The following is a 133,308-nucleotide window of genomic DNA, read 5'->3' on the forward strand; positions in this document are numbered from 1 at the left end:
TGTGTCCATCATGGGTAACCCTGCTGGTACATGAAATACCGGTGGCATAGCTTTCAGCATCATAGCAACACTTGAGCCACCACAGGACAAAAAACTGAAATAGGTACTTGAGTCCACACTGAGTGACATACATACACACATACACTCTTCCTTACAGTAGAAAGCCAACTCAAACATAGAAGAAATTATGAAATTAGAAAAAATTTGGCAGCCATCATAACCGATTCAGGTAAGAATTATCAATGGATACTAAAACTAGTGGGTGAAAGTTTGAGGAGCAAGGTATTTATACAATCTCAAAGTATCTTCCCACAACTTAATAATTACAAAAAGAATGATGGAAAACCCTGGCAGATACCAAATCAACAAAGCTGACATTGCTAATAATGGAACTAAGTGACGTCACGTACCTGCTGGTATCAGGCACTAAGACACCATCCCTTCCGTGATATTCCTTCCAAAAGTGTAATCTGAACCTAACCGTAAGCATCCCACACATCAAGGAACAGTCTATAAACTAGCTGGTCTATACTTTTCAAGAATGTTAATGTCATGAAGTACAAAGATTCAAAAACTGTTGCAGGTCAAAGGAGACTGTCTTAGTCTCTTGGTGCTGCTATAACAGAAATACCAGTGGGAGGCTTTAACTCAGAAATTTATTTTCTCGCAGTTTAGGAGGCTAGAAGTCCACGTTCAGGCACCTGCTCTGGTGTAAGGCTTTCTCCTTCTGTCAGCTCTGCGGGAAATCCTTACCCCTTCTCAGCTTCTGTGCCGTGGTTCCTCGGCGATCTCCATGTGGCACGTACCTTCTCCTCCATTCATGCTTGCTCCTCTGTGCCTAATCTGCTCTTTTTGTATCCCAAAGGTGATTTTGCTTAAGACACACCCTACACTGATATGGTCTCATTAATATAACAAACCCTACTCCCAAATGGGATTACATCCACAAGTATAGGGGTTAAAAACAAAAAACCCAGTGCTGTCGGGTCGATCCCGACTCAGTTAGGAGTTACAATACCTATTTTAAAACCCAATACTGTTGAGTTGATTCCGGCTTATAGCGACCCTATAGAACAGAGTAGAACTGCCCCATAGGGTTTCCAAGGAGCAGCTGGTGGATTTGAACTGCCAACATTTTGGTTAGCAGCCAAACTCTTAACCACTATACCACCAGAGCTCCTTTACATATTTTGGCGGGGGAACAATACAATCCATAAAAAAGACTAATGAGGCCTGAAAAATGAATGCCATGCATGATCCTGGTTTTTTTTGTTTGTTTGTTTTTTGCTATGTTGTTGTTGTGTGCCATTGAGTTGACTCCAACTCATAGCGATCCTATAGGACAGAGTATAACTGCCCCCATAAGGTTTCCAAGGCTGTAATCTTTACAGAAGCAGACTGCCATATCTTTCTCTCACACAGCAGCTGGTGGGTTCAAACTGCAGCAGCTGAGCACTTAACCACTGCATCACCAGGGCTCCTTGGCCTACACATTACAGGTACGAAATAAATGTTCATTGACTGATTAACGATGCACACTTGTACAGGAATCCATTTCTCATGGTGAATAAACGTGCTTCCAGTGTGGTAGGTGAAACAGAACCAAATTAAGTGAGAAACAGGAGAACATTATTACAATAAATAAATTTTATTTTTCTCACACGGTTCAAGAAAACCAAACATTAGTGAAACCTAGAAGAGCATCTCTGAGTTTGAAAATGGGTCTTTACCCTTTCATCCATATAGACTGTTGACTAGAAAATCAGAAACCAACATTCAACTAATATAAAGTGTTGTTATACAGTGTTAAGAGGTGTTTAATATTGAAAAGGGTACAATGGCTAAAATGTTTGAAACACAATAGATCCAAATGAAGAGTTTCCCCAACATCTGACACCACCATTCTACTCCACTCTTCCCTCCCCAGAAAGTTTCACAGAACAGCTTCCACAGACACACACACACACACACACACACACAAACACACACACACCCCACTTTGAGAAAGACTGCAGTAGACTAAACAGTTAAATCACTTTGTACTCAAAAGACCCCCAACTTTAAAAAAAGGGGGGGCTCAATATTAACAAATTCATTTCTTTGGAAAGAAGATAGTCTGTAAAAACAGCAATGGAAAATGGAACCCTTCAAAGAATTAAAGGGAGATAATGTTGGCCTGAATGGCCTCATTCAAACACACTCAAGTTTTTTTTTAATGATAAAGGTATTTAATTATCTTACAAAACATAAAGTTTGAAGGTAGGTGGTTCCAGGGTTGGTTCAGTAGTTCAACAATGTCTTTCACACCAGGCTGTTCCCACTCTTTTGCTTTGCCATCCTCATCAGCTTGGCGTTTTTGGCCTTAGGCTTGTTGTCTCATGGTTGTAATATGGTTGCCTTGTTCCAAGCATCAGATTCTCAAATGGCAGAGTTCAAATACAGTACCAAGTGGGAGGCCAGGCTGGGAGGAGACCATGTCTGCTGGGATGTTTGCCACAACAAGTCACATGGCCACACCTAAATGCAAAGTAGGGGGTGGGAGTCGGGGCTGGAGATCCAGCACTTTCCACCAAATAACTCAAGACTATAAAAAAATTTATGGAGGAGATTAAAGTTTGTTGGACAATTAGACGTCTCCGTCACATAATACAATCAGTGGTCTAGTATAGATGCATACAGAAGACACAGCCAGTTAATTCTGCCTTGAAAACCAGTGGGAGATCTCGCAGAGGACACGATCTTTTAGCTGAGTCACCAGGTGAGAAATCCAAACAGAGGAGATGGTGTGCAATGACACAGAGGGGTGGAAGAGCTTGTCAAATTATTGCGCAGTTTGTATTTTCTTTTTTTTTTCAGCTTTAAGTGAAAGTTTACAGCTCAAGTTAGTTTCTTATGCAAAAATTTATACACACATTGTTATGTGACCCTAGTTGCTCTCTCTATAATGCGACAGCACACTCCTCCTTTCCACCCCAGATTTCCCAAAACACACTCAAGTTCTATCATAACTATAATGTCTGGTAAAATCTGAGAGGAGTGTTTCTCAAGCAGGGGAAGGGGCAGTGGCGCATCCCATTAGAGTGTGCCTCCCCTCAAGGGTCCCTTTTGAGACCACGCCATGGGGAGCAATTTTTACCAATGGCAGCGTGGCCATGGCCATCTCCTCTTAGGTGTATTGAGACATTAAAAAAAATTTTTTTTTTGAGAACCACTGCATTAAAAGTCATCTTCCCAGTGAGGTCTTCAAATGACCTTTTTGACTTGGGCAAAAACTCTATCCACATTAGACTTTTGATGCCTATTACTTAATAATGATAATAGATTTGAACTCATTCGCATTTCACTTTAAATGCTTCCAAATCAGTGTACTGTAAACTGTTTTAAAATTTTAACTTGTGACGTTCTCTAAAAGTGTACAATGGGGCTAAAGTTTGCCAGCCTCATAAAAACATTACAGAATGCCTGATTGTTTTATTCTCTTGATTTAACATTTTATTTTCATCATGCAGCATGATGAAAAAGCAACATGAGCAAAGATTAAATCATCTAAATGTCCTTTAAATTAATCATCCATTATCTGTCAACTATTTAGCTAAACTGAGAACATTATTTTATTACCTAGAAGTGAGAAAATATAATGGTGATTATGTCTTTGGCATCACAGAACGGGGTATTTAAGCTTGGTACATTTTTCACCATTAAACTGAAGTTACAGTAAGATGAAGTAGAAATCCACAGACCCTGGCTGGTGTATAATTCCACTAACAGTGTCAAATCGTTGTCCAAAAAAAAAAAAAAAAACAAATTTTGTACTGCAGCTTGCAATTCATATACCCAAATTTACCAGCCCACATAGTTTTATTTTATCAGTCTGCTTTTCCTAGAGGAAGTAAGCAGATAATAAAACTAATGAACTCATATTTCTTGACCACTCTCATCTAATATAAATTGTTACTTCTCCTTGGAGGATTGGATGATGAGCTATTTATAAGGCCATTCCAGGGTCTGGGCTGGTTAATCGTAGAAGCAGTATTCCCAGATATGGGAGTGTTTCTGAGTCAGCACTGTGGGTCCTGCATTGTGACAGAGGGTTCCTAAGTCACTAGCAAGTGCAGATCAGGGGAAGGGGTGATGGGTCTCCATTAAAAATGGTTTGCCTCAGCATTTCTGTCCTCCCTGAAAACACCATGAAATACTGAACTTTAATTGGTAATGCAACAGATGAGAAAATACTTGGTGTTTCAGTACTATTCGCAGAAGAAGGCTTCTGAACATGAAGTGGGGATACAGCCTTGGGTGTTGAGTTGCTGAAACTTAGATGAATCAAAATAAAGCTGATAGGCCCAGTGCCTTCTGGAAGGCACAGCATTTCTTCACGTCTGGCCCCCCTATATTAAAACCACCAGGGGGACGTGGTCTAGTGTAGATTTCTCTAAGAATCTACATTTCAATCTATTGAAGCAGAGCCTCCTGGTTTGGCCCAGGTATCTGCATCTGTCACAAGTTCACCAGGTGTTTTTTATTCACAGTGAAGCCTGAAAATCACTACATTCACCCATCTCTCTGGCAAGGTCTTTAGCGTTCTCTTCACGTGAGTGCAAAGTTTGGCAGCTTATCTGAAATGCTGAAGCAATACCAAATATATGACACCCTCAGATATAGCACTTCCTTGGTTCCAAGGTGGCAGATGACCATAACAGTGAATATGAATTCAGCCAATCCCCACGGGAACGCATTTTTCCTGCACTGCGTAATATTTTACAGCAGCAAACTGGAACCAAGAAACAGTCTAACAGAACATACAACACCCAGCTATTGGCTGTGGACTTCTAAGAAAAAACTTCTAAACTCCAAATCCTTAATAATGTGGGAACTTCCACTTTGAAAGCAGAATGAATTTGGGGGTGGAAAAACGGGGGCCTCTCCTATTTATTCCTTTCACTAGGTAAGGAAGAGAAGAAGACCCCTCCCCAAACCAGGTCTCCTCATTCCAGAATACCTCCCAGCTCAGGACCCCAGTCCCCAGGGCCCCCACTGACACAGGTCTCTCTCTCTCAGGTGCTCCCAGGGACCTGGCCTGCTCATTCTCCCCGCAAAGTAGCCGGCCAGCCACTGCCGAAGCTCTCAGGAGAAACTTTGCAACATGAGCTTGACCCAATGGAGCAAGTTCCATTTTCAAAGACTAATACGAAGCTACAGGGTGGTGTGCTTCATCCAACTGCGTTTCAACAGAATGGAAAAACATGTTTCAAATGAATTTAAAACTTAACACAATATTCATGATTTGCCTTAAGAACTTGTTCGAACCCGTATTCCCCTTTGAAAATCACACACAGAATCAGTGCACATGACATGAACTCACTCACTCACTCACGAGAGCCAAGACACCAATAATTACGGATATTTTAGGCCATTGTACCAAGTACAATGGTTAGGATGTTGCAGTTTAATGGCATCTGGCACAAAAAGCTTATGGTCTGAATCATGTTTCTTTTTTATGTAATTCTGGCTCAGGAATCCGATATAGAGCAGCTGAGAAATAAAGTATGTTGCTGAGGCTGAAGATGATACACAGAATCATGGCTCCAGTGATCTGGACCAAAGAAAGGGGCCTGGAGGAGGCCAGCAGCCATTCCTTCCTCAGGGTCTTGTCCAGAAGTATGGCTTCCATCTGCATGTGCGTGGCCAGGATCACACACACATGAAACAGCTGATGACTGTGACCTACAGCAAACACACAAAAGGCCAGTAGATCAGCCATAAAAAGGAACAAAGGACTAATACAAGCCACGGCATGTATGCTAAAAACATCATGCTAGGCAAAAGAAGCCAGACGCTGGGTCACATATTGGATGATTCCATTTATATGAACAGGCAAACCCATAGAGACAGAAAGTAGATTGGTGGTTGCCTCCGGCACGGAGTGGGAATGAGAATTAACAGTATATATGGACGGCAGAGGTCTTACTGGGATGGCGAAAATATTCTAAAACTGATTTATGGTGATGGTAGCACGATTTGGTACACTTAAACACTAAAAACAAGAACAAATCACTGACTGAATTGTCTACTTGAAATGGGAGAATTGTATGATATGTAAAACATGTTTCAAAAAAGTTATTTTAAAAATGTAATGTGAGAAAAATAAAAAGGCCATCAGAGCAAGCCAATTTCATTTTTAAAACAACTTAGCCACTGGTCCCATTCTGTAGATGAAAAAGGTAGGCACCATGTTCTGCGAAAGGCTATCCCTAGAGAGCCAGTGCGGATCAGCTCAGATCCCAACTTCAGTGTCAAAGGAGAAGCCAGCCTGATTGGCTGTTGGCCACTTACCTACTGCTGGTTAACCACAGACATGACCAGGAACCTTTCCTATACGATGGCATGCTGGACCCAGCTCACCTAGCGCCAACCCACAGTGGGTGGGAGCCTGAGAGAGAGTGGTAGGAGTGGGCAGGGACATGCTGATTTGGCAGTTGGTGAGAAAGAGAGTCCTGTGCCCAGGAAAGGGACCGCTTTGGGAGACAACCTTCTGAAACTAGGACTAAGATGAGAAGACCACATGGGAATTGAGTAAGGATTCTCCTTCAGTTAAAAAAAAAAGGTCAGTATTATACCTCCAGGGCCTATGCCAGAGTAAGCACTCAATAAATGTGCCCAGGAATGGACCTGCCTGGCCACCTGCACTATGGAGCAGAAGCAGAGTCAGGAATAAGGGTATAGGAGGCTGAAAACTCTGCAGTGGATGTCTGATGAGTTCCTCATAGCAGGGAGCTCCCAGCATCTGGGTCTATGCTCCCCAGGAAGAAGGTGTACCTGGATGTACCACCCCAACCTCACTCAAACTGTACTAATAGGCTGTGTAAGATTCCCAGATCTGTGTGGGATGCAGCAACATGGTTTCTTGTCCAGCAAAGAGCTGTGTTCTCCAAGGGCACAGCCTCCAAGGATTGGCTGCATTTGCCAGTTGAGGCTCAAGCCTGCCTCCATTTGAGCAGGAGAGAAAAGAACAGGGAAGGCCGTTAAGTATTGGATGTATCTGAAATGTGGCAGCAGCAGGAAGAGTGACTTCAGCAATCCTGCCTTACAGCAATAGAGAGGGGATTCCTGTGGGCCAACACCAATCATTCCAGTGCTAGCACTTTCTACAGAGGCTCATGGACTAGCCTTGGAGAGGGAGTCCCATCGCCAGCCGACTAAGCCTACTGAAGAACTGAAAACCTCTTGTTAATGGCTTGTCTGATTCTGATGCTGTCTAGCAAATTGCCCCCCATAGGAGTGTTTTTCTGCTCTGTACCTGTAGGCCCAAGAGAAGGTGCTACAGGCAAATAAATGAAATGTTATTAAGAAGCCAGAGAGCTGGAAATAAGGCCCAGAACTAGTTTTCCTGCAGCCCCTCAAGACCTCATCCATGGCTACCTCTGCTTAACCAAAGCAGGTCTAGGGAGGTGGGTTTGGTGTTTGTTTTTTTTTTTAATTTTTTATTGTATTTAAAGTGAAAGTTTCCATATTGAGTCAGTCTCTCATACAAAAATTTATATACACCTTGCTATATACTCCTAATTGCTCTCCCCCTAATGAGACAGCACACTCCTTCCCTCCACTCTATTTCCGTGTCCATTCGGCCAGCTTCTGACCCCCTCTGCCCTCTCATCTCCCCTCCAGACAGGAGATGCCTACATGGTCTCATGTGGGTACTTGAGCGAAGAAGCTCACTCCTCACCAGTATCATCTTCTATCCCATAGTCCAGTCCAATCCCTGGCTGAAGAGTTGGCCTTGGGAACTGGTTCCTGATTTGGGCTAACGGAAGTTCTGGGGACCATGACCTCCAGGGTCCTCCTAGTCTCAGTCAGACCATTAAGTCTGGTCTGGTTTAGTGGGTTCTTGCTTCCTCCAATTCCCTCGCCTCTTGTCCTCCTTCCTTTCTGAAATCTGCCCTATAAGCATTTTGCTAGTTGAAACCCCTTCTGAAAGCAGAGAAGAAAGGGAGAAGACCCTAATCAGATCCAACAAAGCAAAGGTGGCCACAGTTCGTAGGAGGGGGAGGAGAAGGACAACCATGGACAAGATCGGTTTGGGGAGAGCCAAGGTTCCTGACCACCAGGTGGAGACAATGACTGACCCTTCAACTCCTAAAATAGCCTATCCTAGGAACATTCATCCCAAGACTCATCAGCATCACCCAAAGTGACCCTAGGGCGCCTTCTTCCCAGCCATCGCAGAGCCAGGGTTGGGAGACATTCTGCAGATCCTTGGCCCACCTTCCCTAGATAAGGTGGCAAAGAACTCTGCCAGCAGGTGAAAACCCTGCAGCTCCTATCCCTTCCCTTGACCACATGCTTTTCAAACTTCAGGGAGCTCAGGTTCACCTGGAGAATCACGCAGGCTCTATGACTGTGGCCCCATCCCAGAGCTCCTGGTTCCAGAGTTCTGGAGTCGGGCATGAGGATCTGCACGTTTACCAAGTTCCCAGGTGATGCTGAGGCTGCTGGCCTGGATCCCACACCTGAGACCCACTGCTCTACCATAACCCTTCGCCCCTTGTGCCCACCATGAACAAGACAAAACAGACACATTCCCCTCTTCTGCACAGCCCCTTGCTATCTGGTGCCCTTACTGCCATCTGCACCTGTCTTTCCTCAATGCTCATTTAACATGGTTTCATGCTGTAGGTAATAATGGGGCCACTCCTGGCCTCATACCCCATAGGAAGACTTTAGGGTGCTGGGCTGCATCTCTTCTCTGCCTTTCTCCATCCTACCTGGCAGCGCATCAGCTGCATACACCTTGGCTCTGTCACCTTATGGTGTCACTCCACCTTGGCCTGTGCCTGGAGAACTTGGTGAAAGGCTTAAAACATGTGTCTGGGACAGCATCTCTCCCTGCCCTGCCTACCTCTCTGCAGCTGGGTGTGGTGGTGTCAGGGATGGGACCTCTGTCCCCATTCAGCAGGGCCTGAGCAGCAGGACCACTATGCACTCACCGATGTAGTCGAAGCGTCCAGGAGCCAGGCGCTCGGGCAGATGTGCAGAGTAGAGGAACGAGGCCAGGAGGGTCATGGCCATGTGCTTCTGATGGTACATGCTGGCTTCGTTCTGTGCGCTCTCCCCTGGGAACAGGAACAGCTGCAGGTATTTAAAGAAACATCAGGTCTCAAGTGGAGGGCATGCCTTAGGAAGGCCATCTTTCTTCTCGTCACCTGTAGCTGAGACCATGGGGGACTCTGTCATCCACACATCTTGTACACATACATGGACTTCAAGGCCAAGGCCCTCACTTCCTAGGGTCTGGGGCTCGTACGAGGGAACTCTCAGGGAGCGTGTGGGCAGGTTTCTTATTTTGACTGTGACAGGCTGAGACCCAGGCATTGTATTTGAGTTTCCTCAGTACTCGCGGGCAGTCCTACTCCGTCCTACAGGGTCGCCATGAGTTGGAATCAACTTGACGGCAATGGCCTTATTATTTATTTATTTTTTTTTTTCAGTGTTCATGAGAGCCTTTTGGGTTATTTAATTAAAAAAAAAAAAGGAAGGAAAGAGGGAAGGGAAGGAAAGGGTTACAGAGAAGAAAGGAGCGGAGGGAAGAAAAACCCTATTACATGCACTGCCACCCTTCTTTCTTGTAATAAAATGTGAATGTGGTAAAAAGTGGTATATTTGGCATTTGGACTCACTTTTAACCAGCACATTCACAAGACCGATGCTCCTAACTAAGACGTTACCAAACAGTTGCCGTTGAGTTAATTCCAACACATGGCAGCGCCAAGTGTGCAGAGTAGAACTGCGCTCCACAGGGTTTTCAAGGCTGTGACCTTTTGGAAGCAGATCACCAGGGTCTTTTTCCAAGATGCCTGCCTCTGAGTGGGTTCGAACTGCTAACCTTTCAGTTAGTAGCTGAGCACTTAACCCTTCGCACCACCTAGGGACTCCTAATTAAGACTATAAGGCCTAGAAACCCCTGGAAGGCCTCCTGAGACATCAAAAAGGATTAATTTCAGCCATTACACTGCGTTAACCTAAGTACGGTTTTTGTAATATTATTATTACAAACAACAATAATAGCTTCCACTGAGGGAGGATGCTAGGCCATGCCCTTCATTTGCATCACTTCCTTTGAGCCTCAACAATAACCACAAGGCAAACTCTAAAAAAAAAAAACCAAACTTGTTGCTGAGTCGATTGCAAATCACAGCCACCCCATATGACAAAGTACAACTGTCCCATAGGGTTTCCAAGGCTCTAATCTTTACAGACGGAGCCCTGGTGGCACAGTGGTTAAGCAGTTGGCTGCTAACCGAATGGTTGGCAGTTCAAACCCACTAGCTGCTCTGCGAGAGAAAGATGTGGCAGTCTGGTTCTGTTAAAAAAACAAAAAACCAAGCCCGTTGCTATGGAGTCAATTCTGACTCATAACGACCCTATAGAATAGAGTAGAATTGCCCCATAGGGTTCCCCAGGAGTGGCTAGTGGATTCAAACTGCCGCCTATTTGGTTGGCAGCCACAGCTCTTAACCACTGGGCCACCAGAGCCCCTCCTGCAAAGATTACAGCCTGGGAAACCCTATGGGACAGTTCTACTCTGTCCTATAGGGTCACTATGAGTAGGAATCAACTCACTGGCAATGGGTGATCTTTACAGGAGTAGACTGCCACATCTTTCTCCTGTGGAGCAGCTGGTGGCCGGTTAGCAGCCGAGCACTTAACTACTGTGCCACCAGGTCTCCTGGACAAACTCTAGTGTCCCCATTTTGCAGGTGAGGAAACTGGTCCAAAGTGGCTAAGTGATTTACAAACCACTAGTAAGTGGCCAAGTCTGGATCTGAATCCAGCAGGCTGGTTCCGGAGCCGTGCCAGTAACTCTATCTAGAATTAGCCCTCTCCTCCTCACTGTCTGGGCCAGTGCCCTGCAGCTGAGGGCCAGAAGTCCATGCAGCTTAGAATCATGCAGACTGAGTGCACAGGAGACCGGCTTGTTCTTTCTGCTGTGTTTTTCTGTGCTGGGCCTATGCCCTAGAGGAAGGAGTGGGGGAATGGGCTGCTTATCCCCATCTCTGGGTCCCCCCAGGCCTATGCAGCTGGGGGAGCCGGCTCAGTCTTCCCATCACTCCTTGGCTTGGCTATATGGACCTCACGGAGCAGACTTACTGGAAGGGGAGGAGAACTCCCTCTGAGCACTAGCTGTGTGCCAGGCACTGCTGAGCCCTTCAAATCTGTTGTTTTGCTTAATCCCCAGTACCCCCTATGAAGGGAGGGGTGCTAGCCTCATTTACAGATGAGGAAACAGGGGCTCAGAGAGGTTATGTACACTGCCTGAGGTCACAGAGCCAGTGAGCAGTGGGGCCAGGATTTGAACTCAGGTCCACATGACTTGAGAGTGCATGGATTTGCCCCCTTCTTATTCTTCCTTCTACACCCTCTTCCTTCGTGTTCTTCATCTAACTCCTGTCCGTCCTTTAAGGCCTCCAGCCACAACCTTTTTCTTCAATAATGCATGCATTAGATGCTTACCCTGAGTCAGCTGCTTACATGTTAACACTTTTAATCCTCCCCACACCAGCTGAAAGGAGGTGTTATTATCATACCTATTTTGCAGATGAGGGAAATCAAGGCATAGAGATGGGAGATAACTTTCCCAAGAACTTGCAGCGAGTATTAGAGTCCCTCTCCTGAACCCCCAGCTGCCTCCCTTGCCCAGCCCTCCGTGATTGCTCCGGAGCCCCAGCCAGCACTGGCTTCCGGTGCATCTCGTTTTGTTTGTCGGGGCCTCTGTGGGTGCCATTTCTGCAGGTACCTTTACGGCAGCACCTTTGTCCTAACTCCTCCGTGTGTCTACAGCACCTAGCATGGTGCTTTTCCCCCCCCAACCCCCACCCCTGCCCCAGGAACTCAGGAAAGAACTGGTTCCCTGGTGTCACCAGGGAGTGTAGCCAGGCCTCTTACCCTGTAGAAGATGGGGAAGGAGTCCCAGGTGTAGGGGTAAGCAAAGGCGAGGATACGAAGGATCTTACAGAGCCTGGGCTTCTGGATTTCAAGAAACCTAAAGGAAAGGGGGAAGAAATGAGAATGGAAAGAGTTTCAGCAGATTAAACACACACACACAATAAATACACTGTGTTACACAATACGCAGTTGCACAGTGGAAATAACTGAGGGCCATTGTAATCAAAAAAGGACCAGTATTTTTGCATAACCTCCTGTGGCCAGCAGGTCTCTACCAGCCTTTCCAATTCTCCTGCCCCAATGGAAGGGACTCAACCCCAGATGTGAAAAGATTTCAGGGGACAACATTTCCTGACTCCACGAGAAGCAACAGTATCGGTGAAGCCAAGGAGGAGGCACTGGGCAGAAAGACCCTTCAAGGGCCAAGTTACTTGACTGCCAAGGAAACTTCTAACCATCTGATAAGCAATGGGACAAGGAGACGAGTAGGGCAGCAGGGTGGCCCCAAAGGCACAGACACCTCGGACTGGACAGAGCATGCTGTGAAAGTTAAGATGCACCTAACTAGTCAGAGCCTCCCAGGTATTTCTCAAGGAGAAGCTCCGGGATTCAACCAGGCATTTCGTTACTTTGAAAAGGTTCTGGGAACATTCAATACCTTCCACAGGCACACTGTCCTAGGGAAATTGAGTGAATGTGAAGTCATTCTTTCTCTCCATCATGCCCCCCCCACACAAAAAAAGCCACCTTCAATCCAAAGACAGATGACGTCAACTTGAAAGGAGTGGTGCGACTATCTAGGAGAGAGGCCGGTTGTCCCAGATGGGACATGCAGGGGCCTCAGCTGGTCTGTGGAGATGGGGCAGTACAAATGGACACGGAGAGGACATGGGAGGGCCATGGAGGACTCAAACTGAAGAGTTGTCCACACAAAGCCACAGCCCTGAACCTGAGGCTCAGGTAAGGAAGTGCTCTAGTTGCCCAAACTTTACCACCTTGAAGTGGGCTGGTGTCTACTTCAATATGGCAGTGCATGGCAGGGGCCTGGGTCCCTGGCGCCCACAGGGCTGGAGGGCGAGCCCAGAGACTCCAGCAGCACAGGTTCCAAGTAATGCTAAGGTGCTAACGTTCTGGGAGAGGGGGACGCTGTTCGAAAGCAGCCAGTGGATGCAGGGGAAGCACTTAGGCCCCTCCCAGCCTCAACCTACAGGTCTGCCCCTCATGGAACATTCTGGTAGGGATGGGATCTGTGTCCTGTTGCCACCACTGTCCCCAGGCCCTCTGTCCCAGCCCACAAGTCTGCCCTTTCTCCCTTAAACATGACCTGCTGCTCCTCCCCAGCCCCGGCCCATTTCTCCGTGGCCAGGCTGCTCCTGTCTCCTACGTCAGTGCAGCCCCTTGACCATAAACACCGCAGGTGCACCACAGGCTGCACCTTCACCTCCAGGCAGTGAGAACTCCAGGGCAGGAGTGGTCTGCTCAGATCTGGATCGCCCCTGCCCCACTCAGACACCTGTCTAGCCCGTGGGCATTCTCCAGGCTGCTGTTGTCCATCCAGTCCCTGGGGCAGCAAGCACAGGCAGCCTGATGAAGAGCTGGGGTAATAGGCCACCACAGTGGGCCATGTGAAGCCCCCCAGCCTCCTCAAGCCCACCAGCATGTTCCTCCTCCTTCCCTGACCCAGCCTGGGAATCAGAGAAGCACAAGGCAGGCGCCAGCTGGATAAAGAAGAGGAAGTTCAAGGAGGAGGAGGAAGAGGAACAAGGGACCTTAATTCATCATCCCCTCAAACAAGAATCACAGCTGTGGACAAAACACAAACCCCAGAGTGGCGGGGCACCACAGAGCCATGATTTAGGTGACTCAGCATGGAGTGTTGGACCTGGAGGGACTGGGTTCCAATCCTGGCTCTGACATTCATGACTGTGTGACCTGGTAGGTCACGGAAGCTTTGTGAGGCTCAGAATCCGTGTATATACCACAGGGGTAATAACTGTACCTCCTCCCAGGCTGGTTGTAAGGACTGAATGAAATGATACTCACAAGGTGTTAGAACGTGCACAGCACAGAGTTAAAAAAAAAAAAAAACCAAACTCACTGCTGTCGGTCGAGTCTATTCTGACTCATAGCGACCCTATAGGACAGAGTAGAACTGCACCACAGGGTTTCCAAGGAGCACCTGGTGGATTTGAACTGCTGACCTCTTGGTTAGCAGCCATAGCACTTAACCACCACACCACCAGGGTTTCCACATAGAGAGTCCTTACTAAATGGTAGCTTTTTAAAAAACTAAGCGTTGTGAGGATCCATTTTCTCCCTCTCGCCACCCTGTAACTATGCTGGACCAGGAAATACAAACAGGAAGGAACAGACAGGTGCTGGGTGGTTTGCCTAGTGTCAGATGAGCTAATAAGAGGCAAAGCTAGGATTTAAACCCAGGCCTGCCTCACTCCAAGTTTCACGTTCTTTCCGGCCTTATCAGGCTGAGCAGCCTCAGACCACTGCCTTCATCCATCCATCCACGCCCACCTACCCCAGCAGCCCCTGCTCAGCCATGGCAGGCCCACTCCCTCCTTCCGCATGTACTGCTGCCACCATCGCCTGCAATTTCCAGGTTAAAAGAGGCTCGTTAAAGCGTGCTCCTTCTGTGGCCACTTACACGGAGGCTGGCTCTGGCTGGTCAGGACCATCCCCCAAAGCATGGGTTTCCTGCAACTTGAGACAACATTCCGCCTGGCCTGATTAAGCGCTTCCCCAAGGGCAAATGGACCAGCCTCTCCACTGCAAAGCCGAGTCTATAGAGGAAAAAGGAGAAAAAGCAGACCAGGAGAGAGACAGCAACACAGAAAAAAAGGCAGAAGGGCCAGCAGCTAGAAAGGGGCCTCCCACTACTGAGGTGCAATTCTAAATCCAACCACAGGGTGTCGCCACAGCCAGCGATTCAGGGAGCGAGAGGCAGGAGCCACAGAAGCCTACAAAGCAGCCCCCCACCTCCTGCCCCCTAAGTCTCCAAAGCCCCCTGCTTATGGCAGTCCTTGCAGCCCCACACTGAGGGGCTACTTTGGGGGAGTGAGGCCTCCACTGCCCAGAAGGTTGGCGGGACACACTGGTTTCAGAAAACACCTTCATTCAGAGAGGGTCGATTCAACACTAGTCTGTCATAAAACCTTGCAAACCTTGTTGCAACAAACCTGGAAGGATTAGCGATTGGGATTCTGGAACTAGTGCTTGAAGCTAGTGGGTCTTTGGCTGTGACTCTGAAAAGTCTTCACTGCAGAGCCATGGAGGTGGGGGGTGGCTGGCTACGGGTGTTTTGTTGTTGTGTGGATGGGTAGCTTCCTATTTTGGAGAATTGCAGAAACATGGCTATTTCCACATGCCTGCCCACAGCCCAGGCACTAGCAGCACCTTGCCATCTGGCTGAGCTCCCTGGCCTCAAGTTCTGTCCTAGAACCTTCTATGCCCAGCTCTGACCCTCCAAGCCCCCTTCCAGGTCTGCTCCGTGCCCCCCACTCTGAACCACCATGGCATTATCCCACAACACAGCTCATTCCTACCAGGAAGAAATTCATCTCTCTCCCTCACAGCGCTGAGCACAAGGCATTTCACTCAGCAAGTATTTGTCCAAAAAAATCAATGGTCAGATGCCTTGGATGGATGAGTGACTACAGGGAATTGTGACGTACAGCAGGCGCTAACTTTTCTAAAGGAGGTGAAGGCTCCTTCCTGGGCTTTGTGGGTGATCAACAGGGATGAGCAGGCTGGGGTCTCCCTCACCCTACCTTGTTCCAAGCACCACAGAGAGTCACGTAGCCTCTCGTGTCCCCTCTCAAATGCCCCAGAATGAGAGAGCAGTTTTCTGGAACACGTTCATATGAACTAAATTCCATGATACCAAAAACCAGTTGCCATGGAGTTGATTCCAACTCATGGCGACCTCTTTTATTACAGAGTAGAGCTGCTCCACAGGGTTTTCTTGGCTGTAATCTTTATGGAAGCAGATCACCAGTCTTTCGTGGTGCAGCTGGGTGGGTTCAAACTGCCAACCTTTAGGTTAGTAATGGAGTACAAACAGTGCCACCCAAGGTTCTACTGCATGGCCAGTGGCCATCAAGTTGACTCTGACTCATGGCAACCCAATGTGTGTCAGAGTAGAACTATGCTCCATAGGGTTTTCAAATGGCTGATTTTTCAAAATAAATCACCAGGCCTTTGAGGTGCCTCTGGGTAGACTCCAACCTCTAAGCTTTTGATTACAGCCAAGTGCATTAACGGTTTGTACCACCCAAGCACTCCCATTCCATGATAATAAGAACCAAGAGATCACTCAGGGGACTACAAAGTTTTGTATGTTGAGATTTACCTTAATGGTGTGTGTGGTAATAGAATGAGTGCAGTTACAAACATCTTCTTCTGGTAAGCATTTCGAAAATTCATGGTCTCCTGTGCTCAGGGAAGGAGAATGTGGTTCTCTGGCCTCTCTGGCCACACCAGGGCTGACAGAACAGGAGAGAGGGGTAGAGGTGGGGCTTGGAGGAGGAAGACGGCAAGGAGAGAGATCTTGGAGAAGACACTGAAGCGCTGCTTCCTCAGGTCTGAACGTGGTGCCTGGAGCACAGCAGCATACAGGGAATGTCAGGTGGGTAGATGGATGGAAGGAAGGAAAGAAGGGAGGGAGAAAAGAAGCAAAGAAGAAGGGAGGGAGGGAAGAAGGGAAAGAAAAGGAAAGAAGGAGGCAAGGAAGGCAGGAAGGGAGGGAAGGAAAGAAGAAAGGAAGCATGGATGGATAGATGGATGGATGGGTGAACAGATGGATGGATGGATGGACGGACTGAGCCCAGAGGACATCATCTCAACAAGTGTGGACACAAGCTCAGCGGTGGCAGTGATTGGCCCAAGGCCATACAGCAAGTCTGAGTGGAGCAGGACTGAGACCTGGGACTTGAGTGGCCTATGCCCTCCTCCCCACCTGCTTCTCCTGCTCTTAATGGAGCCATTTACTCCAAGCATACAAGTCATCGTTCTTACTCCTCAAACCAAGGACAGGAAGTGAAAACAGACAGGACGGGCCTTGTAAGATTGGGGAAAACCACAAGCATGGGAAGGGAAGACAAGGTGAGAAGAGAACCAGAGGGGCCTACAGAAGGGAACACCCCACCCTTCCTTTGGCGCTGAGAATATGGTGGTTACCCCTTCCTCCCTTCTGGTCCTGCACAGCCCCAGCCCTGCTTCAGCAGTAGTTAACACACCTAGAAGCCCCTTAAGGCATGGAAGCTGAGGCCATGGGACTTCCCTTCCTAGGAAGATTATTGTCCTTCAAGAGCAAAGGGCCAGCAGTCCCTGGTGGAGCACACAAGGTTCTTCAAATCCCCAACCTCCCTTCGCACCCTCTCTAGCCACTTTCCCCTTCCCCGCCTCACAAACTTTGACAACTATAACACTCCTTGCTGCTTCTCATCCCATCCCATCTTCTCCAGCCTCTCACCCTTGTCCAGACTGTTGGCTCTGCTAGAGTGGTCACCCTCAGTCATTCAGTACTCAGTCCCCGTATATCCAAGGAGGTATTATTTGGTATCATCATTAGTTAGGTTATACTGTGTTCACTCTAAAGAGAGTGATGGCTCCATCCTTGGCTTCCTGGGGGAGCTGTGATCTGCTTCTTCTGCTGCACTGGGTGCTCTGGGAGGGCAAGGGCTGCACTTCACTTCTGCTGAAATCTCCAGGTCTTAAAATGGCGCCTGGAGCACAGCAGCATTCAGGGAATGCCAGGTGGATGAGTGGGTGGGTGGATGGATGGAAGAAAGGAAGGGAGGAAGAAAGGATAAGTGATAGATGGATGGATGGATGGATGAAAGGATGGATAGATGGAATGAAAGGAGGATAAGAAGAAAGGAAGAATAGGTGGATGGATGGATGGATAGATAAAAGGATGAATGGAAATAAGGAAGGAAGGAAGGGAGGGAGGCAGGGAGGGAGGGAGGGAAGGGTAAAAAAGCCACAGATGTGCCTTATAAATAAAAAGAATCCATCACATTGACAAGACAGGGTTCCAAACATGGGCATTCAGAAGATTCCTGGCCAAGCTGCCTTGCCAGACAAGCTGACCCAAAGGCACCAAAAAGCCCATCCATTTTTTCTGAACAAGCAGGAAGGACTCCTGGCTAGAAGAAAACAATTCGCCCTGGTGGCTTATAGGTGATTCATGAAGCTTAACAACGACAAAAAGCAGCAAGTGTTCACGGGAAAGCGGTTCTGGGTCATTAACCCTGGGGACTGTTTCTTTCACACCCAGGAAGCCTTCCCTGCCCCCTCAGCCAGCAGAGCTCTCTTCCCTCTGATCCTACATTCCAAACACCTGAGCTAAGTGGCCCTGCAGGAGCCAACCACACAGGGACAATGACTGGTCCAATGAGCAGATCCAAGTGCCTGGACCACAGCCCAACCATGCACCCACACACCCAGGCCCACTGGGCTGTTTTTGCCTGCCTGTTGCCGTCAAGTTGATTCTAACTCATAGCGACCCTATAGGACAGAGTAGAACTGCCCCATAGGGTTTCCAAGGAGTACCTGATGGATGACAGCCACTGACCTTTTTATTAGCAGCTGAGCTCTTAACCACTGCACCACTGTGCTTCCTCCCTGACAAATACACTCTTTCCTAATGTCCCAGTTGCTTTTTAGAGTAGATCTTTTAGAAAATTTATGCCCATATTCACAATTTATAAATAACAATACCTCAAAAAGGAAATGTACCCCTCTTATATTTCCTTTCTCAAAGAGAACCCATTGCCATCAAGTCAATTCCGACTTACGGCAACCCTATAGGACAGAGTAGAACTGCCCCATACAGTTCCAAGGAGCAGCTGGTGGATTCCAACCGCCAATCTTTTGGTCAGCAGCCAAGTTCTTAACCACTACACCACCACGGCTCCAAGCGGTTTTTAGCATAGTTATTTTTCTATGTGTGTTGGGCCTTCCCTCTCCATCATCGGTGTAGCCCTCACAGCCCCTGTGGAGCTTAACAAAGAGCTTTGAATTGCCAGAGTCCTTGAGGAGTTGGGGGAGAAGGAAAGAATAACCGTATGATGTCTGGTTTTAGCTTCCACTCTTGCTGGTCAACCCCACCTCCTTTCAGCTTTAGGGGAGCTTTACAATCCCCAGGAAAATGGAAGAGCGTGTTTACTCCCCACCCTACCCTCACTCCCAGGCATTTGCAAGGAACGAAGCAACACAAAAAATGGTGCTGAGACTGCACCTGGAGACAGAACTTCACACCACACTCCCAGCCTGTCTGGGATCGGGAAGCAGAAGGCAAGCTGGGGCAAGAATTCCTGACACTGTTTAAGAATCTAGCCTTCCCATTAAAAAAAAAAAAAAAAAAAAGCACCAGTTTGTCAAGTTTGTGGAACATTCCTGCTTCTCTCTTGGCCCTGCAAAGTCTAAGTGTCACCAGAGAAAGCTGGAGCCGAAATCATTCTGGAGAAGTTGCAGGGGCATGCTCCTTCTTGCCCGTTTTTCCTGGAGGGTGGCATGGAGAATGGAGGATTGCAAGCAATAATGTGCTTTTGAGGCCTCCAGTGGTCCTAAGTAGGGAGATTCAAACAAGCCTCTTGGAATTGTGGCCCGGAGGTAGGCTGGGGATTGGGATGGGGGTACAACTCAGGTGTGACCTGCCACCAAAGGTCCTCACCCCAGAAAGTACCCAACACCTTAGTACCATCAAGACAGCTGTCACTCCAACACAGCCATGTGTGAGGTTTTCTAAGTCATACAGAGAAATGGAACACTGGGCAGTTCACCTTTACAAACCATGAAAAAGCCCAAATCTGTTGCATCGAGTCGATTCCGACTCATAGTGACCCTACAGAGCAGAGTAGAACTGCCTCATAGGGTTTCCAAGGAGCAGCTGGTGGATTTGAACTGCCGGCCTTGTGGTTAGCAGCTGCGCTCTTAACCACTGTGCCATGAACTGAATAAACTAGAGTTCGGATTCCTATAACAATGCCTCTTGTACTTACACTCCAGTGAGCTTTTTGAGTGAAAGGAAAAGACAGAGGGAATTAGAGCCAATGACCTAGGCGGGACTCCTGGCCATGCGGCTTCCCCTGGGAATGTGTCAGCCATTGTCCAGCATGTACGTGCAGAGGCAGGCCCCCAATGACTATTAATGGACCACCTATTTACAGGGTACCCCAGCCTGTGCTACGTGCTCTGGGTATATTACCTGTCCTCCTTACATTGCCTCAGAAGGTAGATGTGCTGCTTCCATTTTACAGATAAGCAAACTGAGGTTCAACAAGGATAAGTGAGCTGCCTAGCAATAGGGCCAGCTCCATAATTTGCGAGTCCAGTACAAAAGGAAAACGCCAGGACAAAAATTATTAAGACAGTGACAGCAGAGCGTTAAACCAGGAGCAGGGTCCTTCTGAGCATGGGTTCCTGTGTGCCTGGCTGCACAGGTCACACACCATGAAGCCAGCCCTGCCCAGCAACAGGAGATCCATCTGGAACTGAGTCCCAGGCTCCTGACTGCCCTTTCCACTGCTCCCTGCCTCGTGCTGAGCCGCCTCTCCCGCTGTTCCTTCCAACAGGCCATGCAGCTGCATGCTAGGTCCCCCCCCTCCCCATCAGAGATCAGAGAGGCCAGGTACCTGGAGTAGCAGGAGAGGCCGGTGCTGACGATGGTGTTCAGCACAGCCAGGGCCACGTAGTAGTCATGGAAGGTGGTGCACACCAGCTTGTCGGGGAAGGTATATGCAGAGTAGGCAATGGCTGAGCCTGGGAAAGAAAGACCAGCCTTGGAAGAGGAGCTGGGACTCAGTACCACCTGGCCCCTCAGGAAGACTTTCCCAGCACCTGGCCCAGCCCTCACCACCCCCAGCACCTGGCCCAGCCCTCACCACCCCACAGACCCATAGCAGTCTTGCTTCTGCATCCCTGTTTGTGCCATTAGCTTCCCAGAACGTCCTCCCCTCTCTTCTCCACCTCCCTAAATCCTATCATGAGAACTTAACCATGGGCCCTGCATTGTCACAAGGGCTTTACAGATTTAACTCACAGACTCCACACATACAACAACCTTCTGGCAGATGTCCTGCACTAATCCTCACTTCACAGATGAGGAAACCGAGGCACAGAGAGGTTCAGTAACTCACCAGGGTCACACAGTTAGAAAGTAGCAGAGCCAAGCTTCAAACCCAGGCAGCTTAGGGTCAGAGTTTCAAGCTCTTAACCACAGGCTATCACTCTCGATTACGGCCCCAGTGTGCTTGGCTTTACTCTCAGAGTAGGGACTCTTCACCTGCCCCCAAAACAAAGGGGCTCCTTGTGGAAAGATCAATATTGGAGGGAGGGGGGCCCTTGCCATTGTGGGGCATATCACATATGGTGGGCTGGGTATAAGGAGTTTTGTTTTAGGTTGGGGGTTTGTGAGACAAGGGTTACCTAAGAACATTCTAGAGACCTATTTGCTGAAGCTTCTGTTTGGAAGAACAGGGGAGATCACGGTTCTTTCCAAAGGGCTCAGGTGTACTTCACTTGGAGAGAGGGGCCAGGACCCAATGCTCTCTAGGTGCCCTTGCCTGCTGAGGTTCCCTCCAGGAGAGGAAGCCCAGTCCTGTCAGCCCAAAACCAAAAAATCCTATTGCCTCAGGTCGATTCTGATTCATAGCTACCCTATAGGACAGAGTAAAACTGCTCCATACAATTTCCAAGGCTGTAATCTTTCCGAGAGCAGATTTTTCTCCTGCAGAGAGGCTGGTAGGTTCAAACCGCCGACCTTTCCGTTAGCAGGCAAACACTTAACCACTAAGCCACCGGGGCTCTTTCCTGTCAGACCAGAGTCACATGTTATCACAAGAAGATAAAGAACCCTGGAGTCCTAGCTCAAGGCTGAAACAGGCCTCGGGCCGGGACAGTTCAGCCTCTGCCTTTCATCCTATTTGTCAGCTGGAGTCTAGTGAAGGTGATGATGCCCCTGGGGCCACACAGGGAGAAGGGCTGCAGGCCGCCATACCTATACATGTTCTCCCTCTTCGGTTGGGAGCTGCCTTCAGGTAAGAGACTAGCTCTTCTCTCTGCCTGATGCCAGGACCTGGGAGCATTCACTGTGTATGCTGACTGGGAGCCAGCTATGGGCAAGGTGTATGCCAAGCTCTGTGGGCAATACAAGAGGAAGGGAGCCTCAGACCCTGCCAGGAACTGCAGCAGGAAGCAAAATGATCAGAGACCGGTGGGGGGGGGTGGCGGGCAGGAGGGTGAGGTGGGCTTTCAGGGCAGGTGGAGGACCAGGCACAGGAGCTGTTCTTGGAACCCAGCCCCAGAAGGACACCAGGACTCTAACAGGGGCAGGAGGGCAGGGGGACCTTCTAGGACACAAGCAGATGGGTGCTGGATTAAGGAAAGTAAACTTCCTCTTTCAGCAATAGGGAGCCACTGAGAGTCCTTGAGTGAGGGATTCATACGACCAACAGCTGGTAAATGTGCACAGGATGGTCTACAGGGAGGAAGAGCTGGAAACCGGGGAGGAATCTGGAGAAAATGCCATGCCGAAGGGATTAGGGGCTTGGACAAGGGTCGTAGGAGTAAGAATGGGAAGGGGAAGGAGGCTATAGAAGATGGAGCAAACGCAAATGTCAGAGGAAGAATCAGTAGGTGCTATGAACTGACTTGACAGACCTTCCTTCCTTTCATGTTTATTGAGTACTTCCCAAAGTCAAACACGGGGCTTCGGGCTGGAAAACCAAATAAACCAAAAACCAAACCAAACCCGTTGCCGTCGGGTTGCCTCCAACTCATAGAAACTCTGTAGTACAAAGGACTACCTCATAGGGTTTCCAAGGAGCAGCTGGTGGGTTCGAACTGCCAACCTTTTGGTTAGCAGCCGAGCTCTTAACATTTGTGCTACCAGGGCTGCAACAGGAAAGGCAGATCTCCTGTCCTCAGGGAGTGGTTCCCAGCAGGGGAGAGAAATGAAGGAGTCGCTGATAAAGGCGGGATCAGAGCTACCATGGAGGTGGATCCAGGCCTGGGGGCTTGGAGGAAGGTCCCAGAGCAGGGACCTACGAGGTTCCGGGGCTGAGCCTTGAAAGCCCTGCGGGGCGGGAGGACAGTATACAGGGTCCAGAGAAGGAGGATGCCATGTTGAGTGGAGACAATGGTGAGCTGAGTGAAGGTATGGGGCTGACAGTATGGATGGGTTCAAACTCTGGCTCTGCTGCGTGGCCCTGGGTAACTCATTTTCACCTCATTTGCTCACAGAGAACAGGGGTACGATAGTGGTGCCCACCTCAGGGGATGGCTGTCAGGGGAATGGCTGATTGAGCACCAGGCCCTGCCCTCATGCCTCACTAACATAAGCTCATTGAACTGCGCTAACAGGCCTATGGGGAAGAAATCGTGCCGATTTTACGGATCAGAGAATTGAGGCTTGGAGAGGATAAGAAATGTGCCCAAGAGCATACAACCATGAGGTGGCGGTGGCGGGATTTGAATCCAGGCAGTCTGGCTCCAGAATCTGGGCCCATCAGCACTGCATTATGCTGTCCTCAGTGACATATGTCACATGCTCCACAGGGTGCCTGCCACAGAGTGATTGCTTCAGAAATGTGTGCCCTTGTCATAAATGGATCTGGGGCAGATGATGGAGGCCATGTAAGCAGCCAGGCGAAGGACCCTGGACTTCATCCTAGGCCGTGAGGAAGGAGCCTTGGAAGGCTCTAAGGGGAGGGGTGGCAAGGTGAGAATGTTGCAGAAACCTCCGTGGGTGGCTGCGTGGAATACAGGGAGGCAGAGAGGGGGGCTGCTGTAACAGCTCAGGTGAGAGGTAGGACCAGATTGGAGGACTCTGCATGAGTCTCAGCTGGACTTGAACCTGACTGGATAGAACCGTGGAAGTCAGGAAGGGTGGGGGTGGAGGAACTGGGTCTTGGAAGACCAGGTGGGAGGGAGAAGTGCTAGCCAGGAGGGACATCACAGGAGAAGGAGATGGGGGGCAGGGACTGGGAAGGTGCCAGCAGTCTTGGCCCACAGCTTGGACCTCAGGTGAGCCGGTTAAACTAGAGATGGGAGCTTGGGAGCACCTTGTCCAGAGGGTGGGCATGAAGGGGATCGCCTGGGGTAAGGAAGAGGTCCAAGGATGGATTCTCTACCCTCCCACCTATAAGGAACAGCAGAGGAAGGGGAACCAGCAGAGCACAACAAGTGAGGAGGGGCAGGAAGAGGGCCAGAGGGCCAAAGAAAGAAAGGGTGTGGAGGAGGACTGAGGGGCCCCCACATCAAAGGCTGGCAGGTGATCCCAGAAGATGAGGCCAGAAAAGCCTGCATTGATCCTGATGGTGTAGGGGAGGCTGGGGCCTTGGCAAGCACCGTCTGAGTGAACGGTGGGGACCAGACAGCACAGCAGTGGGAAGCGAGAGGTGAGGTGATAAGGACAGTGCAGTGCATGTGTGTATGTGTGTGTGTACATGCATGTGTCTGGAGGTGTGTATATGCATGTGCACATTGTCTATGTGTGTGTTGTGTGTGTACATGTGTGTGCCTGTGTGTGTGTGTGTGTGTGTGTGTGTGACTTTCAAAACACTGTGAAGGAAGACAGAGAGGAGCAAATAGGATGGAGGTTGGGCCCTCCCTGTGGACAACCTCTTGGACGAGGGAAGGCGATGACTTGGCAGAACAAGGAGGAAGGAAGAGGCTAGAACTAGGGTGCCGGGGGATGGGAAGATGTCCAAAAGAGGGAGAAGAGAAGAGGAGGCGGGGTAAGGGGCATCACAGCTGGAGGAAAAGACAAGGAACTTGGAAGTGTTAACACCCAGCTTTATCAGCTTTGGGCTCACCATTCAATTCCTGTGGGCCTTCACGCATCTCTCTTAATTCCTCTAAGCCTTGGGGCACTGCGCTCATGACCCCACCCTACTTCTCTACTGGGCACGACAGGGACCTGCACTGAGCATCTGGAGTCAGTTCATCCTGGACTGTGAGAGCCGGCTGTTAAAGTCTGAGAAATCTTTCGAGCCAGTTATTAAAAAGCCATCCTCAGAACTTAAACTGCGTAAGCTTACATTAAGTAAATTACATTCACAAGAGAAGCCGTCAATTTGCTTCTACGATACGTACGGAAACCCTGGTGGCGCAGTGGTTAAGTGCTACGGCTGCTAACCAAGAGGTCGGCAGTTCAAATCTGTCAGGTGCTCCTTGGAAACTCTATGGGGCAGTTCTACTCTGTCCTATAGGGTTGCTATGAGTCGAAATCAACTTGACGGCAGTGGGTATTTTTTTTTTAGTACCTGTAGAGTGGACTTACACAGTTGTGCATACATCTTCCCAACGCTCCACTCAATGATTTCCTATCAGTAGTTTCCAGCCAGCCAGGGTGGGAGTATTTACACCAGGGACATCAGCAAACACTGCAAATCGGGGCTCTCATCCCCAGGGGTTTTTAGTGCACTAGCTGGCCGTCTCCTGTTGTTATCAGTTGCCGTTAAGTTGATTTCTGCTTATGGCAACCCCGTGTGTGCAGAGTAGAACTGCACTCCATAGGGTTTTCAAGGCTGACCTTTCGGAAGCAAACCATCAGGCCTTACTTCTGAGGTGCCACTGGGTGAGTTGGAACCACCAATCTACCTGACGGTAGTCCAGCGCCTGACCATTCACGCCACCCAGGGGCTCCAAATCACAGGGTTTTCACTGGCTAACTTTCAGAAGTAGATCACTAGGCCTTTCTTCCTAGTTTGTCTTAGTCTGGAAGCTCCAGTGGTGAGCCATTTACTAGCACATCTTTGGAGAAGTTTCTTACAAAACACTCATAAGGCACCTACCAGGAACACTGATATTTCCACGACTCTTCTGCAAACTCGTGAAAGCCTTATAGCGACCCCAGGTCATATGGGGGGAAGGGCCAAATGGCCCAGTCCAGGGGAGGGTGACAGCTGGGCCTCACGTACCCAGGCTGAAGAGGTTGACGGCGCCATAGTCCAGGAAGTAGCAGATGTGTCGGGCATTCTTGGACATAGAGCTGAAGGTGTGTGCACAGCTGGATGCAAAGGGGTACACGCAGCTGGTACCCATGTACACAAGCAGAGGCCAGGAGTAGCTGTCATTCTGGACATCCGTCACATACAGCACGGTCACAAACCTCCACGTGAAGAACCTAAAACAGAGCATGGCCCGGCTCACCCTCTGTGGCAGGGGGTCCTCTTATCTGCCTCTCTTCTGTCTTCCAAGCCCCTGGGATGACCAATCCCTACTTGTTCTCACTTCTGTGAAATGCCATGAGCTAGGCGAGGGGACGGGTCCTTTTTCACTTGGGAGGCAAGAGGTTGGGAATAGGCAGAAGGGACATAAAAGAGCCTTTAGGGTTTATCTCTTTCTTTCCCCTCTCCTCTTGCAGCATCTTGCCCAAGTGATTCTCCAGCCTCAGTGTGCATGCTTGCTTCCAAGGTAACTGTGGGCGTTGGAGAAAGTTCTCCCTCATTGAACTGGAATCTGTCTCCACTGATCAGCCCTAGATCTCCCTATTAGGACTACAGACAATAAGCCCATCAAGATTTTTAAGGCAGTCTTCACACACACTCCCTAAACTTGAACTTCGCATTAAATAACCCCAGTTCATTCGACCATTCTGCACATGATTGGGATCTGGACTCCTACCATCCTTGTGGTTTGGCTTTGTCCCCTCTAGCTTGCCTGTGTTCCATTTGCAGGAAGGCTCCTCGCACAGAAGCCATGCCCAAGTGGGGTCTTGAAAGTCTAGAGGCAACAGAACTATCTTCTCCCTCCTCTTCCACAGTCTTCCTCCACTAAGACTGCAATCGTTTTTCTGAGGGGCCGAGTCCCACGGCAGTCTCTGAGCCTTGCACAAATCTCTGGGCTCCATCACAGGCAGAGATATGGCACAGATCTGCATCAGACCTGTCTAACCTTTAACCCACGCCTGGAGGCCTGGCCTGTAGAGCTCCCCATTTCCACAAGCTGCTCCTAGCAAATGGCTTTCCCTCTCCCACTAACTCCTCCAGGGAAGGAGACTCCACAAAGCCTTTCCAGAAGGAACTTCAGGAGCATTGCTAAATTCTTCTGGCTATGCTAGAGGGCTTTTTCCTCCTGTCCCAGCAGAAATAAAGCTTACAGATCTCCTGCTTCTCAAAACATATTCCTTGGAGCAAACAGTCAACAACTACTTAAAACAAAGGTGAGAATGTAAGGGGGCAGGGAAACTAGATTAATGAAAATGGAACAACCAGAATAGAAATATTGAGAATGCTCACTTGTGAGGAATGCAACCAATGTCTGAACAATTTGTGTAGAAATTGTGGAATGGAAACCTAAACTGTTGAGTAAACCTTCACTGAAAACATAAATACTACGTAAAAACAAAAAAAATCCTTTTGTTAGCTCAAAATTATTCCTTGGTGGTATTGTTGGCTGCCATTGAATTGGTGCCCGATTCATGGCGACCCCATGCACAACAGAACGAAATGCTACCTGGTCTTGTGCCATCCCCCAAACTGGCTGCAGAACAGACCATTGTGATCCATAGGGTTTTTCAATGCACGAGCTAGTCATCTCCTGCTGTTAGTGGCCGTTAAGTTGATTTCAACTCGTGGCAACCCCGTGTGTGCAGAGTAGAACTGCACTCCACAGGGTTTTCAAGGCTGACCTTTCGGAAGCAGATCAGGCCTTACTTCTGAGGTGCCACTGGGTGAGTTGGAACCACCAATCTATCTGATGGTAGTCCAGCGCTTGACCATTCGTGCCATCCGGGGACTCCAAATCATAGGGTTTTCATTGGCTAACTTTTGAAAGTAGATCACTAGGCCTTTCTTTCTAGTCTGTCTTAGTCTGGAAGCTCCGCTTAAAGCTAACCAGCATCATAACAACACACAATCCTCCATTGACAGGTGGGTGATACCTGAGTATGAGGTGAACTGGTCAGGAATCGAACCCGGGCCTTCTGCATGAAAGGTAAGAATTCTACCACCAAACCACTACTGCTCCACCCCCATTTCTTAAAAACCCAAAACCAAACTCGTTATTATCGAGTGGATTACAACTCATAGCGACCCTATAGAACAGAGTAGAAGTGCCCCACAGAGCTTCCAAGGCTGTAAACTTCACAGAAGTGGTCTGCCACGTCTTTCTCCCACAGGATTCAAACCACCCATCTTTTGGTTAGCCGTTAAGTGCTTTAACCACTGCACCGCTAGGGCTCCTTTCCCCATTTCCTTAGGGCACATTAATCCAGGTTTTCCCAAACCCTTCCTGCTACCCCCTGTTGCTCCACTGGAATCCTCCCTCAGAGCCTGCACAGAGTAGGGGTGCTGTGCGCAGTGAGTGTGCCTCGGCCAGGTCGAATGGTCTACAAAACAGCTACAAAATTCCCCCATAGGAATCCTCGCAGAGGAGCCCAAAGACTGCCACACAAGGATGGACAGGGCAGCCCTCTTTGTAGTGGCACAGAAATCCAAACAGCCTCAATCAACTCTGACTCATCCATAAAATGGAATACCATGCAGGCGTTCAAGTCTGAAAGAGGTGCAGGTGCTGCGTGAGCAAGGTCTCCATGCTCTACTGCAAAGGGACAGAGCACCGGGACAAAAGAACCAGGGGGTGGGGATACACATATGTCCTACGTGCTCACAAACCTCCCAGCAGAGCTCTGGGAGATGGACGAGAAGTGGGTCAGCCTATGGAGAACATGGCACCTGGGGAAGAAACTGACTCCGTTGCCTTTCACAATGCTATAATTTATTATCACGTATACTTTTTACAGAAGATTTCAAAGGGCAGCTCGAGAAGATAAAGTAAAGTATTACAATGAAATGTGCAAAGACTTAGAGTTAGAAAACCAAAAGGGAAGAAGACGCTCGGCATTTCTCAAGCTGAAAAAACTGAAGAAAGAACTCAAGCCTTGAGTTGCAATAGTGAAGGATTCTATGGGCAAAATATTGAACGACACAGGAAGCATCAAAAGAAGATGGAAGGAATACAGAGTTACTGTAGCAAAAAGAATTGGTCAGCATTCAACCATTTCAGGAGATAGCATATGATCAAGAACCAATGGTATTAAAGGAAGAAGTCCAAGCTGCACTGAAGGCATTGGCAAAAAACAAGGCTTCAGGAATTGAATATCAGCCGAGGTGTTTCAACAAATAGATACAATGCTGGAGGCACTCACTCTTCTATGCCAAGAAATCTGGCAGACAGCTACCTGACCAACTGCCTGGAAGAGGTCTATATCTGTGCCAATTCCAAAGAAAGGTGATCCAAAAGAATGTGGAAAGTTATTAAACAATATTAATATCACATGCAAATAAAATTTTGCTGAGATCATTCAAAAGCGGTTGCAGTAATACATTGACAGGGAACTGCCAGTAATTCAAGCCGGATTCAGAAGAGGACATGGAACATGAAACATCATTGCTGATGTCAGATCTTGGCTGAAAGCAGAAAATACCAGAAAGATGTTTTATTGACTATGCAAAGGCATTTGAGTGTGTGCCATAACAAATTATGGATAACACTGCAAAGAATGGGAATTCCAGAACACTGAATTATGCTCATGAGGAACCCGTATATAGACGAAGAGCCAGTCGTTCCAGCAGAAAAAATTGTGGTTTAAAATCAGGAAAGGTGTGCGTCAGGGTTATATCCTTTCACCATACGTATTCAATCTGCATGCTGAGCAAATAATCCGAGAATATATACAGAAGAATGCGGCATCAGGATTAGAGGAAGACTCACTAACAACCTGTGTTATGCAGATGACACAACCTTGCTTTCAGAAAGGGAAGAGGACTTGAAGCACTTACTGATGAAGGTCAGAGACCACAGCCTTCAGTATGGATTATACCTCAATGTAAAGAAAACAAAAATCCTCACAACTGGACCAGTAAACAACATCATGATAAACGGAGAAAAGATTGAAGTTGCCAAGGATTTCATTTTACTTAGATCCACAGTCAATACCTGTGGAAGCTGCAGTCAAGAAATCAAAAGATGCATTGCATTGGGCAAATCTGCTGCAAAAGATCTCTTTAAAGTTTTGAAAAGCCAAGGTGTCACCTTGAGGACTAAGATGTGCCTGACCCAAGCCATGGTGTTCTCAATCGCCTCATATGCATGGGAAAGCTGGACAATGAATAAGGAATATGGAAGAAGAATTAATGCCTTTTAATTATGGTGTTGGCGAAGAACATTGACTATACCATGGACCGCCAGAACAATGAACAAGTCTGTCTTGGAAGAAATACAGCCAGAATGCTCCTTAGAAGTGAGGATGGGGAGACTTCATCTCATGAATTTTGGATACATTACCAGGAGGAACCAGTCCCTGGAGAAGGACATTACACTTGGTAAAGCGGAGGATGGATGAAAGAGAGGAAGACCCTCAATGAGATGGATTGACACAGTGGCTGCAACAATGGGCTGTGAGGATGGCACAAGGCAGTGTGTTGTTCTATTTTACATAGGGTCATTATGAGTTGGAACCAACTCAACGGCACCTAACAACAACAACAACATACTTTTTACAAGGAGCACTAGTGGTTCAGTGGTTAAGACCTCGGCTCCTAACCGAAAGTTCGGTGGTGCAAACCCACCCAGCCGTTCCGTGGGAGGCAGTCTGCTTCTGTAAAGACTACAGACTTGGAAACCCAATGGGGCAGTTCTATTCTGTCCTATAGGGTCACTTTGAGTCCGGATTGACTCGACAGTAACGGGATACTTTTTACCAATGAGCCCAGGTGATGCAATGGTTAAGCACTCAGCTGCTAACCAAAAGGTTGGCAGTTGGAACCCACCCAGCGGTTCTGCAGGAGAAAGCCCTGGCAATCTGCTTCCATAAAGATTATAGCCTAGGAAACCCTAAAGGGCAGTTTTACTCTATAAAATTACATGGGTTGCTATGGGTCAAAATCAACTCAAAAGCACCTAACGACAATATACTTTTTGCCTAAGTGAAAAATTAAAGCAACATATTATAGTCACTTGGAGCAGGACTATGTTGCCACCCTTGAGTGGTCTGCAGACCTGGAGCTTGGGGCTACCACCTCATTACAGCTTGCATGGCTCTACCGCAAGCATGGGCTCTCTCTTCGCTCCACTGGGGGGTTGCTGGAACCAAACGGCCTTCACTGTTTCCTTGCCCTTGGCCTGTCTTCTGACTTCAGGTCAGGTAAGCTGACCCCGCATGGAGCACTTGGGCCTTCCTGAGCACCATCTCCCCTCACAGTCCTCCCTGAGTCCCTCCTACTCTCCTAGATTCTCAGCACGATTGGAGCGGGAGTCCAGAGAGTAGCCTCTGACACAACGTGGTGGGTGATGTAAGCAAGTCACCCCTTCTTTAGGCCATATATATGTCAGCCAACGGTGGCCTGAATGGGAGAGTGACCTGGATGGCCTTTGAGGTCCTTCCAGCTCTGACACACTATGAGGTCTTTCCACGTTCTGACCTCATCTCCACTGTCCACTCAGTAAGCAAAGTTGTGAGGCGTGTGAAATTGGTCTTCTCCCCGCCTTTCTCAGGGAGGCCTCTCTTCACCTTTGTGCAGCTCCTGTTGCTGTGTGAGTGCTTCCCAGAGCCTCCCTCTTAGCTGGCTTCCGCCTGAGAAAGTGCCTCCAGAACCATCATGGGGCGTCCACAGAGCCGTGCCTGACACCTTCACCCACATCCTCTCACACAACCCTCACAGTGCCCTGGGGAGGGGTGACAATCACTCTTGCCTTGCAGATGGGGACACATGAAGCTCAGAGAGATGAAGTGACTTGCTCAGGTTGGAGCATTTTAACCAGGGCTTCTAGAAGACCCAGAAACCATCCAAGACTGAAGGAAATGAAAATATCACCCGATCAGGGACTGCAGTATGGGAGCAGGGCAAGTCTGGGGGGGCTATCAGGAGCTCATTGCAGTGACAGGCCCCAACATCTCCCACCTCCATCACACACACCCAGCTCCACCCCCATGCACTGGTTTTGGTGGGGGTGGGGGGAGGGCAAAATCCCAGCTCAGAGTCTCGGCCCTCCCTAACGCAGCGGTGTTTCAGAGAATCGCCAGTTTCTGAGGCTCCTGAATGAAACAGACTGGTCAAGGGGGCCCGGAGGTACCAGAAGGGCAGCAAGTGAGTCCAGATGTTGAGGGTCTCATTGGTCATCTGGAAAAGGCTGAGGAGGCAGGCAGCGGCCGAACTCTGCGGGGGCCGGTAGCCAAACAGGATGCCCTGCTCATGGAACACCTGCGGGAGAAGAACGGGTGCCAGTGAGGGCAGGGGGCGCAGGGGGTCTCAGGAAGAACAGCTCCGTGGACCTCTGGTGTTCTCCCAGGCTGTGCACTGGGAGCCTGGGGCACTTGACCCCCAGTCCCAGGCCTGTTGACCTGCTGTCCGTCCCCTCTCCCTCCCCTCTCCTTCCTTCCCTCTCTCCCCACTCCTTCTCTCTTTCATTCCCTCCCTCCCAATCTAAAATCCCTTGTCCTTCAAGAAGCCTCCAGCCAGCTGCAGGAGAGAACGCAAGGCCCAGGCTCCCTCCCCAGAGCTAGCCTTCCTGCAGCCCAGACGCACTTACTCTGGGCATGAATGTCACCTAAGGACCTGGTTCCATACCCTCTGCATGGAGACCACAGCCTGGCCTTTGGATGCCTCTGTAGTTGGCTGACATATATGCTGTCTGTCTGAGCCAACAAGCCCCAGATGTTAGGGGCTGGTGGGAAGATGGCTGCAGAAGCTCCCCCTTAGCCCCCTGCCCTGGGGCCAGGGTATATTCACCAAGGTGCTTCATAAAGGCCTTTTGATGATGAGGACTATGACACCGATGACTGGGCTGGAGGAAGAGGAAGTAGCTGGCCCCAGCAGTGCCATGCAAACCACTCCCATCACATGCGGCCTACTTGGCGAGTCCCTCAAAAAACACACCAATGAGAAACTCAGACTGGTCAGGTAAAATTCGGGGTAATTATTATGAAGACAACCAGGCACAAGGTAGAAAAGCTCAGGATGCAACAGTAAGTGAAGGAAAGTGGACTCTATAGCGTATTACTGCCATTTATAGGGGAACTGTAGGAACTGAAGCAGGCATGGTGGGCGGAGGCTGGGAGATTTGTGGAAAAGTGAAGAGTTCGGTTTGTTAAGGTAGTAGGATCACAGGACACATTTTTTTTCTCTTTGTGTTGATTTAGATCAGGGTTTCTCAACATGGGGTCCACTGTCATTTTGGGACGAATAATTCTTTGTTACGGGGGCAATGGTGGATCAACAGTAGAAATCTTGTCATCTGTGTAGGAGACCTGGCTTCAATTCCTAGTCAATGCAAATCATGTGCAGCCCTCACACAGCTGTCACCGGAGGCTTGTTTGTGGGTTGCTACGACACTGGACAGGTTTTAGCAGAACTTCCAGACTAAGACAAACTAGGAAGAAAGTCCTGGCAATCTAGTTCCAAAAATCAGCCAGTGAATGAGGTCTGGGGACCATGGTCTCAGGGGACATCTAGCTCAATTGGCATAACAGAGTTTATAAAGAAACTATTCTACATCCTACTTTGGTGAGTAGCGTCTGGGGTCTTAAAAGTTTGTAAGCGGCCATCTAAGATACTCCACTGGTCCCACCCCGTCTAGAGCGAGGGAGAATGAAGGAAACCAAAGACACAAGGGAAAGGTTAATCCAAAGGACTAATGGACCACAACTACCACAGCTTCCACCAGACTGAGTCCAGCACAACTCTACGGTGCCCAGCTACCACCATGGACTGCTCTGACAGGGATTACAATAGAGGATTCTGGACAGAGCTGGAGAAAAATGTAGAACAAAATTCTAACTCACCAAAAACAAAAACAAAAAGACCAGACTTACTGGGCTGACAGAGACTGGGGAAACCCCAAGAGTACAGCCCTCAGACACCTTTTGAGCTCAGTAATGAGGTCGCTCCTGAGGCTTACACTTCAGGCAAAGATTAGACAGCCCTATAAAACAAAACAAGACTAAATGGGCACATCGGCCCAGGGGCAAGGATGAGAAGTCAGGAGGGGACAGGAAAGCTGGTAATGGGGAACCCAAGGTTGAGAAGGGGGGATGTTGACATGTTGTGGGTTTGGCAACCAATGTCATAAAACAATATGTGTATTGTTTAATAAGAAACTAATTTGCTCTGTAAACGTTCATCTAAAGTACAAAAAAAAAAAAGGGAAAAAAAATCAGCTACTGAAAACCCTATGAACCACAACGGTCCAATCCTCAATAGATCATGGTGATGGTGCAGGGCCCGGGAGAATTTCATTTCTTTGCTCATGCGGTTGCCATGAGTTGGGGAGAGGCTCAACAGCAGCTAAGAACAAAGCTTTGTTGTGGGGGCTGTCCTGCGCATTGAAGGATGGTTAGCAGCATCCTTGCTCTCTACTCACTACTTGCCAGTAGAACCCAGTAGGTACAACCAAAAATGTCACCAGGTATAAGGTCAAATATCCCCTAGGGGCAAAATATCCTCCAGTTAAGAACTACTGATTTAGAAGAAGTTATAATCTTGAAAGGTAAATTATAAATAAGTAGGTTAATCAAAGTAAATAATAATAGCAACGATAATATTAGCAATCATCATATAAACCGGGCCAAAACAGATTTTAAAGCTTTCTCTCTGATTTTCTAGGGCTGTGGAGAGTCCCACCGTTGCCACCCATCTCTCATTTGGGTTACTAACGTTTTAGTTTAAGAAAGGCTCTTCAGTCACAATATATAACACAGCTCGGAATCTCTTGAGTTCTGAGTCAAAAGATCACATGAAACAGTGGAGAGAGTAAAGGAACACCAGAGTAAACCACCACCCGTCTGTCAGTTTGTCATACTGTGGCGGCTTGTGTGTTGCTATGACAACGGAAGCCTTGCCACTGGTATTTCAAATACCATTAAGGTTACCCATGGTGGACAGGTTTCAGTTAAACTTTCAGACTAAGATAGACTAGGAAGAAAGGCTTGCAAACTATTCCTGAAAATTAGCCAGTGAAAACCCTATGGATTACAGCAGAACATTATCCAATATAGTGCTAGAAGATGAGCCCCCTAGGTTGGAAGGCAGCAGTGGACTCAAGCATGCCAGCAATCATGATGATGGCGGGGGACCTGGCAGCATTTCCCTTCTGTTCTACTAGGGGCTGCCATGAGTCGGGGCCGACTCAACAGCAAAGAGTCAAATCTGAAGTGCCACGTGGCTTTGAGCTGGACCACAACCTCAAGACCCCAGTGTCCTCCCCTATAAAACGGGTTGCTTTGGCTAGCTGGATGGCAGTTAAGTTTCTGTCCAGCGGGGGCTCTAAGTTTTAGAAAAACTCTTAGTTCAATTGTGGGTTAAACTGGTCAGCTTCGGGGGAAGGGGATAATGAAGTTGGTTCATGGTCCAGTGAAGAGATACTATTTGAATTAGGTTTGGGGCTTAGCTAATAAAAGCGATTTGTTCCAGTTTTTGAATCACAGTTGAATTCTGCTGACGTTCCTGGGTCACTGTGGACGGACTTCTATAACGGGCAGCGTGAGTCTTGGCTCTCAGCTTCCCACCCCCAGGGCTGGTGACAGGGAGGCAAATGGGCCCGTGTCTTCGACCTTTGCTCCACGTGGAGGAGGATGTACCTGATGGCATCCCCAAACAGAGATGGCTCCCCAGGAGCCCCTCACTGGGTCCACCCTTCCACCAGGCACGTGTCTTTCTTTCTTCCTTAATTAAAGCACGGACCACTTGCTGAAATGCAGACTTCAGAAAGGAGCAGTTGTTATTAATGACTCACTCCTTCATATGAATGAGTTTAGCAGATTACATATGGTAGCAGCGCTTATGAAAAGGGGCCAGTGAGAGTAGAAGCCCCTAGAGCACTGGATATCAGAGGGAGGAGGCAGGGTGGGGGCTGCGGAGGAGCTCAACCCCATGATGACCACAGGTGGGGGCAGGAAGAGGAGACCACCTACGATTTGCCCAGGGTGACTAGTGTCCTTCTCTTTGAACTCTGGCAATCTGGGGAGCAACTGGGGCGAGGGTGATGACCTTAGTCAAAGCCAGAGTGGAACAGGGGAGTTGGAAAATAAATAAACCGGGCATTTTGTCCACACTGAGGAATCTGGCCCCAGGTATGGGGTGTATATCGTGTTGCTATGATGCCGAACACGTTCCAGAGGAGCCTCCAGACTAAGGCAGGCCCTAGCCTAAAGAAAGGCCTGGCGATCTACTTCTGAAAATTAACCAGTGAAAGCTCTGTGGGTCTGATACATAACCAATTGTGGGGATGGCGCAGGACTGGACAGCATTTTGTTCTATTGCGCATGGGGTCATCAGGGGTCGGGGGCTGGCTGGATGGCAGCTAAACACAATAACGACATCCTCCCACCAAAAGCAGGCTGGACCCAGATGAAAAGAACCTGCTTCCCTGTGAGTCCCGGACAGAGCGGAAGAAAGATGTCAGAAAAAAAACCCAAATTTACAAAAAAGACCAGACTTACTGGGCTGGCAGAGGCTGGAGGAACTCCCGAGACTACAGCCCTAAGACACCCTTCTGACCTGGAACTGAAGCCATTCCCGGAGACCACCTTCCAGCCAAACAATAGACAAGCCCATAAAATAAACAATAACACCCAAGAGGAATGTGCTCCTTAGCACAATGTAGAGATCAAAAGGGCAATATTTGCCCAAAAGCAAAGATGAGAAGGCAGGAAGGGGCAGAAAATCAGGACGAAAGGAAACAGGGAGCCCAGGGCGGAAATGGGGAGAGGGCTGACACATTGTGGGGAATGCAACCCAGGCCATGAAACACTTTATGTACAAACTATCGAATGGGAATCTAATTTGCTCTGTAAATGTTCACCTAATGCACAATAAAAAAGAAAAGAAGCTGCTTCCTTCTGACCTGCTATCCTGAGAGCAGGCATGGATGAGATGCCCCACATCAACCATGCAATCGGGAACGGTTTAAAGCTGCCCCTCCAAAAAGGATGATACAGGCTACAGGATGGATGCAAGAAAGGGAGACCCCTCAGGCCCAGAGCGGCGATGCTCTACCGTAGAATACAAAGGCTGGTCTGCCACCACCCTTCCCAGCTTGACCATCAGCTTATGTGGCACGTTGCTAGTCCTGAGTTCTGCTCCTGCTCTGAACTCTGAGCTCAAGGACGGGGGATGACTCCTCATCCTCCCACTCTGGTCCTTAGCAGAGCAGAAAGGAGGTTTTACGGAATGTGTGCTGCGTAAAGGGGTGGCTTAACCAGTAAGCATGGTGTGCACCGGCTTATAGTAAGCAAGGTATGCACGGGCTTCATTGTGCCGACTTACTAACCTGTAGTGCACAATTTCACATGGGTTTCCCCACATCCCTATGTGAACCCATGAAACTCATGATGCAGTGAAACTGTGCACTACAGATTAGTAAATAAGCACAATGAAGCCCGTGGGTACCTTGCTTATTGGGTAATCTGTCCCTGTACATAAAACTAAACAATAAGCTAAACGTTTGAAAACAATTTTGGATTCCAAACCCAGCTTGACCCCACAAGGCAAATTACAATCATTGCCTTAATAAGTATCCCACAGCTCAGCCTCGTTTCTAAGCACCACCCATGTCAGCAGGACAATTTTGAGTGAAATGAAACCACATCGTGAGCAGCCTATTCTTCAGAAGTGAGAACCCGCACGCACACGGGGTGCAAGGGCACATCAGCGAATTTTCCCACTTAGATGCTGCAGGGGGCTCAGCATCCAGGAAAGGCTCCCTGGCCTGGCCAACACCTGTGTACCTCTTCTCTAATGCCTGGAGCCCCAGCCTGACAATGTCAAACCTTTAGTTTTTCTAGCTATTAAACTGCACTGGGCGGTACAAACTGTTAATGTGTTTGACTGCTAACTGAGAGGTCAGAGGTTCAAGTCCATCCACAGGCGCCTTGGAAGACAGGCCTGGCAATATGCTTTCAAACCCCCACAGAGCACAATCTTAGTCTGACGTGCATGGGGTCACCATGAGTTGGAGTAGACTCCATGTAAAACGGTTTTAAAGCGCAAATCACCATGGGAAAATAACTGGGCATTTCCTGCTAGTGGAAAGAAGAGCAGATTTTGATCCAGGGAAAAGGGGAGAGGCAGAGTGGGATCAGGAGGCTGGCTGGCAGGCACTATTAGTTTGGTACTTCACATTTCATGTTCAAATCTCATTGCATCCCGTCAACAGCCCTGTGAGGAAGAGCCTGTTATTTTTCCCATTTCACAGAAAACAAAACTGAGGCTCTGGGAGGTTGGGGCATTTACCCAAGATACCAGAAGAAGAGAAAGCACAGCTGAAACCTAAATGCAAATATCAGACTCCATTTCCCTGGCTCCTTTGACATTATTACTGCTGCCGCCAAGGAGAGCTCTGTGGGAGATGAAGATCTCGCCCCTTGGCCTGTGGTGTGATATCGGCCCATTATGAACCTCTCCAGGCCTAGGTTTCTCCCTCTTTAAAGTGGTGAGGTTGGATGACAAAGTCTCTAAGCCAGTGCCTCACAGACTTTCACTCCTCCGTAGAGCATCCGGGGATCTTACTGGCATTCATTGGGGCTGGGGTAAAAGCCTGCATTTCTAACAAGCTCCCAGGGGTGCAGATGCTGCACCTGCCTCTGGCCCCAAAGCCCAGGCTCCTGCCTCGGCACTGTGCTGCCACCACCCCGCCCAGAATTCAGTTCATCACGGAACAGGAGGTTCCTCTAGGTAAGATGGACATGAACACAAAGACATGGGCCCAAGAAGGCCCGGCAGGCAACAGTGAGCCTAGTGGGGAGTCTGGTGAGGTGTTGGGGAACAGAGGGAAGGAGGGGAATGGGGAGGGAACAGCAGCAGGCCATGGACTGCAGCATCAATTATAAACTGCCATTTTGGTGTGCCACTGAGGTGGACACTAATCTATCGTCTCATGCAGGACCATGCTTAGTCCCAGCAGGACAGAGCACTTGAGGTCTCAATTAAAAGAGCACAAAACACTTGCGCACAAAGCACATGCAATTACAACAACTGTTAGATGCTGTCGAGTCAGCTTATGTCATGGCGACCTTATGTACAACAGAACAAAATGCTGCCTGGTTGTTATGGATTGAATTGTGTCCCCCCAAAATGTGTGTCAACTTGGCTAGGCAATGATTCCCAGTATTACAAGTTGTCCACTATTTTGTGATCTGATGTGATTATCCTATGTGTTGTAAATCCTAACCTCTGTGATGTTAAGGAGCCAGGATTAGAGGTAGTTACATCGGTGAGACAGGACTCAATCTACAGGATTAGTTTGTATCTTCAATCTCTTTGAGATATAAAAGAGAGAACTGAGCAGAGAGGAGAGGGACCTCATTACCACCAAGCAAGAAGAGCCCAGAGCACAGCACATCCTTTGGACCCTGGGTCCCTGCACTGAGAAACTCCTAGACCACGGGGAAGATTGATGACAAGGACCTTCCCCCAGAGCTGACAGAGAAAGAGCCTTCCCCTGGAGCTAACACCCTGAATTCAGACTTCTAGCCTCCCAGGCTATGAGAGAATAAATTTCTGTTTGTTAAAGCCATCCACTTGTGGTATTTCTGTTATAGTAGCACTAGATAACTAAGACACTGGTCCTGTGTCATCTTCGTGATTGTTGGTATGTTTGGGTCCATTGTCTGGGTCATTGTGTCAATCCATTTCATTGCTAGTTTCACTGATCTCTACCAAATAGGATGTCTTTTTCTAGCAATTGGTCTTTCCACTAGAACTATAAATAGATTGAATTAATAGCCAATAATTGATGGTATTAGACAATGACAGGTAAATGCCAATTTAGAACACTGGTGTGATGTTCTTAAAAAAATCATGTGCCTCATATTCAGTCAAGCATAAGGATGCTTTTCATACTTACGGTCACAATATTTATAGAAGTTGATGGTAAATTTCTTCTAGCTGAATATGTAAAATGGATAAAAAAATGATGAAAAAGTTGCCACTACCTGGGATGAAGGGTTCAAGGAAATTAATAATTGAACGGGCAATAAAGTAAAAATAAATAAATAAAATATTTTTTCAAAATACATAAGGAGCCCTGGTGGCAAAACAGTTAAGCACTAGGCTGTTAACTGAAAATTTGGCAGTTGGAACCTACTCAGAGGCTCCACGGAAGAAAAGACTTGGCGATCTGCTTCCATAAAGATTACAGCCAAGAAAACCCTATGGGACAGTTCTACTCTGTAAAACATGGGGTCGCTATGAGTCGAAATCAACTCTGTAGCACCCACCAACAACAACATCACTCAGTTCAGGTAGAGTATAACAGGTAGAAAAATCTTGTTGAAGATTAGCATTACACACAGTGTTGACCTACAGAAGATGAAAGCAAGGAAACAGAAATACTGGAACATTCCATTGGTTCTACATTTGCTGCAAAAATGCAGTTTTTAATTTAAGAACTGGGAGAAATGATTTTTCAATTGTAGGTATTGATTTAAAAATCTGCCATGGGTAAGGTTATGATAACAGTATACCATGGTTGGTAAGGAAAAAGGTATACAAGTCTGAAGTAGGCAGAATGTTCTACCGCCATGTTCTAATATCCAGAACCTGTGAGTATGTTAGGTTATATGGCAAAGGAGAGTTGAAGTTGCTCATAGATTAAAGGTATTAATCAGCTGACCTTAAAATAGGGAGATTATCTGGATTAATCAGGTGAGCCCAATGTAATCACAAAGGTTCTTAAAAGTGGAAGAGGGAGGGGGAGTCAGAATAAATGTAGTTATGGAAGAATGGTCAGAAAGATGCAATGGTGCTGACTTTGAAGATGGAGGAAGGTTGCTGCTAGAAGCTGGAGACCTCCTCTAGAGCCTCCAGAAAGGACCACAGCCCTGCCAACATGTTGGTTTAGCCCAGTGAGATCCATGTTGGACTTCTAATCTACCAAACTGTAAGACAACGAATGTGTGTTGTTTTAAGCTGTTAAATTTGTAGTCATGTGTTACAGCAGCAACAGAAAGCTAATATGAGGTCAGAGCTGGACCAAAATCCAGAAGCATTCTTAATGTTGTGTACTGCAGGGCATGATCTGAATTTCTTACTAGGCAAATGGATGACGTTCTTTGGAACAACTCAAAGATCGTATAGGACATTTTCCAAATCTTCCCCAGCACGGGACATCTTGCTGAAACCTATCCAGCTTGACCTTAAACTACTCTCATTCACGAAATGGAACTGCTGAATAAATGCCATTGGGCAATTAGATTTAATTTAGACAGAAAACAAGAAGACTGGAAAAAAATTAGCAAAACAACAGAAGATCCTCAAATACAGAGCAAAGTCCATCTTTGCTGGGAAATGAAATTAATCTTGAATCTGAGCTCTCCACAGGTATTTGGTATGAAATATTGTATAAAAATGTGAGCAAGAGCCTGCAAAAAAAATTCTGGGTTTGGCTATTTCACTTTTAAAGGGATTAAAATTACATATTGATTTTTAAAAATACATGTAAGATTTTTTGAAACCAAAGGAACCACAAGTGAAATATGCAACAAAAGTGACACTCTAATAAAATAAAATTTGGAAAAAGGAAACAAAAATGTCTGTGGATGATGAAGGAGAAGATTCATATACAAATCATGTTGAAATCAATTTCTAATGAGGTTATTTTCTGGCCAACGTAGACTGAGGTATAATTTTGATTGAGCAAAATATTGCTATTTTCAATTTTCTTTATAATATCCAAGGGTTGAAAACTTGGAAATGAAAAAAAAAAAACTGAAAAAGCGCTATATGGATCTAGATATTGCTTCGACAGTGAAATAGCAATATAAGTGATAGCAATCTATATGATAAAATTAAAATATTCTAAGTCTGTAAGCCTCATTACAGTGTTTGAACTTGATATATAAAATTTATGGTTCATTTCTGAAGGTGAGTGTGGCTTTTAATAATTCCAATTGCTCTAACTCAGCAGAACCAAGTTTCTCCCAACAGAAATTAATTTAAAAGACTAAGAACTCCAATGACTCAAGAATAGTGGCCTAATTTGACATCTCTGTTAATAGCACAAATTATGTGATAATGTTGATTATAACAATATGGCTCATTTTTTTTTTGCTGAAATGAAGCAATAAAAATAAATTTTATGTACTAAACATATAATAATTTATGAAATATGTAGGTTTTTATTTTATTACTCACCCACACATCACTAATCCTTCAACATAACATCCAGACATGTGTAATAATAATTAAATTTAGCTGTCTTCGATATTTTGCTTGCTTTAGCTAGATAAAAATCATCAGTTTATACATTTTTTAGTCATTGTAAAGGTATATGTGTCAAGGTAGGAGAATAGAAATATTTTACATAACTTCATTTGTAACTCTAAAATGTTTAGATATATGGTCTCTTTTTGTCTCTTGATTCTGTTTTTTCTCTTGATTAAGACCCAGCATACGTTAGGAGTAGGCCTGGATTCATTTAATCATCATGAGAGCACTACAAGATAGGTGCGTTAGGCTGGGTTCCCTAGTCTAAGCGTATAAATATATATACAGAGAGACTGGTATCAAGGAAATGGCTCATGCCGTTGTAGAGGCTGGAACATTCCAAGTCTGTGGGTTAGGATAGAGGCTCCTCTTGATTCACATAGCCACAGGGGCTGACGAGCCCAAGACCGGCAGGTCAGAGAGCAGGGCTCTTGCTCACAGGCTGCAAAGATGGATGAATCCCAAGATGGACAGGCAAGACCACAGGGCAACTGCTAGCTCAATCCCAAGAACCAGAGGTCAGACGAACAGTAGCCAGTGCTGCAGGATCCAGCGTGAGCAAAAAGCCCATGAGCCTTGTCAGAACGTCCACTTATATTCAATGCAGGCCACATGCCCAAGGAAACTCTCTTTCATCGGATTGGCTACTCACAGCAGATTCCATCATGGAGGTGATCACAGCATTATGTGACTGTCAAACCACTGAGAATCATGGCCCAGCCAAGTTGACACACAACCTTAACCGTCACAACAGGTATCGTCAACCCTATTTTACAGATAAGAAAGCCGAAGCTCCGCGCGGTGTAGTTTCCAAGGCTATAATAAATGGCAGAACCAAGAGGCAAATCTTAGTCTGTTAGATTTGGAAGTCCATACATGTTTCGCTGTATCCAGCCTAGTGGAACCAGGAATTGCTACCAACATATTTTATGGAAATTCTAAATGTTATAAAAGTTTTCAGAAGGAAGCAATCCCCGACCCGGGTGATGAAGGAAGGACCTGGAAGAATAGGTGGGGGACTTCTGATTCTGGTAGAATGATGGTCAATCAGATATCCTGAAGAATCCTTCTGACTAAAACAAAATGCTGAATAAAATATGCATCATATGTTGGAATATACATGATCGCATTTTAAATGTATCACCAAGATGGCACAAAAGTAAGGAAGTCACAAGGCCCCCAAACAAAGTGAAACCAGGAACTCTATGCGATAAACCACTTTCACCATCAGCTTCTGCTGCCAGATTCTGTAAACAAGAGACGAAATCCAAGGTTCATCAAGGCAATGGACCTAACAGGAGACTTCTACCAATAAGCGAATGAGAAATAAATCCTACCGAGTAGAAGGTGACCGCAAGAAAAATTGTCTCTCTGTACCCTAGTACTGGGTGAATGAGAAAAACAAATATCTCCTAAGAATTCATAACTATCAGCTAGTCTTCATGTGGGTTTGTGGCCCAAATCCACACTACCTCTGTGGTCCAAGAAATCTCAAGTGGAAATTTTAAAGTGGTTACAAATAGAAAATGGTCAAAGTTTTGTAACTCCCTCAGGCAAGTAACAAAAGCAAATGCAAAGTCTCCCTGAAGGAGTTCTACTTTATTACAAGCCTCAAGGAGGACCCACAGATAAAGTTCCGAGCAAAATTAGTAGGGGAAAAAATGCATATATATATACACACACACACACATATATACATATATATACCCAGTCATGGAAACAAAACATCATAAATGAGAAACAGTAAAAATGGTAGACAACAGAAATCAAAGAACCCAGATACTGAACTATTAAACAACTGTGTTCAATATGTTTAAAGAAACAGAGTTTAAAAATATGAACAAAAATAAGCAGATTTGAAAAACACCTAATATAAATCTTAGAAATTAAAAATTGACATTGAGAAGTCATTGAAAGGATAACTAGCAGATTAGACGTAGCTGAAGAGAAAGTTAGTCAACTGAAAGTATATCCAAAAAAAAAAAGTATCCAGATGGCAGTCCAGAAAGATTAAGAGATAGAAAATATGAAAGTGCAAGTAAGAGACTTGGAGAATAAAGAGAAAAATACAATGGTTTTGATATAGTATTTGAAGCTGATAAATTTCTAGAACTATTGAAAGTACCAAACCTCAGATCCAAGAAGTAGGCAGAAATAATTGGTGTTCACCAAATATTTCATGTGCTTTCATACATTTCTCAGCGTTTCTTGCAGTTACATTGAGGCCATGTGAATAGTTCTGGCTAATATCACTTCTAGGCCAAGATAGTTAAAAGCACTATATCTCTTGTAGTAGACAGTGTGATGCACTACCCTTCATAACTGCCACACTTACCCCTTTACAGGAATTGCTTTTGGCCAAAGTATAATGTTGCCCCAGTTATACTCTCTCCCCAGGGGCAGCCCACATCCAATGATACAAAGTCCTGGCCTCATTTTCTCATTTGGAACAACTCTGAAAAGCCAACATAATGTAGAATTCTCTGTGTGATCGTTGAGGCTTCTGATGCAGCTTCTTCTACCCGATACTGTTTCTCTCACTCCTTACAGGTGATGATCCCGAGAACACTCCCCAACAAACTTCCTGTACACAGAACTACATCTCAGAGTCTGTTTCGGAGAAACTCGTCATCTTTCTCTCTTTCCATTCTGTGGCGACTTTGAAGGTGCCATGTTCCAGATGATGCAACTACAAGATGCTAGATCGTTCATCTGCCTGGGTCCCTCACAATCCCCATTGACTACTAAGCTATATAATGCAAGTTTAAAATACACCTTTGTTATGTTAAGTCATTGAGCTATTAGGGGTAACTTTTTAACACAGCATAGCTAGCCCTTCTTATTTGGCACAGTTATTGGTTAAAATCGCTACGGTAACCACTAAACTAATAGATATAGAACATATTTATAACATTAATTATAAAACAAGTGGAGGGAGAAACTATAACATGAAAGTAAAATGGAAAACAAGAATATAAAGCTAAATCCATTGCTGGTGGAAATGCAAAATGTTAGAGCTGTTGTGGAAAACCGTGTGGTGGTTCCTCAAAAACGTAAAACTAGATCACAGTTTAGGAGGCTAGAAGTCCGAGTTCAGGACACCAGCTCTAAGAGAAGGCTTTCTTTCTCTGTCAGCTCTGGGAGAAGGTCCTTGTCATCAATCTTCCCCTGGTCTAGGAGCTTCTCAGCGTAGGGACTCTGGGTCCAAAGGCCACGTCCCACTCCTGGGTCTTCTTTCTTGGTGGTAGTCAGGTCCCTCACTCTCTATTTGCTTCTTTCTTTTATACTCACAAGAGATTGACTGGAGATACAACCTAATCCTGTAGATTAAGTCCTGCCTCATTAACATAACTACCTCTAATTCCGCCTCATTAACATCAGAGAAGTTAGGATTTACAACACATAGGGTAATTACACGAGATCACAAAATGGAGGAAAACCACACAATACCGGGAATTATGGCCAACATGACACACATTTTTGGGGGACACAATTCAACCCATAACAAACTCAAAAGATTAGATAGGAACAGTGAGTTTATGTCAATGAGGATGGAACAACTCAGAAAAGAAAGGTGAGAATGTTTGCACAATTCGAAGAATGTAATCAGTGTCACTAAATTGTGTATGTAGAAGCTGTTGAATTGGTGTATGTTTTGCTGTGTATATTCTCAACGACGAAATGAATGAAACCTAGAGAAAAAAAAAAGATACAAAGAAGAGACAACTAAACAGAGAAAGTAAGACAAATAGGAAGCACTTAGATGATAGAAATAAAGGCAACTATATCAATAACCATTATAAATAAACAGACTAAACTGTCCAAGTTAAAAGAAAAATATTGTAAAACTAGATAACATTCGACTATATGATGCTTACAAGGGACAAGATGAAAACATAAGGCCAGGAAAGGAGAAAAAGTCAAAGGCAGAAAAGAGATAAACCAGACAGATGACAACAACAAAACTGGAGTCACTATATTAATATCAGACAGACAGATTCTAAGCCAAAAAGCATTGCTAGAAGTGTATGGAGACCAAAGTTCATTCATGGTTACCAGGGGCAGGCTGAAGGGAGGGAAGGGCAGGACTCACGGCTTAAGAGACACTGACTTCTGTTAAGGGTGATGGGAAACTTGGAAATGATTCATGATGATGGTCGAACAACATGATGAACGTAATTAATGTCACTGAACTGTACACGTGAAGAATGCTGAAATGGCAAATGTTTTGCTACATGTAGATTTACTACAATTGAAAAGAAAAGCTTTGCTAGAGATAAAGAGAATCACACCATAGTGATAAGAACTTTGCTTCGTCAGGAAGATACAGCAATTGTAAACCTGGATGTAACCAGAAAACATTGGCCTAAAATATATTAAGCTAAAATGGACTGATCTTCAAGGAGTAACTCACAAATCTACCATCACAGCGTTAGATTTAAATGCAACTCAGTTATGAATGGATCGAGCAGGAGAAAATTAGAAATAATATAAAAATACTCGATCATATAAACGTATGTGGAATATTACCCCAACAATTAGAGGCTATATACATTCTTTTCAGGCACACATAGAAGATTTATGAAAATTGGTCATGTGCTAGGCTATAAAGCTAGTCTAAACAAATTTCAAAGATTGGAATAAAAGAGGGCATTCTCAGGCCACAGGCAATTAACTTAAATAAATAACATTAAAAGAAAAACTCCAGACATTTGGAAATCAAAATACAAAAAAAAAAAAAAACACTTCTAAGCAATCATAAGTCATAAAAGAAATCAAAATGGAAATTGGAAATTGATCAGAACATAAGAAATCATAATAGAAATTACTTAGAACGCATGTGGAATGCAGTTAAAACAATACTTACAAGGAAATATATATCCTTAAATGCTTACGTTAGGAGACAATGAATGAAAATTAACAAGTGAGTCATTTAACTTAATCAGTTAGAACAGAAATAGTAAAATAAACGCAAAGCAGGAAGACGAAAACAAAACAGAATGGCAGACATTAATGACATAGAAAAGGTATAATAGAGAGGCTCCACCAAGCCCAAAACTATTTCTTTTCAAAGACCAAAAAAGACCAACTGACAAGATTAATCAAGAAAAGAAAGTACACATACACACACGCAGACATGATCATCTCAATAGACAGAGAAAAGCATTTGAGAAAATCCAATACTCTTTCATAGTTAAAAAAAAAAACTAAAAAATAGGTATAAAGGCCATCTATGAAAAACCCACAGCTAACATACTTAATGGTAGAAGATTGAATGCTTTGCCCCTAAGATCAGGGAACAAGACAAAGATATCTGCTTTCATCGCTTCTATTCAATATTGTACTGGAGGTTCTAGCAAGGGTGACTAGGCAAGAAAAAGAAATAAAAGACATCCAGATTAGAAAGGAAGTAGTAACACTATTTCTATTTGCAGAGACATGAGCTTGTATACAGAATACCCTAATGCAAGGTTAAGTACTCACCTGCTAACCAAAAGTTGGTGGTTCGAACCCACCCAGGGTCTCCATGGGAGAAAGACCTGATGATCTTAGCCTGTAAAGATTCCAGCCTAGAGGGGCAGTTCTACTCTGTTACATGGGGTGGCTGTGAGTCAGAATCAACTCAACAGCACTTAACAGCAGTGGAACCACTAAAGACCACTAAAACCAATAAACAAGTTCAGCAGGGTTGCAAGGCATAAAATCAATATGCTAAACTCAATTGTATTTCTCTACACTAGCAATGAGCAATCAAAAAAATGAATTTAAGAAAACACTTCCATTTATAATAGCATCAAAAAAAACATAAAACAGGAATAAATTTAACAAAAGAAGTGCAAGACTTATACACTGAAAATACAAAGCACTGTTGAAAGAAATTAAAGAACATCTAAATAAATGAAAAGACATTCCATGTTTACGGATCAGGAGGCTTAATATAGCTAAGATGGCAATACTCTTCAAACGGATCTACAGATTCAATGTAATGTCTGTCAAAATCTCAGCTGCTTTTCATAGAAACTGACAAGCTGGTTCTAAAATTGCTGTGGAAATGCAGGGGACTCCAAACAGCTAAAACAATCTTGAAACAAAAGAACAAAGTTGGAAGACTCACACTTCCTGATTTCAAAACTTATTACAAAGCTACAGTAATTAAGACAGCATGGTACAGGCATAAGGTTACACTTATAGGTCAATGGAATAGAACTGAGTCCAGAAACAAACCTTTATATTTATGGTCATTGATTTCCATAAGGGTGTCAAGACGATTTAATGAGGAAAAAATAGTCTTTACAACAAATGATACCGGGACAACTGGGTATCCATGTGCAAAAAAATGTACCTGGACCTCTATCTCACACCACATTCAAAAATTAACTAAAAAATGGATCATATACCTAAATGTCAGAGCAAAATCTATAAAACTCTTAGAAGAAAATATAAAAGCCTTTGTGAACTTAGTTTAGGCAATGGTTTCTTAGATATGACATCAAAGAAGCACAAGCAAGAAAAGAAAGGATAATATCAAAAGCCAAAACTTCTATGACTCAAAGGAAACCCTTAAAAAAGTGAAAAGACAGCCCAAAGAATGGAAGAAAATATTTTCAAATCATACATTTGATAAGAAATTTGTATCTATTATATATGAAGCACTCTTACAACTCAACAACAAAAAGGCAAATAACACAATTAAAAATGGGCAAAGGCCACAGTAATTAAAACAGCCTGGTACTGGTATAATAATAGACATACAGATCAATGGAATATAATTGAAGTCCAGAAATAAATCCATACATCTCTGGTCAATTCGTTTTGACAAGAGTGCTAAGTCCATTAAATGGGGGAAGAGTCTCTTCAATAAATGGTGCTGGGATTTGCACATCAGAAGAACAAATCAGGATCCATGGCTCACACCATACACAATTCAAAATGGACCAAAGACCTAAATATAAAATCTAAAACCATAAAATTCTTAGAAGAAAATGTAGAGGCAAGGCTGTGGGACCTTGTTTTTAACAATGTATTCTCAGATTTGACAACAAAAGCATGAGCAGCAAGAGACCAAATAGCTAAATGGGACCTCATAAGAGGTCTTTCTGTTCATCAAAGGACTTGATCAACAAAGTGAAGAGACAACCTACAGATTGGGAGAAAATTCTGGAGAGCTACATACCAGATAAGGGTCTAGAATCCAAAACATAATTAAAAACTATAACTTAACAAAAAGATAAACAACTCAATCAAAAAATGGGCAAAGGACTTGATCAGACATTTCACCAAAGAGGATATCCAAATGGCCAACAAGCACATTAGAAGATGCTCAGTGTCACTAGCCATTCCAAAAACTCAAAAGTCCATTGTCATCAAGTGATTCCCACTCACGGCAACCCTATGGGACAGAGTAGAACTGCCCCATAAGGTTTCCAAGGCTGTAAATCTTCATTCCTCTATGACAAGAAATCTGGAAGAGAGCTACCTGGTCAGCCAACTGAAGAGACCCATATTTGTGCCCATTCCCAAAAAAGGTGATCCAACGGAATGCGGACATTATTGGACAGTATAATTAATATCACATGCAAGTAAAAGTTTGCTGAAGATAATTCAAAAGTGGTTGCAGCAGTACACTGACAGGGAATTGCTAGAAAGTCAAGCTGGATTCAGAAGAGGACATGAAATGAGGGATATCATTGCTGATGTCAGATTGGATCATGGCTGAAAGAAGCCAGAGAATACCAAAAAGATGTTTTATCGCCTATTCAAAGGCATTCAAACGTGTGGATCATAACAAATTATGGATAACTTTGCGAAGAATGGGAATTCCAGAACGTGTCTGTGCTCATGAGGAACCTGTACATAGACCAAAAGGCAGCCATTCGAACAGGACAAAGGGGTACTGCATGGCTTAAAATCAGGAAAAATGTGCATCAGGGTTGTATCCTTTCACCATACTTAATTCAATCTGTATAAAAAATTATTGTTTTTATACAGATTGAATTAAGTATGGTGAAAACTGGAGTATATGAAGAAGAACAAAGAGTAAAGCTTGGAGAAAGACTCATTAACAACCCGCGATATGCAGATGACACAACTTTGCTTGCTGAAAGTGAAGAGGATTTGAAGCACATATTGGTAAAGATCAAAGACTACTGCCTTCAGTATGGATTACACCTCAACATAAAACAAAAACCCTTACAACTGGACCAATAAGCAACATCGTAATAAACGGAGAAAAGACTGAAGTTGTCAAGGATTTCATTTTACTTGGATCCACTATCAACGCCCATGGAAACAGCAGTCAGGAAATCAAATGACATATTGCATTGGGCAAATCTGCTGCAAAAGACCTCAATAAAGTGTTGAAAAGCAAAGATGTCACCTTGAGGACTATGGTGCTCTTGACCCAAGCCATGGTATTTTCAATCGCCTCATATGCATGCGAAAGCTGGACAATGAATAAGGAAGATCAAAGAAGAATTTATGCCTTTGAATTACAGTGTTGGCGAAGAATATTGACTATACCAAGGACTGCCATAAGAATGAACAAACCTGTCTTGGAAGAAGTACAGCCAGAATGCTCCTTATTAGTGAGGATGGTATAATTTTGTCTAATGTACTTTGGACATACTATAAGGACAACCAATCTCTGGAAAAGGACATCATGCTTGGTAAAGTAGAGGGTCAGTCTCAAGGAGATGGACTGACATAGTGGTTGCAACAATGGGCTTAAACATAGCAACGATTGTGAGCATGGCCCAGGACCGGGCAGTGTTTTGTTCTGTTGTACATAGCATCACTATGAGTCAGAATTTGACTCAATGACACATTAACAACAACAATGTACCCAGCCCTGTTTTCAGGCACAGGTAGAGAGAGAACTGTAATTGAGTCGGCTCCAACTCAGGGCTACCTTACGTACTTATGATGACCTTATGAAACACTGCCCGGTCCTATGTCATTCTCACAATCGCCAGCATGTTTTAGTCCATCATTGTGGCTATTGTGCCAATCCACCTCACCAGTGGTCTCCTTTGCCCTCAGTGGCCCTCTACCTCACCACGCATGATGTTCTTCAGCGATTGATCTCTCCTGATGACACGTCCAAAGCAAGCAAGTTGGATAATATTCTGTTGCAATCCCTAAGGCTTTCATTGGCTAACTTTCAGAAGTAGATTGCCAGGCTTTTGTTCCTGTCTGTCTTCCTCTGGAAGCTCCACTGAAACTTGTCCTCCATGAGTGAGCCTGCTGGTATTTGAAACACCAGTGGCATAACTTCCAGCATTATAGCAACACGCAAGCCACCACAGTACAAATTGACAGAAGAGTGGTGGTTTTTGGCACAAGGGAAACTTAAAAATGATGAGGCAAATACCTAAGTCCTGCTTTGTAAGGGAAGAGAAATGAGAGACTGCCCTTCCCAGGAGCAACCTATAAATCAGGAACGTGCCAGGAGCTTCCCCTGATTCTAACCCTGGCAATGCCGAGAGGTGGGGCTCACTGCTCCCTTGTGATGGATGAGGCTCAGAGAGGGTACTGCAGTGGCTAAGGCCACACAGTTGGTTGAAACACAAAGGGAGAGGTGGCCATACAGGGCAGCCTGCAGTGGTTCCAACCAACACCTGAGGGAACTAAGGGAAGGGAGACAGCACTTTCAGCTCTGTGAAGAAGGAAGCCAGAGAGGGAGAACTTAGGATGAGGGAAGGAAAGCCTTCTTCAAATAGAAATCATGAGACGTGACTGGTGAATTGGTGGGGAGAATAAAAACACCATCGGTGTGAGTAAAGAAGACAGTTCATGGATGGGAAATCATGGAAGAGGTGGTAGGGGTCAGGCCTATGAAAGCAGTGAACACCACACTAGGGAGTCAGGACCTGAATCTGTGAGCAGGACTTCAAAAGTCTCTTCCAACACTACCTCTGGACAGTGCCCTGGAGAGCATATACATTGACCTCGAGTCAATTCCAACTCATAGCGACCCTATGGGACAGAGCAGAATTGTCCCATAGGGTTTCCAAGGAGTGACTGGTGGATTCGAACTGCCAACCTTTTGGTTAGCAGCCGAGCTCTTAACCACTATGCCACTAGGGCTCCCTGGAGCAAATTAACAATAATAATGAAAGCCAAAGCTATTGGTTGTTCACCATGGGGCTAGTCGTGGCACATAGATTACAGCCATTCTTGTTTTGAGGTAGTTAAACTCATTGCCGTTGAGTCAATTTTGATTCATATAACCCTATAGGACAGAGAAGAACTGCCCCCATTGGGTTTCCTAGGCTGAAATGTTTACTGGAGCAGATTGCCAAATTTTTTCTCCTGCAGAGCTGCTGGTGGGTTTGAACCACAAACCTTTTGGTTAGCAGCTGAGCGCTTAGGCACTGGGCTACCAGGGTTCCTTTTATAGTAGTTAAACTCATTGTCATTGAGCTTATTCCGACTCATAGTGCCCTACAGGACAGAGTAAAACTATTCCATATGGTTTCCAAGGCTGAAATCTTTTTTTTAATTTGATTTTTTTCAATTGTACTTTAGGTGAAAGTTTACAGACCAACCAAACTAGTTTCTCAGTAAACAATTAATACTTATACTGTTTTGTGACATTGGTTGCCAACCCCACGCCATGTCAACACTCTCCCCTTCTTGACCTTGCTTTCCCCATTACCAGCTTTCCTGTCCCCTCCTGCCTTCTCGTCTTTGCCCCTCGGCTGGTATGCCCATTTAGTCTTGTTTTGTTTTATGGGCCTGTCTAATCTTTGGCCGAAAGGTGAACCTCAGGAGTGACTTCATTACTGAGCTAAAAGGATGTCTGGGGGCCATACTCTTGGACTTTCTCCAGTCTCTGACAGACCAGTAAGTCTGGTGTTTTTTGTGAGTTAGAATTTTGTTCTACATTTTTCTCCAGCTGTCCAGGACCCTCTGTTGTGATCCTCAAAGGCAGACTTTTTTACTAGTTAAGCTAAGCTATCGTTTGGTTTTAAGAAGATTTCAGGGGATATTTTTGGTTTAAGGTTTAAAGATTATCTCAGGGCAGTAGTTTCAGGGTTTCATCCACCCTCCATGGCTCCAGAAAGTCTGAAGTGCATGAGAACTTGAAATTCCGTTCTACATTTCCTCCCTTATTAGGGTTCTTCTATAGAATTGGCTGTGATTTTTACGGAAGCAGGTCAACAGGTCTTTCTCCTGCAGAGCAGCTGGGTGGGTTAGAACTGATGACGTCTCAGTTAGCAGCCAAGCCCTTAACCATCTGCACCACCAGGGCTCCTTCCTAACCAAAACATAAACCCCTTAAGGGCAGGACTTACATGCAATTATTCCCTGAATCCCATACAGGGTAACATCTTGCACGTCAATAAACATTTCGTGAGTAAATGAATCAAAGAATCACACTGTGTCCCCAATCACAGCCACTAATGCTCTGTGGGCGGAACAATCCAGTGAAACTCACCGGGAAGAGAGGCTCCTCACTCTGAGAACGGGGGCAGTGCTCTGCTCAACAGCCTCGGGGGACCCGGCTTCATTCTTAACTTGTTACCTGCCCAGTCCCCATCGCATCCCAGTCCCACCCAACAGTTCTGCATCGCTTCCCCCCAATGCCATCTTACTTGAATCACCTCGCTTCATACAGGCGTTAAGGGAGAGAGCTTGGCAGCGTGCCTCCTTCTAATCTTCCATTCACGATGCTGAGTTCTTTTAGGAACTATTTTTTTTTTTGCGGAAAGTCCTAAGTGCCTAGCAATCAGCTGAGTGGAAATTGGACCCCAACTCCCTGGGTGATAGCCTCCAAATGAAGCTTCCCACCATGAATGAACACTTCAAATTCTTCGGTCAGAAAGGAAATCTGACATCAAACAGGGGTGTAATGAAACAATGTTTTCTTTGCAAGGCAAGGGGGATGTATCAGCTCTCCCTAGCTCACACCAGATGGTCTCATCTAAGGCTCATTAGAGCAGATTATCAGTCAGTCACATGTGATTCAGAAGCGCACATTCCGGATGGCCACATGCGCACTCCCAGGTCCAGGAGTCCATTAAGGGGCTGCGATAAGGACCACTCAACAACCCTCCTCTTCAGCTCAACCAGGCCCAGGCTGGGCCTCCTGGAAGTCACGTGGACAACAGCAAGGCCATGCCCTGAGCTGACTTCACTCCTGACCTGTTTTCAAGAACCCACCAGAAAAAAAAGAGTTGCCATCAAGTTGACTTCAACTCATAGCAGCCCTATGTGTGCCAGAGTAGAACTGCATCCCATAGGGTTTGCAATGGTTGATTTTTCAGATGTAGATCACCAGGCCTTTCTTCTGAGGCACCTCTAGGTGGACTCGAACCACCAACCTTTCCTTTTGCAGCCAAACTTGTTAACCATTTGTACCACCCAGGACCTCCCAAGAACCCACAGAAGGGTTCTAAAAAAAAAAAAAAAAAAACTTTCCCTTGCCCACCCAGCTGCTGCTGGCTTCATCTCTTTAACCTACATCTCTAATCTCAATAACGCTTCTGGATAAAATACAGATGTTCCAGGGAATACCCACCCGTTGCCGTTGAGTCGATTCTGACTCATAGCAACCCGATGAGACAGAGTAGAAACGCCCCACAGAGTTTCCAAGGAGCGCCTGGTGCATTTGAACTGTCGACCTTTTGGTTAGCAGCCATAGCTCTTAACCACTACACCACCAGGGTTTCTGTTCCACGGAAGGGGTACATATTAAACAGATTTAGGATCGCTTCAGTTTCCAGGCTTGGTGTAGGTGGGGGAAACAGGAGACTCTATTTAACCCAAGGGAGTCTGGGAGGGGATCATTGACGAGAAAGGACTTCTACACACCAGACAGGTTGCAGACAAGCAGCCACCTCTGGTCACATCCTGGAGCCCAAACACTGGAACAAAGAGAGCACATACCTGAGGGATCTGGTCGATGCTGAGTGGCCTGGGGAGCTTTAAGCTCAGCATCTTGAAGCTGGGCTGGGAAGGCCTAAGGGTGACACCCGTTCCCCCTCATGAGGCCTCGCTCAAAGTTCTGACATGGCCTGGGGTGTCTCTGGTCAGCTGGTGCCTGCTGCTTCCCTGAAAAAAGACAGAGTGAAGAAATCCAGTCAGTCTCAGTCTACCTCTAGCTAAATCAGGACTGTCAGATGTTTAACTATTGACCATATGCTTCTTTGTGTTGGTAAAACTATCAGACTGCTAAGTCATTCACTACAAGAATGCTGGAGAACAAAGCCCACTGCTGTTAAGTCGATTCCAACTCCTAGTGACCATATAGGACAGAGTAGAACTGCTCCACACGGCTTCCAAGCAGATTGTCACATCCCTCTCCCGCAGAGTGGTTGGTAGGTTCGAACTGCCAACCTTTCAGTTAGCAGCCAAGCTCTTTAACCACTGCACCTCCAAGGCTCCTAGAATGTCGGCGGGAGCAATTAAATCAGGAAAACCCTGTAGATCACAATGATCCCATCTGCAACTGATTACAGGGATGGTGCAGAACCAGGCAGTGTTTCATTCAGCTGAGCATGAGGTCGCCATGAGTCAGGCGCTGACTCAACAGTGGCCAGCAACAATGACAACAAATACGCAATCCTAAAATTTTAGAGCTGGAAAGAGCCTTAGAAGTCACCCAATCCTTTCATGTTACATATGGGGAAACAGAGGGTCAGAGAGGCTGAGTAACTTCCCCAAGGTTGAACAGCTATTTGAGAGCTGGGCTTCTCATGCCCTATTCTCCCATACGCTGCCACTGGGCAACCTTTATCACACACACAAGTCTGCATCCACCCAGTGGGCGGAAGAGGACGCTGAGATGTGCTCCAGCTCGCTGAACGAGAGAGAGGTGGCTTTTCCAGACTGAACAAGGCAGACAGGACAACTCAAGTTGGTTGCCCTGAGACACACAAACGACACAGACCAGGCAAACCCAGGAGCTTGCTGGAGACAGAGCAACTCGGCAAAGTAACGAGGTTGCTTAACTACGGGATTAAGATGGCTTAACGGCTGCGAGTGACGTGAACTTGAGAAAGCCAAACTCTCAGGAAAGGCCCAAGAGACAGAGAAATACCAACTGGGTTTGCCAAAAAAAATACAAAGTGTAGTTGTCAAACTGGGAATTTGCCAAACGTAAGAACGGTTCCTTTGTATGTGGCATCAAAAGTTCAAGCAACCAAAGGAAAAAAAAGACAATTTGGACTTGATATAAACTTAAACTTTTGTGCTTCAAAGGGTACCATCAAGAAAGTGAAAAGATAACCCACAGAAGGAGAGAAAACATTTGCCAATCGTGTGATAAGGAGCCCTGGTGGCACAGTGGTTAAGAGCTTGGCTACTAACCAAAAAGTCGGCAGTTCGAACCCACCAGCCGCTCCTTGAAAACTCTATGGGGCAACTCTATTCTGTCCTATGGGGTTGCTTTTAGTTGGAATCAACTCACAGACAACAGGTTTGGTTTTTTTGGTTCTATCTGCTAACTTGTATCCAGAATATAGAAAGAACTCTTATAACTCAATAATAAAAAGACAACCCAATTTAAAAATGGGCAAAGACAGTTTCTGTTAAGGGTGACAGAAAAATTTGGAAATGAATTGTGGTGAAGGTTGTACAACATTGTGAACGTAATTAATGTAACCAAATTGTGCATGTAAAAAATGTTGATTAGGAAATGTTCGTGATACATATATTTACCACAATTTTAAGGCTAAAGGTCTGAATAGACTTTTCTCCAAGGAAGATATACAAATGGCCATAGGCACAGAAAAGACTCTTAACATCATTAGTCATCATGGAAATGCAAATCACAATCAAGATGAAATATCACTTCACACCCATTTGGAAGGCTAGAATCAAAATGTCAGATAATAACAGAGGTTGACAAGGGTGTGGGGAAATCAGAACACTCATTCATTGCTGGTGGGAACATAAAGTGGTGCAGCCACGTTGGAGAACAGTCTGGCAGTTCCTTAAATAGTTAAACATAGAGCTACCATAAACTATTTTAAAAAACCCACTGCCATCGAGTCATAGCGACCCTGTAGAGCAGAGCGGAACTGCCCGCACAGAGTTTTCAGGGAGTGCCTGGTGAGTTCAAACTGCCCACCTTTTGGTTAGCAGCCGTAGCACTTAGCCATTATGCCGCCAGAGTTACCGTATGACCCAGCAATTCCATTCCCAGATATATACACAAATGAAATGAAAACACATATCCACACAAAAACTTGTATACAAATGTTCATAGCAGCATTATTCATGACAGTCAACAGCTGAAACAATCCAAATGTCCTTCAACTGACGAACCAATAAACAAAACGTGGTATATTCATACAATGGAATATTATTCTGCCATAAAAAGGAATGAAGTTCTGATACATGCTACAACATGTATGAACCTTAAAAACATTACACTAAGTCAGTCTCAAAGGACCACAGATTATATGATTTCATTCATATGAAATGTCTAGAATAGGAAAATCTCTAGAGATAAAAAGTAGATAAGGAGTTGCCGAGGACTGTGAGTGGGGGATAAAGATAGCAGAGTGGTAGCTAAAGGATATGAGGTTCCTTTCTGAGGTGATGAAAAAATTGACTGGTGACAACTGCGTATATCTTTGAATATGCTAAAAACCATTGAATTGTACACCTTAAGTGGGTGAATTGTATGGTATATGAATTACACCTCAATAAGGATGTTAAAAAATTTTCTCTCTATCCCCATTATCGCTGGACCAAAGTCTACCACCTCCTTAGAACCCTCCCCATAGTCCTGATCAACCAGTGGGTACTTTCCCTGCCTCTGAAGTCCCCAAAATGGTGCCCGGACCTCTCTTGTGGCATCAACCACCTGAAATTAAAGCCACTGCCTAGGCCTGGTGTCCCCTGTTGGGGAAGATCCTCTTGTGAATGGTTGAAAACCCAGTGTGTTTGCCCGGCTCTTTGGCCAATGCTTAGGTAATAACGCAATGCTGCTCATCCTCTGAGCTTAGAGGTGCTTTTGTTTTGTTTTGTTTTTATGATTTGTTTATTTTTGCTTCTTATTATAGTTTTTATGTTGTATATGTTATTGTCTACAACTATCTAGCAAAATACAATTAATTTATGTTTCACTGTCATGGATGGTTCTTTCTAAAAAAACACTGAAGTAAATGGGCCATGGTACATACACCTTTGGTGTTTTTGGTTTTCCATGCCAAAATTTTCCACATAAGTCCCTTGATTTAGACTCCCAAAAGTACTGCTAATTCACCTAGTGGCAGAACAAGAAGTAAAGACGCAGTACCAGAGGAAACTGAAGCACATTTGAAAAACCTCAAACAATAATGGGAACCAAGGCTGGCACTACACAGACCTCCCCACCTCAGTCCTCTGGGTTCCCCTGGATTTAAATCAATATCATGGGCAAGAAAAGGAAAACACATGGCCCCTGTTCTGACAGCACACATTTTCTATGTAGGAAGACCAGATTAACATATGCAAAAATGAAGAGTAATATACAGTACTATAAGATTTGCTTATTTCTTCATGAGCCAGTATTTATTGCATTTTTGTCATGTGATCAGTAGGGTTAAGGGGTTAATGTGTAGTTTACTATTCTCTATGTGCTTAGGGGAAAAGGTGAGACTTTAACTTACCTTACAAATTGAGTAGGCTCAATAAATGATGCTGGGACAACTGAATATCCACATGCAAAAGAATGAAGTTGGATCCCCACCTCACACCCTATACAAAAATTCAACTCAAAATGATTTTGACTGGGCAATAGTTTCTTAGATATGACACTTAAAGCCCAAGGGACAAAAAAAAGGAAACAGGCAAGTTGGACTTTATAAAAATTCAAAACTTTGTGCTTCAAACCATATCTTCAAGAAGTGAAAAGGCAATTCACGGAACGAAGGAAAATATTTGCAGCTCATATATCTGATATCCAGAATACATAAAAAAGCTCTTACAACTCCATAAGAGAAAGACAAATAACCCAATTTCAAAATAGGTAAAGGTCTTGAATAGACATTTCTCCAAAGAAGATATGCAAATGGCTAATGAGTACATGAAAAAATGTGCAACGTTATTTGTCATTAAAACACACTGCTGTTGAGCCTTTTCCAACTCCTAGTGACCCCGTGGGGTTTCTGAGGCTGTAAATCTCTATGGAAGCAGATTGCCACATCTTTCTTCCGAGGAGTCACTGGTAGTTTCGAACTGCTGACCTTTCAGCTAGCAGTGGATTGCTTTAACCACTGTGCCACCAGGGCTCCATTAGTCCTTCAGGAAATACAAACTGAAACCACAACATGATGTCACTTCACACATACCAGGATGCCTAAAATGAAAAAGACGGACAAGCTGCTGAGGACATAGAGAAAACGGAATGCTCGTACATTGCTGGTGGGATTGTAAAATGGTGCAGCTGTTTTGCGAGACAGCCTGGCAGTTCCTCAGAAAGTTAAACATAGAGTAACCATATGACTCAGCAATTTCACTCCTAGGTACTTACCCATGAGAACTGAAAACATGTCCACACAGAAGTTTGCACATGAATGTTCATAGAAGCATTATTCATAATCACCAAACAGGAGAAACTCAAACGCCCATCAACAGATGAATGGATAAGCAAAATACGGTATTTTCTTCTAATGGAATACAATTCAGCCACGAAAAGGAATGAAGCACTGATGTATGCTATAACACAGATGGACCTTGAAATCATGCTAAATGAATGATTTAGCCAACACTTGATATTATTCTTGCTTTTCAGCTAGGAAAAAGAATTCTATATTTTACAGACAGAAAAACTGAGGGGCTGAAAACTTAGACGACTTGCTCAAGACCATACAGCTAGTAGGGGTAGAGCTGGGGTTTGATTTCTGGTCTTCCTGAAGGTCCGTGGAGGGAAGAGGGGGTGGTGATGCTTCATGGAGTGGCTGGCATGTGAGTTGAGGACTGTGGGTTGCATATAGACTTGGCAAACGACGCAGGAGATTGAGACTTCACACTGTACTACATAGTACCCGAGGCTATGCCCCAAAGACCATTTTTGGAGATGGGGGTGGTGCTGGTGGCTAGGAGAAACAGGGAGGTCACTTCTATCCCTATTTCAACCAGAAGATGTCCACTTTTTTCTGAATTATAGTGGAAACATAGTTGTGCAAGTCCTCTGGTGGCAATGTGGTTAAGAGGAGCTACAGCTGTTAACCAAAAGGTCAGCAGTTCTTATCCACCAGCCGCTCCTTGGAACTGTATGGGGCAGTTCTACTCTGTCCTATAGGGTTGCTATGAGTTGGAATTGACTTGATGGCAATGAGTTCTCTTTGAGAAAGGAAATATAAGAGGGGTACATTTCCTTTTTGAGGTATTGTTGGTTCAGCGGTAGAATTCCCATCTTCCATGTGGCAGACCCGGGTTGGATTTCTGTCCAATGTACTTCAAGCCCTGGCAGTGTAGCAGTTAAGAGCTTGGCTGCTAACCAAAAGGCCAGCAGTTCGAACCCAAGAGCTGCTCCTCGGAAGCCCTATGGGGCAGTTCTACTCTGTCTTATAGGGTTGCTATGAATTGGAATTGGCTCAATGGCAACCAGTTTGCTTTTTTTGGTACTTCAAGCACAGCCACCACCTGTCTGCCAGGGGAGGTTTACATGTTGCTACGATTCTGAACAGGTTTCAGCAGAGTTTCCAGGCTAAAATCAGCCAGTAGAGGCCCTAGAGATCACAATGGTTTGATCTACAACTAACCATAGGGATGGCACAGGACCGGGCTGTGTTTTGTTCCATTGTGCGTGGAGCCACCATGATTCGGGGCCAGCTCAACAGCAGCTAAACGACAACAAGCTTCTTTTTAAGAAAAGAGTTGACTTTGATTAAAGGCCATTAAATCCCAGCACAAAACACTTGGACTTAATTTTTCTTTCCTGCTGAGAAAAGGCAGAAGATACAAAATGTTCACGACAGTGTGCATAACCCAGATGCTAAAGAATAAACTTCTTTGCTAACTAATCAGGTAAGGCAACTCTCAGGTAAGATCAAACTTGACTCTGCTGTTTCAAAAGTGGAAGATTTCTTGTGGCATATTTTCCTATCATTCAAAACAAAAGGGCTCTCCCGCTATCCTTTGCTATTTTGCATTTATAATGTAAACCTTTATGTTTGCCAAGAATGGTGAGGCATCCACGGATGATCACGAAAAGCCATAAAGCCTGGCTGACGATGCCTACGCATGCCTGTTGTTAATCATTTCAGAGATAACTGAACATAAAATGAACTCGCTGGTCTTTTTAGCTTCTTCTCATCACAAGCCAAGTTCTTAATTTCACCAATACTATAAAAACTCCAGTGTGATTTCAAACAGCGGATTGGTTTGTTGTCTCTGCAGAGGTCTAAAAATAAGCTTGAATAAAACAAAAGGGCTTCCGGGAGTTCTTAAATCTAAATACCAAGTGAAGCTTTGCTCTTATTTCAGTAGTATATTAGTGCTCTAGATAAGATTTCATTTAAAAATATTTCTTTTAACAGCTGAAAAAGGTAAATGGGCTGGAATACACTCTTGAGGCCCTGCTGAGTTCTCCTGAAATAGCCTTAAACAAAAATAAAGGCGAATGGTAACAACAAAACCACCATCAGGAGCTTTCGGTCCAGGCCTCTTAGAGGCAAAAGCAAACAAAATTAATAAGAGGTGAAATTTGTACTTGGCTACCTCACCCCTCTCTGGCCAGGACTCCCCCACAAGTAAACTTCAGCCTGTTATTGTTTTAGTTGCCGTCAAGGAGCAGATCCACCAGGTCTTTCTCCAGCGGAGCTGCTGGGTGGGTTTGAACCACAAGCCTTTCAGTTAGCGGCTTAAACTTAGTCTGCATGCTGTGCGTCCCAGGCCTTGAAGGACACAGTCAGAAAACCTTACCACATGTGTTCACCTGTAATGTGACTGAATATAAGCTGATGGGCAACTTTCCCACTAAATTCTAGGATGCAAATGAGCTAATAGTTTCTTTATAACATTAATTTCTTAATTTAGTTTTACACACATATTTAGAGTCCCTTACTATAGCCCCTATATTAATTTTAAAATATTATTTTTCTGTTCCTGTCTCATAGAAATAAGCATATTCTAGATTTTCATATGCATCTTCGATGACAGTATCTTCACAGCTACCGTCACTTTTTGGAGTCCCCTAACACAGTTTAAGTGGAAAAGACTCTCACTTCCATCAAAGTTGGTGGAAATCTATACTTTTTGAAGCTGTGTTTAATGCTGCGGGCTGGAAAACTCATCCCAAGTCACAAGCATTCATTTGCTATTATGACACGGTCTGCAATTTGCTTTCAAAGACTTCCATAGTATGATATAAAAATGTTAGTTTTAACCTCTACCTCCCAGGGGTGGCCAGTTAGCATTTGAAAAGCTAACCATAAGCTCACACTCCAGAGGGCACAACTTTGCTTCAGTTGGGGTGGTTTTTGATCAACATCAGAGAGTTTGTAACTAAGTACATTGAATGACATTGCATTGGTGAAATGACTGCAACCAAAGATAGGCGAAGGTGCCCTGATAGCTCAATGGTTAAGGGCTTGGCTGCTAACTGAAAGGTCAGCAGTTCAAACCCATCAGCCACTCCATGGGAGGAAGACCTGGCAACCTGCTTCCCTAAAGATTTCAGCCTAGGAAACCCTATGGGGTAACTCTACTCTGTCCTATAGGATTGCTATGAGTCAGAAGCAACTCAACAGAACACAACATCAACAACAGAGACAGGTGAGCTGGTAAAAAGTGTTGCACAGGTGCCCCATTATTCATTGGCTTGAGCCAACTAGAAATTCCACCAATTGCACTGCATGGCTTTGGAGCCACTTCCCAGTCTGTGCAGCCCCTGAGGGCATTTCTTTTTTTCTTTCTCTCTCTCTCTTTTTTCCTTTCTGTCTTTCTTCATTTCTCAGTTCTTGTCTCTTTATACTTACCTTCTTTTCCTGTCTCCTGAATACCTGGCGCTGTGTGACATCTATACCCCCTCTAGACAGGCTATCCTGCACAGCCTGGGAGCTACTTCCCTGGTCTTCACAACCACATCCGTGGGACCCCTGGGAGCTTTTCTTTTTTTCCAAATTTTTATCTGGTTATTTTTTCTTTCTTTTTCTCTTTTTGTTTTTGTTTTTCTACATCTCTCAGTTTCTCATCTCTCTACTCCAACACCAAGCTCCCTTACACCCTTTTGGTATGTTTGTTTTTGGCTCCTGTCTCTCTCTCCTCTTTCCCATACCCCTATTAGCTCCACAAATCACAACCTCCCCCCTCTTTCCTGCCTATCTGCACCATGTGCTGAACATCACACCCCTGAGCAGCACAGGCACAGCCTACCGGAACCTGCCCAGCACTGATTCCCAGCTCCCCCGTCAGCCCTAGTACGTGCCACAAATGACCCAACCCAGTTCCTCCCCTTCAGCTGGACCTGCCCATTGGGGTGAAAAGTATTGCGACCACAGACAAGCAAACAACAAAGAATGCACAGCCCACCTGCTCAGACATAACCAAATAAAACAAAAAAACAGGATGAAACAAACAGATCTAAAATCAATAAATGAAGAAAATAACTACTGAATGTCCCAAAGACAGCAGACAATATCAAAACATATTAAAAAACAGGACAGGGTGGTTCCAGTAGGTGTCCAAAATAAAATACCAAATGACTTTCTAGTAGAAGAAAAGGCACTAGAACTACCTAACAGGGAATTCAAATCTCTAATATTCAGAGCTATCCAAGAGTTGAAGCAAAAAGCAGACAAAAATGAAGAAAAATAGACAAATTCATGGAAAATACAGGCCAAAAAAAAAAAATGGAAGAATTCAGGAAAATAATACAGAAACAAAATGCCAAAATAAATTCACAACTAGAAATCATACAAAAACAACAATATGAAATCCAAAAGATAAACAACAAGATTTCAGAAATGGACAGTGTCATTGAAGGGCTGAGGAGCAGGTTTGAAATGATGGAAGACAGGATCAGTGAAATTGAAGAAAAATACTTGGATACAACTGTTTGAGGAAAAACCAGAAAAAAAAAGTAGAAAAATGAAGAAACCCTGAGAATTATGTGGCATACAATCAAAAGCAAAAATTTGCTAGTGATTGGAGTTCCAGAACGGGGGGAGAAAACTGAAAACACAGACAGGATCATTGACGAATTGCTGACAGAAAACTTCCCTAATATCATGAAAGATGAAAAGCTGATCATCCAAGAAACCCAAAGAACTCCATATACGATAGACCCTAAAAGAAAATCACCAAGGCATATCATAATCGTACTCGCTAAAACCAAAGACAAAGAAAAAATCCTGAAAGCAGCTCGAGAAAAACAAAAAGTCACATACAGAGGAGGAAAAATAAGACTAAGCTCTGATTATTCAGCAGAAACCATGCAGGCAAGAAGACAATGGGATGACATATATAAAACCTTGAAAGAAAAAAATTGCCAACCAACAATAATATATCCTGCAAAACTCTCATTCAAATATGATGGTGAAATTAGGACATTTCCAGATAAACAGAAATTAAGGGAATATGTAAAAGCCAAACCAAACTTACAAGAATTATTAAAAGAAATCCTTTGGTCTGAGAACAAACATCAGACCACAGTCTGAATCTAGTATGCAAGATTGTACCAGCCAGATACCAACGTAGGAAATGAACTCTCAAGGACTATCCAAAACCAAAAAAATTCCAACAGGGAACCAGAGAGGTTAGTCTGTAAATGACAAGAACATCACAACAATAAAAGAAGGAATAAATGGTGTAGGTATAGAACTTTCTAATGGGGAGGAAGGCAAGGTGATACCAAGTAATAATAGACTGGTTCAAAGCTAGGAAATAAGGGTAAATTTCAAGGTAACCACAAAAAAGTTAATGAACCTGCTCATCAAAGTAAACAAGAAAAACATAAAGTCTCAATAAAAACAAAAGAAATGAAAAAGAAATCCACAAGCAAAAGGAACTCAGCACAGGAGAGTAAGAGGAACAAAGAAAATGTCAGCACCACACACACAAAAAAAAAAAGAGCACTACAAAATGACAGCTATAAACTCACACCTATCAGTAACTGCACTGAATGTAAATGGCCTACATGCACCCATAAAGAGACAGAGAGTGACAGAATGGATAAAAAAACAAGATCCATCAATATGGTGTCTACAAGAGACTCACCTTAGAAACAAAGACGTAAATTTATTAAAAATCAAAGCATGGAAAAAAATATATCAAGCAAATAACTACCAAAAAAAAGCAGAAGTGGCAATACTAATCTCAGACTTTAAAACAAAAGCCACCATAAAAGACAAAGAAGGGCTCCATATAATGATTAAAGGGACAATCCACCACAAAGGCTTAACCATAATAAACATCTATGCACCCAGTGACAGGGCATAGATATTTATTACATAAAAAAAAAAATACATAAACTCTAACAGCACTGAAAAGAGAAACACGTGGCTCCACAGTAACAGTTGAAGACTTCAACACACCACTCTCGGTAAAGGACAGAACGTCTAAAAAGAAACTCCACACAGATACAGAAAAGTTAAAAGGCACGATCAGCCAACTTGACCTCACAGACATATATAGAAAACTCCACCCAACAGCTGCAAAGGACACATTCTTTTCCAACGCACATGGGACGTTCTCCAGAATAGGCCACATCTTAGGCCACAGACCAATCCTCAACAAAAGCCAAGAAGAGAAAAAAAAAAAAAAAAAAAAGAAATTCTGCCAAAGCGTGCCTCTGGGCAGCCTGAGCTCTTAACCACTGTGCCACCAGGGCCGCTACAAACAGATAAATAAATACCTGTAGTAGGTACTATGAAGAGCCCCAGTGGCTCAATGGTTAAGCACCCAGCTGCTAACCCACCTAGCAGCTGTGCAGGAAAAAGACCAGGAGATCTGCTCCCATAAAGATTACAGCCTAAAAAACCCTATGGGGCAGTTCTACTCTGTCACATGGGGTGGCTATGAGTAAAAAATCAACTTAATGGCACAAAACAACAACAACAGTAGGTACTATTACTGCTATTGCTACTATACTAGTGCAGCTAATATTACCACAAATAATAACGCATTCAGGAGAATGGGCAGTCAGCTGCAACAACTCCTTAGGTGGGGGTTTTCCATCTCAGGCCCATGCAAATCTATGGATGGGGCTGAGGGAGTCCATAAAATATAAAATTGTGTGTGAGCCTACACATGTGTGCATAGATGTGGACATGTGTGTCCATGCAGCCGTGTGTGTACACGTGTGTGTATTATATGCCACTGTGGGCAGGGCAATAGCTTTCATCAAATTTTCAGCAGAGTCTGTGACCCAAGAAAGGCTCAGAACCCACAGCCCAGTGCAGTGCCTGGTGAACAGAAGTAAAGCTACATCCCCAGGGTAACTTGGAGCCCAGATGAAATCTTCACGCCAGGCCAGGAATTGCTGGGGAAGCTCCAAGCTGGCAGGAAACAGTAGGACCTTCTGGGTCTAAGTCATGTCTATCGGTGAATGAAGGGGATGTTTCTTCCAGAAACCTGCTCTTGCCCCTGCACCTTGGAACTGGTCCCACTGGCTGGGAGAGGCATGCCCCCAACCGGTGTGCTCCAGAGTGAAGCCAGCTCTACAGGCTGAACCGGCCTTGCCCTCGGACACAGGAAACATCCACATGCACGGGAACTGAGCCCAACCCACAAGGGCAATGGGGCTTGGTTCTCACCCATGGACCAGCTCTCCCTTCGGCTGGGAGCAGGGCAGGGATGGGGAGGAAGGCACCTGGCAGGAGACCATCAGCAAACTACTGAGCCAGGGGTGAGCACAGGCTGGGGTAATGGCCAAGCCCAACCCCATCCCCTGCAACTCCTGGGGGGGTCTCTCACTCTGGCCAGGCTTCATGCCTATCCCCAAGCCTCGACTATCCTCCAAGCCTCTGTCTACTTCTCTACAGCTTTTCAGGCCCAGCCCACAGTCCACCTCCTCCAGGAGGGAAGCCTTCCCCAGTTACTCCAGTCCCCACCTTCTCTCCTTTCCCTGAACTCCTGGAGAGTTAGCACATGGTTGACATAAGAGCTTGGGGGTCAGAGAGATCTGAGTGTCTGCCCTGTCTTCTCTATTCACTAGCTGGTGCCCTTGACTTTCTCATTCTTGGTCTCCATAGCTGTAAAATGGACTTACTGAGAGTACCTAACTCATAAGCTGCATGAGGATTAAATGCAGCAATGTACATAAGGGTCTTGCACAAAGCCTGGCCTTCAGCAACACAGTAAATGCTAATTATTATTATTAGCTTGATTACATATTGTCCATCATTGTTCTTTGATTCTTTTAGGTATGGTGGTTTCGGTTTTCACAATTTAGCCTCCTTGAAGACAGAGCATGGATCCATTTTCATATAATAGAAGAGGCGCTATAAAAACTTCTTGACTGTTCTACTCAGAGGCCATTCATTTATTCATTAGTCCATCCATCCATTCATACATCTATGCATCCATTCATTCATCCATCTGTGTATCCATTCATCTATCCATCCATTCATCTACCACCGACCCACCCATCCACCACCCACTCATCCATCCATCCATCCATCCATCCAGCCAGCCAGCCAGCCAGCCATCCAGCCAGCCAGCCACCCACCCACCCACCCACCCATCCATCCATCCATCCATCCATCCATCCATCCATCCATCCATCCATCCATCCATCCATCCATCCATCCATCCATCCGCCCATCCATCTGCCCATCCATCCGCCCATCCATCCACCTGTCCATGTAGCGGGTACACTGTGTGCCAGGCACTCTATTGAGAGCTAGGAATGAAGGGCCATAAATCACAACTTGAGCTTTGAGAGAACCCCCCACTCAACCAGAGAGACACACAAACCAGTGGCCAAGGTGGTCAAATGCTACAAGAATGATGAAAACAAAGTTGTATGAAAGCATCTTGGAGGGGAAACTTCATGTTTGGGGGAGGGGTATGAAGCAGGGGAAGGTTAGGTAGGGTAAGGAGATGACATTTGAAAGGAACTTAAGTAATCAGAAAGAATCTGTCATTTTGGGAAGGGGAGAGGACACAGCTGGTAGAAGGAACAGCATGAGTAGAGGCACACAGGCGTGGTCGTGCATGGCATGTCACAATAGCAAGTTACCTCTTTGGACTCTATATTAGTGTCCTATTATGGCGAGACTTAGTCTCACATAATTTGGACATTTAATTAGGAAGGATCATTCCCTGGAGAAGGACGTCATGCGTGGTAGAGGGTCAGCAAAAAAGTGGAAGACCCTCAACAAGGTGGATTTGCACAGTGGCTGCAACAATGGGCTCAAAGATAACAATAGTTGTGAGGATGGTGCAGGACTGGGCACTTTTGTTCTGTAGTACACAGGGTCCTTATGAGTCAGAACCAACTCAATGGCACTTAACAACAACAACATAACAACATCACTGCTGTAGCAAACCACCACAAATTTAGCAGCTTAAAAAATATCAATTTATTATCTTATAGTTCTATAGGTCAGAAGTCTGGCACGGCTCTCACTGAGGTAAGTTAAGGTGTCAGCAGGGCTGGTTCCTCCAGGGGAGAATCTGCTTCCTTGTCTTTGCCATCTTCTAGAGGCTGCCTGTGTTCCTTGGCTGACGGCTCCTTCCTCTATCTTCAAAGCCAGCGGTGGCCAGCCCAGTCTTTTTCACAAGACATCACTCTGACTTTTTCTGCCTACCTACTTTCACTCTAAAGGACCCTTGTGATTACACTCGGCCTACCCAGGGAATCAAGGATAATCAATTTTAAAATCTGCTGATTACCAACCTTAATTCCATCTGTAACCTTAATTCTTCTTTGCTATGTCAGCCAACATATTTAAGACAGGGAACACAGGGGCCCCCAAATTTGCAAACAAAGTAACAGGAAATGGGCCAGGGGGCAGAAACAAAGCCATTTCCCAAAACAGTGGTGCAGGGTATCAGAAAACAGCCCACAAATTTCTTTAAAGTTGTCTTTCAGAAGCAGCTGGGTAAAACCAGCCCCAGGGACACGTGCAGAACATCCACCTGTGACCGCTGTGTGAGTTTCCACCAGTGGCAGTGAGGGGCTGCAGCTGCAGTTGGGGAATTGAACTCAGGGAGTGAGAGACTGTGCAGGCGCAACACCCCATAATAAGTCCTGCTATGAATCCTAGTGGCCTTTGGGGCAGGAGCCATCTTAGAAAACAGCTACGTGTGCACTGTAGTTAGCATATCCCCGCCTATGCCTATGAATAAACATGAATCTTTTCCCACCCCAAAATTTTTAAAAACCAGGCAAGTCTTTTGTTCTGTGAGACGGGGGTAAGCATAGCTTAGGCCCTCCTCATCTCCGCTTGCAAACTTCTTCAATAAAGTTTTGCTCGTGTGGAAAACTCTTCGTGCCTTACCTGCTCATTCTTGACCAGTGAGAGGCAAGAGCCTTATTCAATTCTGGTAACATATTCACAGGTTCTGGGGAGTAGGACATGGATATCTCTAGGGGCCATTGTTCTGTCTACCCCAGGCTCCTTTGGCAGAATGGAAGGTATGTCTTCTCTTCTGGCTAAAGTTGTTAAGGAAGTGTGTGCATACAGTGCTGGTGGGAGGGGACCAGGGTTGCCATGGGAGCAGCCGCCTAAGCAGGAGGCAGTCTGGGTTGATTTTCCTTCTCAAATATTTTCTTATGCTTGCTCATTCAGCCACTTTCCCGAAGGAGGGTGCTGCTATGGGCAGGCAGGGGAGGAGAAAGATGGAGATGTGGCCCCACCTCACATCTCCTTTCACTGTCCCCTTCCCTCTCCTGCCCCATAGGCCACCCAGGTCTGCACGCAGGGTTTGCCAGGTGCACCCTGGGCCTTCTTTCTGCTCTGCTTGGGGAGCAGGGCTCAGGCCCCACACTGAGAACCTCACAGAGATGCCTACTGATCAGGCGTACCTACCACGCAGGTGGGAGTGAAAGGGCAGGGATGACTTCATCTGAGAAGGCTGCAGGGACAGACAGAGCACTGGACTCAAGACACCTGGGTTTCAAGTCCTGTTCTGCCATGCTGCTTCTCTGGGGCATTGAGTAAATGCACTTCCCTGTCCTGTTCTGCCATGGTGCTTCTCTGGGGTGTCGAGTAAACTCACTTCCCCTCTCTGGGCTTCAGTGTTTCCACTGGTTAAAAAAAAGGGCCCTGGACCAGCTGAGCTTTAGACCTCAGCATGGGTGTTCTATGGAAGCATTGCTCCCTCCTTTAGCCCTGGAGACCCCATCTCATTCCTGCTGAGGACCCAAGCATCCTCTCCCCCACAAACTGTGTTTGCCCTCAACTCTTCTCTCTTTCAAACTCTCTCCTCTCCCCACAGCTGCTGCCATCCTGAGTTCCACCCAGACCTCCATCCTTTGCCACCTGTTCTCTCCCAAGCTCCTGTTGTAAGCTACACCCAAAGCATTTTCCCTGGAAGCCTCAGATCCAACCTATGTGCAGGCATTTATTCAATACTTAGTGAGTGGATGCCAGAAATACTCAAGGACACATCCTAGGCATTGGGTGAGACTTAGGCTTCTGAGTTAAATATCTGAGTGCCTCAGGATGCTGCTTGTTTTTGTTAGCTGCCATTGAGTTAGACCCTGACTCATGGTGACCTCATGCCATAAAATGAAACAGAATGAAATGCTACACAGTCCTGTACCATCCCCACTATCGATTTGTGGGCTGGACCACTTGGGAATGGGTTTTCTTTGTTATGTTAATGAGACAGTCTTAGTGTAGGATGTGTTTTAAGTCAATCTCTTCGTAGATATAAGAAAGAAGATTAAGCAAGCAATAAGGAAGCACAGTTGGGGGAAGAGAGATGTCACACCACATGAGATCTCCAAGGAACGAAGAAACAGAAGGAAATGAGACCAGGACTCTCCCATAGAGCCGACAGAGATTCAGGAAGCCTTCCCCCAGAGCCGACACCCTGAATTTGGACTTCTAGCCTCCTAAACTGTGAGAAAATTAATTTCTGTTTGTTACAGCCACCCATTTGTAGTATTTCTGTTACAGCAGCACTAGATGACTAAGACAGGGGAAACTGCTGAATAATAGGTCAGGGGGTTTCCTTTGGAGTGCTGAAAATGTTCTAGAACTAGATAGAGATGGTGGTGGTACAACATTGTGAATTGTACACTTTAAAGTGGGATTTTATGTTATATAAATTTCACCTGAGTAAATTATTTTAAAAAACCAAACATGGGGGGTGAAAAAAGCAGCCACGTCTTGAAGGAGAGTTGAAACTACACATATATTTGGGAGCACAGAGAGGTGACTTTCAAAGCCAGGGAGCACCTGAGACCCGCTGAAGGAGGGGAGCACAGACAGAGGATCCCCAGGGATGAGGAAAAGCCATGTTTATTGGATTTACGGGCAAAACAAAGTGTGTGTGTTGGGGGGAGGGTAAATGAACGATTCACCCAGTACCTCAGTTTCCTTGACAGGGAAAGAGTGGGAGTTGAGGTGTGAGGAGGGGATGGACAGGCTTAAGGAGGGTGGAAGTTGGAAGATGATGTTGCAGGGTGATGCTTAGGAACCAGCCAGGAGAGAGGCAGGGAGCTAGGGCTGGTGCTCATCCAATTGGGTTGGGTTAATGCAGTCCCCTGTTCTCCCCTGCCCTGGAGCTGGGAGCAGAAATAGAGAGTGGACAGGAATATGCTTGATCACTTATTATTTATTCAGCAAACGTTTGTTGAATACCTGCTGTGTGTTCAAGGATATGGTAGGATGGCGATGGAGATGTGGAAAAGACGGCTCCACCCCTCAGAAGTTCACATCCCAGTGTAGGTGACCAACACTAACAGTTCTCACACAGCACCTCTGATGGTAAACAGTGGGTAGAGCCAGATGCTTCCATGGGAACACAGAGTAGGGGTAACCTACTAGACGGTCAGGAAAAACATCCTGAAGAAATGAAGCTCCAGCTAAGTCTTGAAGAGTATGATGGCTAATTTCATGTGTCAGCTTGGCTGGGCCGTGGTTGCCAGTTGTTTACCCAAACACTCAGCTGCCAACCAAAAGTTTGGCAGTTCCAACCCACCAAGTGACTCTGTGGGAGAAAGACCTGGAGATATTCTCTTATAAAGATTACGGCCTAGAAAACCCTATGGGGCAGTTCTACTCTGTCACATCGGGTCACTATGAGTTGAAATCAACTCGACGGCACCCACCAACAACACAACAAATAGGAGTGCAGCAGCCCCCAAGGGAGAGAGTGCGATCTAGCAGAGGGTACAGCAGGAGCAAACGGATAGGGGCAGGGAGAGAGTGTACAGCACAGGGAACTGTGGGTAGTTCAGTGGAGTGGCAGGTGCCAGGGCAGAGCCTGGAGAACAAAGGCTAGGTGAAGAATCAGTGTGTGCCACACCTAAGGTGCTGGACATGATGCAGAGGAAAGCAGGGGAGCAGGACTGGGGGACGCAGACATGGTGATGGGGGAGAGCTGGTGAAGGCTCACTGGTGACTTCCAGGGTGAGAGGAGGGGGAGGGAGGGAGAGATGTGGAGATGTGGAGAATTCTGAGGTGTGGGGACAAGCTAACATCAAATCCTGGCTCCCTCATTTTTGGGGTTTTATCACTGTGCACCCTAAACCATCTCAATCCCGCATGGATGCTCCCTCTGCCCTTGGTTTATCATTTGCTTGAAAACAGACTGATCCCCCTTCAGCTCTGACCCACCTCCTGGCTAGAGTTGTGGCGAAGGGCATTCCATGTTCACGAGGGCATGAGGTTGCCATGGCGACCTGCCAGCTTGGCTTTAGGACTCAATATGTGGACTGAGCCTTTTCTTTGTCCCAGCTCTTCTGCTTCTGGATATTTACTGCTAGGTGATTACTGCATACCTGAAAACAGCTGAATATAAAATGATATTCTTTACAGCACGTTGTAGAGAAAAATTGGAAACAATCCTAATTCCTGGCACCAGAGAGCTGGCTGAGTAAGTTACGGTACATATGTTACAGACCTGTGGGAACAGACAGAGGCATGTACACCAGAGTTCATGGCAGCACTATTCACAACAGCCAAGGTTGGAGGCAACCTAAATGCCCATCAGCAAATGAGTGGCTAAACAACATGCGCTACATACATACAATGGAATACTAGAAATGAAGTCTTGATGCATGCTACAGTCTGGATAGAACTTGAAGGCATTATGCTGAGTAAAATAAGTCAAACACCAAAGGGCAAATATTGTACGACCTCACTTACATAAAAAGACAAGAAAAGGCAGATGTACGGAGAACAAAGTGGATTAGTGGTCATCAGGGAGGGAGGGAGGGGGACGGGGGAGTTAACGGTGACAGAAGAACTGCATTGATTAAGGGTAGGGTTTCGGGGCTAATTATTGTAATGATGTCAATAAGTTGTACATCTGTCAAAAGCTGAATTGGCAAAAGATGTGTGAAAGATATATTTACAACAATGACAAAAAAAACGTAGGTGCAGAGACTGCTTATGTACAACCAAATACCTCATGGGATTTGGTTCCTTTGGAGGTTTAGGGTCATGGTTTCATGGGACATCCCAGTTAACTGGCCTAATAACGTGTTTAGTGCTTCTATTCTACCTCCTAGTTCCTTCAGTAGTACCTGGGGTCTTAAAGCTTGCAAGAGGCCATTCAAGGCACAACAATTGGTCTCCATTCACCTGGAGCAACAGAGGAAAGAGGAGAGTGAGGAATAGGAGGAGGAAATGGAACGTGTAGCTAACTGCCTCCGTGAACAACTGCCTTCTTTGCCATGAGACCAGGAACTAGATGGTGCCCAGCTACCACCACTGAACATTTTGATCAACGATTCCGTGGAAGAATCCTAATCGAAAGGGGTAAAATGCAAAACAAAATTTCAAATTCTCATGGACGTGACTTTCTGGAGCCATGAGGGGCTGGATGAACCCCTGAAACCACTGCCCTGAGATAGTCTTTAAACCTTAAACCAAAATTATTCCCTGAAGTCTTCTTAAAACCAACAATAAATTTAGCTAAACTGATAAAAAATGAGCTGGAATCGATTCAACGGCAACGGGTTTTTTGGTTTGGTAAAAAATGTCTGCTTTGATAGCCTCCGGACACCCTTTTATCTCAGTCACTCCTGAGGTTCAGCCTTCAGCCAAAGATTAGGCAGGTCTATAGCACCAACAATAACACACATGAGGGACGTGCCTCATAGTCCAATCATGTGTATGAGACTAATGGGCACACCAGGCCCAAAGCTAAGGCGAGAAGGCAGGAAAGGAGAGGAAAACTGGACGAATGGAAACAGGGAAACTGGGGTGGAGAAGGGAAGAGTGCTGACACATCGCAGGGTTAGCAACCAATGCCTGAAAACAATTTATGTATTAACTGTTTAATGAGAAACTAATTTGCTCTGTAAACTTTCACCTAAATCACAATTTAAAAAAAAAATCTGAATAAACAGACTTAAATGTTTTTTTTTAATGTCTGTCTTGAGCATTATGCTCTTTTAAGAACTATATGGGATCAAATTAGCAACAGCAACTTGACGGATTAGATAGGAAACTTAGGGGGCAGTGAGTTTGTGTTAATGGGGGAGGAACAGTTCAGAAAAGGAAGCTGAGAATGGCTACACTACTTGAAGAATGTAATCAATGTTACTGAATTGTATACATAGAAACGGTCGAACTGGTGTTACGCTTTGCTGTGTATATCTCAATGACAACAAAATAAATTTTTTACAAAACAGTAATTTTTTTTAAAGGTGATTAATGGAGTCCTCCAACTCTTGGCCTATCTTGGCGACATTAGCTATGTCAGCCAACCCAGGGTTTAAACTTGCCCACATGGTACTGGGGTTTCCTCATATACTCCGCTGAGAAGCTCACTCTAAGACTTTCTCGCTGTGCCCTTGCCCCACCTGCTGGTCCAGGGCAACACTGGCCTTGTGGTACCCCGTTCAGGGTAACTGGACCCAGGTCCTAGATTCTGACAGCTCATGCATTTGGAAAAGCCACCACATTCCCATGAGCCTAAGGTCGAAGGAGGTCTCTGAGTGGTGCAAACAGTTTGCACTCAACTGTTCACCTAAAGGTTGGTGGTTTGAACTTACCCAGCAGTGCAGCAGAATAAAGACCTGGCAATCTGCTTCCTTAGAGAGTACAGCCAAGAAAACTATACACAGCAGTTTTATTCTGTAATGCTTGGGGTCGCCATGAGTCGGAATTGACTTAACAGCAACAGGCTTAAGGCTGGAGGGGGCTCCCTCAGCATCACCATGGGTGAAGGTGCAGGGGGGCAGGAGTGCCCTGCACTGGAAGCACTGGAGGTCATCGGTCATTAGACATATACTGAGCACCTTCTGTGTGCTGGGGAATGTGCCAACCCTGGAAATTCATGGAGATCAAGGCAGACACAGGTCTGCCCTCATAGGGCACCTAGTCTAGTAGGGGCTAGGGCTCCAGGAAGGGCTTAGAAATCCAAGTAACTCCTCACTGTTCCCATAAGGTTCTGCTCTCCTGACTCACCATCCATACTCTATGCTCATACAAGAAAACTATAGGGTCTTCTCTAAAAGGTTCCAAAATATCCCACTCCTTAGCATAATTCTTAAGCCCCCCATAACCCACCCGTTCCCATCTCACCTCTCACCAGCCTGGCCATGCATTTCCTGTCATTTGTCTTGTCCTTGAACACTAGGGACTGCCACACCTCTCTGCCTTTGCTCCTGCCATCTGCAGGAGTGAGACAGCTCTTTCTGGCAAAATTCTACCCATTCTTCAAGACTAAATTGAAATATCCCTTGCTCCATGGTGCTTAACCAAAACCAAACCAAACCCACTGCCATCGAGTTGATTCTGACTCATGGTGACTCTATAGGACAGAGCAGAGCTGCCCCACAGAGTTCCCAAGGCTGTCAATCTTTACAGAAGCAGGCTGTCACATCTTTCTCCCGCCAAGTGGCTGGTGGGTTCAAACCACCAACCTTTCAGTTAGCAGCTGAGTACTTTAACCACTGTACCACGAAGGCTTTTCCATGACGCTTTCTCGGGCAAAATTAGCTTCCGCCCTCCTCCCAATCCCACTGCACGCAGCATACATAGTTCTACTCACAAACTTCACGGTTAAATGCCAGGGCCCTGGCTACCCTTAGGTAGAGACAAGTCTGTCTTGTTCATGCTTTGCCTGTGGGGACTGGCCCAGGGCTGGGCACGGTGTTACTTTTCATTTCATGAGTGTTTGCTGAACGACTGAGTGACCTCTGCTGCCTACAGCACTCTGAACTCAAAAGCAGGGTCTGGCCTAGTTCCTAGCATCTTCCACCTTGGGGTTGCCATGCTCTATTCATGAAGACTGAATGTTAGTGCCAATACTGGTTATTTTCACGGGTCCAATATTTTCATTTCAGAGTTAAAAAAAAATGTATGAGATAACTAGGGGAATTTGAACATTGCATATTTTAAGATAAATTATCCATTCTTAAAGTGTGATAATAGTACCATGGTTATGTCTACAGAGCTCTTTTCTTCTAGAAAGGAGTCCCTGGGTGGTGCAAACAGTTAACGTGCTCAGCTGCTAACCAAAAGATTGCAGGTTTAAATCCACTCAGAGGTACCTCAGAAGAAAGGCCTGGCAATCTGGTTCTGAAACATCAGCCATTGAAAAACCTGTGGAGCACAGTTCTACTCTGACACACATGGGGTCACCATGAGTTGGAATTGACTTGACTGCAACTGGTTGGTTGCTTCTAGAGATGCACGCTGAAGTAGTTACAGATGAAATGATACGATGCCTTAGATTGGCTTCAACGTAATCCGGTTGGGGTGGGAGGACTGGAGAGGGGGATGAATGAAAACAAAATTAACCATGAGTTGATAATTATTGAAGCCAGGTATGGATGTTCATCACACTCCTCTCTCCATTTTGTGTATGATTTTTAAAAGAAGACAGTAACAATGTCAAGAAAAAATCTGCAACGTGAAATATGTCTTGAGTCCTGCTCAGACATTATATGGCAGCAGACAAAGCAACGCTCTGTTGCAAGAATAATTATTACTCTATTCACAGACTTCCCAAACACAGAATATCAACATGACAGTTTTGAAACTGATACAGGAAACTTTGCATCAGAATCCCCATCTGAACGAGATAAACTTAAAAAACTTAAACCAGAAATGCTTTCGGAACAAAAACTAGGATGCCTTATAAATAAAAACCTGCAGTCCCTAAAACAAACAAACAAAAAAGTTGAAAGACCTTGTCAGTGTATCTCACAAATACATCTTCTCGCCATTCTCCAACTCGGGTAGAGTCGGGAAAAGCTTTTTCCAGAAAATTTTACAGGAAAAAAATTTGTGCCATGTGACATGACATACTTTGATTTTAAGGTTCTGCTCTAAAAGGGATCAAATAACATTTCATCTTCAATTTTTCAAGACTAATTTCATTTTGTGGTTTTGAACTATGTAGCTTTTAATGTTTTGAATACTTGTTACTTATTTTATCTGCTAATAACAAACCAGAAGGATACTGTATATTTTTATAAATTTACATTTATTTGATGTTAGAAATGTTACATGATCATCAAATGCTTGGTTTCACTGATTTAAAATTTTTTTATCTTGAATACCTTTTTGTTATTGTCGTAAATACACAGGTAGCAAAACATTTGCCCTTTCAACAATCTTCACGTGTATAGTGCCATTAAGTGTGTTCACCATGTTCAACCATCGCCATCAACCGTTCCTGCATTTTTCCCTCACCCTTAACAGAAGTTCAGTGTCCCCTACCTGTCGCGGCTTCTTTTCCCCTCCCTCCCGCCCACCCCTGGTAACCACATATAACTGTAGTCTCTATACACTTGCCTATTTTCAGTGTCTAAGTGGGATCATACAATATCTGACTTATGTGAATATCTTTCTACGTAATACAAATATTGATTTCAGTGTTATGTGAAATGCATAGTGTAATGGCCCTCGTTGTCAGCCCAGCGCATAATCACCATTTCCACAAACTGTCAGAGCTGGAAGGGGGGATGCTGAGCATCTAATCTAGTGGCTCTCAACCCTGGAAAGATGTTAGAATCACAAGAGAGCTTTATCAGTTCCTGGAGCTCGGGCCCATCACGGCTCAATTACGCAGATTCCCGGAGGGTCAGATGAGGGCAGGTAGGACCCAGGTGGGATGCAGAGCACAGCCACGATTGAGACCACTGAGGTTCTAGTCCAGGTGAGAGAACCCAGAGCCAATCTGCACTGAATCCTGCAGACCCAGAGCCACAGCACCTGATGCCAGCCTGGTCATTTCTTCCTTTGCACCACATAGATCGCTGGCCCCTAGGGTGGGCATAGCAGGTAGGTTCTCCCTCAAGGCTGCAAAAGGGTAACTTCCAGCCAGGTGGTTGGAAGGTGAATGTAGGCCCTGACCACTCAGAACATTTGATGGGCCTTCCCCACCTCAGCAGGGAAACGTCCAGGCTGCTGGGGAGGCACAGTCCTTCTCTACTCCCCAGGGAGGGCATGGTCCTTCTCCACCTCCCTGACAAGTTGCTAATTTGATGAGAAACTTAAGTCTGAGATCAGGCTGGCAGCCTGTGGGAGGGAGCCTGCTGGGCAGGAGAGGGAAGAGGGGAGACCCAGGGAAGACTTGGTGTGAGGCGAGCTGAGATGGCACATGTGCTGGTGAAGCCACCCTGGGGGTCTGGAGGAGGCCAGGAGCTCCAGAGGGCAGAACAAGACCCCAGACAGGAACTCCTGGGAGGCGGCGTTAGCTCAGCCCACAGAGGCACTATCCTTGTCCCACCAGGGGACGGGCCACTTCGTGGCACTGAGCTCCTACCCAGAAAAGCATCTGGGGTGCTGACTCTGGGAACAAAAACCAAAACCAGTTGCCATAGAGTCTATTTCAACTCATAGCGACGCTATAGGACAGAGCAGAACTGCCCCATAGGGTTTCCAAGGAGCAGCTGGTGGATTCAAACTGCCGACCTTTTGGGTAGCAGCCAAACTCTTAACTACTGCACCACCAGGGGAGAGGGTTGAAAATCAGGGTGGATACAGGGGCCTGGAAAATCTCTTTAGCAGTAAGCCCCAAGCCCATCCGTGCATCCAAATAAGCCATGGGGCCCTTTGCAAGCTTTCTGAGTCCAAATCCCTAGAGTGTAGTCTGGGACTGTGCCTGGTTCACAAGCTCACGGCGATTTCCACGCATGGCCCCACCGGGGAACACCTACCCTGAGCTTTGAGGTCTCTGGATGGTACAAACAGTTTGTGCTTGACTACCAACTCAAAGGTTGGCCGTTTGAACCCACCCAGTGGCTCTGTGGAAGAAAGGCCTGGCAATCTGCTTCCGTTAAGATTACAACCCAGAAAACCCCATGGAGCAGTTCTATTCTATAACACATGGGATGGCCATGAGTCAGAATCGACTCAGCAGTAATGCGTTACCCTGAGCTTCTGGGATTATTTACCTGCACTGCGCCTAGAACTCACCTGGGGAGACCAGGTACTCACAGCCAAGAGCCAGCCCTCAAACCCACAGCTGGTGAAAGCAGGCGCCCTGGGAGGAGAGATGGGTGATGAGGTGAGTTTTAAACTCAACTCCACGTCTCCTGAGTGAGCGTGCTGGGCAGGGTGTGAGAAGCCATGGCTGCCCTCAGAGGGCACCCCCTCTTTCTGAGGAGACAGACACAGTAACACTGTAGGCGAGCGGTCGGAGGGAGTGCCAGACCTGCCGCTTGCGTGCCATTTGGTTGTTTCACAGCTGCCTCAAGCGCAGCAGCCCACAGTGGAATCATTGTCTCACCATCACAGCGCGCTTTGTCCTTTATACCTTCGGATGCCCTTACCCTCGCTCCTTATCTGCCTGGAAAATTCCAGCTCACCCTCCAGTCTCTGCCCAAGCCCTGCTTCCTCAGCCTCCAGTGCCTGACCTGGCCTCCTGTCTGCCCATTGCCGGGCCCCTCTGCACCCCTGCTGTGCCTCAGGCAGAGAGGAGGCTTCTGGGACATGTCTATTCCCCACCCAGGGTGGCAGGGCTCCTGCCTTGCTCGCTGGTGAATCTCGAAACCGAGTGCAGTGCACGCCACGCTGGGAAGCGCTCAGAAAATACCTGCCCAAGTACTTGAAGGAGTTCCAAGAAGGGCCTGGGCAGTCAAGGAAGGCTTCTGGAGGAGGCAGCACTGGACATGGATCACAAAAGAGGAGGGATTGAGTTTCCAGGGAGAGGACCTTTAAGAGCAAAGGCCCAGAGCAGGAAGCAGCTCGGCAGAAGGGAGCTAAATTCAGAGAGGACAGAGGGTAGAGCTCAGTGCAGGGGGGTCCAGGCAGCAGGCCAACACCCACTGCCTCCCTCCCCCACCCCACCAGGTCTCTTCCTCAGACCAGTGAGCTCAGAGTGACCTTCCAGGTGACTGGCCGAACCTCCCTCCCTGGATGATTTGCATTCATGAGAAGGTTTTTCTTGGCAATCATTAACTGAGTCTCACCCGCTGGGCCTGGGGGGAATTGTTAAGGGATGAAACTGGTGGGTAAGCCATTTCACATAATTATTACCCCAAGAATACACCCCACAGGTGAGTGGAAACGGTGAGAGGCAGCTGAGAAGCCAAGGAGATGTGAACTGGCCTGAGGAAGAAGGTCACATGGACTGGGGGTGGGGAAGGGGCTGGCACATGCCCAGACCCTCAGCCAGGTCTGGCGGGCACTGGGGTTAGAGAACGACATAGGGCCCAGGTGAGAAAGGGTGTGACTTGCAAACTGCCCCGCAGTCAACAAGAAGCGAAGCTGGGCTGAGAGTCTAAATGAATACCTTTAGTCTCCTTGACATACAACTGTTCCCATCTTTGAAATGGGATCTGGGCTTTGGACTCATTTCCATCTGGCTTTGAGTCCTGAATTCTCTCTAGGCCTCTCTTTCCTCATTGTAAAATGGGGATGATGATGTTGATTTGAAACCCCTTTTATTGAGCAATCAATCCATTCCCAGAGTCCCTAGGCGGGGCAAAGAGTTAGCACGCACAGCTGCTAATCAAAAGGTTGGAAGTTTGGGTCCATCCGGGCACCTCGGCAGAAATGCCTGGCAATCTACATCTGAATAATCAGTCATTGAAAACCCTATGGAGCAGTTCTACTCTGACAAAAATGGGGTCACCATGAGTTGACATCGACTTGATGGCAACTGGTTTTTAATCTATTTCCAGCCCCTTTTGTGTATTTTACATCCCATTTACTTTTCACGATATCCCCCTGGATAGGCACTTTTATAACACCGGAATGACTCTTTGGCCTGATGGGAGAATTAATACACACACATGTGTAAGTACTTGGCACACAGTTATTGTTGTGTGCCAAGTCGAGTTGATTCCGACTCAGCAACTGTGTATGACAGTGTAGAACTGCCCCTTGGGGTTTCCTAGGCTGCAGTCTTTACAGGAGCAGATTGCCAGGTCTTTTCATCTGCAGAGCATCTGGTGGGTTTGAGCCGCCGCCGACCTTTTGGTTAGCAGCCAAGTATTAACTGTTGTTCCACCAGGGCTCCTGGTACACAGTAGGTGCTTAATAAAGGGCAATTGCTGTTATAACTGTGTTATGACTGAGGACATTCCTTCTGTGGCCTGCCACAGGCTGCAAGATACACCGCAAAATTTATTCTCCTTTCTCCCTGCTGAGACGGAATTCTCCCTGCTAACCCAATGTCACAAGTAACACATTCCACAATATTTGAGTGCAGCAGCGAATTAAGAGCCCCAGTGGCTGAAATGTGACACAAGGTCATTACTCTAGCATTATTAAGTAGAGGTTTTTTTTTAGGGCTAAGGCAAAATGCATTATTCAAAAACTCACGAAGAATGGGAATAATGACCCTCTAAATCAGCCCCCAAGAACGCTTAGCCAGAACTTGGGGAGGTGTAAACAGTAACCCCTGCCTTCCCAGGCAGGCTTCCCGAGCCTCCCAGCACTGCCTGGGGCTCCAGGCTAGTAGCGCTGGGGCTGGACCCCAGGTCTGCTATGCATGGATCCCAGGCGACAGTGGGGTGGGGAAGAGAGCTCCTGACTCCAGCTGTCCCCAAGCCCAAGTCATCCTTCCTGCCCTCCAAAGCCCCAAAGCGATTCACTTTGCCCAGGGAGGAAAAGTCAGGCTTCTGTAAGGAAAGTGGAAACATCACCTCCATACTTAAGCCACCTCTCACTAACACGTGTCCCCACAGTGCCCTGTGCAACATCATAAGCACATGAAGCAGGAAGTCCTGTCAAAGCTAAAACACACGCGGAGCTTCTTCTTGTCGTTACTAGTTGTTGTCAAGTTGGCTTTGAGTTATGTTGCTGCTGTTGTTGGGTGCCATCAAGTAGGTTCCGACTCACAGCGCCTATGTACAACAGAACAAAACACTGTCCAGTCCTGCACCATCCTCACAATCGTTGCCATTTTTAAGCCCATTGTTGTAGCCACTGTGTCAATCTATCTCCTTGCGGGTCTTCTGCTTTTTCGCTGACCCTCTACTTTACCAAGCATGATGTCCTTCTCCAGCGACTGGTCCCTTCTGATAACATGGCCAAAGTATGTGAGACAAAATCTTGCCATCCTTGCCTCTAAGGAGCATTCTAACTATACTTCTTCCAAGACACATGTGTTCGTTCTTCTGGCAGTCGATTATATATTCAATATTCTCCGCTAACACCATAATTCAAAGGCATCAATTTTTCTGACTCATGGTGACCTTACATACAACAGGATGAAATGCTGCCTGGTCCTGGCCATCTTCATGATTGTTGGCATGTTTGAGCTCAGTGTTGCAGCCATTGAGTCAATCCATCTTGTTGAGTGTTTCCCTCACCTTCCCTGGCCCTCCACTTTACCAAACATGACGCCCTTCTCCAGTGATCAGTCCCTCCTGATGACATGTCCAAGGTAAGTAACTCGAAGTCTCAGATAATATTCTGTGATCCATAGGTTTTTCACTGGCTAATTTTCAGAAGTAGACGGCCAGGCCTTTCTTTCTAGTCTTTCTTAGTCTAGAAACTCTGCTGAAACCTGTCCATAATGGCTGACCCTGCTGGTATTTGAAATACCAGTGGCATAGCTTCCAGCATCATAGCAATGTGCAAGCCACTGTGGTATGACAAACTGACAGATGAGCAGTGGAATCACGGAGACAGGTTGCTGCATTTCTTAACCTTGGGAGGCCATGCTGGGCTGGCATCTGTGTAAGGAGATGGAAAATTGGTCCCCTCTGCAGTGTGGGTCTTGAGGCTGGAGATGGTACACTTAGAGATTCACTTCTTTGGGCCTTGAAGACAAGGCCTCAGGAAAATTGCAACATTCAGGGCGAAGGGGAGGCGTAGTGGGGATTCAGCAGAATTATTAGGGAAATTTTTTTTTTTCCCTCTCACTTTTCATAGAGGCCTGGATCCTCCTCCCTGGGCACAATAACTGGTGGCAGCTGGGGCCTCAGGGGGTAAGTCAGAGCAGAAAGGAGTGGAGGGACAGAGAGCCAACCGTGTTAAGTCCCATCATAAACAGTCTGTAGGGAAAGGCGCAGTGGGCAAGGGGTCAGAAGACCTGTTCCAGCCTGACTTGAACTGTCCCTGGGAAGCCCAAGTGGCTTTGCACAAGCTGTGTGGCCTTCCTCATCCCAGCAGGAAAAAATGGAGATGGCAATACCTGCCTTGTCCCTGAGGTCACGTTAAATAGAGCACCCAGCATGCAGCAGGCACTCCATGAACACTGCTGAAGGCCCCACCTAGCCCCACCCAGGGGCCTAAAACCCTCTGACGAGCCCAAAGAAGCAGGGATCATTTAACCCCCAGAGACTGAGTCTAGTCTCAATCCTTCTCACACTAACTGCACACTGAAACAAGGACTGGGAGCCCAGAAAATGCCTTTCTTAAATGGTTTTGTTTGGAGGAAGAAGGCCCATTAGTCAGGAGAAGTGCTCCCCTTTGAAAGTCAAATCTGGGGCTCTGGACAATGAAGGTTTTCAGGAGCACACCCAGGCCTGGGGAAGGCCCAGAGGCTGTACTCCCTCCCTCCCCTCCAGCCTGAAGTCCAGCCAGCCCGCTGGCCACTGGAATTCACTTCTGGAGACTCTTCAGCACTTTTCAAGCTCTTAAGGAAATCCTGAGGCTGGTGAGCTAGGACTTCATCTTTCAGAGGAGGAAATCGTTCAGACAATTGGTCTCTATTTTTCTGGAGCAACAGAGGAAGAGGGAGAGTCAGGATTTGGAGGAGAAAATGAAATATGTGGCTAATTGCTTCCATGAACAACTGCCGCTTTTGCCATGAGACCAGAAGAACTGGATGGTGCCTGGCTACCATTACTGAATGCTTCGATCAAAGATTCTATAAAAGAATCCTGATCAAAAGGAGGAAAATACAGAACAGGATTTTAAATTTTCTTGGACTCCCAACTCTCTGCAGACGTTGAGGCTGGATGAATCCCTGAAACTATTACTCTGAGATAATCTTTAAACTTTGAACCTTAAACCAAAAATATCCCCAGAAGTCTTAAAACAAAACAATCATTTAGTTTAACTAGTAAAGAATGCCCGCTTTAAGCATTGTGTTCTTTTAAGAACTATCTCTACGGGATCAAATCGACAACAGCAACTGAAAGATGAGATAGGAAACTTAGCGGGCAGTGAGTTTAAGTTAACGGGTGGAGTAAGAATTCAGAAAAGGCGGGTGAGAATGGTTGTACACCTTGAAGAATACAATCAGTGTCACTGAATCGTACATGTAGAAAACGCTCAGTTGGTGTCTGCTCTGCTATGTCTATTCTCAACAACAACAAAAATATACACATACATATTTTTAAAAAGACAAAAATGATACTTCCAGAATGGAGGTCAGGTGGGAAATCGAGGCCCAGAGAAGTCAGACAACTTGCTTAGGATCACACACGAGCTGGCCACAAGGTTAAGTCCAGAGCTCACTTTTTGACATTCCTTCCCCATCTTGGTGCTACAACCTAGAAGCAACATTCCAGCAAGCGGGCATCTGTTGGAATAGGAAGAACTGTCTCTGGGAGGAAGGAGCAGATGAAACTGAGCCAGACTGAGAAGAAAAGGAGAGAGGAAGGCAACAGAGGGCATGGCCTTCCCGTCCTTCTCCCACCCACCCCACGGCCTCTGTTTAAGCCAAAATTTTCATCTTCCTTCATGCAATTTCCTATTTCCCCTCACGATTTTTTTTTTCCAGATAATCAATCAAGTTCTAGGGAGGACGTGCACCAGAAACATCCAAGAAACGAACAATTTAAGTCCAATAAAAATATCTGGAAATAAAGCCCTCCCTCTTGGTATCCTTCTTCTCAGCTGTTCCATACCTCCACCTTTCCCCAAAGAAAGAATTCTTTTGCTAATCCAGTACGCTTCCCTACCCTTCTACCTTTCTGATACCACATGAACAACATCCCATCCCTGGGTGAGCTCAGCTCTCTGCCTTCGCTCCCTCAACTTTCTGCCACCAAACTCCTGGCACACAGCACCTCTTCTCTCCCTTCTGTCTGTTACAGAAGCAGAGGCGTGCCCCTCCTGCCTGACGCCAATCCCTGGTCCCATTCTGGAAGTCACTCCAATGCTTCCTCAAGAACCTCCATGCCAGAGACACCCCTCTCCCTAGCGACATTCATAATTCTCAAAAAAATGGCAGCAACACAAAGTGCTCCTTGTGCATCAGCAAAGCCAGCACATGAATGACCAACTGGGAAAACAACACTCATCGTTTATATTCCAGGACCCCTGGTTGGCACAAAGAGTTAATGCACTTGTCTGCTAACTGAAAGGTTGGCTGTTCGAGGCAACTCAGAAGAAAGGCCTGGCAATCTGCTTATGACAAATCAGCCATTGGAAACCCCATGAAGTGCAGGTCTACTCTGACACATGTGGGGTCGCCATGAGTAAGGAATTGAGTGGATGGAAACTTCTTTTTTCTTCCAGGCAAAAGGCTAGCTTCCCATATAAAGGCGCCTCCAATTTGATTAGAAAAAGGCCAACAAAATGGACAAGACATACGAACAGTCAGTCCACCGAAAAGGAAATACAAGTGGCTCTTATATCTATGAAAACATATTCAACCTATTCATAGCAAAAGAAATGCAAATTAAAACTAGACTGAGAAACAGTTTTTCTTCTACCAAATTGGCAAGTTTCAGCAAGTTTGATAACGCTCCCTCTTGGAGGGTGGGGAAGAAACAAGCATCCTTGTGCAGTGCTGGAAAGGGTGTACAGCCTCATAAACTCTGTAAAGAGCAATTAGCCAGTATCTTTTCCAAAATACAGGAAACTCTGGTGGCGTAGTGGTTAAGTGCTAAAGCTGCTAACCAAAGGGTCAGCAGTTCGAATCCACCAGGCGCTCCTTGGAAACTCTGTGGGGGCAGGCAGCTCTACTCTGTCCTATAGGGTCGCTCTGAGTAGGAATTGACTCCACGGCACTGGGTTTGGGTTTGGTTTTTTTTTTCAAAATACAAATGCACACACCCTCTGATCCATTGATTTCACTTCTGGGGTTTTCTCCTACATACACACACACACACATCTACATTTGCAAAATGGCCAAGGTACAGAGTGATTCGGTAGAACACTGTGATGGCAAAAGACTGGAAACAGCCTCCATCACAAAAAACTGGAGATCAGTTAAATTAGGTGACATCTGTGTGTTGGAACACCATGTAGCTGAGAACAAGAATGGAGACGCAAATGCTTATCTGTAGTCAGGTCTCTTTTCTGAGGTCCGGGTCCCACTTGGATTAGATTTCATGGTTGGCACAAATGGCTTGTTCTTGGCTACTAAAAGTTTGGTGGTTTGAACTCACCCTGCAGCGCTGCAGGAGAAAGGTCAGGTGATCTGCTTCCGTAAAGATTACGGCCAAGAAACCCCTACAGAGCTTGGTTCTACTCTATTACACATGGGGTCTCTATGAGTCAGAATCAACCCTATGGAAACAGGTTTGGTTTTTGGTTTTTTATCTCCAACCCAACATGCCCAAAATGTAACTCACAAGTTTCCACTCAGTTTCATCCTCCGTCCCTGAGAGGCCTCCTTGCAGCCTCACACCCAAACCCATTCAGTCTTCAAGTCCTAGCTGTGTTCTCTCTTGAATATCACTAGAATCCATCCACTCTTCCTCACCTTCCCCAAGGCTCCCCTAATCGAAGCCTTCTTCCTTGGCTACATCAACCTCCTCAGTGGTCTCCCTTCATGCTCTCTCCTGCCTCAGGGCCTTGGCACATGCTGCAACCAGTGCCTTGAATATTCTCCTCCCCTCCCCACCCTTGATTTACCTTGATTAATTCTTATCTATCTTCTAGAACTCAGATTAGCCATCATTTCCTCGAGGAAGACTTTCCTGACCCCTAGACCAGTGGTTCTCACCTGGGGGTGACTTTGTCTCCCACTATCTCCCAGGGGACATTTGGCAATGTCTGCAGATATAAAAAGGTTGTCACAACTGGGGTAGAGATACATGTGTCGCTGGGGATGCTGGTAAACATTCTGCAATGCACAGGACAGCGGCCCACAACAGAATTTATCTGGTCCAAAATGTGAATAGTGCCAAGGTTGAGAAACCCTGCTCTAGGCTAAGTCGTGTCCCTCATGACACACTTTCACAACATGCTCCATCTCTCCTGTATGCCACCTGTTGTGACTGTGATTAGATCTTCAACTGTGCACAGGTACTGGACAGGTTCTATTTTCTAAGCTTCGTGGGATGCATAAAGGAATTAAAGGCACTGGGTCATGTTCATCTCTGTATCTCTAGCCCCAGAGTCCAGCCCTGAGCATACCCTTGAGCTTGGCAGTAGAAATGGGTGGATTGATATGAAAAGCTCAGGGCAGGGGTCAGACCGTACTGAGTCAAAGCCTCCAACTCCACTGGGCCCTTGTGCCATCTGGCAGTCCTTCATTGCTCTTGCCCTTGGCCAGCTTCTGTTCCTGTACCTGCAGCACCTAGCTCTGTATAGCCTCTGCAAACTCCTCAAACCTTCCTCTTGGTTCATCTCCACCCAGGTGGTTCCTCAGGCCCCTTAAAGCCAGCCAGGCTTGGCATATCCCCTGGTCACTCTGTCAAACTGCTGCTCCTCCTGTAAACTCAACCAGACCAAGGCACTGCCACTCACTCAACTGCCAAGCCAGGAACCTGGGCCCCTGCCTGGCCTGCTCCTTGCCCCCTTGTTCAGCACATCCACCCATCACGTGGCTACCTGGCTCCTCGGCATCTTTCAGACCTGCTCCCTCTGCTCACCCCAACGATAAGGGTTCTGCGCTCCCCAGTTCCCTTCCACTTGGTCATCTTGCCTCCAGCCTCCTTCCCTTCCAGTCTGCTCCCCAATGCTCCTAGTTATGTCCTTCTAAGATGACAATTAGCCCCAATCACCTCCTCATTAGAAACTCCTTCAGTGCTTCTCAGCACCCACAGGGTCGGGCCCAAGTTCCTTAGCCTGGTCGTTAACCCTCCAAACTCCTATCCTTCCCTCCCATGGCCTCACGTCTAGTCACATCCCTCACAGCCCCAAATGCAGATACCACTGGGCCACTTGTTGTCTCACCCCACAGTCTAGGTGTCTTCTCTGCCCTTCCATCTTAGTTTCCTAGTGCTGCTGTAATAAAAAAAAAAATACCATCACAGTGGCTTTAAAGCACAGGAGTTTATCTTCTCATGGTTTTGATGGCTAGAAGCCCAATCAGAGCATTGGCTCCAGGGCAGGGGCCTTACTGTCGGTAGCCTCAGGAGTGCCTTGGCATCCGGTGGCGTTCCTTGGCGTCTGTCTTCCCCCGCACGTGTCTGTGTCTATTTCGCTCTTTATAACTCAGAAATGATGAGGTTTAGGACCCACCCAATGCTGGTATGAGCTCATCAACATAAAAGAAAATTGCTATTTCCAAACAGAGTAATAAGTACAGGTACAGAGGTGAGGATTTCAACCCATATTTTGGAGGGACACAGTTCAATCCACAATACCTTCCCTCGCTCCCTTTCCCTTGTCTTGCCTGGCCTCCCCTTTCTCTGCTGACTAGAGAGCTCAAGTTCATCCTGAAAACCTAGTTTAAATACCCCTTCCCCACCACCGCCTCCCTAGCCTAATTCGTCATGCCCCCAGCCCTCCCCAATTCCCTACAACGCAGGCTGGAATGGCTCACGCCCTCCTCTGTGTACATGGGGACGTTAGTGGCATGCGGAATGACAGGCTGGCACCTCGTCTACCCTGCTAGACTGAGAGCTCTTACAGGCAGGGACTATGTCTACTTCGCTGCTCCTTCTCCTGCATCTAGCCCGCAGCGGAGAGCAGGGCTTCTTCAAGGATGACAAGAAGAAGTAACCAAAACCGATGCCCGCATCCTAGAAGCGTTTCTTAAAAGAATGAATAACCCAAACCAATCGTTCTGGGGACCAAGATGCATCAACAAAGCCCCTCCCACCCTCAGAGAAGTGAAATCTTCCCCCCATGAAGCACCAAGGCCAGAAGGGGCTTCCGTGGACAAAGTTAATCAACAACTAACTTGGAGGAACAAACAAAGTAAAACCAGGGTGAGCAGTGCGGGCGTCACGTGCCTTTGGTCTAAAGCCATCATCTCTGTCTGCTGTCCTTCTGCCTGGTGGGTGGGCTGATTCACTTCCTGTGTTCCTCCCTTGACAGCGTGAGAGAGGAGAGCAGACAGAAGCCAAGTCCGCTGGGCAAGTGCAGATGACTAATCATGAAGGCTGCCTCATGCTGGAGGACCAATGATCTTACTGTGTGGGCCAAGACCACAGGCCCGCTCCCCACTGCCCCCACCTTCTTACATAACCCAAGGTCTGGAAGGCAAAGATAACATGGCCGTGACTCTTAGTAAGAGGCCCAGAGCCTGCCCTTTCCTCACAGCTCACATCCCACCCTCTAAGCCCTTGGATACCCTACCCACTGCTTCCTAGTTTATGTATGGCCCACATTTACAAAACAGGAGCTGAAAAGAGATAAGTGTCTTCCCAGTCCTGAGGATAATCATCAGAGGAGTCTTTAAAGATCATCTAATCTAGCCATGTCCAACCAGAGGTGATTTTTGCCCCAAGGGACATTGGCAGTGTCTGGGAGACATTTCGGTGCAAATGATTAAATGGGCTTGGCTGCTAACCAAAAGGCTGGAGATTCAAATCCACCCAAAGGCTCCTCAGAAGAAAGGCCTGGCAATCTACTTCTGAAAAATCAGCCATTGAAAACCCTATGGAGCACAGTTCTACTCTGACACACATGGGGTCATCATGAGTTGGAGTTGACTTGATGACTCAATGACTAGTTTGGAGACATTTCTGGATGCCAAGATGGAAGGGAAGGGGATGCTATTGGCATCTAATGGGTAGAGACTAGAGATACTGCTAAACTTCCTGCAATGCAAGCAGCCATCTAAGATGCATCAATTGGTCTCATCCCAAATGGAGCAAAGAAGAATGAAGAACACAAAAGACACAAGGTAATTATGAGCCCAAGACACAGAAAGGGCCACAAAAATCAGAGACTACAACAGCCGGAGACCAGAAGAACTAGATGGTGCCCAGCTACAACCAACGCTGTGACAGGGAACACAACAGAGAATCCCTGACAGAGCAGGAGAACAGTGGGATGCAGACCGGAAATTCTCATAAAAGGACCAGACTTAATGGTCTAACTGAGACTAGAAGGACCCCAGAGGTCATGGTCACCAGACCTTCTGATCTTCTGTTAGCCCAAGACTAGACTCATTCCCAAAGCCAACTCTTCAGATAGGGATTGGACTGGACTATAAGATAGAAAATGATACTGGTGAGGAGTGAGCTTCTTCGCTCAAGTACACACATGAGGCTATGTGGGCAGCTCCTGTCTGGAGGGGAGATGAGAAGGCAGAGGGGGACAGGAGCTGGCTGAATGGACATGGGGAATACAGGGTGGAGAGGGGGAATGTGCTGTCTCATTAGGGGGAGAGCAGCTAGGAGTACTAAAAAACCAAAAACCAAACCCAGTGCCGTCGAGTCGATTCCGACTCGTAGTGCCCCTATAGGACAGAGTAGAACTGCCCCATAGAGTTTCCAAGGAGCACCTGGCGGATTCGAACTGCCAACCCTTTGGTTAGCAGCCATAGCACTCAACCACTATGCCACCAGGGTTTCCAGGAGCACATAGCAAGGTGTATATAAGTTTTTGTATGAGAGGCTGACTTGATTTGTAAACTATCACTTAAGCACAATTAAAAAAAAAAAATTCCTGCAATGCTCAGGACAGCCCCCTACAACAAAGAATTATCTAGTCCAAAATATCAATAGTGCCAAGGTTGAGAAACACTGATCTAATCCAAGCCGTCCCTTTTACAGATGCGGTAACTGAGATCCAGGAAGTAACAGGGCCAAAGTTACACTCGGTTGGATACAGTCAGAATTAGAATCCAGGGAGCCCCACCGGCCACAGCAGCCTCCAGCTCCCAGGAGTTCAGTGACCAATTCAAAGACCAGTTGTAGCGGCTGATGGAGTGGCTGAAATTGGGGCCCTGGGAACTCGAAGCCCATGGTATCTGGGCTCTGTGCCTTTGGTAGGTTCCAAATGAATCCCGCCAAGGACAGCCTGAGCACCCAAGCCACTGGGCTCCTAGATAATCAAAGGGGGAAAATGTCTTAAGGGTCTGTGGTGTGGGCAGGCAAAATGCCCCATCCTTGCTTAGGCAAAAACTCGTCATTAAAGTCCCTTCAGTCCAGAGCACGTTGGAGGTGGTCCTGGCCTGGTGTCAAGGCCAGAAGTGAGGTTAACTCTATAAGGTAAGGTCTGGCTTAGAAGATAGCATGTGGTGGAAATTAACCTTGAACCACTGCTTTGGGGGACACTGTTCTTTTTCCAGGAAACCCTCATGGCATAGTGGTTAAGTGCTATGGCTGCTAATCAAAAGGTTGGCAGTTCGAATCCACCAGGCACTCCTTGGAAACTCTGTGGGACAGTTCTACCCTGTCCTATAGGGTCGCTATGAGTCAGAATCGACTTGATGGCAATGGGTTATGGGAATGGGCTCTTTTTCCTAGTTGGCAAAATATCTCTCTCTCACCTGTTGGCTCCTCACTGCCATCCTGCATAATTTCAAAATAATGTCTACAGTTGCCCTCACTCTGTTCCCCAAGAAGCCAATACCATGTCCTCTAACCATGGGTCAGACACCAAGGCACAGTTCCAGGCATCAGAGCTGATGGTGCAGCTCATGAAAGACTGACTCATACCATGTCACAACAGATGTACTTTTCCATCCACTGTGGCTAAAAAACCACCAAACTTGTAGCTGATGGTGGTGATAAAGAGATGGTCAAGGTCAAGAATGCATGAAGCTATGTGTCAGGTGAGGGCCTCACCTTCTTCAGAGGAAGGAAACCCATAAGGGTGGTTGGGGAGGAAGATAGGGGTGGGTACATACAGTGACCTGGGACATAGGAGGAGGCACCATTACAGGTTCATTTTTCAGGTAAAGCATTGTCATTGTTCCCTCCACTTGCCTAGTCCCCTTCCTTCCTGATTTTTCTAACAAGCAAGCAAACTCTTACACATCCTTCAAAACCCAATTTCTGGGGTCCTTCCCCTACTCCAAGGTTCAGGTAAATTCCAACTTTTAATTTGGCAAATCACAATGACAATGAAAACAGATGTTGGGGTCAATAGCAGGGCTTGTGAAAAAAAACCCAAAACTTCCTAAGGCACTAACATGTGGGCCTGCACAATGTTGGTTCCTCTGTGAGGCCACCTCGGCCATCTTGGCCTCCAGGCTCTCTGCCCCGTCTATGTGGCCTAGTTGGTTGTATTGAGGCAGCATGGTATAGAAGCTAAAGGTTCAGGGTCTGCAGCCAGACTGCCTGGGCTAGTAGTTCTGGTTCCCTCTTCTCCGAGTGTCATCTTGGGCAAGTTATTCCACCTTCCTGAGGCTCAGTTTCCTCATCTGTAAAAGGGAGATGATATACTAGTTTTAGCCTCATGGGGTTATTGTACACATCAGCTAACGCATGTAAAGTGCTCAGGATAGTGCCTGGCACACGGCTGACATTTACTGAATGCTTATTACTATTGATAAAAATGCAGCAGAGGCCCACTCCAGCCAATCACAAAAGAAGGCATTTCCCTTAAGTATGAAAAGAAGAGATGCCTCTAGGAACTTTAGCTTCCAGCCCCTCATCTTTCATCTATGCTCTTGTAATACCTGCCTTGGGATCTCCCTGCCCCCAGGTCCCCCCCACACCCCAGTGTTCTCCATATGACCCCAGAGTTTTGCCTTGAAATATTAAGTCTTATATACGTGGTCGAACTATCTGTGCTATTATTTGTTTTATAAGCCTGTCTTATGTTTGGCTGGAAGGTGGATTCAGGAGTGGCTTCGGTCCTGAGTTAGTAGGGTGTTCAGGGGCCATACTCTCAGGGGTTCCTCCAGTCTCTGTCAGACCAGTAAGTCTAGTCTTTTGTTGTGAATATGAATTTTGTTCTACGTTTTTCTCTTGCTCTGTCTGGAACCCTCTACTGTGCTCCGAGTCAGAGCGGTTGGTGGTAGTAGCCAGGCACCATCTAGCTTTTCTGGGCTCATGCTGGTGAAGGCTGTGGATTATTTGGTCTGTTAGTGCTGCGTGCCATATGCAGTGTGCTCTGTGCTATGTACAATGTGAGGTTTGAGCGGTGCTTTTGGCTGTGTGCAGCGCAGTGTGCAGTGTACTTTACGCAGTGTGCAGTGTACTGTGTGCAGTGTATTGGGTGCAGTGTACTGGGTGCGGTGCTATATGCAGTGTGCGGTGTGCTGTGTGCATTCTGCTGTGTGCAGTGTGCCATTTCTTTCTGCTATGTGCTGTGTGTAGTGTGCTTGTGGCGTGTGCTCTCTGCTGTGTGCAGCGTGCTGTCTGGTGGAGTCCCTGGGTGGCACAAACAGTTAAACACTCAACTATTTGCTAAAAGGTTGGTGGTTCGAACCTGCCCAGTGGTATCTCATGAGAAGGCCTGTTTCCAAAAGATCACGGCCTTCAAAATCCTATGAAGCAGTTCGACTCTGCACACGTGGGGTCGCAATGAGTTAGAATCAAGACAATGGAAACTAACGACAACAATAATTTGCTTTGCAGCTTACAGAGCCCTTTGGACCACTAGCTCTCTCATAAAACAATGTAGATTCTATTGTACCCATTTTACTGATGAGGAATTCGAGGACCAAAAAAGCAAGCTCTCTTCCCCCAACCCATGGCTGCCCCATGGAGTGATAAGGAGAGGGAAGTGATGAAGATTAAAGTTTCCAAATAGATTTCCTGGAAGGATGGGTAAGACCTTGGTATAGAGAGGACAAGGGTCTCCGCATATCTTCTGCCTCCAACCTAGAACACGGCCAAACTGGGCATTTAAGAAGTGCTTTGAAGGTAAAGCAAAAGCCTGTGTATTACCAAAGCCAGGCAAAGACACCACTAAAAAAGAAAACTATGGACAAATATCCCTCACGAATATAGACGCAAAACTCCTAAACAGAATTCTAGCCAACAGAATTCAACAGAATATAAAATACATATATATATATATATACATATATACATATATACATATATACATATATACATATATACATATATACATATATACATATATGTATATATATAAAACATCACGACCAAGTGGGCTTCATACCAGGTATGCAAGGATGGTTCAACACTAGAAAATCAATCAAGGTAATCCACCACATAAATAATAATTAAGGACAAGAATCACATGATCATCTCAATCAATGCAGAAAAGGCATTTGATAAAGTCCAATAACCATTCCTGATAAAACTCTCAGTAAAATAGGAATAGGGAGGAAATTCCTCAACACAATTAAGGGTATATATACAAAACCAACAGCCAACATTATTCTTGATAGACAGACACTGAAAGCATTCCCCTTGAGAACAGGAGCCAGACAAGGACTCCCTTTATCACCATTCTTATTCAATATTGTACTAGAAGTCCTAGCTAGAGCAATAAGGCAAGAAAGGGAAATAAAGGGCATATAAATTGATAAGGAAGAATTAAAACTATCTCTATTTGCAGATGACATGATCATATACACAAAAAATCCCAGAGACCCAAGAAAGCTACTGGAACTAATAGAAGAATTCAGTAAAGTGGCAGGACACAAGATCAACACACAAAAATCAGTTGGATCCCTCTACATTAACCAAGAGAACTTCTGAAAAGGAAATCAGGAGAACAATACCATTTACAGTAGCCCTCAAAAAGATAAAATACTTAGGGATAAACCTAACTAGGGCAGTAAAAGACTATACAAAGAAAACTATAAGACACTACTGCAAGAAACCAAAAGAGACCTACTTACATAAATGGAAAAACATACCATGCACATGGATAGGAAGACTTAACATTGTGAAAATGTCAATACTACCCAAAGCAATCTAGACATATAATGCAATCCTGATCCAAATTCCAACAACATTCTTTAATGAGATGGAAAAACTAATCACCAACTCTATATGAAAAGGAAAGAGACCACAGATAAGCAAAGCATTACTGAAGAAGAACAAAGTAGGGGGCCTCACACTCCCCGATCTCAGAACCTACTATACAGCCACAGTAGTCAAACAGCCTGGTACTGGTACAACAGACACATAGACCAGTGGAACAGAATTGAGAACCCAGAAGTAAATCCATCCACCTATGGACAGCTGATCTTCAACAAAGGATTGAAATCCATTAAATGGTAAGAGAAAGTCTCTTTAACAAATGGTGTTGGCAAAACTGAATATCCATTTGCAGAAAAATGAAACACCCGTACTTCACACCATACACAAAAACTAACTCAAAATGAATCAAAGACCTAAATGTCAAACCTAAAACTATAAAGATCATAGAAGGAAAACAATGCTAGGGGACCTAATATACAGCAAAAATCGATTGCCAAACATAACTAAAAACGCCAAACTGCAGAAGATAAACTAGACAACCAGGATCTCCTAAAAATTAAACACTTGTGCTCATCAAAAGACTCCATTAAAAACGTTTTTTAAAAAGGGAACCTACACACCGGGACAAAAATTTTGGCTATGACATATTCGAGAAGGGTCTCATCTCTAAAATTTACAGAAAACTTTAACACTGTCATGGGTTGAATCGTGTCTTCCAAAAACATGTGTCAACTTGGTTAGACCATGATTCTCAGTATTGTGTGGTTGTCCTCCATCTTGTGATTGTAATTTTATGTGAAAGAGGATTAGGGTGGGATTATAACACCTTTATAATCCCTGATCCTAGGTAAAGGGAGTTTTCCTCAAGAGATAAAAAGGAAAAAGAAGCGACCACAGAGGGGGGACCTCATACTACCAAGAAAGCAGCGCCAGGAGCAGAGCGCATCCTCTGGACCCGAAGTTCCTCTGCTGAGATGCTCCCAGACCAAGGGAAGACTGACGACAAGGACCTTCCTCCAGAGGTGACAGAGAAAGAAAGTCTTCCCCTGGAGCCAGTGCCCTAAATTCTGACTTCTAGCCTACTGGGCTGTGACAGAATAAACTTCTCTTTGTTAAAGTCACCCACTTGTGGTGTTTCTGTTACAGCAGCACTAGATGACCAAGACAAACACCTCAACAACAAAAAGACAAACAATCCAATTAAAAAATTGGCAAAGGACATGAACAGACACTTCACCAAAGAAGACATTCAAGTGGCTAACAGACACAGGAAGAAAGGCTCAAGATCATTAGCCATTGTTGTTGTTGTTGCTATTAAGTGCCCTCAAGTTGGTTCCAACTCATAGCGACCCTATGTGCAACAGAACAAAACACTGTCCAGTCCCATGCCATCCTAAAAATTATTGCTTGGTTTGAGACCATTGTTGCAGCTACTGTTGAGGGGTTTCTTCTTTTTCGTCATTAGAGAGATGCAAATCAAAACTACAATGATATATCATCTCCCTCCTGGAAAAACGATACTGATCAAAAAGACAGAAAACAACAAATGCTGGTAAGGTTCTGGCGAGACTGGAACTTTTATACACTGCTAGTAGGAATGTAAAATGGTACAACCACTTTGGAAATCTATCTGGCGTTATCTTAAACAGTTAGAAATAGAACTACCATACAACCCAGAAATCCCACTCCTCGGAATACACCCTAGAGAAATAAGAGCCTTTACACGAACAGATATATGCACACCCATGTTTATTGCAGCTCTGTCTACAATAGCAAAAAGCTGGAAGCAACCAAGGTGTCCATCAACGGATGAATGGCTAAATAAATTGTGGTATATTCACACAATGGAATACTACGCATCGATACAGAAAAGTGAGGAATCTGTGAAACATTTCATAACATGGAGGAACCTGGAAGGCATTATGCTGAGCGAAATTAGTCAGAGGCAAAAGGACAAATATTGTATTAGACCACTATTATAAGATCTTGAGAAATAGTATAAACTGAGAAGGACACATACTTTTGTGGTTACGAGGAGGGGAGAGAGGGAGGGTGGGAGGGAGGGCGGGAGAGGGTTATTTACTGATTAGTTAGTAGATAAGAACTACTTTAGGTGAAGGGAAGGACAATACTCAATACACGGAAGGTCAGCTCAACTGGACTGGACCAAAAGCAAAGAAGTTTCTGGGATAAACTGAATGCTTCAAAGGTCAGTGGAGCAAGGGCGGGGGTTTGGGGACTATGGCTTAAGGGGACTTCTAAGTCAATTGGCAAAATAATTCTATTATGAAAACATTCTGCATCCCACTTTGAAATGTGGCATCTGGGGTCTTAAATGCTAACAAGCGGCCATCTAAGATGCATCAATTGGTCTCAACCCACCTGGAGCAAAGGAGAATGAAGAACACCAAGGTCACACGATAACTATGAGCCCAGGAGACAGAAAGGGCCACAAGAACCAGAGACTTACATCATCCTGAGACCAGGAGAACTAGATGGTGCCCAGCCATAACCGATGACTGCCCTGACAGGGAGCACAACAGAGAACCCCCGAGGGAGCAGGAGATCAGTGGGATGCAGACCCCAAATTCTCATAAAAAGACCAGACTTAATGGTCTGACTGAGACTAGAGGAATCCCGGCGGTCATGGTCCCCAAACCTTCTGTTGGCCCAGGATAGGAACCATCCCCGAAGACAACTCATCAGACATGGAAGGGACTGGACAACGGGTAGGAGAGAGATGCTGATGAAGAGTGAGCTACTTGTTATCAGGTGGACACTTGAGACTGTGTTGGCATCTCCTGTCTGGAGGGGAGATAGGAGGGTAGAGAGAGTTAGAAACTGGCAAAATTGTCACGAAAGGAGAGACTGGAAGGGCTGACTCATTAGGGGGAGAATAAGTGGGAGTATGGAGTAAGGTGTATATAAACTTATATGTGACAAACTGACTTGATTTGTAAACGTTCACTTAAAGCTCAATAAAAATTATTAAAAAAAAAAAGAATAAACATATGTACGCCCATGTTCACTGTACCGTTGTTCACAATAGCAAAAAGATTGAATCAGCCTAAATGTCCATTAATGGATGAATGGATAAACAAACTGTGGTACATACACACAATGGAATACTACACAACCATAAAGAATAAGGATGAATCCGTGAAAAATCTCACGACATGGATGAACCTGGAGGACTTTATGCTGAGTGAAATAAGTCAATCACAAAAGCACAAATATTATATGAGACCACTATTATAAACAGTTAAGAATAGGTTCTCACACAGAAAGAAACATTCTTTGATGGTTACCAGGGATGGCAGGGGGAGGGAGGGAGAATCGCTAACTAGATAGTAGACAAGTGTTAATTCTGGTGAAGGGAAAGGCAATACACAACATGGCAGAAGTCAGCACAAGGTTACCAACGCAAAGGAAGACGCTGAAAGGCACACACGAATAAAGAACAACTATGGTAAATGCTGGAAACTCTGGTGGCGTAGTGGTTAAGAACTATGGCTGCTAACCAAAATGTCAGCAGTTCACATCCACCAGTCACTCCTTGGAAGCTCTATGGGACAGCTCTACTCTGGCCTATAGGGTCACTATGAGTCGGAATTGACTTGACGGCAACAGGTTTTGGTTTATGGTAAATGCTATTACATACACGATCCTGCAACAAAGTAATAACAAACAATAATTTATGAGTAGATACACAGGTAAATATGCATACAAAACGGGTGAGGGTGGTCAGACAGAAGTACACCCACGTACATACACAGGTATGGCTGTGGTGGATATTTCTACATGTGTATTTGTAAACGCCGCCATGTACGCTGATATGTATAAAACAGAGCATATATGGAGAACAGTTACAGAAACTACTTAGACATTGGGACTGAACTACTTAACTTGAAGGCTAAGGACCCTGGTCTTGGGGGACATCTAAATTAATTGGCAAACACTGTTCATAAAGATAACGTTCTATATCCTAGTCTGGTGAGTAGCTTCTGGGGTCTTAAAAACTTGCGAGTGGCCATCTAAGAAACAACTATTGGTCTCTTCCTGCCTGGAACAAAAGGGAATGAAGAAAACCGAAGACTCTTCTGAGACCCGAAGAACTACATGGTGCCTGGCTACCACTACTGACCACTGTGATCAGGATCACTATAGAAGGTTCCAGTTAGAATGGGTAAAAAATGTAGAAGAAAATTCAAACTAAAAAAGACCAGGCTTACTGGTCCGAAAGACGCTGGAGGAACCCCCAAGACTATTGATTGTCCTAAGACAACCTTCTAACTTGAAATCGAAGACACTCCTGGAGGCCACCTTTCAGCCACATAATAAAATAAACAATAACACCTGTCAAGAATGTGCTCCTTAGAACAATCAACTATTTTTCCGTATAGTTTCCGACATTTTCCCAAAACCAAAGATGAGAAGGCGGGGAGGGACAGGGACACCTGAAGAATGGAAACGGGGAACCCAGGGAGGAAATGGTGGGTGCTGGCACATAGGGAGGGTTGCAACCAATGTCACAGAACAATTTGTGTATGTATTACTGATCGGAAAATTAATTTGCTATATAAACTTTCATCCAAAGCCCGACAAAATGTTCAAAAAAAAAAAAAGTGTGTGTGTCTGGAAAAACACACGGGACTTTGGATGTACCTACCACTGGTTTAAAAACAAAACAAAACACTGCTCCAAGTGAAAAAAGAGGTCAAGGAGCTGCAGTGGTGGGGGCTGGGGCACCTTTCTGGTCCAACTTTGTCGAGTGCCCTCTCTGCTCAGCAAGGGAAAGAATCTCTGCAGCTTCAGGTCACTTCATTCCCTTGTTAGGAGCACCTTCTGTGTGCAGACACTACGGCTAGGGCACAGAACAATGCCGGCCCCTGCCCTCGTGCTGCTCCAGTTACTTAGCAAGGAGCTGGCTCTCTCTCAGAGATTCCTGACCAGATTTTATTTCTGCTTGGGAGGTGCCCTCTCCTGGCTCACCCCTTTCTCGGGAAGAACCTCAAGGAAGGCAGAAGCAGCAGCCAACCCTGTTGAGCTACGGGCATAGCAGGAGCCTTCTGGTTCTGGAAGACTGTGGCTGGAGATCCAGACCTACCATCTTTCTCCAGCAAATTACTTCACCTCTTTGAGTCTTATTTCTTTCTCATCCGCCAATGGACTAACACCTACTACCTCGTGTGTTTGTTGTGGGAGTAAAATGCAATCAGGAACGTGCTCCTGTTAGTAATACCGGCTCTTCTCAAGTCCACCGACCTCCCCCCTTTTGTCTTCCTGCTCCATCCCCACGCTGACCTGAGCCCTCCACCCAACCTGGCCTGGAAGAAGCCCCTTCTGCTGAAAGCAACAAGGGTTTGTTGCGCTCTTGCCCTCTGTCCTGCGAGCTGTGGCCCACCCTCTCCCCCGCGCCCTCTGACCGTGCTTGAGAAAGGCTGGTGGGGCGCATGGATGGCCAGCTCGGCGGTGGCCCGCTGCGAGGAGGGGCAGAAAGGTGGGAACCCCCGTGGCCCCTGGTCCGCACCTAGTCTCGCTCGGCCCAGAGTCGGAGGGTATATCTGGTCCGAGGAGGCGGAAAGCGCCAATGTAAACATCCCCTAAGAAATCGCCAACTCTGCAGTCCCCACCTAAGGAGTTTGTTTTAAAGGGATGGGGGCGGGGGGTAAGGACGCGAACTTTCTGAAAAGTAAGAGACTGGAAAAGTGAGAAGGCAATCATCCCATCGCTGCGGAGACCCTTCTCCATCCACAGCGGCGCCCACCGTCGCACCGGCACCCGGCGCCGCAGGACAACTGGGCGGAGGGGTGCTGGGCTGGGCAGAGGGGTGCCGGGTGAGGGGCGGGCGGCTGCATGTCACCCGCAGTCGCGGTCCCGGCGCAAACTTTCCAAGACCCGCCCTCGGAGCCACCACCCGGGCTCCAGGGAGCAAGAGCGGCGGCAGCTCGGGGAGAGGGTGAGCGTGAACCGGGCGGGGCGAGAGGACGCGCGTGGCTAGGGGACTGGCGGGCGGCCGCTGGCCAAGGAGTCCCGCCCTCGGTTACCTGGGTTCCGAGGGTCACGGGGGTCCAGTGGAGAGGGCCCAGGTCGGCTGGAGATAGGAACACTTCTCTGGGGCCGCAGCAGCCCCCAAACACTCGGAGGCTGCACCTGGCCGGACGGGTCAGTGCGCCTACCCTCTCGAGTTCCAGCTCCCGGTCCCCTCCCGCGCAGGGCGGAGCGGCCCCGGGGGAGGAGCCGAAGGTAGTGGGCGTCCCTCCCCTCGCGGGGCCTGTACCCAACAAAGTGCCACCTCCCCGGGCCTCCGTGACCGCCAAAGGGTCACCTCACCACTCCCAGCCTGAGGTGCAATTAAGGCCATGCGCTCACGGGGAGCCAGGACGTGCGCATAGGCCCCCTCACCCCCTGTACCCTTCGGCTGATATACCCCACGCCCATGCCCTCCACCGGCAGAGAATGAGAGCTGGGAGCCCCGAGGCCTTCTAGAGGGCAGGGCCACTGAGCCTGTGGCCTCAGAAAAATGCGTGGGGTGGAGCACACGGAAGGAGACAAAACAACTGGGGACGCGCAGCCCCACCCCACAATGTTCTCTTCCCGGGTGGGAGAGGTTCCCGGCTATTCTTCGTCCCTGTCATCAGTTCCACCCTCTCTCTGGAGTGCCCAGGGCCGTGGTCCTTGCTGCTTCTGACTCTCCTGCAGCTCCCCTTCCCGGGTCACAAGCCCCCAGACTGGAAGGTGCTGGGCTGACCTCCACCACCCAGTGGGCACCGTGATAGCATATGAAGACACACAGAGGTCAAAACAGAACCGTCTGGCTCCTGGCATCCAGCCTCTGGGGCTATCCCCCAGGTGCTGAAGGAGGAGGTCGTAGCTACTGCCTGCCCACTCCCCCCCATCCTCCCAGAAAATCCACTCTGGAAAATCCAGTCCTCAGACAACACCCCCAGACCCAGGTGGGGAGGTGGGCAGGACACTTTCTTGGCCCCAGATTGCAGCCCCCAGGTTCTCTGCTCACCCCCTGTGCCCTGCTTTGCCTTGTTTGCCCAGCATGCAGACAATGGGAGAAGCCCTGGGCTGGGAGTCCAGAGAGCTAGGCTCTATCCTCTGCTTAGCTCTGTGACCTTGGGCAAGTCTCTGCCCCTTTCTGTTTCCCCCTTTGCAAGTCAGTGGGTTGCAGGTGATGATCCCTAAGGCCCTTTTTATGGATACCAAATCCTGCTGTTGGACACCTTGCCGTATTGGGTTTTTCTGTGGCTGTGCATTCTGTAAAGGGGTGTGTGTGTTCCTCTCAGTCTAGGTTACCTTTTCCCCTCAGACCTAAGTTGTTAAAGGGAAAGCTGTTGAGGTTGTGCAGACAGGTAGGCAAGTCATCTGTGCAACCAGAGCTTGATAAGATCAGCTAGACATGAGGAAAAGAGCCCTGGTGCCACAAGAGTTAAGCACTCAGTTGCTACCCAAAAGGTTGGCAGTTCAAACCTACCCAGCTGCTCCGAGGGAGAAAGACCTGGTGATCTCCTCCTGTAAAGATTACAGGCTAGAAAACCCTATAAGGCAGTTCTACTGTGTCACATGGGGTCACTATGAGTTGAAATTGACTTGACGGCACCTAACAACAACAAGCATAAGGAGAGAGGATCCCACGTGCCCTACGCTGCGTTCAAGAGCAGCCTCAGACTGGTCAGCAGGGCCGTGCTCTCTCAGCAGGCTCTAGGGAAGAACGGTACCTTGCCTCTTCCAGCTTCTGCTGGCTCCTCGTGTCCTTGGCTTGTGGCTGCGTGACTGCAACCTCTGCCTCCATCTTCACGTGGCCTCCTTTCCTCTGTGTGTCTTCCCATAAGGACGCCTGTCATAGCATCTGGGGCCCACCCTAAACCCATCTCAACATCCTTAACAAATCACATCTGCAAAGACCTTTTCTCCAAATCAGGTCACGCTCACAGGTTCTGGGGATTAGGACATGGACGTATCTTTATGGCGGACAGTGCTTTCCTCCTACTGGTAGCAATGGGGTCCAGCAAGGCCAGTTTCCTCCTTTGGTTTTTCCTCCATTTCTCACCTGTCTCAGCTGCCTGCTCAGAGCTTCCTCCAGCATCTTCTCCCATCTGGATGTCTGTGGAGAAGAAAGGAGACTGAGGCCACATGGGAGCCTGGCTGGGGGCACTGAGTGGGAGACCGCACCAACTTTAACCCCCTTTCCTACCGTCTCGTGGTCGGACGTGATGTTTCAGTGGCACCCTTCACCCCCCTTCCTCTAACATCTTTGCGTCCGGGGGGCTCTATGGAAAAGACACCCCTTTCAGAGAATGTGTTCAGAGAAAGCAACTCTTCTTCCTGCTCGTCTTTCCTGTAAACTCTGCTCCTCTTCCAATGCCCCAGTCCTGATGTCCCACAGCCCTTTGCCGGGGAAGCTGCAGATCTTTGCCTTCCATGTTGAGAGCCCAGACCCTCTGGGCAAATGCCCCTGGGGTAGAGGACCCCTAATCAGGGGTCCTGTCCAGAGACTGAGAGCGGTAGCCTGTGAGAACCTGGCCCATAAAGAAGGTGTGTGGTGGGGAGGAAGCTGAGAGGGAGATGTGGTTCACCTTGTCTGGGACTCCCCTAGGTCAGGGCCAGGCCAAGGAGCCTAGCTCAGGAGCTAGGTCACTGCCTGCCAGGAGAGAGACCAAGAGGGCCAGCCCATCACTCAGGCACCTGAAGGAAGCTGCCAGGCCTGCCCTGTGCCAGGTGGGCTCTCTGGGGGTCAGCACCCATTGAGATCCAGAGAATCCCAAAGGGCCTGCAGGGTCATTTGACCCAAGGAGTAAAGATGCTTGGAGAGCAGCAGAGATGTCCTTGAAGGGACCAGTGGGTGTGTGGTGTGTGCACAGCTGCCTCTGGCTCAGATGCTGGGTTCCCAGGCCCTGGCAGCATCTTTACAGCAGCTGAGGGCCCGCAGTTCCTTTGCAGGAGGGGCTCAGGTATCTGCCTGCTTGTAGGCACAGCACTAGGGGCTGGTCTTGCAGCTACATTAGTGAAGAAGCACACTTTTTAATGTAGGTAGAGGGTTTATTTGGGGTGACTTACAGGAGAGAGCTGATAGAGATGACGAAGGGGATTTAGAGGTTAATGCACTTGGATGTAACCTAAAGTTTGTAGGTTCAAGTCCACCCACAGGTGCCTCGAGAGAAAGGCTGGGCCATCTACTCCTGAAAAATCAGCCATTGAAAACCCAGAGAGTAGACCCCTACACATGGTTATCTCCATGTGTGCCAGAAAAGAACTGTGCTCCATAGGGGTTCCAATGGCTGATCTTTTGGAAGTAGATCACCAGGCCTTTCTTCCGAGGTACCTCTGGGTGGACTTGAATCTACAACCTTTTGGTTAGCAGCCAAGCTCATTGTCCATTTGCACTACCCAGGGACTCCATCAATTATACATTGGTCACCTTTTCCTTGGGACTGACCAGATTCTAGCCAGGCCTCAAAACGGAGTGAAGACAACATTTGAGAGATATCATATCATTCCTGGTTTTCTCCTCCTCCCCGAGCCCAGCACCAGGCATGGACGCTGCAGATGCTGGATTTACTGAGGCTGAGCCAGATACTGGGGGTGGGATGGGGGCTCCTTCTGGGCAGCCTGGACATCTGCTCTCTGTCTGAAGCTGCTGCCTCTTCTCCGGAACTAAAGGCCTTTCAGAATTGTCCCAGGCCAAACTTTGCCCCGTGAACGTGACCAGAAAGTTCTTCCCTGATCCCCAGCTCTGCAAGCCCCAGGCAAAACCTTTACTCCCCTCTCTTTCAAGAGTCACAGAAATGTCCATCAGTTTAACCCAGCAATCCTTCACCTGAGAGCTTGTCCTAAGGAAATCATCCTCAGCCTTATAAAAGCTCTTTGAACAAAGTTCCATCATTCTGTCCAATTGCAGGAAACTTGAAGCCACCTAAGTGTCCGGCTCTACCACACTGGTGAAGTAAACAACAGCACACCCATTTTAAAAGCTTATTGTGAGGACTCTATTGCAACACAGAAAAACACTGCTGATGTAGTGATGAGTGCGGAATTATGTTGGTCGGGCACTCTCCCAGCTGTGGAACAACTGTATCCGTGTGTGTCCCAGGGCCGGAGGGGGATTGGAAAAGAGAAAAAGCAGAAATGCTCGTTAATGGGTTTTGGGGGATTGTGGGTGATTCTTTTTTTGATTTCTGGTATTGTTGGGACACAGTTTGTGCAATTCATTTTGATCTGAGGATATAATGATTCTAATTACTATCATTATTAGCCCTGTGTTCAGGGAAGGTTCTTGAAGACGCCTATTCAAGCACAGGTGTAAATGAGCACAGGTCTTAAAGTGGGCCATCTCCCTGGAGCATCTGCATTTCAAAGAAGACCGGAGCTGCAGACAAACAGTGGCATTCAGACCAGGGCCCATAGCTATTTCACAGCCAGGGAGGCCCTGAGAGCACTTTAGATAAGCCCCCTGCTCCACACATTCACCCACCAGGCGCCCCCAACCTGCTAAGCTCCGTGTACCCTCCTTGTGGGGCCAGAGAGGAAGGGGACACACATTCCTGGAGAGCTTTCAGGTACTTCAGGCCCCGAGCCTCATGTTACTGGACATCGTTCTATTCAGTAATAATACCTGTGGAGTCAGTATTGTTTCCCCATTTTACAGGTGGGGACACTGAGGGGTAGGGAAAAGTGCTGAGGGTCCACAGCTAGAGAAGGGCGGAGCTGAGAGCTAAACCTAGGTGGGTCTCAGCCAAGGGTAAGGTCTTTCTAACCTCTCTGTTTTTGGATCTTCCCCTAGGTGGAGAGGAGAGGTCGTGACCTAATGCTATTCAGAACCTCCTCAGCGGCAGGCTGGGTGGGGGAGGATACTTCTAGAAATAGGGCTAGGCTGGGATACTGACCCCAGGGAAGAGGGACTTGGCACTGGGGCTGAAGCTTAGAAAAGTCGGGCTGTGGACGTTTTGAAGTTGTGTTCTCAGGAAAGGCTGGAGGAAACCTGGCTGTTTTCTTGGGCCCCACCCAGCTCAGGAGCCTTCGAAGGGCAGCCAGAGTGCCCTTGCTGCTGCCCTCAGGGCTGGCCTGGCGCTGCAGGCCTGCCTGACCAGGAGACGGCTGATGAGCCCTATGACACACACTATCTGCTCAAGGCATGGACATCCATATTTACAGACAACATCTAGCAGAAGGGGGAAGGCTTTGCTCTGACTTGAGGATTTAACGTGATAATTGTTGTTTGTTCTGTGCCATCAAGTCAATTCCGACTCATGGTAACCTTAGAGGACAGAGTAGAACTGCACCATAGGGTTTCCTGTCCTTGTCGGGTGTTGTTGAGTGGGTTCCGACTCTTAGTGACCCTATGTATAACAGAACTAAATACTGTGCGGTCCTGCGCCATCCTCACAATGGTTGTTAGGTTCGAGCCCATCATTGCAGCCACTGTGTCAATCCGTCTCGTTAAGGATCTTCCCCTTTATCACTGACCCTTTACTTTACCAAGCATGATGTCCTTCTCCAGGGACTGGACCCTCCAGGTAACATGTACAAAGTACTCGAGACAAAATTTCACCATCCTTGCTTCCAAGGAGCACTCTGGCTATACTGCTTCCAAGACAGATTTGTTTGTTCTTCTGACAGTCCATGGTGTATTCAATATTCTTTGCCAACACCATAATTCAAAGGCACCAATTCTTCTTCAGTCTTCCTTACTCATTGTCTAGCTTTCGCATGCACATGAGGAGATTGGAAATACCATGGCTTACCAAGGTTTCCTAAGCTGCAATATTTATGGGAGCAGATCACTAGGTCTTTTCTCCCTTGGAATCACTGATGGGTTTGTACCACCAACGTTTCAGTTAGCAGCTGAGTACTTAACCATTGTGCCACCAGGGCTCCTTAAAGTGATAATAATAACCAGCATTTACCAAGCACTTACTACAGGCCAGGTGCCAGGAGCTTCATATGCCCAACACCTCGTTTAAGGCTCACCAAAACCATGTCTTTCATTAGGCCCATTTTACAGATTGGAAAGCTGAGGCTGTGACTTGCCCGGGGCCACACAGCTGGGCCTCCAAACCAGGGCCGGTCCAAAGTTTGTACTCTCACTTACTGTGTTACAACCAGCTGCTGTCGAGTCGCCCCAGACTGATGTTGACCCCGGTCATGGTGACCCATGTGTGTCACAGTAGAACTGTGCTCCATGGGGTTTGCAACGGCTAATCCTTTGGAAGTCGATCTCCAGGGCTTTCTTCCAAGGCACCACTGGTGGGCTGAAACCTCCAACCTTTCAGTTAGCAGCTGAGTGAGTTAACTGTTTGCACCACCCAGAGACTCCTGCCTCTCTTAACCAGAGGGTACATTTAGATTTTCAAAAATTAAACAAATCCACATGCCATTTTTCCTAAAGCATGTCTGCTCTGAGAGTCACCCCAGTACAGTGAGGGAAAACTGTGAGAGCCGGAACTCGACGAGATTGCCTTGTCTGTCTGGGTCTTGCAAGTTTGTCTTCTGCCTTTGATGGGTGCAGTCTTACCACTTTTCTGTCACTCTCTATTCGTGGAAAATAGTCTAGTTTTTCTGCTCTGACAGGTTTCTGCCTTCCACAGGTCCCGGCTTTCAAAGGTTTTACCGTATATACCCTATAGCTAACATTCAAAATATGACTCCAATTCCCATTAACAAGCCAATCTTGAGGCTTTCACGGGATCACACCCCTGAAGCAAAAATGGGATTATTCAAATAATGTTGGGAGCAGGCACTTTGTCCACTGTTCATTTGGGAAATAGGGAGTACTGCTAGTCAATTTCACATAGTGGAACACATTAGACCAGAAGGCACCGCAGAGATCTGTTAGCTATCCTAGGAAACGTCAGATCTAAAACAGGCAAGTCACCTGCCTGGGTCGTCCATGAATTAAGGAATGCATCAGTCTGCCATCCGCTCTGCTGGGGGGGCCTTCCTCCCCCCAATTTTTGTATAACTGTTTCGAAGGCAGATGGGCCGACTGGCTGGCAGCTAACAACATCTGACAGGTATGCTAGAAATTCCTTTGGGTCCAGCCTGTCTCACACCTACTCTAAAAGGCTTATTTTGTTTCCTTTTAAAGATCCATAGGTCCCTGGTGACACAGTTTTCCCTTGACTACTAATCTAAAGGTTGGCGGTTTGAACCCACCCAGGAGCACCATGAAAGAAGGCCTGGCAATCTGCTTCCATAAAGACTACAGCTAAGAAAACTGTATGGAGCAGCTCTACTCTGTAACACACGGGGTCGCCATGAGTCAGAATCGGCTGGATGGCAGTGGGTTGGGTTTAGTTTTTTCAAAGATCCAGTGCACTGTCTTCTTCTAACCCTCTGGTCTGACGGTGCCTCGTGGATTGTCTCTGCCCCCAACAGAGTGGAAGTTAGCTAAGAGCCGCTGTCACAGCCTTCCTCACCAGCAAGTAACTTTCCGAACCACAGCCACGCTTGAGAATGCTTCTGAAATCCCTGCTAAATATTTCAGCCTGGGGAAGGACTTGCTGAAGAGAAGCAGAAGGTAATCGAGGGGTGGGTAAATATTTTATTTAGCCTCAAGTTGGTGTCCTTATTAGAGAACATTAGTGTCTTTATCATAATATTCCCGGGTCTGATTAGTGACCAACAACCCTTTCTCAGGCTGACATCAAAACCCCCAGATCAGAAGTTTCCAGGCAGAGCTTCATTCTATTGCTGGCACCTTCAGTCCCTCCATTCTCCTAGCCTGTGCCCACCTTATACCTTCGCTTCCCTGGCAGATCCACACCACCAAGCGCCAATTGGGAGATGGGACAGATTGCATCATCCCTGCTTATGGATGGGGAAACTGAGGCTTAAAGAGTCAGGGACTGCTGGAGGCCAGGCTTCCTCATCAAGATCTGAGCATTTTCTGCCCCACCTTGGGATGCTCAGGGAGGCCCCAGGACAATCAAGGCCCTAATGAGTCCTCCCTTCTCTGAGCTCAGCTCCTCTATAATGAATGACTAAAGGGAGCCAGTGAATCACAGAAGAGGGAAGGCCATGTGAATACTGAGGCCTGATTCACACCCAGTCCTGTCAGGCTAGGAGCCAGTGGGCTGGTTGCCAGGCAACCCTGCAGCCAAGTCAGCACCCCACCCACCCGCCTGCCAGGCTCGGGCACTGGCTCCTCATTTAGCCATCTTTTCAGCAGCAGCATCTTTGCCCTCACTCACCACTCCAATTATCTCCCATTCCTGAGGCAGCCTGGTGGGGCTGATGTTATCATCCCACGTCTCAGATGAGGTAACTGAGGGTCAGAGTGGTTGAGTGGTTTGTTCAAGTGCCAACACTTGAACCCAAAGTCCAAGCTCTGTTTGTGACCCTAGATGGCACCCCAGTGCCCACCTCCCTTCCGAATTTCTAATTTCTGGTCTGGCCTCCGTATGCCTGGTAAATGCTGCCTGTGGGGCTGGATTGAAACCATCAGAGTCTCAGTTTTGAGCCTCGCCTGCCTGCTGCCCACTGCACCTGTCGACTGAAATTCAAGGACCAAGGTGCTAAGGAGCATTGTGGGGTTTCGTCACCTCTGGACCAGGACAGATGCTCACAGCTGGGCCAGGGCTCTCAGCGTGGAGGCTTCACCCACTCCTGGTTTCTTTCTTCAGTCATTCTATCTGCAGACCTTGCTGAACATCTGTTCCATGGCAGGGCGGCACCGAGCACTGGAGACACCGTAAGAGTCTGAATAATGGCCCCCAAAGCAGTCTGCACCTTAATCCCCAGAACCATGTGAGGGTGCAAAAGGGGCTTTGCAGGTGTGATGGAGTTAAGGCTCTTGAGATGGGGAGATCACCCTGGATTATCCAGGTGGCCCCAGTGTAATCACAGCGTCCTTGTAAGAGAGAGACAGGAGGGTCAGAATCAGAAAAGCAGATGTGATGACAGAAAGACAGGTCGGAGTCATGTGGCCATGAGCAGGCAGCCTCTGTCCTTGCTGTTGCTGTTGTCAGCTGCCGTTGAGCTGGCCCCTTCCTCGTGGCGGCCCCATGCAAAACAAGAGCAAAACACTACCACGTCCTGTGCATCCCCATCTACCACGTCCTGTGCATCCCCATGATCGGTTGTGGCTTGGATTTCTGTGATTCCCTAGTGTTTTCCTTGGCTGATTTTTGGAAGTAAATCACCAGGCCTTTCTTCCTAGTCTGTCTTAGTCTGGAAGCTCCACTGAAACCTGTTCAGCATCATAGCAGCAGGCCAGCCTCCACTGACAGGCGGGTGGTGGCTGTGTGTCAGGTGCACTGGCTAGAAATTCAGCTGTCTCCTGCTTGGAGGGTGAGAATTCTACCACCAAACCGCCAATGCCCCCAGGTAGCCTCCAGAAGCTGGAAAAGGCAAGGAACAAATTCTCCCTCACAGCCTCCAGAAGGAACACAGCCCTGCCTATGCCGTGATCTTAGCCCGATAAACCAGGTATCAGACCTCTGACCTCCAGAACTATAAGACGATAAAGTTGTGTGGTTTTCAGTCACTAAGGTTTGAGAACTTGTCACAGCAGCAATAGGAAGCTAATACAGATTTCAAGGTAAATGCAAGGCGGTCCCCAAACTCAAGCAGCCCTTTAGGGGCTGTGGCAGCATCCCCAGGGACCCACAGAGAGATTCTGCTTCCACAGGTCTGGGGTGGGACTGAGAATTTACGTTTCTAACAAGTTTCCAGGAAATGCTGGGGCTGCTTGTTGGGGCCCAACTTGGAGAACCACTGGTGAAGAGCCAAACCAAACCCACTGTCATCGAATCAATTCCCACTCATAGTGACCCTACAGGACAGAGTAGAACTAGAACTGCCCCATAGGGTTTTTTAGGGTGTAATCTTTACGGAAACAAATCTCTAGGTCTTTTCTCCTTCAGAGCAGCTGGATGGGTTCAAACCACAAACCTTTTGGTTAGCAGTAGAGCACTTAACCATTGCACCACCAGGGATCTTTTGGTGCAGAATAAGCAAACAAAAACCCATTGCTGTCAAGTGGATTCCAACTCATAGGGACCCTATAGGACGAAGTAGAACTGCTCCACAGGATTTCTTTGTGGAGGAAACTGTGGTGGCGTCCTGGTTAAGTGCTACCGCTGCTAACCAAAAGCACAGCAGTTTGGGTCCACCAGGCACTCCTTGGAAACCCTGAGGCAGTTCTACTCAGAACCATAGGGTTTGCAATGAGTCAGAATCGACTCTACCGCAACAGGTTTGGTTTGTTTTGTTTTTGGTTTCATCTTTGCAGGAGCAGATTGCCATAGCTTTCTCCCGAAGAACGGCTGGTAGATTTGAACTGCTGACTTTTCTGTTAGCAGCGGAACTCTTAACCACTGCGCCACCACGACTCTCTGAAAAGCAGTGGTTCCCAAACTTTAATGTGCATACAACTGTCCTGGGGCTCAGGTTCTCAAGTTCACTGTCCATTGATGTGTTGACGTGTTTATTGTCTGACTCCTGAGCTCAGCAGGTCTGTGAGAACAGGACCTCAGCTGTTGTGGTCACTGTGGGGTTCCCATGGCCTGGAGGGGTGCCCGAAATAGGTATGCAATAAACATCTGTTGGATGAATGAATGGATGGGTGAATGAATGAATGAATGCGAAGCACACATTTGGAGCTTGTGAGAAAGTTTTAGGCCAGACACAGTGATGTGGGTGTCTTGGGTGCCTTTGCTGCTGCCACTGATGTGAATGAAATCCCACAGGGACAGAAAGAAGATCAGGAATGAAAAGGGGTGGAAAGGCAATCCTAGGTGGGGGCTGCAGGACAGACAGCAAAGGGTGGAGAAGGAGCAGCCAGAGGAGAGGGCAGAGAGCAGCCAGAGAAGGATGGAGTTCTCGGAAGGAAGGGGAGTCGGCAGTGTCAAGAGCTAAGGGTCAAAGGGGGCTCCGGATAGGCTACTGGGAGGACAAATGTAAGTGTGTGAGTCATGTTGCGAGCTCTGGAGGACACCAGCTATAAGAAAGGCTGCTTGGTTAGGGAGGGCTTACGGCTCAGACGTGCATTCATTTTTTTCTCTCTACTCAATTCATGTACAGAAGTAATACCGTCTATGTATCTTGGAAAACAATTCTGGAAAATTCTGAAAGGTAAAAAGAAGAAAATGAAATCTCCTATAATCACCATATCCAGAAATGAGCCCTATTTTATTTTTATGTAATTCAGTCTTTATTTAAAATATGTGTCTAAGACACACATACACACACACACACTTTATCTTCAAGTTTGGGATAATACTGTATATATTTTTAAATCATGTTTCTTTTGCTTAATACATTGTTCCATGAGGATTTTTCATGTGACTTTGAAATGCAAAATATACATTTTGAAGGCTAGAGAGTATGCTTTTGCCCAAACACACCATAATTTATTTATTCAATGCCTTTTTTTTTTAAGTACATTGTTTCATTGTGGCTTTATTTTGTATTACCCTAAGGCGAATGATGTAAGATGTTCAGCACATTTTCATCTGTTTAGTCGTCATCTGCATTTCTTCTTTGGTAAAGTATCTGTTCAGATCTTTGGCTCGTTTTTTAACTATGTTATTTGTTTTCCTTTCGTTGAGCCCTTCATATATTCTTGAGACAAGTCTTTGTCAGAGATGGGATTTGTAAATATTTTCTCCCTGTCTGTGGTTTGTGTTTTCATTCTCTGTGTCTTTTGCAAACTTTTTTAATTTTAATGGTCCAATTTATCAATTTTTTCTTTTACAAATAATGCTTTTGGTGTCTAAGATGGCTTTGCCTGACCCCAAGTCACACATATTTCCTCCTATCTCTTCTTCTAGAAGTTTTATAGTTTCATTTAGGACTGCGATCCATTTTGAGTTCATGTTTGTGTAAGGTGTGGGGTTTGTGAGGTCCTTTTGTTTTGCTTTGCAAATAGATGGTCAATGGTCTCATTCATTCACACACCTGGACATGGTACCTGAGTGTGCACCCGGGGCCTCATGCATCCCCAAGCACACCCCGGTGGACACAAGAATAGGTGTGTGTCCCACACTCAAGCTTCACAAAGGGGACAGTGGCTTGGCGAGGAATGCCCTGGGCTTGGGATCAATAGGTCTCTACTCTGTTCCTAGACTGTCCCTGATTCTCTCTTGTGTTCAGTGCCGTGGAGTCGATTCGTATTCATAGCAACCCTATTGCACAGAGCAGAACTACCCCATAGGGTTTCCAAGGAGCGGCTGGTGGATTTGAACTGCCGACCTTTTCATTAGCAGCCTGCGCTCTTAACCACTTTGCCACCAGGGCTCCTAATTCTCTCTGGAACCAGTCAAACCATCTCCCCGGGCCTCAGCTTCCTCACCTGAAAGCACAGTAACCACCCTAGCCTCCTTGGGTTGTGTGAACACTATGCAGGAGGTTCTGGACACACGCAAACCTCCCCTACAAACGGAGGTACTGTCCTAGGGCAGGGAAACGGGCCTGAGCAGTAGTCAAGGATGAGGGACAGGGCTGGCTGGAAGGGGACAGGAACTGCTTGATGGCTTCTCAGGGAGCTGTGTCTCTGTGAAGCCCTGGGAAGCAGCTACTTGTCGGAGGTGAAAAGGGCTTCCATTGCAGCCTGAGAGACTGAGGTTAGACATTGGACAGAACGTTCCCTGTGCTAAGGGAAGCAGTGGAAGGGGTAACTGAGAAGATGGTGGGGAGGGTAGAGTGGGGCTAGGTCTCTCCTGGATGCACTGGCACAGATTTCTTCTCCGTGGCACCCACCTTGGGCCTGACCCAGCTTCTTCCGGCTCTGCTCTTCCTCTGATGCTCTCCTACTCAGGAGCAGCCCCTACTGGCCTGCAGGTGGCGCACTCGTGCTAGGTCAGGAGACAGCTGTGTGCCAGTCTTTGTAGCAGCCATAGTATGAGGCCAGTCTCTGGCCCCCACCCTGTGCCAGTAGACCCTCAAGCTTGGGCCTGCAGGACCCCGGCCTCAAGGGCCTGAAGGAGTCAGGAGAAGTAGTTACTTGACATCCGTGCGAAGACAGCCAACACCCTGGGCCTGGGGGCCATCATCCTGCTCAAACACAGTTGACGGGTCGACCCTGCCTTGTGGACCTTTCCTGGGCTGGGGCAGGGGCTGGAGTCCGCAGTGTTTGGTAATGTTTAGGAAAGTCTGCTTGGACTGAGAAAAGCCGAGTTCAAACCCTCTCACTAGCTGAATACGCTTGGATGAGTCCTTAGATTGTTTTCCCACCCTCAACCCCCGCCCCAAATGGATAATCCCTTCTACTTCTTAAGGCTGTTAGGACGTGTGATAAGCACTTAATAAATGTTAGCAGTTATTGTTATTCGGCAAACGTGATGTGTCAAGGCGTCAGGAAAGGTTACGTAAAGGAAGTGTGATACCATTCCTTACATGGCCAACTAGGCCGACATGGAATGTTCTAGAATCACAAGGAGTTCTAGTTTAGTAAAAATACTTAAGATTTCATTAGAATTTTTAAAATATTAAATTGAGAATTCCATGTCTACTGAAGTAATTTTTATTTTAACTTACACTATTTTTCTTATAATTTATAGTTTGTCTCTTTTTTTTTCTCTTTAAATTTAATAGGTAATTTTGATATTTAAAAAAACTAAATCATTTCCACGCATCTTCAAAAGATAGTTAACTTTTTGACAATTTACAATTTGATGAAAACACATTTGCATTTCGTACACTGAATATATTTGATTTCATTTTTCACCCCTTAGATCACTGAAAATGAGCACAACCGGCAAACTTGATAGAGCAGTTACGCAAGTGGAGCTCAGGGAAAAAGGCTAAAATAAAAAAGAAATAAAAATTTTGAAAGAGGCAATCTGCTTACATTCTTTAAAAGTGCAAATAGTAAAAGTGAGCGGATTTCACCTACGCCCACCCCACCACCTCCCCTCCCCACCAAAAAAAAACCCAAAACAATTACTAGAATCAAAGAAAGGGACTGAATAAACAGCTAACAACAGAGGTGTTTAATAAAGACAAACACCAATAGAAAACATGGAAGGGTTTTTTTTTTTTTTTAATTTTGCTTTAGGTGAAAATTGACAGAGCAAATTAGATTCCCATTCAACAGTTTGTACATAGAATGTTTCATGGCCTTGGTTTCATTCCCCACGGTGTGTCAGCACTCTCCCCATTTCCGGCCTGGGTTCCCCATTTCCGGCCTGGGTTCCCCGTTTCCTTTCTACCCCTTCCTGCCTTCTCATCTTTGCTTTCGGGCAAATATTGCCCTTTTGATCTTGTATGATTGATTGTTCCAAGGAGCACGTTCCTTTCGGGTGTTATTGTTTATCTTACGGGCTTGTCTATTGTTTGGCTGGAAGGTGGTGTCCAGGAATGGCTTCAATTCCAGGTTGAGGGGATGTTCTTAAAATAATAAAATTATGTGCCCTGTATTCAGCCAAACAATGTTTTTGTGGGGAGGGGGGAGGAGGGCACTAATGGCATAATATGTGTTTAAAATCTCTAAGTTTAGTAGAAATGACTTTAAATTTGGATGTTAAATAGCCAAAAATGTAAGATAGATTAAAAAAAAAGTGATGGAACAAATAATTATCTGGGATGGAGAATTCCAAATGAGGCTATAAACTTGGTGGGTAAAAAGCAGAAGAAACTGTGCATAAAAAATTGAACAAGGGATTATCGTTTAGTTCAATTAGGTGGTACCAGGGACAACGGCCATGCTGACTGACTCACATCTTATATGTGAGTTGTCAGACTACAGGGAGAGAAGAAAACGAAAATTGAAATTCAGGAGTATTTCATTGGTTTTACACCTTTTGTAAAAAGTAAAGGTTTTGATTTAAGTGAGAAACTAAACAAAGAGCTTTCGATTGTAGACACTGACTGTGAAACCTGTCAAGGTACCCCTAGGCTGATGTCACTAGCGTGGCTGTACAGGAAAAAGCGTGTCAGCCAAAATGGCCAAAATACGGAAGCGTTCTCTGTGCTGTGTGCGGTGTGCGATTTGAATTCTTCCACGGAAGTGTGGCCTCAACTGTGCCGAAGCAGTGACATTCCTTGGAAGGTTCAATGATTCCACACGACATATTCTGGATCTGTCCCCAGATAGAACAGCTCGATGAAACACATATCAAATTTGACCTCAGAACCAGTCGCAGACACTTACTGGGAATGCCAGCGAAATGCTCTTAACACAATCAGATGAAATGTGGACCAGATACAAAATGACTAGAGTTCCGTGAAACAGCAGAATATTCTCAAATAAAGGGCAAATCAGGGTCTTTGAGGCAACACAAAATGATGATTTGTGCTATCCGTAATTATTTGCTACGAATTGTTGCTTGCTGTTAATAATGATAGCAAAAGGTTATTTAAAAAGCAAACAGGTCCAAGTTTGCTGTCATCTTAAAAGGATTAAATGGATATTTTTAAATTTCAGAGAAAATGTTTTTGTTGATAAACTGAAAGAACTTACATAAAAAATATGTAATAAAAGTGATATTATAAAATACAAAGAAATTAGAACAAAGAAATGAAATGGTTGTACGGCTATAAAGGAGAAGATTCACAGTCAAATAGTTCTATTTATAGGGATTATAGATCAAGGCAGAGTCTCAGCTGAAGAAAGATTTGGACAAATGAACAAAATATTAGTATTTTTGGTTTTCCTTATAATACCCAGCATTGAAAATTTTGAAAGAACTTAAGAAATACTACAAGGATTCCCAGTGCTACGTAAAGAATGTCAATCAACATACTGCTTCCTTCATTGAGAAAGTCTTGCTATGAAAAAATACCAGCTGAACCAAACAGTGAGCTTAGGGACATATTCTGTCACAAGCTTCCTATCTCATCATAAACCAGCAACAAGCATTTTATGCACTGGCGTTCTGAGTAGTGTCAAGCTAGATACTGCTTTAAGAGTTGTTGAAAACTCTAAGTGAACCGCCCTAACAGGGAACACAACAGAGGGTCCCCGACAGAGCAGGAGAAAAATGTAGAACAGAACTCAAATTCACATAAAAAGACAAGACTTAATGGTTCCACAGAGACTGGGGGAACCCCAAAACTATGGCCCCCGGACGTACTGTTAACCCAGAACTGAAACCATTCCCGAAGCCCACTCTTCAGACAAAGATTAGACAGGACTATGAAACAAAAAATAATACACGTGAGGACTGTGCTTCTTAATTCAATCAGGTATATGAGACCAGATGAGCAGCTCCTGTCCCAAAGCAGGATGAGAAGGCAGGAAGGGACAGGAACTGGTCTAATGGACACAGGGAACCCGAGGTGGGAAGGGGGAGTGTGCTGTCACGTTGTGGGGATTGTAACTAATATCACAAAACAATATGCGTATAAACTTTTGTATGAGAAATTAACTTGAGCTGTAAGCTTTCACCTAAAGCACAATTAAAAAACAAACAAAAAACTATAAGCAATAGCAATTTATATGGAAAAACTAGAATATTGTGTAATGATTTCTGTGATAATAATTAGCTACATATCAGCTCATTATACTGTTTGAACATGATATATAACATTTATGGTTGTTTTTGGAATCTAAGGTAGTCCCCAATTTATGACATACATGAATTATGACAAATTGCATTTAATGACCTTTTTTTTTTTTGTACACCTTATTGTTAGTAATATGTAGGACACGCAATGTTAAAATACACCTGTAAGTCTATATGCAATGTTCCCAACTCCCAACGACAAATAAAGATTGGATTTATAAAGATACTGGTAATAAAAGGCAATAATAATGAAAACTAAAAAAAGAAAAAAATGAGGTATTCTATTTACGTCAGAACCAACTTACAAAGGAGCTGTCTGAGTGGAATCCCTACGTCAGGGACTACTTGTACTGTTTTAAGGACTATATTGATAAGCCCAGTTGCTACTGCCTCAGCAAATATAAGTTTTTCCACATGGAGTTTAATAAAAAAATGTTTAAGAGCAATTGTCTAATTTAGCATTTTTGCCGAGGGAACACAATTTTTGTATAAGTCTTTATTATAACAACATAATTTGCAATCTTGTTGAAATAAAGGTAGACAAATTTTATGAAATAGTGTGTAAATTGAATATATACATGAATGATTATAAATTATGCGTATTTTATTTTATTATTCATTCAAGCACTGCTAGCCCATTAATAGAATGCCAGACATTTAATAATGATTAAATTCAGTCATTTTTGATATTTTACTAACTTTCAGTTATATGGAAACCATAGCTCTACTATTATTCTTCAAATTTGTCATTAGGAAAGTATATTTTGTCAAGGTAGGAGGACGAAATATTTTTCTTTGAAGGTCTGTTAGCCCAATTAATATATTTTAAATACTGAGCATATGTTAGGTGGGCCTCAGTTTAAGCTCTTGTCCCAAGCCCCTTGCTTTCTAGTTGATTTGAGCTCACTGCGACCCTATAGGACAGAGTAGAACTGCTCCATAGGATTTCCAAAGAGCACCTGGTTGATTAGAACTGCCGACCTTTTGATTAGCAGCTGAGCTCCTAACCACTGTGCCACCAGGGCTCTGCTCTTGTCCCAGACACCATGAATTTTAGAAGCCAGCCTGAACACCTCTGCCAACTATAACATGTTATACAGACATCTTGTTGTTGGATGATGTCAAGTCGATCTTCAATTCATAATGACCTCATGTGACAGTGTAGAAATGTCTCATAGGGCTTCCTAGGCTGTAATCTTTAAGGGAACAGATTGCCAGGTCCCATGGATTGGCTGGGTTAGCAGCTGAGTGCTCACACCATGGCTATTCCACTTCTTTTGAGAGGCTCTGAGGCATAATGGGAAAATCACTGTTTAAAAGAAGAGGACCCACCTTAACCAGTTGCCCTCAAGTCAATTCTGACTCCTGGTGACCTCATGTGTGTCAGAATAGAACTGTGCCTCACAGGGTTTTCCATGGTTGATTTTTCGTTAGTGGATCCTCAGGCCTTTCTTCCAAGTCTCCTCTGGTAGACTCAAACCTCCAACCTTTCGGTTAGCAGCCAAGTTTGTTCACCCATTGCACCACCCAGGGACTTTGTTATCTACTAAAACCCGTGCAAGAATCAAATGCTCTTGACAAAATTAAGAACAAAATTTGACCCAGGGAATGAAGTTGGTAGAAATAAAGTTCACAAAAGAAAACGCACAATGGCAGAAGTTATCTGTCACCAGTGAAATTTGATATTGACAAAATTTCATCTATGAACCAAATTTCTGATATAAAAATTAATTGGAAAAGAATTGGTCCTGGTGAAAATATTTTCAGTAAACTGAAAGTGAAAAAGGGAGAGCATTGGAAATAGCTTAACTAAGCTTTGTAGAAAATTGATCAAGGAATTAAATTGACTTAATGGAGTCCATTCCGGAAAACCCTTTCCCAAAGAAAATTCATCAAAGTCAGTATAGTTAAGATTTATGTTGGTATTCAGAGCGTCTCCAGTAGATTCCTGGTGGAATTTCCATTAAGTGACAATGAAAGGTAGTTGGTGGTGGAAGCTGCACCCGAGGGGGTATGGGTGTAGAGGTGGGGCTGGGAGGATGTGCCAGGCAGGGTGTGAGGTAGGGTGTGAGGCAGGGTGTGAGGCGGGTGGACCTAGGCACAGTGGAAACAAACGAAGACCGCCTGTTGTGGATGAAGACAGTCCTCCAAAAAGATATGCTGAAGTCCTAACCCCTGCACAGGTGGACGTGCCCCTGTTTGGGGAAACAGGGCTTTTCTCTGCAGACTTTATCAGTTAAGGAAGCCACACCAGAGCAGAAAACCAAAACCAAACCCGCTGCCGTCAAGGTGGTTCCAACTCATAGCACCCCGTAGGACAGAACAGAACTGCCCCACAGGGTTTCCAAGGCTGGAAGTCTTTACGGGAGCAGATTGCCACACCTGCTGACCTTTCAGTTAGTAGCCGAGCGCTTAACCACTGTGCCACTAGTGCTCCCTGGAGCAGGGCAGGTCCTACTCCTAGTCCCTTCTGAGTGGCATTTTATAAACAGCAGGACAGACAGGGGAAGGGTCACACCCAGAGGGTAGCCCTGTGATGTGGCGGGGTGGCGGGGTAGGGCATGCATCCACAGGCAGCCAAGGAATGCCAAGGGTCACCCGCTCAGCAGAAACGAGGAGAGAGTCATGGGACTGCTTCGCTCTGGGAGCCCCTAGAAGGAATCTCCACCAGCTGATTTGGACTAGTAGCCTCCAGAAGTGAGATAACTAATTTCTATTCTTAAAGGCCACCTACTTTGTGCTATTTTGCTGTGGTAGGCCTGGGAGACTAAAACACCACCCTAATGAGAACAAGCAAGGGCTGCTTACCCAGGGCCGCCACAGCAAGGGAGTCGGCCACCATCCCTTGCGTTTGGCAGAGGCTCAAAGGCAGTCAGAGGAGTGGGAAAGTTTTATAGTGGCAACAACGGAAGGCTCCCGGCATGCCCTGACTGGAGGCTGTCGGCATGGGAAGGCTGGGAGAGGGTTAACTAGAAGCATGGTCTCCTATGAGATTGGTTAAACCAGTCCCTGTTGAAGTGGATTGCCAAGCTTTTGCTCCCAGACACCACGAGGTGACTCAAACCTCCAACCTTCAGGCTAGCAGCCAAGCGCATTAACCCTTTGCACTACCCAACAAGTCCGTTCGATTGATCAAAAAACACAAGCCACTGCCGTAGAGTCGATTCTCCCGCAGAGCAGCTGGTGGATTCAAACCACCAACCTTTTGGTTAGCAGCCGAGAGAGCGGTTTAACCACTGCACCACCAGGACTCATGACTGGTTAAAAGAAAAACCAAACCTGTTGCTGTCAGGTCGATTCTGACTCATAGCCACTCTTTAGGACAGGGTAGAATTGCCCCATAGAGTTTCCAAGGAGTGCCTGGTGGATTTGAACTGTTGACCTTTTAGTTAGCTGCCGTGCCTCTTAACCACTGCACCACCTGACTGGTTAGGGGAGCGTATTTGGCATTCTCTGGCTGGTCCTAAGGTGGAAGCAGGGGCAAAGACTAGGGAATCTGGCAGTTAATGATCAATTCCTGGCCATTTTGGGCCGATTCCTACAGAGGTGGTTGGTGGCTTGGCTTCCCGGACTGGCCGCTGCTGCTTGTGGATCAGAGCTCCATTTTTACTTATTGTCTGGTCGTCCTCCATTAGTATATTCTGTCTCTCAGCACTTTTGCCATCGAGGGGCCTTTCTCCATTAAGAAACATTAAAAATTATATTTTATGATTGTGTTGGTATAAAGGCAGATATAGTCCAGGCCAGATTCGTAGTTTTTACATTCACTATTTTTATTTATTTATTTTTTTCTCTTCTGATTTTAAAAGGAATTAAAATTAAAATATTATTATGGACCCCTAAAAAGCACTGTGGGCGGTAGGCACTGTATAAAGGGATAAAAGGGTCATGGGGCAAGGCTAAGCCCAGGGGCAGCAGAACAGCCTGGGTGAGCCTGGGGTGCGGTGCGGTGAGCCTCAGGGAAGGGAAACAGAGAGGAGCAGCCCCACAGGCTGCAGTGGCCTCTTCTCCATTCAGGACCTTCAGGAGAGCCTCAAGAGCCCACCTAAAACAAGCATCCAGTTCCTGTACTACCTCCTGATACGCGTGGGGCTGCTCTTGGAACAGACTCACTGCGTGGTTGTGTGGGAAGGGGCTGAGTTGTCTGCCGTGGAGGAGGGTCACGTGGCATGTGTTGCCTTCCTAACTCGCTGTGTGGGGCCGGTATTGGGTCCTTCTCTTTAGATCCACCCCCTGCCTGTGCAGAGCCCCTACTGCATGCCAGGCCCTGTGCCCAGGTTCCTGGGGGCTCAGCATTACTAAGGTGGCCTCCCTCAGGGACTGCACGCTAGATCAGTGTAGGGAAGGGTTCTCGGCCCCAGCACTGTCGACATTTGCGGCTGGATCATTCTCTGTTATGGGGGCCTTCCTGTACATCACAGGATGTTTAGCAGTGTCCCTGGCCTCTATCCACTAGGTGCCAGTAGCCCCCCCGCCAAAAAAACCCAAAAAACCAAACCAGTTGCCTTCAAGACCAACTCATGGCAGCCCTATGTGTGTCAGAGTAGAACTGTGCTCCATGGAGTTTTCAGTGGCTGATTTTTTGGCAGTAGATTGCCAGGCCTTTCTTTCAAGATGCCTGTGCGTAGACTCAAACCTGCAGCCTTTTGGTTAGCAGTTGAGAGTGTTAACCATTTGCATCGCCCACGAGGCCCTGCCTCAAATCATGACCATCAAAAACGTCTCCAGACATTGCCAGTGTCCCTGAGGGAGGGGCGAAATTGCCCATGGTTGAGAACCACTGGCTTAGGGAATGGGTGCTGACAACCAGATCAGAGAGGACTCTGGGAGCAGGGTTCCTTGTAGGGCTCCCTTGTTAGGAACTGAAGACTGGAGGGATGTCAGTCTGGCTGTGCGTGTGGGGCTATCAGGGGTGCTTCACGGAAGAGGTGCTGTTTAACTTGGGCCTCGAAGCTGAGCAGACATCTGGGAGAACTGGCAACAGCATGGGGAAAAAGAACAGAGAGAACTCTTATCAGATAAGACTGACAGGTGCCTGTTCCAGCAGAAATGACTGGAGTTAAATAGTAGGCAGATCTCATTATCCGTTGGAGTGGGGCAGGTATAAATGCCTAGAAAATTCTAAGACAATACAGGAGCTACCCATGGGTTAGATCTAGTCTAAAGATGTGTTTTAGGTGAAAGTTTGCAGCTTAAGTTAATTTCTCATACAAAAATTTATACGCATGTTGTTATGTGACACATGTTGTAATCCCTGTAATGTGACAGCACACTCCCCCTTTCCATTCCAGGTTTCCCGTGTCCCTCCACCCAGCTCCTGTCCCTCTCTACCCTCTCATCCTGCCCCCTGACAGGAGCTGCACATTTGGTCTTGTGTATCTGCTTGAACTAAGAAGCACACTCTTCACGAGTAGGATTTTATGTTTTATAGTCCAGTCTAATCTTTGTCTGGAAACCCTGGTGGTGTAGTGGTTAAGTGCTCCGGCTGCTAAACAAAAGGTCAGCAGTTCGAATCCACCAGGCACTCCTTGGAAACTCCATGGGGCGGTTCTACTCCGTCCTGTAGGGTTGCTATGAGTTGGAATCAACTCGACAGCAACAGGTTTGGTTTTTATTTTTGGTTTGAATCTTTGTCTGAAGAGTGGGCTCCAGGAACAGTTTCAGTTCTGTGTTAACAGAGCATCTGGGGGCCATGGGTTCAGGGGTTCCTCCAGTCTCAGTCAGACCATTAAGTCTGGTCTTTTTACGTGAATTTGAGATCTGCTCCACACTTTTCGCCTGCTCCGTCAGGGACTGTCTGTTGTGTTCCCTGTCAGGGTGGTCATTGGTGGTAGCTGGTCACCGTCAAGTTCTTCTGGTCTCAGGCTGATGGAGTCTCTGGTTTATGTGGCCCTTTTGTCTCTTGGGCTAATATCTTCCTTGTGTCATTGGTATTCTTCATTCTCCTTTGCTCCAAGTGGTTTGGGACCAATTGATACATCTTAAATGGCCTCTTGCAAGCTTTTAAGACCCCAGATGCCACTCTCCAAAGTGGGATGAGGAACATTTTCTTAATAAACTTTGTTATGTCAATTGGCAGTAATCATTTTTTTTAAAATGAGTTTGAATGAATCAGCTTAGCCACAGTCCCCACCATTCCCTATTACCCGTTGACCCAATTATTCATTTCCACAATTTTACCTGCTGGGTTTCTGGAGGCTTGTGAGTTTGTGACCCTGAGCCATTAAATATAAAGAATATAGGGATTTTTCATTTGAGGTTCAGGGACTCTTTCCAGATCGTTGGATAAAATTTAGGGCATTTGGACACGTTAACAATTGTGGGCAGGGACCATGACACTCTGAAAATGTATGTTAAATTCTTTCAGCATTTTCTGATGAAAGAGTCCTTGGCTTTCACAGATTTATCCAAAGGGTCCCCTCCTCCCTCCTAGAAGAGGTCTCGTTTGGCCGGGCAGGGGTCTCAGCAGGGCCCTGGAGGAGTTTTGTGCCATCAGCAAAGGAGAGGCCCCGGGCTGAGTTCTGGCCACCTCTCCGCCTCAATTCATTTTAATTCAGTTCCTGTTTTTCCCTTTGCTGTGGGGTCAATTCTGACTCAGAGCGACCCTAAAGTATAGAGTAGCACTGCCCTATGGAGTTTCCAAGGGGCAGCTGGTGAATTTGAACTGCCGACCTTTTAGTTAGCAGCCAAGCTCTTAACCACTATGCCACCAGGGTTCCTTAATTCGGTTAGTAATTAAAAATGTTAAGGCACAGTGAGAAGCTGCTTACCGCGCAGGTAGGAGCTCCGGATATCACCGCTGGAGGGCTGGCGTGTTGATTTAAGGCTGTTGTGCAAAGTGTGTGAGTTTGTGAACAAGAGAAAGACCTTCAGTTCACAATTTCTCCTGTCCATTAGGAGGTCACTTTGGAGGACAAGGAGGCAGAGAGAGAGGAGAACTGCAGTCCAGAGCTGGGCGGCAGCCAGGGAGGACACCGTGGTTCACACACCAGCCCTCCACCTTTGTCCCCACCCTGGCTCGGGGTCCACTGGCTGTATCCCTGCTGCCTCCTGGCAAACCACTCTCACAAGAGGATCTGGTCACTTCATTCACACCAAGGCGTAGATGACCGAAAAACGGCTTAAAATTCAGTCTGCGTTTTATCTGGAGTCAGGGTTCAGTCCAAAGGCCGAGTGTTTGATTTCAGGAGGTAGCTGGCTAGGAGTCGAGGTCAGGGTGGAGGATAACTTTGGGGAGGGGGTCTGCAAGGTGGGCTTTGGGGGAAAGGGTAGGAGTCCTGTCCTCAGACTCAAATCCTTTTCCTCAACTTGGATTTGGAATTGTTCACTGAGACTCAAGGACAGACAGGGCTTTTCTTCCAGGTGATTCCACCACGGGCAAAGATTCTCCTTTCTTCCATCGAAAGGACAGCCGTTGAGAGTGATTTTCCTGATATCTCTTGCTTTCTGCTACCCGTACCCCCTTGCAGCTTCTGTTCCAGCCTGAGGAACAGTTAGCAGCCAAGTTCTTAACCTTTGTGCCACAGAGCTCCTTGTATGAGTATTGACATATACACGAACACACTGTTGTTAGCTGCTGCCGAGTTGGCCCGACTCACAGCAACCCCACACACAGCAGAATGAAACACTGCCTGTTCCTGTGCCACGCCCACAATCAGTTATGGATTGGACTGCTGTGATCCATAGGGGTTTTCACTGGCTGATTTTCCAAAGTAGATCACCAGGCCTTTCTTCCCAGTCCATCTTAGTCTGGAAGCTCGGCAGGAACCTGTTCAGCATCACAGCAACACACAAGCCTCCACCGGCAGCCAAGTGGTGGCCGCGCATGAGGCACATTGGCCAGGAATCAAATTTGGGGTTCCCGCCTGGAAGGTGAGAATTCCACCACCGAGCCACCACCGCCCCCTTCATCTGTAACGTATGCCGTTTTGGGGGGGTCCTGTGGAGCGAGAGCTGTTAGAAAAGACAGCAAACAGCAGGAAGGCGTGGAGAAAGGAGGAAGGTGACGGAGGGGCTTTCATGCTGGGTCATCCCAAACCTAGCGTTCGTGGCCGGGGGAAGCCGAGGAGATGGGTACACCAAAGAGGCTTGATGGCTGAAAAAATCTTTCTGGCTCTGTTCCTGAGCTCTTCAAATCACTTAGTGGAGCAAGTAACAATTTCAGCAGATCTGCTATGGAGCCCACAGGTGAGATGGGCTGAATTTCTCACCTGGCTGACATGGGAGAGCTCTGGGGCAGAGATCTGCACCTCTAGTGGCCCACGCTGCATAGGATACCTTGGGCACGATGGTTCAGAACATGGTCTTTGGGGTCAGGCGTACCTGGGTTTGAGACCCTAGTTGGTCACGTAGTTGAATGATCTTTGGCAAGATGCTTACCCTGCCCAAGTTTGCTTTTCATCGGTGAAGTTCGCGTAACAATGCCTGTTGGGATTACCAAAAGCACTAGAAAGAACGCCTGTGAAGTCCTCCAAGCAAGGGTCCGACCGGCTGTGGGCACTTGGTTGCCATTGTTAACTGCGATTTTTGGCCACCACAGCTATTTTGCCCACCGCTGCTTGTCTTTGATTTTTTTTCTTCTGCTTTTTTTTTTTTTTAATTGTACTTCAGATGAAAGTTTACAGAACAAACTAGTTTCTCATCAAACAGTTAGTACACACATTGTTCCATGACATTGGTTAACATCCTCATGACATGTCAACACTCTCCCTTCTCAACCCTGGGTTCCCTATTACCAGCTTTCCTGTCCCCTCCTGCCTTCCAGTCCCTGCCCCAAGGCTGGTGCACCCCTTTAGTCTTGTTTTGTTCCATGGGCCTGTTCAATCTTTGGCTGAAAGGTGAACCTCAGGAGTGACGTCATTACTGAGCTGAAAGGGTGTTCGGGGGGGCCATACTCTTGTCTTTGATTTCGGAGAGAGTTGCTGTTCTTGGTTGCAATCGAGTTGATTTCAACTCATGGTGACCCTGTGTATGCAGGGTAGAACTGCTCCTTAGGATTTTCAAGGATTCCTTTTGGAAGCAGATGGCCAGGCCTATCTTCCAGGGTGCCTCTGGGTGGGTTCTAACTGCCAACTTTTTGGCCAGTACTCCAGTGCTTAACTGTTTCTGCCCAGAGCCATCCAGAAGGATGAACATTCCCAGGCCAGACGGTGTGGATTCTGTTCCCAGAATTGACTAGTTATGCCTCGGGGTAGGAATGGGATCTTCTCATCTTTGCTGTCTTGGCCGGTAGCACCTAATTGGTAAGAAGAATGTGTTCAATAAATATTTAGTGAAGACACCTGCGTGACCTTGCACAAGTTCCTTAAGCTGTGCTTCAGTTTTCTTAGCCACCTCCTGGAGTCAGCCTTCCAGAGTCATGGTGAGGAATAAGTGAGGTCTAGACTGAGGAGCAAGGAACCCCGGTGGTGCAATGGTTAGGTGCTTGGCTACTAACCAGAAGGTCAGTAGTCCAAACCGACCAGCTGCTCTGCGGGAGAAAAGACTTGGCGATCTGCTTCCGTAAAGACTGTAGCCTAGGAAACCCTATGGGGCTGTTATATAGGGTTATATAGGGTTCCTATGAGTCACACAACAACAGTTTGAGGAGCAGCTAAAATGGAGCTTGTTCCCTCTCCCTATTTCTAAACACAGGCTAGCAAGAAGCTCCAACTCAGGTCCATAGTATGCTGTGCAGACACTGAGAACTCTGAATATTTGTTGGCGCTTGCAAAAGTTATCCAGGTAATTTCCTCTGGCGGAGGCTTCCAGATGGACATGGAGCCTCTGTTTGTTTCTTGCGGGAGCTGAGAAGGTAAACACCGTGCTCCCGATCACTGTGCCGTTGATGAGATCTGGGAACTTGTTTGGGGTCGCCCACCCTATTCAATTGAATTGCAGCTATTTAATTTCACAGGCTTTAAAAAGGAGAGATTGACAGTAACAGGCATTAAATTGGAATCATGCACTCTTGCCATGTGTTTGCTTACACACAAGGGCACCTTCCCCTCCTACCGGAGGCATTTACTTCCTTCTCCAGTCCCCAAAGAGATGAACACTCTTTACTAGATTTTCTGAACTGAAATGGAGCAGCCATTCTTTTTGCAGTGATTTTACTAAAAGCAGACGAGGACAGAGCAAAATCCCAGGAAGGCACCAAATCTTCCTGGCGTTAAGCTCAGGTGCGATGAGCATTGCACTGGCTAATAACATCCTATCAAAGCTGTCTGTTTAATACCAGCTAATGGGCTGCTCTATTTCTGCTCCCAAACGGGACTTATGTTTGTTCTCCTTTTGCTGTTCTCTCTTGCCACTGCTCGTCAGCAGCTTGCCTTGCAGTTCTGTCCTTTCACAAAATCCATACATTCCTGGAAAAGGATTAGCAAAGTTACATAGTGTTGCTGCTATTTAACATTCAGGAAATGTGGCATCTACATTGAAGTTATCCATCATTCTCACCAGATGGTAAATGTATCTCTTTTCACTAGAAATTGAGCAGCAAAGATTCAAATTCATCACCAACCCAGCATTTAAAGTTCCATCCGTTTTCAATTTGACATCCTTAATGAGTTGGTATAATGAAAATCAATCTTTTATCCCTCTATTGTTGACTATTTCTAACAGTTACAATAATGCATATTTAGGATTCAAAAAAAATCTGTCATTAAACAAAACCTCATAACTTGCAATTTTGATACACTATATATACTTGTCCTGGATTGAATTGTGTCCCCCCAAATATCTGTTGTAAATCCTAACCTCAATGCCTGTGGTTATAATTCCATTTGGGAATGGGTTGTGTTTGTTATGTTAATGAGGCAGGATTAGTGTAGGGTGTCTTGAGTTAATCTCTTTTGGGGTATAAAAGAGATGAAGCAAGGAATCAAGCTAGCAGAGATGGAGGAAGAGAGATGCCAAGCCACATGAAGGCCATCCAGGAGCAGAAGCTCAGAAGAGACAAGGGCCTTCCTCCAGAGCTGACAGAGAGAGAAAGCCTTCCCCTAGAGCCAGCGCCCTGAAGTCGGGCTTCTAGTCTCCTAAACTGTGAGAAAATGAATTTGTTTGTTAAAGCCATCCACTTGTGGTATTTCTTAGCAGCAGTGGATAACTGAGACAACATTTAGTTCTCCATTCAGAATGCGCTGCTGGAAATGGCACATGGGAATAAAAATCTAGCAGCTGGTGTTGGTGTGTATACATCTCTCCCAACTTAGCATTTTCTTTTTTTAATTGTGGTAAAATATGTATCACAAAAAAATTGCTGTTTCAATGAGTCTTAAGTGTACAATTCAGTGACATTAGTTACATTTGTCATGCTGTACAACCATTGCCACTATCCATTTCCAAAAAAAAAAATTTATCACCCCAAATAGAAACCCCATTCCCCCTTTCCTCCATCCCCTAGTAGCACTGATAAACTTTTATTTATTTTTTTTATTGTTCTTTAGATGAAGGTTTACAGAACAAACTAGCTTCTCATTACAGTTAGCGTACAAATTGTTTCATGACATTGGTTAAGAACCCCACGACATGTCAACACTCTCCCTTCTTGACCTTGAGTTCCCTATTACCAGCTTTCCTGTCCCCTCCTGCCTTGTAGTCCTTGCCTTTGGGCTGGCGTGCCCCTTTAGTCTCGTTTTGTTTTACGGGCCTGTCTAAACCAGTGATAAACTTTGTCCCTATGCACTTCCTATTCTAGGAAATCTTTCATGAGTGATATCAGACAGTATTTGTGCTTTCGTGTCTGACTTATTTCATTCACTCAGCATAATGTTTTCAAGGTTCATCAACATCGTAGTATTTCTCTTTATGGGTGAATGATATTCCATTGTATGTGTGCACCGCATTTTATCTACTCATCTGTGGATGGACACTTGGGTTGTTGCCACCTTTTGGCTATTGTGAACAGTGCTGCAGTGAACATTATTCACAGTACAAGTCCCTGCTTTCAAGCCTTTCGGTGTATGCCTAGGAGTGGAATTGCCGATTCATATGATTAAGTGCTCAGATATTAACCAAAAAGTTCAAACTCACCAGCCGATCCATGGGAGAAAGACGTACCAATCTGCTTCTGTAAAACTACAGCCTAGGAAACCGTATAGGGCAGTTTTACCCTGTCACATTGGGTGGCTATGAGTTGGAATTGACTGGAAGGTGCCTAACAACCACAAAACATAGTAACTGTTTAATTTTATGAGGAGCCACCAAACTGTTTTTCCACAGCAGCTGCACCATTTTAAATTCCCACGAGCAATGGATGAAGGTTCCAATTTCTTCATGGCTTCTTCACACTTGTTATTTTTCTGTTTTTCCTAACAGTTATCCTAGTGGATGTTAAGCGGCATTTCATTGTGGTTTTGATTTTCATTTTCGTAATGGTGAATGACATTGAGCATCTTTTCATGTGCTTATTGGCCATTTGTAAAGCTTTGAGAAATGCCTATTTAAGCCCTTTGCCCATATTTTAGTTGGGTTCTTTTTTATTGTTGAGTTGTACAAATTCCTTATATATTCCAGATATTAAACCCTTATCAGATATATGGTTAGCAAATATTTTCTCTCATTCTGTAGGCTGCCTCTTCACTTGCTTGGTGAAGTCCTTTGGTGCACAAAAGTTCGTAATTTTCATGTAGTCCATTTGATTTCTTTTGCCTTTGTTGCTTGTGTTATTGGTGTCATATCTAAGAACCCACTGTCAAAAACTAGATCCCAAAGTATTACCCCATGTTGTCTTCTAAGAGTTTTATGGTTTTAGTTCTTACGTTTAGGTCATTGACACAGTTTATTTTCATGTATGGTGTGAGGTATGGGGTGTCTATATTTTTTAACACTGCTGTTTTAGTGGTAACCTTTTGTTAGTTTATTAAAAAAAAACTTTAAGATCAGTTAGTTCTCTAATGATTTATTGGACTGTATTATGAGGCAATTGAAGACCATGGGATGAAGAATACTGATGATAGTAATGACAGAGCTGGGGGGCCCTGTTTCCTGAGTTCCACATCTAGATTTCTACCCAACTAATAATGTCCCCTAATGATCTCCAAGCTTTGACTTTGGCTGATTATCATCAAATTAAATGCAACTCTAGCTAGTTCAGTTTCTGTGCACTTAGGATGAAGAGTGGTCCAGGTTGGAGGAAAATGTAGAATTTATACTGTGTTTTTCTCTGTAATGGAGACATTGTGTTATTAATTACAGCTCATTGCTTCCAAGTAACAGATATTAAATTCAGCCAATTTAAGCACAAATAGGGGATTTATCCTAAGGATACAGTGGTATCTCAGGGAACCCGAAAGGAATGCAACTGGCCTCAGAAATGCACCGGCTCCAGGGCCTGGAGCACTGTCAAAATTCTCTCATATCTGCTTTTTACCGTGTATTTGCTTCTTCTTTTTTAAAAATTCAACTCAATTTTGGGTTCCGGGGGGAAGAAACTGATTGGCCCAGCTTGAATGACTCAGGCCTGGTGTAATCACGCATGACCAGAGGAGGCAAGGTCACATAGCCCACAGATGGTGTCCTGAAAGTATGAGGTCTCACGTTTCCAATCTGTAGAAGTTATGGTATTGATGTGGTGTATTGTCAGAGCCCTGTGGATACGAACAGGGATTCTCAGGAAGGGGGAACTCATCAGATGATTGAATTTAGTCCTCTTGTAGTAGCAAGGGGGTCTGTTGCCTCTCAAAGTTAATGGGGACACAAATATGTGATGTTCAGTGTGTTAAAACAGAATGACCAATGTATTAACAGCTTGGCTACAAACAGCAAAATCAAAGCAAGACCTCATCCTGACCAGGACTGCTTGCAACCTTCTAGCTGTTTCCTAACTGAAGACAGTGGGGAAGGATTAGCTGCCAAGAATCCAGTGCCTGTCAAAATCTGTGCACTCATCAGATGCAAGAACTTGACAGGTGATCAATTGGAATCCCACTACACAAATGTTGTAGAATGTTTATAACCCATAAATTCATGTGCAACAAAACATAACATGAAGCCACATTGTTCGCTGGGTTTACATGTATTTGGGAGCCAAATCATTACTCTCTGAGAAGCTTCTTAGGGGGAAGAAAGATTAAATAAAGATTACATAATGTTTATTGTTCTGCTAAAGAGGCAAATATAGAACCGATCACACACTTCAGCATTTTATTTTTCTGACACTGTTTAGTGTACACCGTGTTCCCCCCTGTGGATCAGAGCTCCTTAGGGTGAAGGCCCACTGTATCGTAGAGGGCCTGTCAGGCCTTGGTGTACACTGTGTTCCCCCCTGTGGATCAGAGCTCCTTAGGGTGAAGGCCCACTGTATCGTAGAGGGCCTGTCAGGCCTTGGTGTACACCGTGTTCCCCCCTGTGGATCAGAGCTCCTTAGGGTGAAGGCCCACTGTATCCTAGAGGGCCTGTCAGGCCTTTATTAACATCTGTTGTCTCATTAGTTGTTAGAGGTTGGACAGGAAGAAATGTCCTTGCTAGGCTCAAATAATCTTAGAACGATGAGAGAAGAAAGAGAAATGTCCAGGTATATTCCTTTCAAGATAAAAATTTTATTTTACAATTTTATAAAGCAGCTTTACTTTAAGCACAAACAATCCATTTACTTTGAATAGAAACAAAATACCTTTCCATCTGCAAAAAATCAAGTTTTGCTGTATATAAAACTAACATGTGCACATTGTGCTTAAACTGCAAAGTCTGTTCAGCTTTACAAAGGACTACCCTTCAGAAGGGCATCCAGTAAACACTTTATTGCATATTTAACACATGGTATAAAACCCACATGTACAATGGAGGAGAACAAGAGAAACAATTACAAGGAGGATAAAAATAGCAGCTTTCAGTGAAAGTTTTCACGCTGACCAAGAAAAAGGACGGCCACGTCTGGAGAGTTGTGCTTGGGTGCCACACTGCGTGTGCTGACGTGCACTGGATGGTTCTTGGATGAAGCCTTTATGTACAATAACTCCTCAAGGATCAAACTTAACCTTTATCCAGAAACTTCTGGCTGGTTTTACAACTGAAGTGGCAATAGACTTAACATCAAAGCTAAGTCAAGGTAGGTGGAGAAAACAAACAAAAATGCCTAAAACTTATAATCTTGAAACAAAGAAAAATGTGGAAAAAACAATAAAAATGTAAAATACCGTCCCCATTCTAAGCTCAGAATAAGTAAACATTTTATGATTTAAAACCTAAGAAAGCCGTAGGTGTTTAGGAGCAAAAATGCAATGGGCAGTCTAGGGCAGCGTTCCTCCAGGCTTACCCACAGCCCCCCCCCCACCCCGCCCTGCCACCCTGCCTAGACCCTCTGCAGCAGAAACACCTGAGGCACCTGGAAAGGACGGGTCATCAGGGCTCGGGCCAG

At 46.1% G+C, this 133,308-nt stretch overlaps 1 protein-coding gene across 1 annotated transcript; it reads right to left on the reverse strand.

Annotated features, from left to right (window-relative positions):
- Window positions 1-3,166: 3,166 nt before the first annotated feature.
- On the reverse strand, window positions 3,167-101,681 carry PAQR5 (progestin and adipoQ receptor family member 5). The gene is made up of 8 exons (XM_064267330.1): window positions 101,565-101,681; window positions 55,056-55,220; window positions 32,038-32,165; window positions 25,881-26,086; window positions 20,592-20,718; window positions 11,941-12,037; window positions 8,985-9,126; window positions 3,167-5,724 (listed from the first exon to the last, which is right to left on the reverse strand). Exons 2-8 carry the CDS (start codon window positions 55,104-55,106, stop codon window positions 5,483-5,485), a joined length of 993 nt encoding a protein of 330 aa, XP_064123400.1. The 5' UTR covers window positions 55,107-55,220; window positions 101,565-101,681; the 3' UTR covers window positions 3,167-5,482.
- Between the last annotated feature and the right edge of the window lie 31,627 nt (window positions 101,682-133,308).

This window comes from Loxodonta africana, chromosome 13, assembly GCF_030014295.1.
Source record: "Loxodonta africana isolate mLoxAfr1 chromosome 13, mLoxAfr1.hap2, whole genome shotgun sequence".
NCBI lineage: Eukaryota > Metazoa > Chordata > Mammalia > Proboscidea > Elephantidae > Loxodonta > Loxodonta africana.

Excerpts from the sequence above, each read along its gene's own strand:
- PAQR5 (XM_064267330.1), bottom strand. The coding sequence starts at position 55,106 with ATGCTGAGCTTAAAGCTCCCCAGGCCACTCAGCATCGACCAGATCCCT. Across the intron at positions 32,166-55,055 it reads GCATCGACCAGATCCCTCAG|GTGTTCCATGAGCAGGGCAT; the intron begins GTATGTGCTCTC and ends CTTCTCCCGCAG. Across the intron at positions 5,725-8,984 it reads TGGACGCTTCGACTACATCG|GTCACAGTCATCAGCTGTTT; the intron begins GTGAGTGCATAG and ends TGTTTGCTGTAG.